The sequence below is a fragment of the Molossus molossus genome, unplaced genomic scaffold, assembly GCF_014108415.1.
Source record: "Molossus molossus isolate mMolMol1 unplaced genomic scaffold, mMolMol1.p scaffold_m16_p_12, whole genome shotgun sequence".
Classification (NCBI taxonomy): Eukaryota; Metazoa; Chordata; class Mammalia; order Chiroptera; family Molossidae; genus Molossus; species Molossus molossus.
This window is the reverse complement of record NW_023425347.1, coordinates 14,821,719-14,965,897: the sequence shown is the minus strand read 5'-3', so window position 1 is coordinate 14,965,897 and position 144,179 is coordinate 14,821,719.

Here is a 144,179-nt window from a genome sequence, read left to right as displayed (position 1 = left end):
TTTTCTTTTTATTTCTTTTTCTTTTTTTCTTTTTGGTATGTGCCCCTAGCGGGAACTGAACCTAGGACTCTCTGGTCCGCAGGCCGATGCTCCAACTGCTGAGCCAAACCGGCCAGGGCCGGTGGTCTACTTTTTCCATTAAATTTATTAGTGTCTTGATCATGGTTACTTCGAATTCTTGCCTGATAATTTCAGCATCTGTGTCATACTTGAGCGTAATTCTGATGATTGTTCTGTTTCCAGACTGTGTTTTCACTTGTTTTGTGTGCCTTGGACTGTTTTGTTGAAAGCCAGCTGTGTTCCATGAGCATAAATTCTGAGACTAGCAGGCCTTTATGTTAATCGAGCTGGGAGCTGGGTTGTGTTTATTGTTTTTATTGCTGGTAACTGAGGCTCCATTTTCTCTAGCAGACTTGTTTCTGTCTGACTTCCTAGCTTTGGGCTTTCTTGTTGCACGCTCCTCAGAAGGAGTCTAGGTCTTGCAGCTCACTCAGCTGCACATCACTTACTCTCTTGGTGTGGTGGCAGAGTATGAGAAGAGTTCCATAGTCTTCTGATGAAGTTCTAGTCTTTTAGTGGACCTGTGTCTCAGAGGTACGGTTTTCACAAGGGTTTGTGTCCCTCCGCCAGGGATCAAGTTTGTGGTGGTTTGCCCTTCCCTCTGCCCCTGCTCCCCTCCTTAACTGTAACAATCCCAGTCTATTTCCTTGAAGCCCAGTCCACTGTTAACTATGGTCTTTTTCCCCATTTAGGTGAGTCAGGAAAGCTGAAGTGGGTTAGAGTAGGGAGGAATTCTCTTCTCCCTGGTGGGATAGATTTCATTATTGTCCTCTGGTAACATCTTTTCCATGCTGAATAGGCTTTTATTATGAAGAAGGTTCTGGGAGGGTTCTCAATGCATAATTCTCACCTTTCCTTGTCAGGACCATGAGAAAGTCTTCCTCAGATCTCTACAGTGAATTGGCGCAATTCCTGAGGTGAAGCCCAAGAATATATGGAGACCCCATGTGACTGCCGCTCCAAGAGGGTCTCACCCTCATGTGAGTCCACACTCATCCTCTAACAATTTATCAGATTTACTTATTGTGATTGTCAGATGTGTCAAAGTGCCTAGATACCCAGTTTGGTCAAATACTAGTCTAAATGTTGCTGTGAACATATTCTTTAGATGCAATTAATATTTAAGTCAGTACACTTTGAGTAAAACAGGTCACCCTACACAATGTGGAAGAGCCTTATATAATTAGCTGAAGGCCTAAGAGAAAAGACAGTTCCCATGAAGAGGAATGGATTCTGCTATCAAATTGCCTTTGGACTTGAGAATGCAACATCTACTGCCAAAATTTCCAGCCTGGCAATTTGGAATTTGCCAGCTTCCACAATTACATGAGTTGATCCCTAACAAGCAATCTCTTTCTCTCTCTCCTCCCCTTTCTCTGTCTTCTCTCTCCCCCCTCTGTCTATCTCTCAGAGAACCTTTACTAATACAATGTTATTTACCTTTTCTGTAGGATGATTTAACATATTAATATAGTTATTTTAAATCCCTGTCTGATAGTTCCGACCTCTAAATCTGGTTTGGTTAATTATTTGCTCTTTTGTGAAAAGACCGTTCTCTTATTCTTACTTTCTTCAGTGCCTCATAATTTTTGATAAAATGCTAGACATCATGTTAGAAGAGCAGAACAAAGACTGTAGTAAAGAGTATTTATGCTAAAAAATAGGCATGAGTTCTCCATAAGACTGTTATTGAATAAGATCAAGTCACTATGTTCATCAGTTGGGCTGAGTTTGGTTTTTGCTGTTGTTCTTATTAACTTCAGTGCACCCCAGACTCAAATACCTTCTATGGAGCACTGCCACTTCTGTGTGCTCAGTGTGATGACTGGAGTGCCAAAGACTTTTCCCCAAATCCCCATTCCACAGTTAGCTTTCAGTTAGCTGACACATCTATGCCAGAGAAGGTTTCTCTTGTCCCTTTGCAAGTGAAAAATGGCTTTTATTGTTACTCAGTGGAAGCTTCATGGTGGGTCAGGGGTGAGTTGTGGTTTTTCTAATCTGGCCCCAATCATAAGTAGGCTTTTGTACCTGAGCCTCAAGAATAATGCTTTCTCACTACACTTCTTTGTATTATCATTACATTGGACCCTGGGAAAGAGCAGGTTTCCTGCCTCTTACCTAGGGGCTTATGGCTTTTGCCAAGTGGCGCTGTATGTGAGAATGAATGTCACATAAAGGTGTGGCTCACTCTCTTTCTACCAAGTCAGAACGAAACTGTCATAAGAAAACACAATACAAAAAACTGCCAACTTACTGCTAATTGTAGAATTCTGAAAATTTTTTATTTTAGAATAAAATGACATGATATATGAAAAAAAAATAGAAATGAACAATTCTCCTTAAAATAACCAGTCACTTAACTAAACTAATTAGTTTAAAATGTCAAATAACTCACTTGCATTGCATGATGTTCAGTCTGGACCTGTAAGACATCAAGATATGACTTCATTCTGGCCACTGAAAGTGTTTTTAGAATTATGTTTGTGACTTTGATCTAAGTTCCCTAATTCTTCAGTATACTGAGTTTCTTTAGGAATAATAAATACATATAGTGTCTTGATACAGCATATTTAATGATACAAAAACTTGGCACGATGCTAACCCAAAACAATGGTGTTTTATCAGGTGCAAGGTGCTGGATTCTCGTTTTTGACAGCTTGTTTATTTTATTTGTATTTCATCATTTTATAAATGCCATCTTGTCTACTAACCACTGATTATCCAAATCCCTTCTTTCTTCCACGTGCAGCTTTAGAATGGTACTGCAATGCTCTAAAATAAAATTACTGTGTTACTGAGAACTATTTCTTCAAGAGAGTGATGATTGTAGACATTTTTATGTTTTTCAGACCATTATTACTCAGATTTGGTTATTAATTCCATCTACAATGCAGAACATTTGCACTTGTGCTGTTGCTGCTTCTCCCTTTTGGACACTGAGTTATATTTGACTCTATCAGAATACTTTGAGAATAAGAAAAATAAGTAAATTTACATTGCTATTACTTTCCAATAGTTCTTAGTGATCTGTCCTGGGAAGACTTTTCAAATTAAAGTTCTATTATTTTGATAAAAAATATTGACATCACTGTCAAATATTAGTGTTTTTACATTTACCTGTGTGTTTCTTCAATGACTGTATCCTCATGTTTTCTTATTAAATTCAGTAACTGATAACTACTATTAAGAAACTTAGGTAACTAATAATAAATAATAACAACTGGTAACCTATAGTAGGCTTACAGTATAAGAAAAAAAAGCTTAATTTGTGATACTTGATAAGCAAGATTTTATCTTAATAGCTCTGCAGGATGATTTAATGAGAAGGACGTTGAACATGAAGCCAGGGCATCTTGGTTCTCTCCTAGCTCTGCCACTTTCTATATGCTAATTGGGAAATTCCTTTCCTCTCTGGTTCTCAGTTTCCTTACTTTTAAAATTCTATTAATACCCTGTGTACATTTCAGGATGCCTGAGAACAAATGGATTAATATGTTTATACTTAATGTTATTAAAATTAATGTCATTATTATGGTTAGCACACACTAACATTACACATATGAAGACACTGAAATGCAAGAATTTAAAAGATGTAAAGAAGAGCCTATTATAGATTCAATACTACTTCATAGCAGAATTCAGAAACTCGGAATTCCATTCAGTCTCATTTTAGGGATTGGTCCTTTCTCAATTCCAGCACATATTTTCTCTATTTAAAAGTTTATTTTCACTATTTCAATATATTAAACAATATCAATTGTTGTTGTTTTTTTATTTGTAATGGGAAAAAGGAGTGTATTGTTATTTTGATTGTGCCATCTAGGCAATAAATATCTTCATTCTGCTTGGGGATTTGAAAATAAAGGGTATTTTCTAAGAAACCGGGACATAAATTTTGAATTGACAGTCTTCTGGCTTTTAAAAATTTTTATCCAGAAAATAATTTCCATGTGAATATAGACTCTTCCAATTATAATGTTGTCCTCTAAAAGCTTTTTATGTATCAACACATTCCTCTAATGGACCACACAAAAACTCCATTCTTTAAAAGATCTGCAGAGAGAGCTATATCATTAGTAGGAGTAGAAAAACTAATTTTGTAAGAATAAAATTTTCCCACAAAAGTCTGCTCATAAATCAAAGTAACTTGGAAGACATTGGATAATTTTTCCCCAAATGCTTGTACTCTTTTTGAACAAGAACACAGTGGTAATTATAAATATAAACCAAGTCAGAAATTTAATGGTCTGTTAAAATATTCTTCCCAACATTTGATGGGAAATATTTCTTTGGTATTTTGGTGGACATACTTGGCATTAGTATTTCTCCCTCGTTGGAAGTTATTTGCTTTGAAAATTTTCTGATATTCTTAATAAATACATATTCAGTGACTGTTATCTTCAATTCCCTTTCCTCATCTGGTTGGTCATTTAAAATCTGATAGATCCAAAAGTTTTTTCTAGAAGGAATAGTCTGGCATGAATAAACCAAATAGTAACATGATTAAAAGAGTTGTTTTTTTTTTTGGCTAGATCAATCCTGACATTCTCTGTAGACATGATATATATGGTTTTAGATATAATATAAAGTCTAGTGTGAAACTCTATCATTATAGCCTGCAAATTCATTCACTGTGGGAAACCATCCCAAGGCTCCATCATAAGATTAGGACTTTCCAACTGGGCATGTCTACTTGAGAATTGCTCCTAAACAAAAAAAAATTCTGTTTAAGAAGTTTGTTTAAAGGGTAAATGGTAGTTTAAGAGTCAGAAAGAAATGGGTTATGAATTATGTCTCAACATTACCATCTCATTAAGGAGAATGACCAATTCCTCCTGCTCTGCTCTTGTCTGTTTATTTGGCTATAACATACCTTGTCAGTCTCTATTATGTTTCCTGTTACATAGACATTAGAAAATGTTCTACTTAAAATATGTATTTTCAGCCTTATCTAAATAATTTATTTACTGTGCTGCCCAGAAGCTACCCAACTTACCTTTAAGCTCTTAGATTTTTTGAAACAGAATAAAAAGCAAACTCAGAACCACTTTGGATTTTTTCTACCTAGCCTTAATGGTTATCATTAAGGGTTTAGAGTGCCTGTTTCAACCATATGCTTCTGAGATACATGATTTCATATGTTTGTAACAGATAAAATTATAAAATTGGCCAATCCTTTTATAAGTTAAGTGTTGTAAAGTTTCTGAACAATAACATTGCTCATGATAATGTAAATGCAGCTCCAATCTTCCCCTGTCTCCAAAACATGAAGTTTGTTTTCTGTTAGTGCATATTTTTATATGAATATTTATTTGTCAAGTAAATTGTTTATGATCAACTACCACTTAGTGTAGCATAGCTATTAAAAACATAGTTTTGGAATTTTACCTAAGTTCAAAATCCAACATTTGCCAAGTAGTTACTTAGCTATTGTGAACAACAATTTTTCTCATATGTTGTGCAATGAATAAAGGGTATAATTTATAGACAGTACTTTATAAGATATCTAGCTTGTGTAATTTCTTGATCAATGTACATGTTTGTGTATATATATATATATATATATATATACACAGACATATATATAGCTAAACACACATGATGCACACATGCACACACTTAAACATGTATGTAACCTAACAATGGTGTTGGTCTGTGATTAAGGCTGTAGAAGTAAGTGCTGCTTTTATGCACTGTTAAGAATTAGCATTTGAGTAGTGGTAAAGACACTCAATAGTTTATGGAGAAAGGAAGGAAACAATTTTATTGCATCTTCATTTATTTATTTATTTTTATTCTCACCCGAGGACATTTTTCCATTTTTTGTACAGATAGAGCGGGAGGGAGAGAGAGGAAGAGACAGAGAGAGAGAAACATCGATGTGAAAGGGACACATCGAGTGGCTGCCACCGCAGGACCAACCAGGGCCGGGGACAAACTGCAACCGAGGTACGTGCCCTTAGCGGGAACCAAACCCGGGTCTCTCTGGACCGCAGGCCGACGCTCCAACCGCTGAGCCAAACCGGCCAGGGCAATTTTATTGCATCTTTAAATATCATTTCCACTTTCTATTATTTGAAGATCTTCATTATATAACTACAGTGATACCTCGGTTCTCGAACATAATTCGTTCCAGGAGGACGGTCGAGAACCAAATTGTTCAAGAACCGAAGCAATGAAACCCAATAGGAAAGCGGACTCCACAAAGCGTGACTCTCTCTCTGCACTCACACTGATGATGCAAGCAAGGCGCGCTGGGCTGAATGAACGCCATTCGGCTCAACTCGGCTCATCTCGGAAGTTCGAGTTCTAAATATTTGTTCGGATTCCGAGACAAAAGTTTCTCGAATCTCCTGGTCGAATACCGATTTGGTCGAAAACCAAGGCGTTCGAGAACCGAGGTATCACTGTATTATTCTTTATATTTTGTTTGTCTATTATGAATATATATGTTTGAATATCTCTTCATGATAAATTCAATAAATACATAAATGTTTGTGCTGGAAACACAGCACAAACTGTTTCATTTGAATTATGTCAGCTAAATATTTTTAAAAGAGAGCTGTTGTAGAAAATATAATGGAGAGAAATGAACTGCACATAAATGTGTTCATTTGTTTATGTAGAGAAGAAAAATTAAACAGCATTTGCAAATGAAATTGTCATTTTTTTCTTTAAGAAACTGTCACTTACTCTCTTTTAGGATATAAAATAAAACAGGATTATTTTCTAAACAGACTTCACTTTCTTTTTTTAAAGTTCAGTATCATGGGCATAAGGATTTGGTTGAAAATATAACAACTAAATTTTTTGAGGTGATAGATGTGATAAATATATTAAATTTTGTGGTTAAGTATTAGGTAGTCAAGATATTACTGCTTTTTGGCTTAGTAATTAAAGATTCATTTTGAAAGGACATATAAATGACTATTGTTACAGAACTTTTAAGGAACAGGACACACGAAAAACTCCCTGGAGCTAACCCACCTGTATTCATTCATTAATTTGTCCTCTCAACAAACACTAGGGAACACCTATTTTATACAAAGCAGGTGGCAAGTTCTGAGTAGAGAAACATGACTACAAAAATCAATCAAGAAAGGTATCACCAAAGCATTATTTAGAATATGGTTTAACTGGGAATTATAAATTCTGTCTGAATAGCAACCGTCATGTCAAGATGTAAGTCACTGCCCCATTATTAATTTGATACACAGTAATAGAAGTGATGATCACTTAAAAAACTGGCAAGTCTTTTGGCCCATTTCTTCTTCTCTCCCTCCTTGAAAGCAGCCTTGTTAGTCCAGAGCATTATTTTGGCCTGATCATTTACATACAGATGAATGTCCACCACTCAGATAAAGTTTCTGTGTCAAATCTAAAATGTTCTTTATTTGCACTGAATTAAATTTAAAAGCACTGTCAGAACTGATAGCATCTAACAGGTCATAATTGCTTTAGAGCTATGTTGACTCTTTCCTGACTTGTAATCTCTCCAATAATCTAGAGCCAAAGACTATATCTGCTGCAAGGCCCAAATCATTAGTAATGAATCTCATTTTCCCAGACGGAACATTTTCTAGTCATCACATGTGGAGTTGGCCATCTTCCCTTGAAACAAGCCAGAATGAACATGGAAAGAGCTATTTCCATCGAGACTCTTGCCGAACACTTCCTCTAGCTCTTTGTTTTCAACCCACAGTTTCTCCACTGGAGTGCAAGAACAATGGACACAGATGCTGAGATATGGACCCATTCAGCCTTCTGGCTGCCTGTGTGGGACTTTTCTAGCCATGAGAAGCCACTTCCATTGAGGCTAGTCATCTAAAAACATATTAAAGAAGCTAAGAAGTTCCTTAACCAGAAGAACAGTCTTTTCCATAATGATTCCCTTTCTTCTGAATCCCTCCTTTGTAGATGCTTTCATTTTTCCATAACTGACCTACTTACTGTATGCTTACTAAAATTGCCACTCATTTATGGTCCTGTCATCTGAGCCATAATGCCACCCTTTCCCATTGCTGCCATCTAGAGTAATCACTAGACACTGGCTCCCTGGCCTCATCTCTGCCTAAATTCTAGCTATCTACCTGCATCAATTCTATCCAACAGTCTAATTCCATCATTCCTAATGATCTCATCATGGTCAGTGAACTTCAGCTGCCTCCACCTTGGCCAGACACAGCCATGCTCACCTCGTACTGTGGTTAACCACAGTGGTCCCACCGCAAAAATCACGGCTTTGGACATTCCCCCTTCCGGCTGCACCCACCTATACTTCAAGCTCTTAATTTCATACGTTTTATTCTTTACTTGATCTAATCTCTTAATTTCTGCCCTAGTAAGAACTCTTTTGGTCTCTCTAGCTTAGAACTCATGATTCATTATTTTTACAACTTGCTTGACAGTGTCCTTGCTTCATCATCTTATGAACTATCAGATCTGGCTTGACTTCACCATCTGTTGTCTTTCCACACACACCTGGCTGCTAAGAGATGATGAGGAACAATTCACACTGAAAAACAAGTTAAAAAATATTTGAGATACAGGGTTAATCAGAACCCCCCATCTATTTACATTCATGTAAAAAAATAGAGTCCCTTGTCTTCTGACAGAGATGGTACCCCTCTTCCTTTCTAAGAGGAGATTTGGTAAAGCCAATGGTGGAGACTGTGGTCTATCGTTTCCACTGGGGAGGATCTGCTTCTGAGTTCATGCACATGGAGTGGGAAGTCCTCAGTTCTTCACAGGCTGTTGGACAGAGGCCTCAGTCCCCTGCCCTGTGGGCCTTGCCACAAGCTGACTGAACTTTTTCACACCTAGCAGCCAGCTTTCCCCAGGGAGAGTGCAAGAAAAAATAGGCTATGCTATTCTAAAGTTTAATCCCATAAGTGCTATAACATCACTTTTATTACATTCTATTTGTACATAGACAACACTAGTAAAATGGAGAAAACTACATAAAGGTGAGAATAGTAGGAGATAGAGATCATTGGAGGCCATCTTAGAGACTGACTACTAAATTTGAGGTATCTAAATTCTTGATTTTTCCTCCTCTCCCTTATATTGTTAATATAGGATTATTATTACAATGTGCTTAGGTTCTCCTCTATTGACTTTTAATTTTTAAACACGTTCAATTTTTCTCATTGGAGAAAACACACACACATCTTTCAATTGCAACCTTTTTGTTCATGCTGCTCTGCTGAGATTGTGATTGCCAAGGTCAATGCTATTGGATCTTGTGGACAATGTGGAGTCTTTAGGGTTTTTATTTTTTATTTTATTTTTTTAATCCTCACCTGAGGATATTTTTCCATTAATATTCAAATTGAGAGGAAGGGAAAGAGAGAGAAAAACATTGATGTGAGAGAGACACATCGATTGGTTGCCTCCCACATGACCCCAACCAGGGACCAAATCTCAACCAAAGTACATACCCTTGATCAGAATCAATTCCACGACTCTGTGGTCTGCAGGCCAATGCTCTAACCAGGGCAGGAATCTTTAGATCTTATTTGAGGACTGAGAAGTATTTCATATTGAGAACCACTTTCTCTTTTTTGGACTTTGTTGTTTAGATCATGGTTAAATTCACAACAATATGAAGCAGAAGGTACAGAGATTTTCCATATACTCTCTATCCCCCTACCCCCAATTTCCCACACACAGCCTCGCACACTATCAATGTCTCACAACAGAGTGATACATTTGTTATAATTGGTGAATCTGCAATGGCACATCATTATCACCCAAAGTCCATAGTTTACATTAAGGTTCACTCTTGGGGTTGTACTACAGGTTTTGACAAATGTATAATGACATTTATCCACCATTTTATTATTATACAGAGTATTTTCACTGCCCTAAAAATCCTCTGTGTCTACCTCCTTATCCCTCCTTCCTCTCTAACCCCTGGCAACTACTGGTCTTTTCACTGTCCCCATTGTTTTGATTTTTTTCAGAATGTCATGTAGTTGGAATCTTAAAATATTTACCCTGTAATATCCTGTATATTACGTATATACATATAAATTTCTTCCATGTCTTTTCATGACTAACAGTTCATTTTATTATCTGCATGTTCCATAGTCTTTAAAAAATACCTTTTTACCTACTGAAAGACTTATTTGCTTCTATGTTTTGGCAATTATCCATAAATACCAGCATATTGAACCAAAGGACCTGATTAGACTCAGTCATGGTGTCAAAATTTTTATTCTTAAAATTGGGTAAATGCTGATTAAACTAATAGTCTAACAGAAGCTCAATCGGCATCTTCCTCTATCACTTCATTAGAATCTGATTAGTTAATCAAAAAAGTCACTTAAGATACAAAACTATGGAAAATGAAATTATACATCTTTTACCTTCAAAGTTAAACCTAAAGCATATATATATGCACATTTTGTTTTTGCTAATTTTGGAGTAAGACATTTCTCCAAAAATCAGTTGCTTAATTGAAGTTTATTTTATTTCCTTGAGGCCTGTCAACAAAATACACACACACACATCTTGCATCATCCTGTAAAATTCCAAATTTCTCTTTTATTTGAAACAATGAAGATCATGAAGTGCAAAATGCATCTTGGATTTTATTATGCTTCTCCTAAATTTTTAACATTGCATTCCCCAAATATATTAGGACGTATTTTTAGCACCTTTCAAACATTGCATTTTAAAAAAACATCTGACTTAGTTTTTATAAAACTAAACTAAAACTTTTTTGGCACTCATATTTTATTATTTTATGTAGTATGTAACTAAATAACATAATTACAGAACCAAGTGTATCTGACAACAGGCTTAGCAGGAAATATAACCGACATGTAATAAGTGAGTGACCACACCTGCAGGAGCCGAAGAGTATCACTGCACTAGATACTGGTTCCACTAAAAATGTGCACCAATGTCAATTTCAGAAGGTGTGGACAGCTTTGATGAATCAGCCAGTGGAAGCTTGTTAAGAACTTTATAGATTTTATGTAATGTTTGGAATCAAGATTTTGAGTGCTAATTTCACTGAGTCTCACCGCTCAGATAAATTATTAAATTCCCATCACTAGGAAATAAATGAAGAAATACTTTGATTTTGATCTGTCACAGCTTGTCTTATGCCTGTGCTCTTCATTGTCACAGATGGTTGTCATACCTCCAAACATTGTATCTTTATTCCACGTTGGAAGAAAAAGCACCTGACAAAGACAAAAGGAAAGTTTTTGGAGAAATCACTATCAGTGTTTGGATTACTTCTCGTGAACAAGAAATGTGCTTCATATGAGCTCCTCATCATGAGAAAGACTGGAAGTTAATTATTCAGCTGAGTACACTGATGGCCAGAAAAAGAAAGAACAATACATCAGGATTCTGTGAATAATAAAGAAGGAGAGTTTATCTGTGGTAGACGAGACTAGCCATGTCTTCCTGCTTCTTTCAGATGTCAGCTCAAAGAACTCAGAGCCCACTCCTTCATGGAAACTACAAACTTCCCATCCAGGTTCGTCCTTGCAAGTATAACCCCAGATGTGTTTTCTTCAAATAATCCTGCTTTGATGTTTGTGTTAGCTTGACTGCTACGTTCTCTTCTATGTAAGAATGACAGTAGAGCCCAGCCTGCGTGGCTCAGTGGATTGAGTGTGGTTTCATAAACTGAGAGGTCCCAGTTTGATTCCCAGTCAGGCACCTGCCTGGGTTGCAGGCCTGATCCCCAGTTGAGGGCATGCAGGAGGCAGCCAATCAATCTCCTCTCTCATTGATGTTTCTCTCTCTCTCTAAAAAACAAATAGAAACATATTTTAAAAAATAAAAAAGAATGATACTAGAAATAAGTTCTTGTTTTTGTTCACTCATTTATACCTAGCATGTGACATATTGTCTAGTACATAGTAAGTACATGCTATGTTTAATAAAAGAACAAATTAATAAGTGATTATGTTACTTTTAATGGTATCCAAGGAAGAAAGTCATTTGGTGTTGCTTTGCAGTCTGTTTCAAAGTTTAAAAACCTTCAAGATTAGATCTATCTTCTTTTCCTCCAAATGATTCTTTTTCAAATTGAAACCTCTTTTTATCCTTCATTTTTATGAAATGAGAGACTAATAGGTCAATGTCTTTATCATAGCAATTATATTTCTTTTCTTTACAATGAGTTCTTGAGTAAGGAGTTTATATATCTTCCAGGAAAAATATCCATATTTTCTTTCTTCAGAAATTCTATTTTCCCTGTTACTGCTTTGTTCAGTAATAGCTATGAAGCATTAATATGAGAAGGGACCCCATTTCCTTTTATCTAGTTCAATCTCCTCACTTTGGAGGTAGAGAGACTGAGACCCAGGGAGGATAAGTGAATCTCCAAATGACACATCACAAGTGACTGGCAAGGCTGCTACAGCCCTGGTATTCCAATTAATTTCCTGTGTTGTGCTCTATTCTTTTATACTACCTGGTTTTATAGACCTAAACTAGAGAATAATAAAAAAGATCTAATAACCATGTATACAAAATAATTATTTACTGCGCTTTGTTGTTCTTTTTATATTGAAATTGGCAAAAGCTGAACTGGTTTTATGATTATAAGTGGGAAAATATGTAAGATATTAATTAATATATGTATGATGTATATAAGATATAGATTGGTTAAATGAAAATTAGATTTGTATATTTAAAAGCCTTAAAAATTATCTTTCTGCTTCATTTATTGTCTCTAAGTTATCTTGCCAATTTATCAGTAAGAGTTTATATTTTTAAATTTCATAAATATGGGTATAAAATAGTATACTAGTTTGCAAAGCCTACCTTTACAAAGTACCGCAGATTGGGCAGCTTAAACCACAGGAACATATTTTCTCAAGTCCGAGATCAAGGTGTTGGCATGATTGGTTTCTTCCCAGGCCTTCCTCGTGTCTGGCAGATGGCCATCTTTCACTGTGTCCTTCCTCCGTCTTTCCTTTGCGTGTTTGTGTCCCAGTCTTCTTTTCTAAAAAGTACACAAGTCTTACTGGATTTGGGTCTAGCCTAAGGCCCCTATTTTAAAACTCTTATCTTCAATACAGTCATCCTGATGTGCTGGGAGTTAAGACTTCAGTGTAAGAACTCTTAGCTCACAGCTCTGGCCAGTGTGGCTTTGTGGGTAGTGTTCACCCTTGCACTGAAGGGTCACATGTTCAATTCCCAAGCAAGGGCATGTACCTGGATTGCAGGTTTGGTTCTTAGACCTGTTTAGGGCATATGTGGGAGGCAACCAATTGATGTGTCTCTCTCACATCAGTGTTTCTCTCTCTTTCCTCCCTTCCACAGTCTCTGAAAACGAATGAAAACAATATCCTCAGGCTCTGCCAATGTGGCTCAGTGACTGAGCATCAACCCATGAACCAAGAGGTCACTGGTTTGATTCCCTGTCAGGGCACATGCCCAGGTTGTGGGCCAAATCCCCAATAGGGGCATGCAGGAGGTGGTCAATCGATGTTCTCTCTTATCAATGTTTCTATCTCTCTCGCCCTCTCCCTTCCTCTCTCTCTAAAATCAATAAAAAAATAATTAAAAAAAATATCCTCAGGTGAGAATTAACAATAACAAAAAAGAATTAAAGTGTTATTATGAATTTACTTAATCAACATGCTTTAATAGTAGTACTTTATAACTTCAGTATAAGGCTAATATTATTAATGAAAAACTGAAAAAAAATTCATTGTAGAATGAGATCTAACTATTTGATTCACTATGACTTTCTATAGTTGTGTTTTTTTTTTATCCTCACCCGAGGGCATTTTTCCATTATTTTTGTTCACATAGAGTGGGTGGGAGAGAGAGGAAGAGAGGAAGAGAGAGAGAGAGAGCAAGAAACATTGATGTGAAAGGGACACATCGAGTGGCTGCCACCCACATGACCAACCAGGGTCGGGGACAAACTGCAACCAAGTTATGCGCCCTTAGCGGGAACCCAACCCCGATCTCTCTGGACTGCAGACTAACGCTGTAACCACTGAGCAAAACTGGCCAGGGCAACTTTCTATTGTTTAAACATAAATGTTATTCTATTGACATGTAATTTAGCTATCCATAAGAAGCGAAACTGTATATTGAGACATACCTAGAGCCAAATATCACCTCTTCTAGCTTTGGGACCTTAGGGAGCTTTCCTAATTTCTCTAAGCTTCTTCATCTATGAACTGGAGAGAGCGCTTACCTCATGAATTGCTAAGTGACTTAAATTATACTAAGGCACACAGAGACACTGTGCTCACCTTCTCTCATGACCATACCAAAATTACATCTAAATTACAGAACAACCGCCACTGAGAATCGCCTGAAGACTGGCTGAACAGAAGTCCTGTGCCTGAAGATATACAGGAGAAGCCACACAGAGACTAATAGGAAGGGCAGAGATGCAGAACATGCAGACCCCACACCTCGACTGTGGTAGTCAAGAACTGGTAGGGCTATCTTGTCTGTGGAGGTCACCACCTGAACAGCAAAGGTCCCAACCCCATACCAGGCCCCCAAAACCAGGGTTCCAGTGCCAGGAAGGTAAGTCTTTATAACGTCTATCTGTGAAAAACAGTGGGAATTGTGGCTGAGTGAGATGGAGGGCTCCTGGAGTCCCAAGCATTCCTCTTAAAGGGTCTATGTGTGGACTTGCTCTCTGATAAACTCACTTGCTCTGAGTTCTAGTGCTGTGGAAGAATACCAGGGCACAATAGAAGAAACTTAATTGTCTGGCTTCATGGTGAGCGTAGAAGCATCTTTTTCTTAGAGAGAAGTTCTTGCACAGGTCATGGTTCCTTTGTTGAGCTCTCCGCACCACCACCCTGCAGGCCTAGTGGGTGCCAAGACTGAGTCTCCATCAAAATGGCTAAAACCTCTTGCCCAGCCCTGGCAATTCTCTGAAACCCTACCCCATCCAATTTTTAGGCCTGCCCAAGCCACTTTGAGTAACTTTTCAATACAAATGTTCATACCAGAAGGCTCCAGGCTGGAAATAAGCAGCAACTGACTTTGGCCTGCATCAGAGTCTTTTTAGGAGTCCCCAGTACCAAAACACATGGTGGCCAACTTCAGACCACACCAAACCACCTAATCACCTCCACAAATGACACATTTATAGGGTGGACTACGTAGGCACCCAAAAGCCCCACTAAAGCAAATCCTGCTCCATGGTTCAACTCCTGAACAACAGCTCCTCCGCTGTAGTCAGAACCATCCCTCCTACCCCATAAGCCAGAGGCTCAGTCCCTCCCACTGACATACCAACAGCAATCAAGGCTCAACTACAACAGGAAGGCACAAACAACCTACACAAGGGACACACCTGGAAAATCTGGCTCAGGTGACTAGGAAGACTGCACCACAGGGCCCCACAGAACACCTACTTTATAAGGCAATTCTACCAAGACTGGTAGACATAACATGTCTATCTAATACACAGAAGCAAACACATGGAGGCAGTCAAAATGAGGAGTCAAAGAAACATGTCCCAAATAAAACAAAACAGAACAAAACTCCAAGAAAAAATAAATAAACTAAACAAAATGGAGACAAGAATATACCAGATATAGAATTCAAGACACTGGTTATAACGATGCTCAACGAATGTAAAGGGAGAATGCATAAACTCAGTGAGAACTTTAGCAAAAAGATAGGAAATATAATAACTGAGATAGAAACATAAAAAATAACCAGTCAGAAATGAGAAATATAATATCTGAAATGAAGAATACATTAGACAAAATCAACAGTAGATTAGATAAAACAGAGGATTGAATATGTGGTTTGGTAGACAATGTAGCAGAAAACACCCAATCAGAATAGCAAAAAGAAAATAGAACTCCCACCCTGCAAAAAATGACAATAGTTTAAGGAGTCTCTGGGACATCAAATGTACCAACATTCACATCATAGGGGTACCAGAAGCAGAAGAGAAAAAACAAGGAATTAAAAACATATCCATAATTTGGTGAGTGAAATAGATATATAAGTCCCAAAAGCGCAGAGTCACAAACAAAGATAACCCAAAGAGGCCCACACCAACACACTTTAATAAAATGCCAAAGGTTAAAGACAGGGAGAATCTTAAAATCAGCAAGACAAAGACAGTTACTTATGAGAAAGCTCCCATAAGACTGTCAGCTGATTTCTCAATAGAAACATTTCAGGCAAGAGGAATTGGCACAAAATATTCAAAAGAATGAAAAGCAAGACCTACAACCAACACTACTCTACCCAGCGAGGTTATAATTCAGAATCAAAGGAAAGATAAAGAGCTCCCAGACAAAGCTAAAGCAGTTCACCAAACCAGTATTACAAGGAATGTTAAAAGATAGACAAATTGATAAAGATGTATATATACAATGTAATATTACTAAGCCATAAAAAAGAATAAAATCTTGTCATTTGCAGCCACATGGATGGACAGAGAGGGTATTATGCTAAAGGAAATAAGTCAGACAAATGAAATATGAATTCATTTATATGTGGAATCTAAAAAACAAAATAAATAGACAAAACAGAAACAAACTCATAGATACAGAGAATATTTTGATGGTTGCCAGATGGGGGGATGGGTAAAAAGAGGAGGAGGATTAATATGTGCAAACTGCCAGTTGTAAAAAATAGCCATAGGAAATGTTAAGTACAGCACAAGGAATGTATTCAATGATGTTATAATAAATATGTTTGATGTCAGAACGGTATTAGACTTATTAGGGTGATATTTCACAAGTTCCATAAATGTCCAATCACTCTGTTACATAACTGAAACTAATATATTATTGAATATCAAATGTAATTGGAAAATTAAAAAAAATTAATTAAGGCACACAATATGTAGGTACTACCATTTTTTTTAAATATCACTTTTCACATTGAATTTTGTCAGTGTGTTAGTGCATTATGTTTTATTAACAAATTCCATGTCCCAGGACATTTTGAAATTTGAATATTTAATTTTGGAAAACAATATTCCATAAGGTAACCAGCCCCATCAGATGCAATAGATATATTTTATACTCAGCTAAAAGAAGAAATTTAAAATTTAATTGTTTCATATGAGACAGGACAGTGGAGTAGAAGTTCTGTATTCCTGATCCCATCTATAAGGTTTGTCTGTTGAGCATGGCATTATCCCAGCTCCCTTGGAAATGGCTAAGGGACTGAAAAATTGTCAATGTGTTGCTTAATTACCTGCACCTGTCTATATAAGAACATCTAATGCAGTAATTATGGATCTAGTGCAAACCACCATGCATGGGGCTTTATTATGCTTCAATTTCCCTTCATATTTCAATCCAGTCCCAGGGCTACCTTTTGGCTTATGAGCACCCCCATTCAACACAAAATAAATTGATTCCACTCAAGAAGATTAGAAATGGTGGGAAATATAATTCCTCCTTATTCTTGGCAATAGTGTGTGTGTTATTCTGAACCAGCAGAATACACACAAGAGAAGGAAGAAAATTGATTTTTCCTTCAACAAAGTTGAAGCTCCATCAGCCAACTGGTCTAACACTGGCTTCAAAAACCACTCTGACACTTCTCTCTGATTCAGATCTTCTGGGGCATGAGAGGCAAGGCAGAAGGTGGCATCTAGGGGAAGGCTTGAGGTCCTCTCTTGGCAGTAACTCTATGCCTTTAATTGCAGAAAAGAACAAGCAAGCTCAAAATCTCATGGGCTGTGTGAAAAAGGAGGGAAGAAGATGATTCCAAGTGGAGTTGAAGTTCCTGCTTCCCATCTTCCTCACGTCGCTCCATCTGCCTCTTCTGAGAGCTCCCATATCCCACTGTGTGCAGCTGAGTTTCAAGCACTCCTGGTGGCATAATGATTGAGACAAAGATATTTCCTCCAGTTGTCAATGGCACTTCTATCTTGAAACTGTCCCAGGAACCACATCCAAGTCTCCCTCCTCCCAAACCTTGGTCTTTGTGAAAAAGAGGGAGACATCATCACGTTTTTCTTTGATCATCTTAGTTTCAAGTCGGTGAGTGTTTAAATAAGAAATAATATTTTTATTTGAGAATGTAAGGTCTTTGGAAGATCTTTCTGTTGAAGCATGTGACTATTGTTGTAGCCAGAAGAGAAGATCACTACCCAGAGGAAGAGCCAGACTGCTGTGTCTGAATACTTAAAAAGACATTTGGAGGGGGAGAGCATCTGCAAATGTTGATGAAAATGGGTTTGGAACTTCTCCTTTGATCAGGAAATAGGTGGACCATAAAGTGTCTGATGCATGATGCTGCCTGCAGCAAACCCGCATTCTGAAACCCAGTCATCTTACTACTCTAAAAAGCACCAATGGAAAAAGAAAGAAGGCTTAAAAGACCCAACACTTTCCAATTGCAATTGATGTATTATTTTGAATTAATCAAAAGTTGTCATATTTTTGCTTCTGCAAAGTGATTGGTCATTTATATTTTACATCTTGATCCCGAAACCTTTTTTGACCAGTGTTATAAAACACTGTTATTAAGAGATATAAGCTTGCTTTTGACCTATTTTGTTTTCTATAATTGTTTGTGAGTCTTCAAAGGGCAGGGACCATGCATTTTACTTCTTTGCAGGTCAGATATTTTCTTGCTTATAAGAGACATCCAATATGTTTCTTATTAAATGATAAAGGTGATGTGAACACATCAATAACAGAGGCTTAGAACTGAAAGGAATATTTTAAAATATACTTTTTTTGTTTTGTTTTATTTCCTCATTTTCTATTTTAAGACCCATATGTTACAAATGAGAATACTTAAAAGTGGTTGGTTTCAAGATCTGAGATGTGAATTAGGTCTCCTGATTCTTCCACTGAAATATAATGAGGATTACAGTAAAAACAACAGAAACCAAACTTTATAATAAAGCCGTATAACTCAACGGAGCAAGCTTCTAATTGAAGAGTCGCAGTGTCGGTTTGTGGACAGGCACTGACTTGAAGTCAAGACGTCAAGGCTGTTTTCTCATCTCAGCCATGTGTAGACCTCAGTCAAAAGGGGTTCTACCAGGAGTGAGCCAGCCCGTGGATAGTAACCACACACCACAAATTGACTGAGTCTCAGTAGTTTTCGCTGAAATTGAGAATAAGAACAGAGTTATTTTCCTGAGGAGTTTGATTCCTGGTCAGAGCTCAGGCCCGGGTTTCAGACTTAATCTCCAGTAGGGGTCGTGCAAGAGGCAGCTGATCAATGTTTCTCTCTCTCTTCCTTCCTCTCTCTCTAAAAACTCAATAAAAACATATTTAAAACAAACAAACAAACAAACCTTAGATGATTAAAGTGTGCTTTTCTTCCTTTTGTATTTACAAATAAGCAAGCAAAAATTAGCTTCCATTCTAATATAACTATGGAATATTGTCTTGATGACATATGACACTATAGTCACAAAAGAGGTGGGATAATTTATAGACATATTTAAGAACTATCTGGGACCTTTTTCTAAAAGAAATTGTAGTGCACAATTCAGAAATGTTATTTATTAAATATAGAGCTATATGACTACACACAAAACATTGTCACTCGGTGGTCTATATCCTAGTTCCCTCATTTGTTAGCACAGTTTGTTCTAGAAACTTTTGACTAGATTCAGCAACATCTAATCTCAAGTATTTTCTTGAAGGAATTGGGATTTTTACAATAGAAAAAGCTAATTTACTAAAGGAGTTCAACAGTACTACATGATGACAGCCTTGCTATTATCCTGGATGAGTTGGGAGCTGGAAAAACAGAAAGCAATTTTTGGCTTTTCAATAAACCTTAATTCTGTAGTTGACATTCATGTGAGCAGGGCTAGAATGGATATCATAAATGACAAGATGGAATACTTCCTATATTCCTTGCAAGACAAATACAAGTATTCCTTCATTTTTTTTTTAACCACATATAAAAATTAGGTAAAAAAGATAAATAGTACAAATCAATATCTACATGCAATTACTTAATAGAACTTATCAAAAATAAAATAAGGACATTTATTTAAATCTAATTGAGTAAAATTATATAATTGAAAAAGAAAATAATATAAATCACATGAAAATAATTCAAAAGTCCATTTAGTACTTACTATAAGATGTTGATGAAAAAAATTAAAGAAGATACCAATAAGTGAGAATATATCCTGTGTTAATGGGTTGCAATAAGAAATATTGTTAAGTGTTTTCCATAAAATATATTACCCAAAGCAATTTACAGATTCAATACAACCCTCATAAAAATTCCAATGTCATTTTTCACAGAAATAGAAAAACACGATACTAAAATTAGTATGGAACAGAAAAAGACCCTAATAGCCAAAGCAATCTTGAGAAAACAAAACAAAACTGGAAACATTACATTTCCTAATTTCAAGCTACATCACAAAACTATAGTAAACAAAACAGTATGGTATTGACATGAAAATAGACATATGGACCAAAGGAACAGAATAGAGTACCCAGAAAGAATTCCACACATAGGGTTGACAGTCTTTGATAACAGTACCAAGAATAAACAATGGGACAGGACAGTCTCTTCAATAAATGGATGTTGAGAAAACTAGCTATTCATGTGCAAAATAATAAAATTGGACACTTACTTTACATCATACACAAGCATTAACTTGAAAGGGATTAAAGGCTTATATACCTATAAGCATAAAACTACTAGAAGAAAACATAGGAAAAATATTTTTTGACATTGCTCTTGAAAATGATTTGGATATAATACTGAAAGCAAAGGCAACAGAATAAAAACAAAAAAGTGGAACTACAACAAACTAAAAAGCTCTGTATAGCAAAATAAACCATCAACAAGATGAAAAGGTGACTTATGGAATGGAATAAAATATTTGCAAATCATATAAATTGGTACAGCCACTATGGAAACCAGTATGGAGTTTCCTCAAAAAATTAAAAATGGAGTTACCATGTGATCCAGCCATCTCACTTCTAGATATATATTCAAAATAAATTAAAGCAGTATCTGAAAGAGATATCTACAACCCCATGTTGCATGTCGTAGTATTATTTGCAACAGCCAAGTTATGAAAAGAACCTAAGTGTCCATTTAGGGATGAATAGATAACGAAAAACTATATACATATTTCCGTTTTCATTATTTCCTGACTATAAGGGAAATCTTGCCATTTGCAACAACATGGATAAAACTGGATGGCATTATGCTAAATGGAAAAAACCAGACACCGAGCAAATGCTGAATGATCTCAGTTATAGATACATAAAAGCTAATAAAGTTGAATTCACAGAAGCAGGGATAGTAAATGTTTGTTTCCAGGAGCTGGTGGGTGCAGGAAATGGGGTAAGTTTGGTCCAATGGTACAAACTTTCAGTTATAAGAAGTTCTGGGGATGCAATGTACAGCATGTTTACAATATTTAATAATATTATGCTGCATACTCTAAGGTTGCTAAAAACGTAGATCTGAAATGTCACCACCTTCCCTCCACAAAAAATGGTAATTATGTGAGATGGCAAATATGTTCATTAACTTGATTGTGGTAAGCACATCATGATCTACACTTATATTAAATCATCACACTATATATCTTAAAAATCAACAACCAAAAAACAACAACAATAAAAAGGCCTTCCAATAAGGATGAGTTCAAACCACAAACAGGTGCCCTGTCTTCATAGAGCTAAGGATCAGTTCACAAAATGCCTCAGTGGTAAGAGGCGTGTTCCCTATTGGGAAGCCCAGTGAGTCCTGCCATACAACCATCCATACCCTTAAGAGGGCAAAGTCTAGATGGATAAAGTCCAACTGAACCCTCTTTAGCTCTGTTTTCCACTCTATCTTTCAGCAGCCAGGTACACCACTTTTTGTACAGGAACTCTATTTTTCAAGGTACCTAGATATATATTACCGTCCAAACACCTTGACTCTATATTCTTACATGTACATTTAGAACACTTACACTTAATGCTTCTGGTGTCTTATTCATAAGTGAATCATAATACTACAAAGTAAAAATGGCAGAAATAGAAGTAGTAGACTGTAAGTTCCTACTGCTATATTCAGAGTAGGAATGCACAGCATTATCTCACTTTATGTGAATTATAACTTCCTTTTTGTTCTTGTTTTGTAAGAAAGTGTTCAATGTTTATAATTGGTGCCCATCTGATGTTTTTCAAATGTTCATCTTTATTTAACTTCTATCACTTTCAAAAGTATAATCCAGAAGCTACTTTGTTACATGCCATAGTCTTTTAAAGAGGTAGAGGAAATCCATGCAATACTAAGCTTAGAAATCTGAGCAGAGACTCACACAACATTTCATTATCTTTTAAAAATAGAGCCACACATCACCGCATAGTGAAACAGATAAGTTTGACTGTTTAAAAGGATAATTCTGAAGAAATGTTACATTACAAATGCAAACAGATTGAGAAAGCTGAGGTTGCTCACTATGTATTGATACTATTAGATTATATCTCTGCATTCGGAGTAATAAGATTCAAGTTTCTAGGAAGGGAATGAAAATTTATATACCATTTTATTTGTTTATTATTCAAACAAGTTGGTGATTTATGTCACTTTCAGGGAAGTAGGAGTAAGAAAAAAAACTTTCTAAGACTAGGAAACATAGGATATAGGACTCTAAAAAAGAAAAAAGTGAGAAAATCACATATCTCATATGTGAACAGATTGCTTTTAATGGTTAAGTGAGCCTGAGACTATCTGCCAAGTTTTGTCCTCAGTTCATTCAGTGATTCTTTATTTTGAGGGTCTCAAATTCCACCAGAGGGTTAATATGTGATAAATCTAAGGAATTGTTGACTATATAAAATAATATCCATGAGTAAGATTGGCTTATGATCATATATTTTTATAATATTTTTATCAGTACTAAGGTCACATAATGTCACACTAACTATTCAAAAATGCACATAATGTAGAGCTTGAATTGAAGTAATGCATTTAAAAGAATTCAACCTTCTCACAAAAAGTATATACTCAAAAAAAGTGATGGTGTAGGGGAAAATGTTTAAAGCTCTTTGGATTTGAACGTTAGCTGTAAAATGTACTATCTGTATAACTACAGAACAGTTGCTATATCTCTTCGAGTCTCACTTTCCATATGTATAAAATGCAGATACATATAGCATCCTCATTAAAATTTACATTGAAGGGTAAATGTTCAAATTAAATATTTTTTTAAGTGATTAGCTCAATGATTGGCATAGATTTAGTGATCAACAAATATGAAGCATTTTTTCCCATTTATCTTTATTTCTTTGTTCTCTCTTTTTCTCTCTGTATTTCTTCAGGCTGGGTTTTCTGGATACAGATGCTGTGTTGGAATTTGGCACGCAGTGTCTGCGTTAGAGATCATCACTCATAGAAGAAAGTGGGCATGGGAAGCAGGGCTGAGCAAAAGGAAAAGTTGAATTGAGATGCAGTTCCACAAACTTTTCAACCAACCCCCTGAATATTTCTGGAATTATATATATATCTCAAATTTGACCCACATTGTCACGAAGGAACCCAACCCAGCCTTTGTACCTCTGCGTGGATCAGTGTTTCATGAGCTGTGTAAGGAAGCTTGGACCTTGGACAAGAATGTACTTTGTGATGGAGGCAACTCCTCCCCCAGAAAACTGGGCAACAAGTCTCACTTGAAGGCATTCAGATAGGACACCTACCTCCACGTCCACCACACTATCATTTTCTTATTCCTTCTCCTGCCACCCTCTTTTCCATCTCCCCTCTTTGTCTTCTCCTTAGCAGACCAGAGAAAGCCATCAATTGAATATTCTGCTTATTATCCAGTGTGAGGGCTGTGTGGCAGGATGTTATCATAGTGAACACTTACATGTAAACTGTAGTTACACTTTGCTCATTATAAACATATATAGAGAAAAACAGGATTATTCATTCCAAATAGTAAAATACCTGGATCTTAAAATCCTAGGATTTATAGCTATAATCTTTAGCATTAGTTGTTGATTTTAAAAATAGGATTCAAAATAAATGTACTTTTTATCTTAATTTCATAACGTTAATATTGATATTACTATCAATGCATTAAATTGAGCATAAAATTAGTACTAGGTTTGAGTTTTCAGCATTTATTTAATCTTTATAACAGCAATTAGAAGACATTTGCATTATTTAAAATACAGTGATACCTCGGTTCTCGAACATAATTCGTTCCAGGAGGACGGTCGAGAACCGAATTGGTCGAGAACCGAAGCAATGAAACCAATAGGAAAGCGTGACTCCACAAAGCGTGACTCTCTCTCTGCACTCACACTGATGACGCAAGCAAGGCGCGCTGGGCCGAATGAACGCCATTCGGCTCAACTCAGCTCATCTCGGAAGTTCGAGTTCCAAATATTTGTTCGGATTCCGAGACAAAAGTTTCTCGAATCTCCTGGTCGAATACCGATTTGGTCGAAAACTGAGGCGTTCGAGAACCGAGGTATCACTGTATGTATAGCTATATTGTTCTTTTTTGTATAACTCAACTAAAATTTGAAAAATTGTTTACTGTTACAATGCTTTGAAAATATTTAAGTATAGTGTTAGGAATTTAGAAAATTGAGACTTAGTAGTCCTTTGAAATCTTTTGGACTACAATTATTCTAATGAATCATACTTTTTATAGAGAAAATTGTGTGTATCTAGATTTTTTTCCTAATGGATAATTTTTAAAATTCACTTTCTCATTGGTGAAGGGCACAGTCCTTTTCTTATCCCTTTTTATATGGTTCAGCTGTGACATGAATTTCTCAAAAACTGATGCTTCATGAGAGTAGAAAGAAAAGAGGACAGCAGAGAGAAAACTAAGCATAAAGAGGAAAATAATGGTGCAAAGAAAGCAGTACATTTTACATCTGCTCCAGACAGGGCCTCTGAATTCATCCTGCACACAAATGAATAAGAATTAACTTCCCTTGCATTTTCTCTACCTCCAAACACTAAGCCCTCATTCGTCTCTAAGTTAAATCTTAGGGAAAGCAGTTGGGTGGATTCCGAATTGTTTAGGTTACTTGGTAAAATTGTACCTATGTCATAGATATAAGCACCCAATTAGTAGATTAGATTTTTGTACCCTAAAATCACATGCATCCCGACAGACAAGCTTGTGCGGGAAGAGAGATGTTTGCACTCGCCCGTCTCTTGGCTGCTTGTCATGCTTCTCATTTGAGAGCTGAGACTAAGCATGTGTACATCCTTGTATATAATGACATCATATATACCTAGGCCACAATGTCAACCTGAGACATTTACCGTAAAAAATAAATAGAAAATTACTGTTCATGTTTATTTCTGCTACTTATTGAGAATTATGTAATATTTTAATGCTTTGATAGGACCTTATAAGGAAAATTTTAGATTCATCATCTTTGAGAAAAAGAACATTCATTAAGCAATATTTGGATGGTATGTGACCAAAAATATTTAAAAAAGTATTGTGCCTTCTAATTTATTAGAAGTCAGACCATAAATGCAGACACTTTATAGAACATATATAATTCAGTGAAATTATGAAACCTGGTTTACTTGTGTACTTCACAATGTAAGATTCTCTGACTGTGAAATCGCAAGAACTTCATACTGGATGCCTAAATTAGTCATGGAATTAGCAAAACAAAATTAAAATATAAACAATATACTTTTCATTGCCGTATTTATTTGTCATTATAAAAGAGGAAAGACAACTTTTTATTATTCAGGGACAGCTGCACACATTGTTTTACTTTGTCTTCAAAAAATAGAATAAGAAAATCATCAACTGTTAAAAAAAGTTTTATTTATTTAACAGATACTTATTGAAAGTTATTGTGATCCTGAGCCTATTCTCAGGACTGGCGATATACTGGTGAACAGACGGATAAAGCACCTGTACTCATGGAGTTTACACTCCAGTAGGAGGCAAATAAATACAGAAGCAAGCAAAAATAATCAAATAAACACAGTGTAATGTATAATTTAGGTAATGATAAATGCTATATCACATTGATTTTAGTTAAAGGTCCAAAAGACCATCATCTAAGACAAAAACTTAGTGAGTGTGTATTTCAAGAATTTAACTAGTATATTGCAGTATAATGCATTCAACATGAAAGAATTTGGATGATGTAAAAAATTCTGGTCCTAGCTGGTAGCTCAGTTGGTTAGAACAAGGTCCTGATACAATAAGGTTGTAGGTTTGACCCCTAGTCAGGGCACATACAGGAAGCAACCAATGAATGCATAAATAAGTAGAACAACAAAATTGATGTTTCCCTCTCTGAATGAAGTAAAAATATTTTGTTGAATCTTAATATAGCTGGTTTCTTTGGCTAGTGTTTGTGTAGTGCATATATGTTTTCCTATACTTGCATCTTAAACCAATCTGTGTGTTTTTACATCTAAAGGATGTTGCTTTTTGTTAAGTAGCTTTCTGAGAGCAGAGATTATGTGTTTTTTATTTAATTATTATTTTTTAATCCTCACCCTAGGACATTTTTCCATTATTTTGTTCAAATAGAGTGGGGGAGAGGGGGAGAGAGAGAGAGAGAGAGAGAGAGAGAGAGAGAGAGAGAGAAACATCCATGTGAAAGGGACACATCGAGTGGTTGCCACCCACACGACCCAACCAGGGCTGGGGAAAAACTGCAACCAATGTACCTGCCCTTAGCAGGAACCAAACCCCGGTGTCTCGGGACCACAGGCTGATGCTCTAACCGCTGAGCCTAACCTGCCAGGGCAGGTTATGTGTTTTTGTTCATTCTGTGTGTTTTTGTTCATTCTGACAGTCTTTGTCTTTTAAAAGTGCTGTGTAGGCCATTTATATTTAATTCAATAATGAATATAATTGGGTTTAAATCTAGTATTTGCTATTTTTGTTTGTTCTATCTGTTCTTTGCTCCTTGCTTTATTTTTTACTGCTTTATTTTCAAATTATTGCTTTATTTTATCTCTATTGTTGAATAAATACCAATATCTCTTCATGTCTGTATGTTTGCTGTAGGATTTCAACACATGTCTTTAATTTATACAATATTAAGTAATATTGTAGCACTTCACACATAGCACACAAACATACAGCAGTATGTTTCCTCTCTTGTTTGTGTTACTATTTTCACGTGTTTTAAATCTATATATTCTATAGTCATTAATATAATAATTGTTTTAAGTACTCAAAAATTATCTTTAAAAGTAATGGACATTGAGAAATATATATATATATAATATTTATTTCAATATTTACCATTTTCTGCATTCTTCATTCCTTATTTTTTAATCCAATCTCCCTCTGAATCACTTTTCTCTTGGAAGAATTTTCTTTAACATTTATTGTAGTGTAGGTTTGCTACTGATTAATTTTCTTAACACCATGTGTGTCAGTAATTTATTGTTTCACCTTCATTTTTGAAGGTTATTTCAACCCACTATCAGTACTATAATGTGTCACTCCACTGTTTTATCTTTGCATAGTATTTGATGAGAAGTCTGATGTCATTCTATTATTTGTTCTATATAATAGGTTTTGTTTCTTTTTATCATTGATTTTCAGAATTTAATTATAATGTCTCTTTATGTGGTTTCCTTATGTTCTTTGGAGCTCCTTCAGCTTTAACATATAGCTTGATCATTTTCATAAAACTTGAAAATTTTTATTGTTTCAGTATTTTTGTCCCCTCTTTCCCCTATTCATTCCTAATGAGAATTCAATGACATGATGTTAGAACATTGTCCCATAAGTCACTGACCTTATGCTTATTTTATAAGACCTTTTTCTGTGTTCTTCATTTTTTATAGTTTTTATTGCTGTATCTTCGAGTTTGTTTATTCTTTCTCCTGCAATATATAATCTGTTGTTTTTTGTTTGTTTCATCTAGCATACTTTTATTTCAGATACAGTATTTTTCAACCTCTAAAAGTTACATGTAGGCTTTTAAAAATATCTTTTATTTATCTCTGCATATAATTATGTCTTTCTATACCTTCTTTGATTCGTGGACCACACTTATAATTTTTGAATTATTGTCTTTGTCTTCTCATCCCCACATCTCTAATTTCTATGTCAGTTTCTATTAATTGATTTCCCCACTTGCTGTAGAATTATACCTTCCTGCTTCTTTGAATGCTGGTTAGCTTTTTATTGGATGTCAAACATTATTAATTTTACATGGTTTTATGCTTGATTTTGTTAAGTTTTTTTAGTGTTAAAGTGTGTTCTTACATATAGTTAAATTATTTTTAATCGATTAGATTTTTCCAAGATTTTTTCTGTTTAGATTTTTTAGTGTGGTCCAGAGCAACCATTAGTCTAAATATGATTAGGTGAAAATATATGGAGAACACTACCTGATCCCCTTCTATTTAATTCAGTCTCTGTTCTGGCTGGTGGAATCACCAAATATGCCTATTCTATGAGTTCTGGAAAAATTTTGGCCTAGTGATTCCTGGTAGTTTTATTCTCTATCCTTGGGTGGTTTGTTCTCATGCATGTTCTGTTTACTGTATCAGTCAAAGACTTAAGGTAATCCCAATAAGAGGAATCTTCAGAGCTCTCATTGTGTAGCATCTTCCTTCTCAATGTGTTGTCATACAAACTTGAGCTACCTTGGCCTTCCCAAACTCTGATTTCTATTCTCAACTCAGCGAGGTTGGTGGCATCTGTTCCAGTCTCCTTTTCTTATATTGCTACATAAAACTACCACCAAGGAAGAAAATTCGGGAAATCTTTGTGTTCATCATTTTTATTTGTTTGTTTTTAATCTCAGGGATGACCATTCTACACTACCTGCTGTCCAATATTTAAAAACAATTATTTTATGTATTTCTTTATTATCAATTTATTAAAGGAAGAGTGATAAGAAATGTTTATTTATCATGGTTGGAAAGTCTTAAAATTATTTCCTCATTGTTCTCAGTGAGAAATTATCAACAATAAACTGTGTTATTTTTTTAAATTAATGAATTAATTTATTTTTGTTACAGATGTTTCTCCTTTTTCCCCCACTGACACCCTCCTCTCTCTCCCTCCCCACCCTGTCCCCAACTTTGTTGTCCATGTCCATTGGTTATGCATACATGCATATAAGATCTGTGGTCTCTTACCAACCCCCCCAGCTCTACTGGAATTGTCAGTTTGTACCCTACTTTCACATCTCTGTGACTACCCTGTTCTTCAGACAGGGTATATATTCATTATATTCCACAAATAAGTGAGATCATATGACACTTGTCTTTCTCTGGCTTGTTTTGCTTAGGATAATACTTTTAGGTCCCTCCATGTTGCCTCAAAGGATAGAGATCTTTCTTTCTTACAGCTGCATAGTACTTCATCGTGTATTTGTACCACAGCATTTTTATCCATTCCTCTACTGATAGACATTTGGACTGTTTCCAGATCTTAGCTATTGTAAATAGTGCTGCTATGAAAATGGGGGTACATATATGCTTTCTGATTGATGTTTCAGGCTTCTTAGGGTATATTCCCAGAAGTGGGATCACTGGGTCAAATGTCAATTCAATTTTAATTTTTTGAGGAAACACCATAGTGTTTTCCATAGTGGCTGCACAAGTCTGCATTCCCACCAGCAGTGTACTAGAGTATCCTTTTCTCCACACCCTCACCAACACTTGTTGTTTGATGATTTGTTGATGGCGGCCATTCTGACATGTGTGAAATGATACCTCATTGTTGTTTTAATTTGCATCTCTCTAATGATTAGTGATGTTGAACATTTCTTCATATGACTCTTAGCCATTTGTATGCACTATTTAAAGAGGTGTCTATTTAGTTCATCTGCCCATTTTTTTAAGTGAGTTTTTTGCCTTCATTTTGTTGAGTTGCATGAGCACTCTATATTTGGAAATTAACCCCTTATCTGATGTATCATTGACAGTTATGCTCTATCATACAGTGGGTTGCCTTTCCATTTTGATGATTGTATCTTTTGCTGTGCATAAGCTTTTTAGTTTGATGTAGTCCAATGTGTTCATTTTTTTCTTTGTTTCTGTTGCCTTAGGTGATGTATCAGGAAAATTTCTGCTGCATATGATGTCTAAATTTTGTTGCCTACATTTTCTTCTGGGATTTTATGGATTCAAGAGTCACATTTAAGTCTTTTATCCATTTTGAGTTTATTCTTGTGTATAGTGTAAGTTGATGGTCTAGTTTCATTTATTTGCATGTAGCTGTCTAATTTTCCCAACATCATTTATTAAAGAGGCTGTCTTTATTCCTTTGTAAGCTCTTGCCAACTTTGTTGAATATTAATTGAGCATAATGTTTTGGGTCAACTTCTGGGTTCTCTGTTCTATTTCATTGATCTGTATGCCTGTTCTTGTGCCACCAGTCTGTTTTGATTACAGAAGCTTTGTAGTATAACTTGATATCTGGTATTGTGATCCCGCCTACTTTGTCCTTTTTCAATATTGCTGTGGCTATTCGAGGTCTTTTTTTGGTTCTATATGAACTTTTGAAGTATTTGTTCTAGTTCTGTAAAATATGTCGTTGGTATTTTGATGGGGATTGCATTGAATCTATAGATTGCTTTGTGTAGTATGGACATTTTAATGATGTTAATTCTTCCAATCCATGAGCAAGGATTCCACTTTTTTATATCTTCCTCTATTTCTTTTTTCATTTGTCAATTTGTTTTCTGCAAATAGGTCCTTTTCTTCTTTTGTTAAGTTTATCTAGGTATCTTAATTTTTTTTTGCTGCAATGGTAAATGGGATTGTTTTTTAGTTTCTCTTTCTGTGAGTTCATCATTCGTGTATAAGAATGCTTTCAATTTCTTAACATTAATTTTGTATCTTGCTGCTTTGCCAAGTTTATTTATTAAGTCTAGTAAATTTTTGATGGAGTTTTTAAGGTTTTCTATGTATAATATTATGTGATCTGCAAATAATGACTGTTTTACTTTCTCCTTTCCAATTTGGATCCCTTTTATTATTTCTTCGTGTCCGATTGCTGTGGCTAAGACTTCCAGTACTATGTGAAATAAGAGTGGGGATAGTGGTCATCCTTGTCTTATTCCTGTTCTTAAAGAAAATGCTTTTATTTTTTGTCCATTGAGTATGATGTTGACTATATGTCTCTCATATATGGCCTTTATTATGTTGAGACATGATTCCTCTATTTCCAAATTGCTGTATTTTTATCAGAAATGGGTGCTGGATTTTGTCGAATGCTTTTTCAGCATCTATTGATATGATCATGTAGTTTTTTATTTTTCATTTTGTTTATGTGGTGTATTACATTTATTGATTTGTGAATATTGTACCAGCCTTTATTCCTGGGATGAATCCCACTTGGTCATGGTGAATAATTTTTTTGATGTATTGCTGGATCCAATTTGCTAGTATTATTGTTCAGGATTTTGGCATCTATGTTTATCAGAGATATTGACCTGTAGTTTTCTTTCTTTGTAGTGTCTTTTTCTGGTTTTGTAATTAGAATTTTGCTGGCCTCATAAAACGACTTTGGAAGTCTTCCTTCTTCTTGAATTTTTTGGAATCCTTTGAGGAGAATGTGTATTAGTTCTTCTTTTAATGATCGGTAAAACTCCCCTATGAAGCCGTATGGACCCAGGCTTTTGTTTGCTGAAAGAATCTTGATTATCTCTTCAATTTTATTTGTTGTTATTGGTCTATTCAAGTTTTCTATCTCTTCCTGGTGCAGTTTTGGAAGACTGTGTTTCTAGAAATTTGTCCATTTTGCTTAGATTGTCCAATTTGTTGCCGTATAATTATTCATAGTATTTGTTAACAATTCTTTGTATTTCTGTGGTGTCAGTTATTACGTCTCCTCTTTTATTTCTGATTTTGTGTATTTGGGCTCTCTCTCTTTGTTTCTTGGTAAGTCTAGCTAAGGGTCCATTAATCTTATTTATCTTTCTGAAAAAACAGCTCTTCATTTCATTGATCCTTTGAATTGTTTTTTTGGGCTCCATGTCATTTATTTCTGCTCTGATCTTACTGTTTTCTTCCTTTTACTTGCTCTGGGGTTTTCTTTTAGTTTGCTTTCTAGTTCTTTAAGTTGTGAGGTTAGGTAGTCAATTGGAAATTTTTATTGTTTCTTGAGGTGGGACTGTATTTATATGAACTTCCCTCTCAGAACTGCTTTCGCAGCATCCCATAGATTTTGTGTTGTTGTATGTTCATTTTTATTAGTTTCCAGAAAGTTTTTAATTACTTTCTTGATCTCCATGGTAACTAATTCATTGTTCAATAACATGCTATTTAGCCTCCATGCGTTCAAATGTCTTTGCATGTTCTTGTTGCAATTTTTCTAGTTTTATGCCATTGTAATCTGAGAAGGTGCTTGATATGATTTCAATCTTCTTAAATAGTAGAGAGTTAAATTGTGCCTTAACATGTGTTCTATCTTTGAGAATGTCCCATGTGCACATGAGAAGAATGTGAATTTTGCAGTTTTGCGATCGAATTCTCTGTAGATATCTATTAAATCCATTTGATCTAGCGCTTCATTTAGAGTCTATGTTTCCTTGTTAATTTTTTGTCTAGAAGACCTATCCAGTGATGTCAACAGAGTGTTGAAGTCCCCTGCTATTATTGTATTGCTGTCGATTTCTCCTTTGAAGTCCTCCAGAAGATTTTTAATATAGTTTGGTGCTCCTATATTGAGTGCATATATGTTTAGCAAGTTTATATCTTCCTGTTGGATAGATCCTTTCAATATTATGTAGTTGCCTTCTTTGCCTCCAGTTGTAGCCTTTATCTTGAAATCTAATTTATGAGATATGAGTATTGCTAGCACAGCTTTATTTATTTATTTATTTTTTCCTTTCTGTTTGCTTGGAGGATTGATTTTTTTTTTTTTTTTATCCTCACCCGAGGATATTTTTCTATTTTTTGTACAGATAGAATGAGAGGGAGAGAGAGGAAGGGAGAAAGAGAGAGAAACATCGACATGAAGAGACACATCGAGTGGCTGCCACCCGCACGACCAACCAGGGCCGGGGACAAACTGCAACCGAAGTACGTGCCCTTAGCGGGAACCGAACCCAGGTCTCCAGACCGCAGGCCAACGCTCTAACCGCTGAGCAAACTGGACAGGGCGGAGGATTTGTTTTTTATCCCTTCACTTTCAACCTATGTGAGTCTTTTGTTGTGAGGTGGGTCTCTTCTAAACAAAATACCATATATATATGAGTCATGCTTTGTTATCCAATCAGCTACTCTGTGTCTTTTTATCAGAGCATTCAATCCATTTACATTTCAGGTGATTATTGGTATGTACTTATTTATTGCTATTTTGGTTTAGTGTGATTATATTTTTCTTCTTATTTCTTCTACTAATTACAGCAGTCCTTTTAGCATATTTTGTAGTGCTGGTTTGGTGTCAATATATTCCCTTAGCCTTTTTTTTTTTTTGGTCTGGAAAGCTCTTTATTTGACATTCTATTTTGAATGATAGCCTTTCTGGATACAGTAGTCTTGGATTCAGATCCTTGTTTTTTATGACCTTGATTACTTCATCCCTTTCTCTTCTGACTTGTAGTGTTTTGTTGAGAAGTTAAATGATAGCCTTATGGGGTTTCCTTTGTAGGTAACCTGTTGTTTACCTCTTGCTGCCTTTAGAATTCTCTCTTTGTCTTTAATTTTGGGAATTGCAATTACTGTGTGTCTTGGGGCTTCTTCTTACTTGGGGCTCTCTATGCTTCTTGAACTTGAATATTTTCTTCCTTCACCAAGTCAGGGAAGTTTTCTGTCACTATTTCTTCAAATGTATTCTCTAACCCTTGCTCATTTTCTTCTTCTTTCGGGACTCCTATGATGCAAATGTTGTTATGTTTCCAGTGGTCCCACAGTTCTCTTAAGCTGTCTCTGTGTTTTTTATGTTTTTTTTCCTTTTGGTTTTCTGATTGGTTGATTTTTTTTCTACCCTGTCATTTAATTCACTCATCTGTTCCTCAGTCTCCTCTAGTCTGCTGGTTAGTCCTTCCAATGTGTTTTTTGTTTGTTTGTTTGTTTGTTTTTTGACAATTTAATGTTCTGATTTTTTACTTAAAATCAAGTTTAGAACCAAGCATATTGCTTTTTTAAAAAAAATAATAGGTTGGTTTTTTTTATATAATATATTATTTTATTTTATTTTTTTATTAATTAACTTTTGTTACAGATGTTTCTCCTTTTTCCCCCACTGATTCCCCCTCTCCCTCCCTCCCTGCCCTTTCCCCAGTTTGTTGTCCATGTCTGCTGTTCATGCATACATGCATATAAGTTCTGTGGTTTATCTCTCCCCTACCACCCCCTCTTCTGGGGATTGTCAGTCTGTACCCCACTCCCACGTCTCTGGGACTACCCCATTCCTCAGATGGTTATGTTCATTATATTCCACAAATAAGTGAGATCATATGAAACTTGTCTTTCTCTGTAGTCTCAAAGGATAAGAGTTCTTTCTTTATTAAAGCTGCGTAGTACTCCATTGTGTATATGTACCACAGCTTTTTTATCCATTTGTCTACTGATGGACACTTGGGCTGTTTCCAGATCTTAGCTATTGTAAATAGTGCTGCTATAAACATGGGGGTACATATATTCTTTCTAACTGGTGTTTTAGGCTTCTTAGGGTATATTCCTAGAAGTGGAATCACTGGGTCAAATGGAAGTTCAATTTTTAATTTTTTGAGGTAACATCATATTGTTTTCCATAGTGGCTGCACCAGTCTGCATTCCCACCAGCAGTGCACTAGAGTCCCCTTTTCTCCATACCCTTGCCAACATTTGTTGTTTGATTATTTGTTGATGGCGGCCATTCTGACAGGTATGAGGTGATACCTCATTGTTGTTTTAATTTGCATCTTTCTGATGATTAGTGATGATGAGCATTTCTTCATATGTTTCTTAGCCATTTGTATGTCCTGTTTGGAGAGGTGTCTATTTAGTTCCTCTGGCCATTTTTTAATTGGGTTCTTTGTCTTCCTTTTGTGGATTTGTATGAGCCCTCTATATGTATTGGAAATTAACCCCTTATCTGATATATCATTGGCAATTATGCTCTCCCATACAGTGTGTAGCCTTTCCATTTTGATGATTATATCTTTCACTGTGCAGAAGCTTTTGAGTGTGATGTAGTCCCATGTGTTTCTATTGCCTTAGGTGATGTGTCAGTGAAGATTCTGCTGCATATAATGTCTGAAATTGTGTTGCCTACAGTTTCTTCTAGGATTTTTATGGATTCATGAGTCATATTTAAGTCTTTTATCTATTTTGAGTTTATTCTTGTGTAGGGTGTAAGTTGATGGTCTAGTTTCATTTTTCTGCAAGTAGCTATCCAGTTTTCCCAGCACCATTTATTAAAGAGGCTGTCCTTCCAATGTGTTCTTTATTTTTGTTATGTCATTCTTCATTTCCACTTGGTTAGTTTTCAATGTTTCTCTATCTTTACTCATGATATTTATGTCCTTACTCATGCTGTTGAGCTTCCTCAAGATCATGGCTCTGAACTCTACCTCTGTTAGCTTGCTTAACTGAATTTTATTGATCTCATCTTTGATAGGGTTCTCTTGTTCTTTCATTTGGGATTTGTTGCTTTGTTTCACCATTTTGGCTATCTCAGTGTGTTTTGGAGCCTGCCATATTTTCCCTCTTGGTATTGGTTTCTGCTGTTTGTGGCTCCCTCTCCTGGGTTTGGATGAGCATGGGAGGACCCATGTTAAACACCACTGTCAAGTGTTACTTTACTGCGTAGATTTGCAAGCCCAGGAAAGGTTCAGTTATCCTCTTTTTGCCTGGAGGCTAGTTTTCTCAGTTACTCAGGGGATTGGAATGTAGCCCTGGTGTTCTGCATAAGAGGATTTCTAGAGGGTGGGATAGATGTTGATTGTTAATAAGCCTCAATTTGCATTTTTTTTTTTTTTTTTATCCTTACCCGAGGACATTTTTCTATTTTTTGTTCAGGTAGAGTGGGAGGGAGAGAGAGGAACAGAGAGAGTGAGAGAAACATCGATGTAAAAGGAACACATTGAGTGGCTGCCACCTGCACAACCGACCAGGGCCGGGGACAAACTGCAACCGAGGTACGCGCCAGGGCTCAATATGCATTTCTTTACCTCGCTGGGAAGGGGCTGAATATCCGAGGGAGGGGCTGCTGCTTTTTCCCAGAGCTTTGGGAAAGAGCAAGCTGGCCACTATCCTTTGAGGCTATAACTCTGCAAAAACCCTGAGCGCCCTCCAAATTCAGGGTGTCCCCACAGAGTTCCAGTCCAGTCTTCCCTTCTTCTGCCAGTGCCCCTGGTGAGTGGCTGAGGTTCATTTAATTCTCTGTCTTGGCCCTCTAGGCTGTGGAGCAGGGTTGCGATTTTATCCTCAACGGTGCTGCGTCAGCTAGGACTGCTGCTGTCTCTGGGCTCCCAGCTCGCCACCCTCTCACGCCTCTGCAGATCTTACCAGTGTCCCTGGTTATATGGTCCTGTCCCTCTGCTTTTCTGTTGTTGTTTTGTTTGTTTTTTTTCTGATGATTTGTCTTTATTTTAGTTGTAATTACCGTTTGGTCCTGGGAGATCGTCTGTGTAGTGTCCATTCACTCCACTACCATTTTTTCCATTCAATCAATGTTATTTTTATACTTACCAGTGTTCCATAAGGAATTTTATTTAAATGTCTGAAGGAATGGAAAAAGAATACATGCCATTTTTAATTTTTTTTTATTTTTTTCCTCACCCGAGGACATTTTTCCATTTTTTGTTCAGGTAGAGTGGGAGGGAGAGAGAGAGAGAGAAACATCGATGTGAAAGGAACACATCGAGTGGCTGCCACCCACACAACCGACCAGGGCCGGGGACAAACTGCAACCGAGGTACGCGCCCTTAGCGGGAACCGAACCCGGATCTCTCAGGACCGCAGGCCGATGCTCTAACCGCTGAGCCAAACCGGCCAGGGCGACATGCCATTTTTAATAAATACCTTTTGTATTATTAATTACGTTTGGTTTTTGGTATTTCTAAGTGTCACACAAAATAATTGAAAACATTGACCTTTTTAAAAAATTAGTGCAGACCATGTTAAAGTCCTTGCTAAGCTCCTCTCCTTCCCCAGATGTAGCTATTGCAAACAATTTATTGGGAATCATAAGTGTTGCAATGTATTTCCATGTGTATATCAATATAAATTTACTGTTACTATTTTACATATGTAAGTTCTATATATGCTGATTGTATGTTTTTTTAATTTATTTTTTTATTTTATAGTTCATTGTATTACAGATGTCCCCAATATCCCCCAATTTACCCTCCTCTACCCATCTCCCAGGCATTCAACAGTCTATTGTTTGTGTGCATGGGCCATGCTTATATGCATATAATCTTTGAGTAATCTCTTCCCTCTGAGGTCTGCCAGCCTGTTCCATGCTTTCATGTCTGTGGATCTCTTTTATTCTTCAGTTTATTTCTTTCCTTAGATTCCACATATTAAGTCAGCTCATGTGATATTTGTCTTTTTCTGACAGGATCATTTCACTTAGCATAATAATTTCTAAGTCCATCTATGCTCTCTCAAAGGGCAAGAGATCCTTCTTTTTTATAGCTGCATAGTATTCCACTGTAAATGTACAACAGCTTTACTTATCCATTCATCTAGTGATGGGCACTTGGGCTGTTTCCAGATCTTAATTGTTGTAAATAATGCTGCTATGAACATATGGGTGCATATATTCTTTCTGACTGGTGTTTCAAGATTCTTAGATTATATTCCTAGAAGTGGGATTACTGGGTCAAATGGCAGTTCTATGTTTAATTTTTTGAGGCAATCCCATACTGTTTTCTGTAGTGGCCACTCCAGTCTGCATTCCCACCAGTAGTGCCCTAGGGTTCCCTTTTCTCCACATCCCCTCCAGCACTTGTCATTTGTTGATGATAGCCATTCTGACAGGTGTGAGGTTTTTAAAATTTTCATCAAATTTTGTAGAGATATTTTGTAATTCAAACACATAGTTTGAAGTTATTTTCAGTTTTATATAATATGGCCTACTACAAATATATCATGGTTTATTTAAACCCACATATTAGTGTTTAGGTAGCTTCTGATTTTTATTATCACAAACATTGCACAATAAACATATTCACAAATTTTTTTGCAAAATGCTAATATTCCTATAAGACAAATGAAAAAAAATGATAGTACTTCATGTAAGAGTAAACACATATTTTATTTTTGTAAGTATTGCAAAATTGCTCTCCAACATGTTACACTGCCACAAAAAGTTATATATATGCTTATTTTTTTCGCAATCTGCTGAACACTAAACACTATCAATCTTTAAAATGTTTTCAAAACAGTAAAAATAAAATAGTTAAACACTAATGCATGAGTGTTATAAAGTTAAAGTAAACTCATGTTTAAATATCTAGTTCACAGTATAATCAATTGTCCTTTTTCTTTGAAACTGTGGCTCTTTGTTAACTAATTCTACTAATATTTAATAATTCTTAATTAACTATTGAATTCTTTGAAACTTCTTTAATTCAGAGAAACAAGAACATAACAAACACTTACCATACATGTATATTTGCAATGATGTAAACTGTGACTAGTCACATATTCTAATCTATGTGTTGTGATCAGATGTATTACTTAAATTTCTCTCAAGTTTGGCCTCCCCTATCACATAAGGGATAACCCAAAATGGAGCCAAAAAAATAAGTTTCACAATAAAATATTTCTACAGAGAATACATAGGGACAACTTGGTTGCATTTAGTCAAGAAAGCTAGACACACCTTAGGGAAAGGGTGCTTTTTGTGATAGAATTTAGAGAGAGAAGGGATACATTTTCAACAAAGGGCATGGACAATGAGAGAATGAGAGTCGACAGAAGTGAAGCTAATTTAAAATGGAGCAATTGCAGCCATTCCAGAGAAACTGTCTCGGATGTCTTGCTCCTTGAACCCTTGGAATGTTGGCACTGGGAAAAGAACCTATGGGCTAGGTCAGAACCACATTATCATACAAACAACTTTACAAAACTAACAGGCAAGCAGGCACCCTGACCACCAGACTGATGCTTATGGCATAGCTTTCTGAAGACAGAATCAGTAGCCAGCCATGCATAGCTAACAAGTAACCCGGCTTGTTAGCACCAATGAAAATGTCTTTCTTTTTTTTATGGAATTATTCCCTTCCTTTTTTCATAAAAACTCCTTGCCCTCACCCTGTAATCAGGACAGTATTTAGGTATCTGCATGAATCTGTGCTTCCCAAATTGCAATTCTTTTTTATCCCAAATAAGCACTTGACATCTCTCATTTTGGCTTTTTATTTTTAGGATAACAGAATACATATTTCAAGTTTCAAATATGTAAAAATATGAGAGAAGAAAATATATTTGGAAAATGAGGAGAAATGTGTATTTTAAAAGACCATTTCAATCTGTAAGAGAAAAGTAGCAGCAATCTCTTAATTTTTTTTTAATTGATTAATTTTTGTTACAGATGATTCTCCTTTTTCCCCCCACTGATTCCCCCCTCCCCCTCCCTCCCTGCCCCTTCCCCAGATTGTTGTTCATGTCCACTGTTCATGCATACATGCGTATAAATTCTGTGGTTCATCCCTCCCCCACCTCCCCACCCCTTAGGGGATTGTCAGTCTGCACCCCGCTTCCGCGTCTCTGGGACTACCCCATTCCTCAAACTGAATCCCTCTTTAGAAATACCCAATCCAGCGATACTTATGTATATTAAACTTAATTATTTCCCAGTTGTTTCATGAGTGAAAGTAAATCTTATATTTCCAACCAAGTTTGAATTTCTTAATGGCTGGATCTGGATAAAAACTGAAAAGAGTCCTTTTGATTCAATATTGTATTGAACAGATTGACAAATTAATCACAAAATAACAGATTGTTAAACATAAACCTACTTTGCAATATTATATTAATTATATTTTTATTGTTTGTCTCCTGATATCACTGGGTTAAAACATGATTAAACTTTGAAGACGACATTTTTCTGGCAGTTTCAGAATTTAGACAAGGAAAAAAATATTGCATTGTGGCTTTTTCCAACAAAACTTTTAGGGAATGATTTCCTTAAGGCAACTAACATGCTTCTTAAATACAGAGGAAATCCTGGTGAGCTTTTACGGCATCTTTGTCTTCGATAACCTTCTTTCTGCTCCAAATGAACTAAATAAAGATAAAAATTTCCACAAGTAGCTGCTAGAACCCAAGAAATAAAGCTTGCAAGCCTTGTGAATAACCCTACACTATATTCTTTCATCTTTCCCCCAGATTCTTCTTTTTCTTTCATATACTCCCCAGATCTTATTAGATCTAATTCTAGCATTTATAACATTCCATAAACTGATTATATCACTAAAATCAAGGAATGATTCCTTTATCTGAAATATTTAGGGAGTCCCTGTGGTTTATTTGGATGTTTTCTTTGCTTTGTTGTTGTTGTTGTTGTTTGGTTTTATAGCCCCAGAGCTTAAGCCTCAGGGCTTTCGTTAGGTTAAATGTCTTCCTTTATACTCTACTGTGCAATTGCTTAGGACGCAAATTGAAATTCTTGGATGAGGATTAGCAAAGGTTTTTATCCATGCAAGGAAACTCTGTGGAGAACTCAAGCAGACCAATATTTCTGAACCATCCCTGTGGACTCCTGGCAGTGATTAATTTCACTAGCCAAGTAGCAGTTTAATTGCATTTTTTTTCTCTAGTCTGTGTAGACTCCCAGCCACGGCATGTCATCTGTTTTGTGCTTCTAGTTCTATGTATTTTTAAGGAAATCATGAAAAACTTCCCACTCTCTTCTTGGCAAAGAGCTCTGAGCTGCTCAGAACAAAGAGCAAAGAAACTATACTTGCTGAATTTATTGACATGCACACACATGCTAAACCTTGACTTACAATGTGTTTATACTCACTTGTGAAAAAGGTGTGTCACCTGTGTCTGTAATTGTCACATGTAAGTTATTTATTTCTCCAGCCTTGTTTGCCCATCTGGCTTATTCTGTAATGGAAAAACATGTTTTAAATGGCTTAGCTAGAAGTTTTATCTATTTTAAAGTGTTTATCCTTTTCTTGGGTGCAGCATCTGCTATTGTTTTGTTAATGTCTATGCTGCCTGGGATTTTATCAGGAGGGTGTAAGAGAAACTCCTGTGAGACAGGATGAATTTAAGTTTTGGATATTAGATTGCTGTGCACCTCATTATATAAATCAGACACTAGCTATTGGTAAAGGCCAGATATGAGAAAGGTAATATTTTATTATAGAATTTTAAATTTACAATAAAAGATAGCTTGATAAAAATATTTAGGAAACAGTAATGGCACAATGTCAGACTTCTTAGGACTAGTATCAAAAAACTTAAAATATTCTCAAAGAAGAAAGCTAACCCTGATCACCCTCCATGCAGAACAGCTCTGAGTGTGAGCTTTTACTCTGCTTTGGCTCTTTAGTTCCCAGCCCACACGTAATGCCTTTCAATGAAAATAATGCAATGTAACATTGTTTAATTTTTATGTCACTAAATATTGTGACCGTGTTGATAATGTGACAGACTTGAATAGAGTGAGGAGGAAATTATTTATGACTTAAGAAAAACTGTACTGTGCAAATTAATCAGTAGCTAGGGCAGGTAAATAAAATGATAAGTAAGCACATAGAAATAAACATAAAAAGTAAAAAAGAAATAAGTATTACTAAATAGATTTATGTATTCATTCATTTAATACCTACTATGTTCCAGACATTCTTATAGGCTCTGAGGATATAGAGATGAACAGAAGACACATTTCTCGCCGTCAAGAAGTTAATGTCCTAGTTAAAGAAGTGAAACACTACAAACAAAAACCTTTATATACGTACTTACACGATGGCAGATCGTGACAAACGACAAAGAGAAAGAAAGCAGGATAGAGGGGAAGGAAGCTCCGTGGGAGGTAGACAGGGCTCCTTCGGGTGGATTAGAGAACGCTCTCTAAGGAGACAAAGCTGCAGTGGTGATTTAATGACGGGAATGAGAAAGCCATCTTAATGTCTAGAGGAAGAACTTCTCAAGCAGAGACATCAGGAATGTGGATGCCCTGGGAGGAAAATGTGTCTGTGATGGTGTGAGAACAGCAAGGGGCCAGTGTGGCCAGGGCACCGGGAGCCATGGAGCTGCAGACAGGGGAGAGCGTTGAGGAAACCCAAGCAGCTTGAAGGGCCCGAGTCCACAGACAGTAACTGAACAGTGAGGAGACTTGCTTGGTGTAAAACAATTAATACAACAGTTAGGAAATGGACTTGTGCATGGGAGACAAGAGTAGAAGCAGAAAGACTTACTAGGAAAGTAGCACTTTTATAGCCCAGGTGTGGACGGCCCTGAAAACATTTAGCAGGATGACCCTGGATTACTATAGTACACGTTTTACTAAGACCAAGTGTCTTGGGTCATAATCTACAATAAAATGTTAATTTGGGGTAACAGAAAAGATTACCTCTTTGTTAATACATGTGACTCCTTAATACATGTGGACATTTATACAGAAATAACTCATGTCTTAGCTAAACTGAGAGGCAATATAAATGCCTTTTAAAACACACATACACAACACATTAATATTTCTTCAGAAAAATGTTTGACTGTTCTTATTCAGTGAGATGAGAAAAGAAACATAGATGGACTTGTCAGTTAAGGTTAAGTTTTCCCACGAAATGAGCAGTGAGAGTACTTTAGATTTCCAGAAAGTTTGGACTTTAAGATTTCAGATGTGTCACTCTGTGCCTGTTTAATGACGGTTACACTTATTTATATAGAGTCACTGTAAATATTGTTCATAACATTACACAAATATAAGGTAGAGTTTCATCAGAAAGGGTTATCTTAATACATAGTCCAACTGACCACAACATGAATCAAGCAAATAAACCAGTGAATCTATCTATCAAAGGAACCTGCAGCTCTTCCCTTAGACACATGGACCCTGAAGGGCAGCAGGACATGCCACACCCACATATGCCTCTTTGGTAGAGGCCCTTCAAAAAAGTCAATGCATCCGAATCCCTCTTGTTTGCCTAAAGTTATCCTCAGATAACTAATTGTCATAGCTCCTCTCCCTGGGAGTTTCCTCAACCAGGGAAAGTGAAATCCTGTCACCAGGAGAGGAACCAGAAGTCCACATCACACTTAGACAAACTGCAATGTGCAATCTAACTTATACTAGTCTGAGTAGCCATAGAAGATAACTAAAATGAGAAGGTACTAACAAAGTAAGTGTATAAAATAATGTATGTAAAGCTACCCACTTAATCTTAGTAAATGTGAAGCCCAGTTTGTTCCTCTAACCTGATTTTTCTCACAAAGCTAGGTCTTCCAGGGTAAAGGTTGTTGTTTTGTTTTGTTGTATAACTTCAGGAGTTTCTGTTTCTATGTGAACCTGGAAAGCTAACCACTCATTCAACAGAAATTCAGCTATCAAACAGCCCAGATGGTCAATTCAGGGATGGTGACCATAAAGATCTGTATTGAGACCAGCCTTTCCTGTACATTCTCAGCCCGCTCCCCTGATTTCTTTGAACTGCTTTGCCTCTCCCTCCTGATAAAAACCCCTGCCCGCACTGAAATGTGAAGGTGGGTTTGGGATGAGAGTCCCCCATTACCATAGGTGGCTGGCACTTAAAAAAAGTTCCTTCCTTCTCACCAGTACCTATCTCATGCATTGTGGCAGGCAGCCAAATCTGGAAATCTGGGTTGGGTTATAATACTTTGTCACAAACTAGCATACCTCCCATTTATTGTTCTATGTGTCCATTCATCCTTCCTAAAAGTCATTCACTCTCTTCTTAGAGGCCAATATCTTCCCTCCCCTTTCCCTATTTTATTTTATTTTATTTTATTTTTTCTTTACTGATTTGAGAGAGAGAGAAAAGGAGAGGAAGAGAGAGATAGAAACATTGATGAGAGAACATCTATTGGCCCCCTCCTTCATGTTCCCCACTGGAGATTTGGCCCACAACCCAAGCATGTGCCCTGATTAGGAATTGAACCAGTGGCCTCTTGGTGCATGGGTCAATGCTCAACCACTAAATCACACTGGCTGGGCCCCTTTCCCTATTAAGATGGTATTTAATTCTGAATTCTGATGCTATATCTGAGTTATTCATTTTTCCCTGGATAAGTACACATATATACAGGGGGTAAACAAGAATATAAATGTGTGTGTGTGTGTGTGTGTGTGTGTGTGTACATAAATGCCATGTTAGTTTGTCTTTTATTACAGGAATCTCAGTGAACTCAGAAAGGTAGAGGGAAAATTATTTTTCCTCTCCTACAATGCCAAACTTGTTATCTCATGTGTTATCAGCGTGTCTGAAACCTAGACATGAAACTTATTAGACTTTTTTTTTCTTTCTTAGTATCAGAAATTGGGATTATTAGGCCATATCCTCCTTTCTACCATTTAAACTAAATCATTTACATATTTCGCAACCAATCCATGAAGGATTTTAAAAAGTAGATGAAGACATGGGTTTCAGCCAGTGTGGAAGAGATATTTTGGGGTTAAAAGCTTTATGGAAATCCCCTACATGGTACATTTGGTAGGTCCTTATTATGTGCAGAACAGAACAGGAGACAATCTGGTCTTATTTCTGAAAGACATGTCCAGCACAGAGCTCCTCTGGAGAGCCTCGTTGTCTGATGGCTCCCTCTTTCCACTTTTACAGTCACAGTTGCCTTGGTTGCCTAAGGATCTACAGAATCCCATTGGGCAAGAAGGTGCCGCTCTTCCTCAAAGACAAGGGCATCTGATTCTCGGCTTCTGCTGACAGAGGTCTCAGAGTTAGGAGGTAGGGGTGAGCAGCCTGTTTATATGAAACTATGCCTACTCACCAGTCAGTTTTGTTAACAAAATTCAACAAACCAAACTAAACCAAATGAAAGCTCTGCTTTGAACACATAAAATGTAAATACAGCTTTGGTTGGAATTTTAAACTGTCATTTTGTCATGTAGGTATCCTATAGTCAGCAGCAGCTTAAAATCCCATTTTTCATCAGCTCTGGGATTCCATTCATTGTCTTCTCAGACCAAAATCAATAGTCTAAAAGATTAATGCTCCTTTCTAGCAACTCTCAACATTGTATATCTTATTTTACATATGATTCAAACCTTCCTGATGAAAATACATTTACATAAACACAATTGTACAATTATTATAAAATAGCATCTTCAAAGGCAACCTTTCAAAATAATTCCATAAGCACTTTTTTTTTTTTTTTTTTTTGGTCCAGAATACAACATACCTAATATTTACCAAACTGTTTCTATGTCTATATGCGATTACGTGTGGTTAGCACAGCTAATCTATTTCACAATTTTTTTCTGACTTGTTAGAACTTGGAACTTCTCCAAACATCATTGTTTGTTTTTTTTATAATGCTTTTAATTACAAGAACTATAATAAGGCATCTAAAGTCTTTCAAGTTGGTTTCCCCACCTATATAAAAAATGACATGGGTGTGGAAAATAATGTATTGCCAACACAGTCATCGTCTAGGAGGGAAACATTTATAATTTGATTCCATATTGCAGTGCTTTCTCTCTGTTGTATATAGACAAAACTGGAGTAGTGCTCTGTTAATTTTCCAGAATCGCCACGGTGAATTAATGCTAGTGGCACAATTCTCTAAGATTACAGAGTAGGAAGATTAAATTCTCTTAAGAAGGAAGTAGGGAATATTAAAATATATGCATTGTTGCCCAGCCAGTATGGCTCAGTGGTTGACCATCGACCCATGCAACAGAGGTTGCTGGTTGGATTCCTGGTCAGGGCATATGCCCAGGTTGTGGGCCCGATCTCCAGTGGGGGGCATGAAGGAGGCGGCCAGTTGATGTTCTCTCTCATTGATGTTTCTATCCCTCTATCCCTCTCCCTTCCTCTCTCTAAAATCAATAAAGAAAAATATTTTTAAAAATATATCTGTTGTTTACCAATCTGTAAAAAGGGAAACTTTGGATGCTATTGTGAAATTATCTGACATATTACATGTAAAAAGAGCAAAGGCCTACAGACAGGGAAAAGAAAAGGGATTAGAAAAGGAAAACTATTACTCAGTTTAAATATTGTTTTTACTTTTATTTTCTAGACTATTGTAAGGAAAGGTTTTAAGATTATGGACTTGTCTGTTTTGCAACACTTACTTGAATAATTATTTTCTTTATTGATTTTAGAAAGGAAGGGAGAGGGAGAGAGATAGAAACATCGATGAGCGAGAACTTCGATTGGCCGCCTCTTTTATGCCCCACACTGGGGATTGGGCCCACAACCTGGGCATGTGCCCTGACCTAGAATTGAACCAGCAACCTGCATGGATCAATTTTCAACCCCTGAGCCACATGGGCCGGGCTGCAACACTTACTTTAGATTCATCCAAAGAATTTTTGCAGCCCAACATCTTCTTTGGATGAATTATACCAGTTATTGTAAAGGGAATTTTATTAGTTAGGTGCTAAAACTCACAATGCATCATTAATAAAAAAGTAGTTTTCTGTAGACAATAGTGGCTTTATAAGTTTACTCCATGTTGCTTGAGACATGATACTTTGTGGTGATCATTTCATGCATATACTAACCTTACATGACTCAACACACTTTCTATTTTGTAATAGAATTACTATTTCCAAACTTTACAAAATAAAAATAAGACCTGCGGCATGCATTACAAGCAACTTTTTTCCTAAGTGCGAAAATAATTTCTCATTGCTATAGTTAATACCTGCATTGGTTTCCAGAACTGCTATAAAAATGACCACAGACGGTACAGCTTTAAAAACAGAAATTTATTTTCTGACAGTTCTGGAGGCTGGAAGTTCAAAATCAAAGTATCAGCAGGGTTAACCAATCTTTTGAGGTATCCTTCCTTGGCTTGCAGATGGTCACCTTCTCTCTGTGTCTTCATATGGTTCTCCCTCCTTTTGTGCCTGTGTCCTAATCTCCTCTTGGAAGGACACCAGTTGTTTTGCCTTAAAGTCCTCCCAAAATGATCTCATTTAACTTTACCTCTTTTTTTAAAAAAAATTTTTTTTTAAATTGATTTTAGAGAGAGAAGGGAGAGGGAGAGAGCGATAGAAACATCAATGAGAGAGCACGTTGATTGGCTGCCTCCTGCATGCCCTCCACTGGGATCGGGCCCACAACCTGAGCATGTGCCCTGACAGGGAATTGAACCGGCAACCTCTTGGTGCATGAGTCAACACTCAACCCAGTGAGCCACACCATCCAGGCAACCTTAATTACCTCTTTAAATACCTTATCTTCAAATACAGTCACATTCTGGGGCACTGGGGGTTAGGACTTCAACATATAAATTCTTGAGGAACACAATTCAGCCCATGGCACTGTCTAAAAAAAAATGTGCTTGAAAATCAAATAATCAATTAATCTTTGTTAATGTTGCCACCTACATTTTCTAAACACCGTACTATGAGTTTCTGTGAGAATGAAGTCCTCATGTGTGACTGTCCATGTGTGTGTCTCTGTGTCTATCTGCTTTATCAGTCTAAGGCAGAGTGTTTTAGTAAAAAAAGTGAGAACAACAGTAGTTATATGTGGCTCCTAGATAATAACAGTAGTTAAATGACTCCTAGTGAAAGTTGAAGAGTTTAGCTTTAAATACATCTTAACATTTTTAGTGCTGGGCCTTCACTGCAATTAAAATAATGTAAGAAACACTAGAGTGTGAACAGAGTATGAACAGGAAATATAAACAGAGCAGCAGGTAGGAGCTCACCCTACATTTTTGTCTGCATGTTAGACATATTACCATAAAGCGAGAATCAATATCACAGAAGTTACCATTTACAACTTAAGGAAACAAAGACCCAAAGAAGACAAAACTCTGTTATTATAATTAACAGCAGTATTAAAACCAGAATCTAAGTCCCAGGACAACTATTTATCTTTGTCTTATCTTATGTTCTCATTATTTAGTTAACACTAAATTCTTTATTCTTCATTTCTTTAATGATTTGATTCCTTGCTTATCAAAATCCTCGTGCAATGAACATTGTTTTGTTCTTCATCTAGTATCAGATCTACCTTTGGCTTGAGATATTTCCTCTCCCTATCTGGCAGGGGGTAATGGGTATTCTATCGATCCAGAGCCCCCCTCATTATTCATAGAGAGATTGGCACATTCCCCAGGATTTTCTTTAATCAAAAGGCTCTTGAAAGAATTGACTTTGGTGCTAGGAGATAAAAGTGTCCTTTTTCAGAGATCATGGCTCTTAAGGGGCTTGTGGGCCTTGGAACTTTAGGGAAAAATTCTGATTCAAAATGAGAAAAGGAGAGCTAAAAGAATTGGAGAGAAATAGCTAAGGAGGGAGAGAGATAGATGGTAGAGATTAGAGATAGAGAGAGAAAGAGATAGAGATTGATGTAGGGGTAGGGGTAGAGATAGAGCTAGAGATAGAATGAGAGAGAGAGAGAGAGAGAGAGAGAGAGGAAGGAGGAGGAGGAAGAGGAGGAAGAGGAGGAAGAGGAGGAGGAGGAGGAGGAGGAGGAGGAGGAGGAGGAGGAGGAGGAGACAGGAAAGAAATAGCTGCTTTGCTATTTGAGCCTGTTTCCAGCAAGACCTAAATGGTATGCTGCTTCTTTCATATATAGTTAGTAATCTGATGGATTTATTTTTATTTATCTTAAGTTAGACTTTGAGTTTGATTATTTCCCACTTGCAAAAGAAAAAAAAAAATGTCTGTCCAGCTGATGTAGCTCAGTGGTTGAGCAGTGACCCATGCACCAAGCGGTCACCGATTCGATTACTGGTCAGGACAGATGCCCAGGTTGTGGGTCAGATCCCCTTTGGGGAGCACTCAGGAGGTGGCCAGTCGATGTTCTCTTACCGATGTTTCTATCTCTCTCTCCCTGTCACTTCCTCTCTCTCTAAAAAATCAATAAAGGGAAAAACATTCAAAAAAAAGAAAAAGAATTATCACACTATTAAGAAAAATTCTGCTCTGGATAAAGAAAAGGAAGTGGCCAACTTTTGAACAGAAGTCTATGATTAGATCAAAGACTGTCTGGAATTGGAAGACTGAGAAGAAAAGTCTGAGTTCTTTCTTTAGGTGAGATAAACAATTTCAGTCACATTCTGTAAAGTCAGGCCGCTTTGCCTCATGGAAGTACTCAGCATCTCCCACCTCTGAGTCCTGTTCCTTGTGGGAGTACTCAGCTTCTCCCACCTTTGAGTCCTGTTCCTCGTGGAAGTACTCAGCTTCTCCCACCTCCGAGTTCTGGTCCTCGTGGAAGTACTCAGCTTCTCCCACCTCTGGATCCTGGTCCTTGAGTGGATAAATAGCTCTACAGGGCGAGGGAGGATGATAACTTCCCGAGAATATTTAGGATCAAACCACTGGAATGATTGCCTACACAGACCCAGTAGAGTGCTTCTTTAAATATGTAATTAGAGAACTTCTAATTTATCAGGTAGCTAATTTCTTTGAGGATTATTTGTTTAGGTCTGTTTTCATTAGAGTTATTGTGGAAATCAACTTCAAGCAACACAATTCTTTTTTAGGGTAGAAAAAGGAAGAGGCTTACTTCTCCAATATATGTTGCAGTTTTAAAGCATAGTAAACAATATCACAGCTTTTTGGTCCTTGTTTCTTTCCTCAGTGATGCAAGATATAAACATAGAGGATCAAATAGATGCATGTCTGGAGACCTCAGTTTCAAATCTGACATATTGAGCCCACCTTCTCTATATTCCACTCCAAACACAATTTCAGAATTATTAGGTACTGTATATATGGTATAAAAGTTGCTATAGGTTCCTGTAAATCCACATTTGTGGGATTATTCTCACGGTATAAATCAAGTACAGCAGAAGATGAGGGATGAACTTCAGGGCCATACTTGAAAGGCTCAGCATCCATCTCATGGTCAGGAGGAAATCACATTTAGAGGGCAAGACCCATGGCCAATGTTTTCCATAGTGAGAAAATCTGCCAATGGTTAAGTTGTGACTTATCAAAGAGTATTTTCTTCTTGGGCTAAGGGAAACCACATACCAGGTTTTATTTCCACAAAATCTATTGGTTCTTGATAAAGTTATTTTAGTTATAGATTCAAAATTCCTTCTTTCCACACTTATTATGTTGATCCCAGCAAGTCTGGTTTGTTTTCATGGTTCCCCTATGATCTTCCTATTATAACTACAGTTTTATAAAAATATACTTAGAAGCTTTTCTGACTTATCCAAAAGACTCTATCAGAAGTGTACAAAACATAAACTATTGAACCTAAATCAAGATTAACTTATCTTAAAAAGGTTATTTTATTTTAGTTAGGTAAATCCTATTCAGCATTATTTTAAACAATATTCAGAAAATACTTTTGATCTTATAAAATATGTTAGCAATGGTACTCAAAACAGAATATTAAAAGTGTGTGTATGTGTGTGTATGGGCGTGTGTATTCTATTTTTAGAGAATGTAGAGTAACATAACATATGTCAGCAATTTAGTTAGTGTATGATTATCTCAGTTTGGAGCACAAATGGTGCCCACATCAGTAGAGAGCTTCACAAACCATGGAAGTATAATTATCCTCAGTATGTGAGGTGACAAAAGGTGACAGTATTTGACATGCAAGGAATGTCTGTAGATACAATCACCAGCATTCATAGGGAAAGCATATATATATAACTGAAATTTCTTCCTCTTTGTATTGTTGAGCAGTAAGGGCAAAGTGTTTATTTTCTCCTTGATTGATATCCCATATTCTTTGCAGAAAGCTACTCAAAGAAAAAAATAATCCAAGGTCAGATGAAAAAAAAAGGTGCTAAAAAAAAAAAAAAAATAGCCATAGTGCCAGAATTATGTATTGACAAAAGAAGTGGCCACCTTTTAAACAGAAGACCATTATTAGATAAAAGATTATCTGGGATTGATTAATGAGGAATAAAATGCTGGTTGACTTCTTTTTTTTTAGGTGAGATAAGCTATATTTCTATGTCATGTGGCCTAAAATTTTGCCTTCATAAAATATGATAAATTTTATTGTACTAATACTGTACTAATTACAGAAATTTGCTTAGTGATTATTGAACAACTATGAACCTAGATTTTCCATTTAAAAGGTAAACTGAATTCTAACACATTTGCTTAATAAAAGATCATACAATCAACAAAATTATTTTTATTCCTTCAGATTGCTCCCTACGAAAGCACTTACCCTAAGAACTATTTTGCCTGATGACAAGTAGCAGATGCACTTACTTTGATAGTGTCCAATACATTGCTTTGCCTAATTTGCATCTATACTAAATGGTTTAATTAACTTTGCATCGTGCTTACTGACTAGTTTTAATTAGCGGTTAAATCAGTTCAGTTAATGAAAAATGTAGGTGTTTACATGAATGCAAATCACAATGAGTTCTCAGGGCTCAATTCAAAACCTGGTTCCATGCCATTTATGTTGGATTTCTTTCAGGCTTTGCTTAAAATGCATTCTATAGGTAAAGCTTCTTCCTCAATAAATTATGAACATTTATGATTCACTATGTGTTCTGAGTTCTGTAATGAGGAAGGATGGACAACCAGGCCAAAGGGGAAGTCAGCCTGGGGAGGTATCCTCTGTACTTCAATGAAGGCACTTCTTACATGTGAGTTTCAGAAATGGCTTTTGCAGTTCTGGCTGCCATTGTGTTTTCATTGGTAAATTGTCCTGGGACAACCACAAGAAACACGTGCCATTAATTTCTCCAGGGATGCTTGGGTGGTTAGATGGTGACTCAACAGAGAACATAACCCTGATGTGGTTCCTTCGTGAGTTAATGTTCAAGGAGGAAAAAATTAGGTGATTCAAATTTTAAATCTCTATTTAACTTCTAAAATCAGTAAATTCTTCATCCACTGATTTGTCTGATATATAAAAATATTAGTCAACCATAATAATAGTGCTTTAAAAAATCTTATCAAGCAACTATTTTCAGTTTATAAAAAAAGTACTTTTTATAAGTCTTAGATCTTCTGATTCATTTAGAATTGCTCTGCTTTTTAAAAAAGTTTCTGGAGAAGGAAAACATTTAGGAAGAAAAGCCTTTATTTATTTGACTTGAAATGAAGGTATCTCTAAAATTGTTCAGGAAAACCAGAACAGCAGGTTCTTCTAGCCATACAGTGTAGTCAAGGGAAATGAAAAGCAGATACAGTATGTTGACAACTTAAAGACTGTTTACTAAAAATGTGAATAGTATATTCTAAAAGATATCTTTTCCTCAAAGGTAAACCTTAGAGCTTTCATTGTTTGAATGATGACTTTAGTTTTTCAACCACTTTATGTGTTGACAAATCACTTGTAACACCGTTTAAGAGATATTTTAGTAGCAACGTCTTTCTCAGTAATCTCCACCTTCAAGCTTCTTCCAGTCTTCTCACTGTCAGTAGGAACACAAAGAGGGGTGGGCTTTCTGCCAGGCTTTCCAAATTCCATATAAGGAGAAGGCAGCCCCCCAAAATGTCATTTATTTATGCAAACAAATCCTTTTTCTGTGCTATATGTGTTAACATATTTTGCAATGTAAGTTGAGAAATGTAGCATTACATAGTACAATTGGGTTATTTGCTTCGTACTAAAGAACAATTTCACAATGCTTATGTCATCTCAGGTACATGGTCAAGGTTGGTTTAATTGTGGTATGGAGCAAGTGGGACCAGGAAACTAGGGCAGGAACAAATTTCACTAATGATCCATATAATGGTTACTTATAGATCTGCTTCCAAACCCAAGACACCTTGAAAACCAGTTTCTTATACATAGCAACCAGAGATAAAGTGAAATATGCTTGCCAGAGAGAAAGTGGCACATCAATACATGATGTAATGTATGGAGAATTTTGTTCGAAATGGATTATGATACAAATTAGAGCAAGAGTGTCTACTATTATCATGCCTCTCTTCATAGCCAGTTTAGTCTTCAAACATAAAATTATGATGTGATTTTTATGCATATATATGCACAAATGCATATGCTTTTCCAATTAAATTTTGATTTAAACTTTCATTAGTGTACATAGAGAAAACATATACTAAAATAATACTAAGTCATTATTATTATTATTTTTATGCTCACCCAAGGATATGTTTTTATTGATTTTGAGAGAGACGGGAAAGAAGAGAGAGAGAGAGAGAGAAAGAGAAAGAGAGAGAGACAGCAATTCAGCAATTGGTTACCTCCAGTACATGCCCCGACAGGGGATCAAACCCGTAACCTAGGTTTGTGCTCCAACTGGGAATTGAACCTGCAAACTTCTGGTGTATTGGACAATGCTCCAACCAACTGAGCCACCTAGTCAGGGTTAAATTGTTCATTTGAGAACATTCTCTGTAAGTTTTCAGTATTTTAAAATTTATTGAGACATAATTTATAGGCCAGTATGTGGTCTGCCTTAGTGAATGTTCTACATACAATTATGCATTTTACGGTTGCTAGGTGTGGCATTGTGGAGATGTCAATCAAATCAGGGTGGTTCAAATTTTTGTTCAAATCTATTTTATTGGTTTTCATTTTATTTCTAATTGTCCATTAATTACTGAGATGTGATGTTACAAGCATTAACTATGATGGTAGACTTGCCCAATTATATCTGCAGATTTATCAATTTTTACTTCATTTGTGCTTTTTAGAATTTTTTATTCTGAAATAAAGTAGATTCACAAGAGAATACTGAAATAGTACCCAGGGGTCTATATACCCTTAACTCAGTTTTTCCCAATAGTTATATCATTTTGTATCTGAAAATTATCATTCAACATAAATTTATTACATGACTGCTGAGCTAGACATAATATTTATTATGTAAATGTTTAGTTATAAACATATTCTAGAAATATTTTATTCCAATATAAGTATCAAAAAACATGCATTCCAATCTAAACGTTTTCAAATACACAAGTAATTCTAAGTAGTATTTTATGTTCTATGCATAAGAATACTTTTTTCACAGCTTTATTAAGACACAATTCTTATAATGTAAGATTTACCTATTTCATTTATATTGTCCACTGACCTTATACTATACTCAGAGAGTTGTGAAACAATCAATGCAACTAGTTTTTGAACATTTTTATCATCATCAACAGAAGCTCTGTATTTACTAATAGTCATTCCCTGTACCCACCCATCCCTACTCCCAGCCTCAGAGACCATCAACCTGATTTCTGTGACTATTGATTTGCTTGCTCTGAACATTTTATGTACATGCAAAAATACAACTTAGCAGTTTTTGTTCACTTAGCATAATGTTTTCAAGATTCAATCAATTTGTAGCATGTATCATCTAAATGTTGATAAACTCTAATTTATCAGTTGTATACATTATATCAGACTTTTGGTATAAGGTTTAATAACTCTAACAAAAGTCTAGGCCCTAATGACTTTGTATGTTGTCTTCTTAAGTTTTATGATTTTATACTTTACATTTAAATCTATTATCTATTTTGTACAACATAAAATATGTAAATTATAACATCGATAAACTAAAATGAGAAAGGGAAGAAGTAAAAGTGTAAAATTTATGTATGTTGTCCTGGCCAGTTTGGCCCACGGATCAGAGAGTCCTGGGTTTGGTTCCCGCTAAGGGCATGTACCTCAGTTGCATTTTGTCCTCAGCCACGGTTGGGGTTGTGGGGGTGGCGACCACTCAATGTGTCTCTCTCACATTGATGTTTCTCTCTCTCTTCCTCCCTCTTTCCCTCCCACTCTCTCTGAAGATAAATGCAAAATGTTCTCTGGTGAAGATTAAAAAAATAGAAAATTAAAAATTAAAAAAAATATGTATGCTTATCAAAGTTAAGTTGTTACCAGCTTAAAATAGGATGTCATAAATAAAAGATTATGTAAGCCTCATGATAACCACCAAAAAAAAAAAAAATTGTTGTAGTTACACAAAAGATTATGATAAAGGAATAAAGCATATCACCACAAGTCAACAAATCACAAAGAAGACAGTAAAGTAAGGAGAAAAGAACAAAAAAACAATAAGACACTCAGAAAACAATAAACAAAATGGCAATAGGAAATCCTTAACTATCAATAATTACTTTAAACTACAGTGAATTAAATTATCCAATCAAATGATGCAGAATGTCTGAATGAATTAAAAAATAAGATCCAATGATATGCTGCTTACAATAGACTCATTTTACCTTTAAAGACACACATAGACTGAGACTGAAGGGATAGAAAAGGATATTTATTTTTATTTTTTTTATCCTCACCCGAGGACATTTTTCCATTTTTTGTTCAGGTAGAGTGGGAGGGAGAAAGAGGAACAGAGAGAGAGAGAGAAACATTGATGTGAAAGGAACACATCGAGTGGCTGCCACCCGCACGACCGACCAGGGCCGGGGACAAATTGCAACCAAGGTACGCGCCCTTAGTGGGAACCGAACCCGGGTCTCTCAGGACCGCAGGCCGACGCTCTAACCGCTGAGCCAAACCGGCCAGGGCGAAAAGGATATTTTAAGTAAATAGTAACCAAAAGAAAGTAGGAGCAGCTATAATGCTTAGACAAAACAGACTTTAGGCTAAAAATGATAAAAGAGAAAAAGAAGGTCATTGTATAATGATAAAAGGGTTGATCCATAAAGAAGATACATCAATGTAGAAGAGAGTACAGGGGATCAAATATGTGGTGGCAGAAGGAGACTTGACTTTGGGTGGTGAACTCACCCTGCAATATATACAAGATGTATTATGGAATTGTATTCTTGAAACATATAATCTTATTAGCCAATCTTACTCCAACAAATTTAATAAAATTTTAAAAACAGATAAAATAAATGTAAACACTTATAAACCCAATATAAGGGCACTAAAAATATAGAGAAAATACTAACAGAACTAAAAGAAAAAATAAACAGCAATACAATAATAGTTGGGTACTTCAATACTTCATTATGAACAATGGATATACCATCAGACAGAGAATCAATATAGAAACAAGGATTTGAACAACATGCTAGATCAAATAGACTAGCCCACAATTAATATCATACTTCATAGTGAGAAGCTGAAAGTGTTTTCTTTTACATCAGGAACAAGACAAAAATACCCACTCTTGCCACTCCAATTCATCATAATACTGGAAGTCATAGCTAGAATAATCCGGTGAGGAATAGAAATAAAAGGTATCCGATCAGAAGGAAAGGTATAAAATTGTATCAAATGACAGATGTTATGATTTTACACACAGTCAGACTTCAAAGATATTGCAGGTTCCATACCAGACGACTAAAATAAAGTGGACATCACAATAAAGTGAGTCACCCAAATCCTCTGGTTTCCCAGTGCATATAAAAGTTATGTTTACACTATACTACAGTCTATTAATTGTGCAATGGCTTTATGTCTAAAAGATGCAAATACTTTAATTAAAAATACTTTATTACTAAAAAACGCTAACCATCATCTGAGCCTTCAGCAGGTCATAACATTTTTGCTGGTGGAGGGTCTTGCCTTGATCTTGATGAAAATGCAATAGCTGCAAAGTGCAATGAAATGAAGCCATCTGTAATACTGTCCACAATAAAACATTAATGTAAAAAAGTGAAGACAATAAAAGAAGGAATGCTTGTATAGAAAACACTAAAAACTCCACACACACACACACAAAAAAACCTATTAGAACTAATAAATGAATTCAGTAAGGTTGTAAGATACAAACTTTACATACAAAAGTCAGTAACATGTCTATACACTAAAAGCAAATTATTTGAAAAATAATAAATAAATTTATTTATAATAGCATCAAAAAGAATAAAATATATAGGAATAAATATAATCAAGAAGGTGAAATATCTCTACAATAAAATCTATAAAATATTGATTAAATAAATTAAAGAAGACACAAATAAATGGAAACATATTCCATATTTATGAATTGAAATTTAATATTGTTAAAATTTCTCTACTATCCAAAGCATTCTATAGGCTTAATGCAATCCCTATCAAAACTGAAATGTCATTTTTCAGAGAAATTTTTTTAAAATCCTAAAATTTATATGGAATCACAAAAGACCCTGAAAGCCAAAACAATCTTGAGAAAGAATAGCAAAGCTGGAGGCAGAACACTTCCTGATATAAAACTCTATTTTAAAACTATGGTTATCAAAACAATATGATTTTTTTTTCATTAATCTTTAGATAGAGTGGGAGGGAGAGAGGGAAGAAGAGAGAGAGAGAAACATCACCGTGAGAGAGACACATCGAGTGGTTGCCACCCACATGACCCCGACCAGGGCCAGGGACAAACTGCAACCAAGGTACATGCGTTTAGTGGGAACCGAACCCAGGAATCTCCGGTCCGCAGTCTGATGCTCCAACCGCTGAGCCAAACCGGCCAGGGCCAATATGATTTTATCATAAAAATAAACACATAGATTAATGGATCAGAATTGAGTCCTAGAAATAAACATATGCATATATGTTCAATTAATTTATGACAGAGGAGCAAAGAGTATACATTGGGGAAAGGATACATGTATTCAGTTTAATACAGCACATTGGGAAAACTGGACAGCCACAAAAGAATGAAATTAGACCCTCTTCTTACACACAATACACAAAAATTAACTCAAAATGACTTAAAGACAAATTTAAGACCTGAAACCATAAAAACCCTAGAAGAAAATGTTGGGGGGAAAATGTGTCCTTGACATTGATCTTGGCAATGATTTTATGGATAGACACTCAAAGTACAAACAATAAAAGCAAAAATAAACAAGTTCAAGCACATCAAACTAAAAAAAAACCTCTGCATAGCAAAAGAAATGATTAACTAAATGAAAAGACACCCTCCAGAATAGGAGAAAATATTTGCAACCACATATCCGCTAAGGGATTAATATATAATCCAAAATATATAAGGAATTTATATAATACAAATTAAACACACACACACACACACACACACACACACACACACATAATCCAATTGAAAATGGACAAAGAACCTAGATAGGTATTTTTCCAAAGAAGTTTTCAAATGGTTAAAAGGAACAGGAAAAGGCACAAAACATCAGTAATCACCGGGGAAATGCAAATCAAGCACCTGTTAGAATGGCTATCATCAAAAAGGCAAGGGATGCATGTAGGCATAACCCATGGACACAGACAATAGTGTGCTGAAGGCCTGAGGGGGCAGGAGCAGGGTGGAGGGAGTCAATGGGGGGAAAAGAGGGAACATCTATAATACTTTCAACAATAAAGATACATTTAAAAAAGACAAGCGATAATAAGTATGTATTGGTGAGTATGCTGAAAAGGGGAACCCTTCTACACCTTTGGTGGAATATAAATTCATGCTGCCACTATAGAAAACAGTATGAAAATTTATCAAAAAAATTACCATATGATCTAGCATTTCTGCTCCTGGGTGTATATCTAATGGAAGAGAAATCACTATTTCAAACATACCTGTACTCCCCATGTTCACTGCAGCATAGTTTACAATAGCCAGGCTTGAAAACATCCCAAGTGTCTATCAACAAATAAATGGGTAAAGAAAATATGGTATGTATATGTGTGTGTGTGTATACATATGTTTATATATATATACACACACACACATATATATATATATATATATATAAACACACACACACACACACACACACACACACACACACACATAATCCAATTGAAAATGGACAAAGAACCTAGATAGGTATTTTTCCAAAGAAGTTTTCAAATGGTTAAAAGGAACAGGAAAAGGCACAAAACATCAGTAATCACCGGGGAAATGCAAATCAAGCACCTGTTAGAATGGCTATCATCAAAAATTATATATATATATAATTTAACCACACAAAGGATAAAATTCTGTGACAACACAAATGAACCTTGATAGCATTATATTAAGTGAAAGAATAGACCAAGAAAGACTGTATGATCTCACTTATACGTAGAATCTAAAAACACACAACTCACAGAAACAGAGAACAGATCCATGGTTGCCACAGAAGTAGAGGATTAGGGGTTGGGGGAAAGGAGTGAATGCAGTTAAAAGATATATACTTTCAGTTATTTAAATAGGTTCTGGAGATGGATGTACAGCACGCTAACTATAGTTAATAATACTCTGTTATATGTTTGAAAGTTGCTAAGAGAGTAAATCTTAATAATTCTCATCACAAGAAAAAAAAATTTGATGGAATATGTAATCAATAAATATTTTGGTCCATTTACTTTTTAAATAATTATTAATAGATAGGGATTACCATTGGCATTTTTTAAGTGTTTTGTAACTTTCTTCCTTTATTTTTCTCTTGCACTTTGTAATTTGATTGTGGTAGGCTTACTTTCACTTATTTACTTTTTGAGTATCTATTATAGGTTTCTTTGTTTTGTAGTTACCATGAGTCTACTTAAATCATCTTAGAGATACAACAATGTATTTTAAGCTGATAATAACCTACATTTAAACACATATTAAAACTATACATTTTACCCCATTTTATGTTTTAAAACACATTTACATTCTTTTACCTTGTATATCCATTAACAAATTGTTTTAGTTATAGTTCTTTTTAATACTTTGCCTTTTAACCTTTATACTAGAGTTGCAAGTTATTGACTCCCCATCATTACAACATTAGAATAATCTGAAGTTAAGTATACATTTACCTTTATCATTGAGTTTTATACTTTTATATGTTTTCTTACTACTAAACAGTCACCCTTTATTTCAGCTTAAAGAAGTTAAAATAGGCCTCTTTCAGGGAAGTACTGAAAGATGGGCATTTTTGTTTGGCTCTGCTGTGCTGAGCCCTGGGGGTAGCCATCGCCAGTCCGCATGAGCCCGTTAGGAACTTGTTCTTTGCTAGTTTTGTGGGTCTCATGGACACAAGCTTTGCTGAGAGTGGGGTTTATGGTGAGAGTGTGTCTCAACCTTTTCTACCCATTTCGATGTGGGTATTTTCATCCAATGTATAGGAGCTGCTTAGCTAGTTTCTGGATTTCTTTCAGAGGGAAATATTCCACGTGCAGTTGTCGATTTGGTCTATGGAAGAAGTGAATTCAGGAGGCTCCTATGTCCCCATCTTGGACTTGATTGGAGTTTCTTATTGGTATGATAGGCGGGGCTGTCTACTGGAGGGGCAGATGTATTGAATGTCCATCAGAATTCTCTAGAAGTTTATCTTCTCTTTGCTTTTCTGTTTCCTCCTCAGATGTGGCATTAGCTAACTGAGCCATGGCATGTGCACTACGGCTTGCTTTTATGAGATAAATGGTCTGAGAAACAGCACACATGCTCTCATAATGATCATGTATTCATGATTATATTTGCTAATATTCTGTAAAAGATTTCTGTCTATATTTATGAGAGGTATTTGTATAGGGGTGTGTGTGTGTGTGTGCTATCTGTGTCTGGTTTTGATATAAAGGTACTGACTTGAAGGAGTATGTTATAAATGATCTGATCCTAGAGGTTAACTGGCTTGTGTTCTATATCACTGCTGATTTTCTGTCTAGTTGTTCTATATACTGTTGAAAGAGAAATATGGAAACCTCCAAATGTGATTGTGACTTTATTTTTATTTGAACTTCTGTTTTTATTTACATAGATTGTTACTCTGTTGTTTGTTCCATATGTATTGAAGGATGCCATGTCTTCTTGATGGATAATCTTTTATCATTATGCAACGTCTTTCTTTGACTCTAATAATTTTCTTTGCTCTGGAGTCTATCTGATATTAATGCAATCATTCCTTTGTTATTTTGAATAATTTTTGTGTGGTATATTTTTTATTCTCTTACTTTTAATCTATGTATAACTTTATATTTGAAGTCAGTTTCATGGAGACAACATATTTTACAGTCATGTATATTATCCACTCTGCTAATCTTTGTATTTAATTGGCGGATTTCAATCAATTGCATTTAAAACTGTTATTGATATATTATGGCTTAAGTCTAGTATTATTTTTGTTTTCTTTTCTGTTTGTTGTTTCTGTTTTTCTATTTGTTTCATGCCAATTGTGAGATATTGATATTTTTTTTAGAATTCCATTTTGATTTATTTATGGTGCTTTTAGTGTATCTCTTCATATAGTTTTAGTTAGTGGTTTCTCTAGATATTATATTATATATACACAGTTTACCAGTTAATAAGTTGATATTTTCAAATTTGAGTGGTCTAGAAAACTTAACTTTCTTTAGGTATTTTCTCCTGTCTCTGTTTATAATATAACTAGCTTTAATATTTCCTCTCTATATATTGAGAAGCATATAAATTATCTTATAATTTTTGCTTCAAACATAAAACTTAATTTTAAAAATTTTAAATGAAATAAATATGTATTTACCTATATTTTTGCTCTAGCTGCATTCTTCCTTACTAATATGCAACATTTCTACCTTTATCATTTTTTTTCTGATCAGAAAACTTCCTTTAAGTCATTCTTTTAGGTAGATATGCTGGGAAAAATTTTTGTTTTAGTTTTACTTCTTCTCAGAATGTATTTGTTTCTCCTCCATTATTGAAGGATATTTTCAAAGGCTATACAATTCTGAATTGGCAATTATTTTTTTTTAGGCAGTCACAAAATGTGTCACTCCTTTCTGGCTTCCATGGTTTCTGATGATGCCTGCTACCTGTGTGTTATATATATATATATATATATATATATTTCTTCTTCACCCCCCAACCTTTTTCTTTTAGGAAGTGTACTATAGCGTATCATTTCTCTTTCACTGCCCTCGAGATTTTTTCTTTCTCTTTTGTTTTCAAAAGTTTGACTGTGATAAATCTGGGTGTGGATTTCTTTGGTTTTATTTTGTTTGAGATTTTTTTTCAGCTTCTTTAATCTGTAACTTTATTTATTTAGTTAGCCAATTTTGGGGAAATTTCAACCATTATTTACTTAAATATGTTTTCAGGTCCACTCATTCTTCTCTTGTTCTGGGAGACCAATGACACAATTGTTAAGTCTTTTGTTATAGTAGCATATGTTTCTCATATTCTTTTTATTTATTTGTATTAGTCTGCTTCCTCTCTGTTGTCTGGATTAATTTTTATTGTTCTGTCTTCAAACTCCCTTATTCTTTCCTCTGTCTTCTGAATTCTGTTGTTGAGTCAATGTGTTTTCATTTCAGTTATATTTGTTTCAATTCTAAAACTTCCATTTAGTTCTTTTTATATTTTCCATGTATTTGCTGAGACTTTCTATTTCTTTGCTGAGTATTTTTTAACTTGTTTAAGTGTGCTCATAATTACTCACTGGAGCAATTTTATGATTACTTCCTTAAAATCCTTGCCAGATAATTCCAACATCTGTATTCTCTTGCTGCTGGCATCTATTAATTGTTTTTATTTTTCATTCATTTTGAGATAATTCTGTTTCTAGGTATAACACGTGATTTCTTTTTAAACCACTGTGTTTTTTTTTTCCTAAATCCCAAAGTCCCTGGCTGTTCTCCACTCTTTTCTCCAGCTTGCCATGTCTTGCTATGTTTGTTTTATATGCAATAACCAGGGATTTTTAGTTGTACTTAGCAGGATGAATATGGAAAACTACATCTACTTTGTCTTCCTCATGTATTTTGAAGTTCATCCTCAGTGAGCATTGTTATGTCTTTTTGGCATGCATACATATAACATATACATTATCATAACAGAATAAAGTCAATAAGATGGTTATTGTAAACATATAGAATAGATAGGCATATGGTTTATAACCAAAAAGGATGGTTCAAAACTTAAATGTTTTCAGAGTACCAGAATAGGTCTAACTGGAACTATGCCACACCTCTCCCGGAACTAGCAAATTCAGGGCTCAGAATTACATACCTGAACAGCTTTCTGATTCTAAGTGAATTCATCAGATTGCAAAATTTGGACACGTGGCTGTGCACTAGACCTTACCTATGCACTTAAACACACATCTGTATGCACATTGTCAACCCTTTAGGGTCATATTGTAAATTACTGGGTTTAATTTTATTCATTTTGTCATTCAAACACTTTTGGCCATTGGCCTTGAGAAACAAGCTAAGTCTACTAAAACTTATAAAGAATGGTTAGAATTTTCTTCTCTGCTAGCTCTACAGTTCCTAGCTCAGACATTTTTGTTGTTGTTGTTGTTAATTCACTTGTTTAATCTAATATCTAATAAAGGTCTTTTTTTTCCCCCAGCAATTATGTTAAGCCCCATGATACTACAATGAACTTGAAAATATAATCTCTGGTCTTCTTAAAACTTAGAGTCTACTCTAACAAAATCTTCTCTAATTCCTGTTTCTTAAAGTGCTATCCCTGTTCCCAACCCCAGAGTCTGATGTTAAGTTTAAAGTTGAGCCTGGGAATCCATATAGTTTTAATAAGTATCCTCATCTGTTTCTGCTACACATGGTCCAGGGTATAGACTTTAAAAAACTCTGCCTTAGTCCTGGTCAATGTGGCTCAGTTGGTTGGAGTGTGGTCCCATACACCAAAATGTGGTTGGTCTGATTCCCAGTCAGGGCACATACACAGGCTGTGGGTTCAATCCCTGGTCAGGGTACATGCTGGAGGCAATCAATCATTGTCTCTTTCTCACATCAGTGTTTCTCTCTCTCTCTCCCTCCCTCCCTCTCCTTTCCTTCCTCTCTCTAAGATTAATAAAATAAAATAAATTTACAAAAAAAAAAACACACCCAGAAACTCTGCTCTTAGACAGCAACTTTGAAGGGAAAAAGTTCACTGTAAATGTAAGGAAATACAATAAAAGCCATAATAGAGATAGTATGTTTTGGAGCCTCATTTCTTTCGAGTTCTCCCTATCTAACCCAATGACATTCTTAAAGAAAAACCAGGGAAGGACTGAGTGGAACTGCTGTGCACTGATTACTCTGCAGTCCAAAGAAAGGTGGCCATGTTGCAGAAGGAAAGCATACACTCTATGGTCCTAAATCTATAACAAATCTTTGGCCTCAAATAAATCCCTTAGAAATATTAGTTCACATTTTACAACCACAGTTCCTAAATTTAAATGTTACAACAGTCCCAGGTAGTCAGTATTTTTACTATATTTGTACGATGTATGAGAAAATTGCAGCTCAGAATTAAGCCATCTATTTAAATTGCACAGCTAGTATGTGGAGGAGATGACTTTGAATATATTTATATTTATTTATTTAAATGTTTTATTTTAAACACACAGTGTGGTGACATGACTCATAAATCCCTCTTTTCCTTCATAGTGATTATACATTTTACTATCCATTTCACTCCCCCACTAACAATGTAGGGTAGCACCTGTATTTCCACAATCCTACAAAAAATAGTGTAACACTTTTTTTTGGAATTTTATTAATCTGTTGGGTGAGAAAAGATTATTTTAGCAATATTTTATTTGCATTTTTCATTATGAGTAAATATGGTCATCTTTCCATATGTTTAAAAGCCATTTAATATTTGATATTACTTTTGTGAATTCTCTCTTCAGCTTCATTCCTACTTTGTTGGCTTTCCCCCCCTATATTTTCAGGAATTATCTTTATTTACTAGAAGGACTAGTCCTCTATTAATTTTTGCTAATATTTTTTTCATTTTATATTTAATTTTGAAATGATTTATGGTTTCTATTTCTTCCTTCATTTATCATTGTGACCCTTTCAAAATGTAGTTGGATATTTCTTACATTCAGGTAATAAAAGCCTTCACCTATATCTTCTAAAACCTATATGGTCTCATTTTTTTATATTTTAACTTTTCATTTATTTGGAGTTTATCCTCTTCACAGAGTAAGATATGATTGCAATTTTATCTTGCTTTCCCAAAGTGATTATCTGCTTTTTCCTATACCAATTACTTAAATTATTCATCTGTGCTTTATTAATCTGAAACCTCTACTTTTGAATGTTGGATTGCCTTCTGCATGGGGGTCTACTCCTGGGTTTTTCATTCACTTTCTCAAGGTCTCTCTGCCCACTCTTGTATCACTATCCCCCTGGTAGAGTGGTTGAGAATTCTTAGAGTGTGAGCCCCTGGTAAGGTTGCTCCATCCTCAAAGCACTTCATTTTCAGGATTTTTTCTGTTAGTCATGCCTATTTATTTTCCACTTGGTTTTCTATTGGTATATTTATTGAAGATACATCACATGTCTATGCTGGCCTAAAGAAAATTAACACTTTTATAATATGGAGTCTTTCTATTCAAGGACATTGTATCTGTACACTCTTTATGAGTTGGTATAGTTTGATTTTTTAAATTTTTTACAGAGCTGTTATATATTTATGATAAAGTTCATTTCAAAATATTTAATCTCTTTCATTGCTCCCCTCCCCAGATATGTATGTGTGTATACACACATACATATATATAATTTTTCTAACTAGTTTTTTGCATAATAAAATACTGCTGGTTTCTATATAGTATTTTAAAATCTTATTAATTCTTCTGCTGCTTGCAGTAGGTTTTCAGGTGATCTGTTAGGTTTTTCAGATCAATGAACTCATGTGTGCGCAGTAGATACTTTATCATCTCCTCTCAATCTGTATGTCACTAATTTCGTTCTCTTGTATAATGCTGTTGGCTAATACTTGCAGACACTATTAAATTATATCAGCGTGATGAATTTCATTGTCTAAATCCTGCCTTTAGCAGAAATGCCTTTTCTATTTCCTGTTAAGTATGATGCTGGCTTTTGACTATGATCGTTATATTTTATAATGATAAGAGACTTCCCTCTTGTTTCTATTTCACTGACTTTTTTTAAAGATCAAACAAGGAATTTTGAATGGGCTTTCAGCATCTGCTGTGATTGAATTCTCCAAAGTTGACCTTAAGGATAGTACTGCTATGTAAGTCATTTGTTAAGAAAATGCTCCACGAACAGACTAAGGAAGTGAGGGAAGCAGAGCAGAGCATGGGAGACGAGCCAGAGTGTAATTGCAGGCACTCGTCCTGTAGAGGGTAGGCTTCAGCTGTTTCTTGCAGGGAAACTCTGGAATATAAATGATGCCTCAGAGTTGTCCCAATCTGTATCGTTTGAGATTTCATGTTCTCAGATGTCACCATCAATGGTTAATGACCACAAGGATCGAGTTGGGAGAGGGGAATATAAACTCATGGGCACTTTCAATTGTCTGTTCAAAGTGAGTGGAGTGGTCAAGGATAGTCCTCTGAACATCAACAGCATTTCCTGGCTGTTGAAAGCCCACAAGCAGGTGGGGCCTTGGAAATGGTAAAAAGATATTTGAGCCTTGGTCAGTTTGGCTCAGTGGTTGGAGTGTAGGCTCTGCAAATGGAAGGGTCACGGGTTCGATTCCAGTCAAGTGCACGTTACCTGAGTTGCAAGTTCGATCTGGGCCCCAGTCTGGATCATGAAGAAGGCAACCAATAGATCTCTCTCTCTCTCTCTCTCTCTCTCTCTCTCTCCCCCCCTCCCTCTCTCTCTAAAAAAAAAAAAAATCAATAGAAAAATATCCTCAGGTGAGGATTAATAAGAACAAAAAAGGATTTAATAAATTTTTTTTTTCTTTATTGATTTTAAAAAGAGGAAGGGAGAGGGAGAGCGAGATAGAAACATCGATGAAAGAGAACATCGATTGGCCGCCTCCTGCATGCCCCCCTACTGGGGATTTGGCCCACAACCTGGGCATGTGCCCTGACTGGGAATTGAACCGGTGACCTCTTGGCGAATGGGTCAATGCTCAACCACTGAGCCACACCGGCCAGGCCAAAAGAAAAAGATACTTGAGGAATATGAAGAGAGCACAGACATTGTACCCCATTGTGTCTGTAGAGTTTATTGTAATTGTCCTTTTTTACCTTTTGATATGATAAATTATATTAATAAATTTCTTAAAAATTAAATGAGTACCCTTCATTACTAGATTAAATCCATTGTAGGGTGGTAAAAGCTTGTCTTAGTGACTTTTGTTGATGGCAGAAGTAGGTTTTTTAACCTTTCTCTATTTCTTCTAGAGAAATTGATCTGTTTAAACTTTCTGTGTCTTCTGAGGTCAGCTTGATGTATTGCCTTGTTCTAAAAAAAACAGCCTTTTTATCCATAGCTTAAATGTAATTTGCATTATGTTATGTAAAACAGATTCTCTTGAAACAAATGCTAAAGTTATTTAACCTTTGTTATTTCTTATTTTATATATTTGTGCTTTCTTCCTTGTATGCTTGATTCATTTATCTTAGGAAGTATCTATGTTATTGATTTTTTGGGGGAAAGCCAGATATTTTTTTTTAACTTAGAAAATCTATTTTTGGGAGTTTGTTGTTTGCTTTCTATCACACGAATTACTTCCTTCTTCTATCTTCAGTTATGTTTGCTTTTGCTTTTCATTCCCTCTCCTTCACAACTCAATATGTCAGTTGCAATGTAATCCTATATATTTCTAGACTTTCCCCTGGTTGTTAGCCCTTAAGCGTTAGTCAGTCATCAAGGTTATTCTATTTTCTTCCTTCTCTCACCTTTCTTGTGGGTAGTTCTTAGCATATATATATATATATATATATATATATATATATAAGTTTTCTCTGTACATTTTGATTCAGTCTTTTCTGGACAGCTACTTTGGAGGAATCTGATGCCATTTCTTTTCTTTACAAGGTATGCATTTTTTTTTCTTTGTTAACCTGAAGTATTATTTCATTTTCTTTTTTTTTAAATCTTCACCCAAGGATATTTTCCACTAATTTTCAGATAGAGTGGGCGGGAGAGGGAGAGAGAGGGAGAGAGAGCGAGATCAACATGAGCGAGACACATTGACTGGTTGCCTCCCACATGCCCCAACCAGGGATGGGGATGAACCGTAACCAAGGCACGTGCCCTTGACCAGAGTTGAACCTGAGACACTTCCGTCTGCTGGCCAACACACCAACTGCTGAGCCACACTGACCAGGGCTTGTTTTATTTTTTATTAAAGATAATAAGTTGCCTGGTGGGTGTGGCTCAGTGGTTGAACATTAATCTGTGCAACACGAGGTCATTGGTTTGATTTCAGGTCAGGGCACATGCCCCAGTTGTGGGCCTGACCCCCAGTGGGGGGCCTGCAGGAGGCAGCCAATCAATGTTCTCTCTCATCGATGTTTCTTTCTCTCTCCCTCTCCTTTCCTCTCTCTCTAAAATTAAAAAAGAGAGAAAAAAAAAAAAAAAGATAATAAGCTTACTGGGATAGTTCCTAAGTTTGAGATTTCTGGGTCAATTTTTACTGGGATACCGATACCCTCTTTTTATGTGAGTTCAAGTATTCTTTTTAACAATATATTTTCTCTTTTATTTAAAAAGATTTTAAATTATTTTAGTGGTTTCTTCAGTTAGATCTCTTTTTGCTTTTCTCTATACCTATCATTTTCTCTCGAAGTCTTTCTGATTTTTCTTATTTTTATTCTTTCTATCTCTTGATGCATTTTCTGTAATGTCTTTTCATCTTTGTGTACCTTATAGTTTATTTTTTTGAAAACATTTTGGGTTTTTTTTAGTTTTCTTTTCCAAGTTTTCCAGCATCCATTTTACTTCTCACTGTTTGATCCCATGCTCTATTGTTTTGCCACTGACATCCCTAAATATTGCATTTTACATAGCCATTTTTTCAACATTTTAAAACAACTCATATTAAGGTACTGAGCTACAATATTCATATATCTTGTGGCAACATGTTTCTCTGCTCTACTTTATTAGTAAAAGTTTTTTTTCCCCTTTTTTAGCTTTTTTCTTATAGTATTTTGTTTACTTTTGGGGTTGACTTATTTGGGGTTATTGCTATAAACTAAATGTTGCTGCACTCTACCCACCCCCAAGTCATATTTAACCAACCCCTCAATGTGGTATTTGGAGGTGAGCCTTTAGGAGGTGACTAGGACATGAGGGTGAAGCCCTTTTGCATGAGATTAGTGCCCTTATAAAGAGACCCAGAGAACTCCTTTGCCTAGTCTATCATGTGAAGACACAATGAGAACACAGCTGTCTACGACCAGGAAACGGTTTCTCACCAGACACCCAATCTGCTGGAGGACTGCCCAGCCTCCAGGACTGTGAGAAGTAAACGTTTGTTGTTTAGGCCACCAATCTTAAACTTTCTGCTATAGCAGCCCAAATGGAGTATAAGGATTACTTAGATTTGAATCAGTTGAATTTTTATGGACCAACAGACGTTTAATGTGTAAGGTAGAAAGAGATAATGGTACCTTTCCAGGTTTTTCTTTTCATGAACTGTTCTATTGCTAGAGTGATGGAGTATTTCAACTGCTTATCATTAATGTGTTTTTAGGCCACCAATGCTTTTCAGAATATAATTCATTTTCAGAAGACTTCTATCCAGGGTCCTGAGTTTCTTAGGCTGCTTCATAGTCTATTGCTAAAGGGCAATACAGCCTGTGTTCCAAGGTTATGTCACCCTTGGTCAACTCTGTCCTTCCACCCATCCCCATAAATTTAAGTTTTACAGCACTGTCTTCTCCTCCTCCCCAGTTACTGCTCCATATTGCATTCCCATCTAGTTGATGGCAATCTTGGTCACAGTGGAGCCCTGCTCTGTAGGTGTGAATATTCACATTGATATATGGAATCTGCTCCCACTGGTCCCTCTACACTGGTCCTCTTCTCCTCTGTACCAACCCCTTGCCCTGGTGTGTGTGTGTGTGTGTGTGTGTGTGTGTGTGTGTGCGCGCACGCACGCAAGTTTTTCTGATTTTAGAAACTTCAAGCCACATTTGCCCACAATGTAGAATTTTCAGTTTTTTGTCTCCTATTTCTCTGTAGATTTATTTCAAGGTGGCTGATTTGTTTTTATTCTCTATTTTGCTTTGTATGGTTTCTAGAAAAAAAATAGGGAGAGATCTAGACTCAAGGTGCCATTATGTTTTGACCTAATCCTTGGATTTCTTGCAGTATTTTTCTTTTAACTTCAATATATCATTGTCTTCTTTCTCAAATCTGATTATTTTCAAGATAATCCCATCATCAACTTTTTGCCTGCCTAAGCTATAGAAATCTGATCCATTCTTAGTATATCAAAATAAAGGACTCATTTTGTCTATTTTCTAAATAAGATAAAATAAATATTCAATTACCTTTCTGCCCTCTAGCTCAATATAACCCTTCCTTGCACCTGTTCTGAAAGCTTTTCCAAGCTCCCTTTGTACATGTTTTTCTCTCTCTCCCATTCTCTGCTGGTAAACACATATTCATAGTAAAATGTCTCCTTTGGAAATCTGTTGATCCACCACCAACACCAACAAAACCAACTCTTTCTTTATTAGTCATTCTTTTATCAGAGTGAATAGCTGCTCTAAAATTTTAGTCCTTAATACATCCGCATGTAATCATTTTCCTAACTCTTTGTCACTGGATTATTATAAACTCTTTCATAGTAGAGTATGGGTCTTCAGTGTAACCAGCGTAAAATGTAATTAACTTAACTTCTACCTTTGAGTAAGATTATTTCTCTGTCTAATTCTCCATCCATAATATTACATTGAGTAAAAAATTTTTTTTGTTTAGATTCTCATCCAGATTATAGGCTCTCTGAAAACAGGGAGTCAAATATTTTTATTATCTTATCCAGAGAGACTTGCATATCTCCAGTGGCACAGTATGCCCTGCATATATGCCTGCCCAGAGTTCTGCTGTTTCACTGAAAGATGGAGGAACAGTATCACTGAGGGTGAATGACAGACAATAAGCCCATGTCACTTAGAATGGTAATTCATGTCTCTTAAATTCCAGAAAGCACACAAACCTGCCCCCTGCGTTCTTCTCTCTTTTTGGAGTCAAGACAAAGGCTACAATAAATGTAGTGAATGTTTGAAGACAAAAGAGAAGAGACACGGGGAAGGAGAGCTTTGGAAATGAATTCCTCAGAAACCTTCTGGGTATCAATAGGGAGCAGAGCTTCTATGTAATTCTCTTATTTTTCGTAGGGCTTCTACCTTATGCATATTTTTAGTAGAAAGGTGTTTGCAATTGTTGACATTTTGCAGACATGCCAAAAAGATTAATTACAATAATTTCTTTTTCAGCTGGGATTATTGGTATATAAAATGTTTCTAGATTATCATACTCATTCCAACTAATGTCACTTGGACTGGTGTATGAAAAGCCAATTTATTAGATGACCACATATAATGAAGGTCATATAGAGAAGTATGAATTTGCATCTGTAACAGAGATTCTGGATGGGAATTCTATCTTTAGTAGCTAAGAAGATGAATGAGTAAAAGTATGATAGATACAAATAGCAGGGTTCATTACACAATAAGAGGATTTTATCAGACATGTGATGAAGATAAATTCTACTGCATGTCAGAAATATCATGTTATTGCCTCTAATATATCATCTCATTAATGTTATTTCTATGGAAGCATTAAAAGAAATTAAACTACTAAAACCTGAAAACAGATTTGACAGCTACATGTGACAAAAAAATCAAGATTTTGCTGAAATATGTGCTGTACTTTAGCAAGTCATGTTAATTACTGGGAGTTGGTGTTTAGGTAATGTATACAATGTAGATAGAGAAACAAACCCCTATCAATAAAGATGCTATCATTCTTTTTGTTACAAATAATAAAAGTTATGTGTTTATATTGATATATTATTATAAAAAAATTTAATTTAGATTTTTTGTTGTTCTAGAAGGAGCATCTCAATTCAGCATAAAGGGAGCCTCTGTAATTTTAGAAATTTGTGTAAAAGCATTAGCATTGATAGCTTATGTTTATACAGGCACTATTCATCTGAATGGCCTCCATTAACTGAGGCAGATAGGTAGGGTATTGTTTATACCTACTTACATATCTTGGTTGTGGAATAATTTTATATAATTATGTAAAACCTGAGTCTTCAATTTTTCACTCTCCTCTCACAATTTCCAGCGAGGATAAGATGAGGCTACCCACACCTCTTTATGGGCAAGTATGTGGGTGTCTGCGTGCACATGTGTGGGAGGAAATACTGATGGCCCTCAGATGCTTCCTATTTTAACTAACAAAGACAATTGCTGTCCCAAGGAGATCCAATCCTTTGTTTCTCTACTCGCCCTTATTTGCTATGAATATTAACTGAACAGAGAGAAAAGTTTTTCTTCCCACTTTTATTTTCCTGAAATTATGTAGAAAATAAAGCTAATTATCTAGGTAGCTGTAATTAAGAGTAAATGGAAATGAGAATCAAATTTAACTGTTTTTAAAATAGGTTTTTAATTATTTTGAGAGAGAGAGAGAAACATCAATAAGAGAGAGAAAAACATCGATCAGCTGCTTCCTGCACACCCCTACTGGGGATCAAGCCTGAAACCTGGGCATGTGCTTTGACTGGAAATTGAACAGGCAACCTCTGGGTGCATGGGTCAATGCTCAACCAACTAAGCCATACTGGCCAGGGCTCAGCTTTAACTTTTTTATTTTATTTTGCAATGAGTTGAAGAGAAATCATTAATAAATCACAGTATTCTATTATGAAATAAATGGAGTTCAACTTCTCTTTGACATAGGACTGTAATAAGTTCTGTTCTTTGATATCTTTCATAAACTTCATGAAGCTAAAATGAATGATGGGGATAAATATGTGACAAAAACTACTACTATTTTTTTTACCCTCAGACATAAAGTTTTTGAGTTTTCTAATATAAAGAAAAAATTATGCCCTGGCCGGTTTGGCTCAGCAGTTAGAGCATCGGCCTGCGGTCCAGAGAGACCCGGGTTCGGTTCCCGCTAAGGACACGTACCTCGGTTGCAGTTTGTCCCCGGCCCTGGTTGGTCGTGCGGGTGGCAGCCACTCGATGTGTCCCTTTCACGTCGATGTTTCTCTCTCTCTCTCTTCCTCTCTCTCCCTCCCACTCTATCTGAACAAAAAATGGAAAAAAATGTCCTCGGGTGAGGATAAAAAAAAAAAAGAAAAAAAAAAAAATCATGACAAGGTCTTGACAAAATGGCTAGATTTTTTGTTAATCCTCACCTGAGACTATTTTTTCCATTTTTTTTTTTTTTTAATAGAGAGTTGAAGAGAGGGAGGGAGGGGAAAGAGAGAGAAACATTGATGTGAGAGAGACACATCAACTGGTGGCCTCCTGGGAGTGAACCGCAACCCTGGTACATGCCTTTGACTGGGAATCAAACCCACAAACTTTCCACCGGCCAATGCTCTAACCACCACGCCAAACCTGCCGGGGCATGGCTAGGTTGTTTTAACACAAATTCAACTCAGTAGCAACAGGTTAAATTCAATCAAGTTAATTATTACACCATTTTTCTTAACTGCAAATTGAGATAATAATAGCATTTATTTTATTGGCTTGTTGAAAATATTAAATAAAATTATATGTCTAAAATTTTTAGAATACTAGTTATAAGTACCAAATTATAAATAGCACACATTAACGTTTGTTGCAATTATTTTAGCTAGTAGATTCATTAATAAGAATATTATTCTAGCTCAACTTCACTTTCTGTAATAACTCAGATGATTTAAATATAACAAAAGGACTTACTAATACAATTAAGGAATACAAGTAAAAATGCGACATCTGGAAACCCCTCATGCGACACTCAATATGATGAACCACCATTTCATATAAGTTTATGTAGCATCTTTAGTCCAAGGGCTTCTTTTATGTTGGATTCATCTTTCTATTTAACCAAACCTCAAAAGTAAGTTTTGGGGAAAGAGCCATTTAGCACTAGCCTGCAGGAGGTAGTCTTTCACAAAGATTCTCGATACTTTGCCTCTGATGATAATTTTCATCACTGACCTGGATGCTTTGCTGTATCATAGCCACACTTATTTCACCACCTGAGACCACTATCCAGAAGCAAGTTCATACTGTGATGAACTAAAATGTGCAATCTGATACCATACAATGCAAAATAAATGGCGTCTTGGAAATCAAGTCCAGGATCCTCAGCGAAGGTGCAGGCCTAGAGCCACAATGCTGGCTTGTTGTTCAGGGCCTGGGCTGCATCACATGAAGGAACTGCCGAGCATCATTTGTAGTGATTCAGGAAGCTGGAAAGACACAGTCTGCTCCTCTGGCCAACAGCGCGTTAATAAGCTAGCCTTTCATTAAGTGAATTCCTAAATGTTGACCAAATTCTTTTAGACAGAAGCAGTTAATGGCTTAGGGTGCATGTGATGCACTTGCTATTACATAGACACTGACTTTCAAAAAATAGAGAGAAAAAGAAAACCCTTCAGGCTGCTTTCCCAGAGTGCTCACATGCTAGGGGTGGGGGCTGGGCAGAAGCATTTCTTCAGTGGTTTCTTTCATGTCCCAAGAAGGATGGTCATGTGTTTTAGTTTAGTTGATACATTCCAATAAAATGATTTTCAAAGAAACAGGACAAATAATAGGCGTTTTACATATGGTGGCTGTGGATGTCACATGGAGCTAATTTTCTCATACACAATATATTTGTTATTCCACAAGCTGGGTATAATTCATTTAAGGCCCCTTTTTATTTAATTTTACCTAATAAACTAATGAAATGGCCCAATGAAGTCTTTATGGTCAATATAATTTGGGTGAATAACTTCGTCTACATTTCCTTTAGGATATTAAAGATGTATCATTACTCTCCTAGCTTTTTTCCTCTCACAAATCTCAAGGAAAAGAAAGCATCTCAAGTCTGGATTGCATTATTATATTTTTAAAAAATCATTCTTGATGTCAAGATTTTAATAGAAAAAAAAATCAGCTGTAATTTATTTTTCTTGTGTACAAATATAATTATCAGCAAGTGATTTTCTTTATTTCTCATCGTAACACTTATCAGCCTGCATTTGTCTATTTGGAAGTACTTAAAGAACATCCATTAGAATGCAGAAGTCACTACCGAGAAAAAAATCACTGGGAGCTTAAAGACCATGTACCCTGCAAGAGGAAAAGATAAAGAGACTGTCTGTTATGCAGAACTTATCTTTATGCAAAAAAACATAATAATGTGTCTTTTTTTTTCATTGCTAATCACACATAATCTCAAGGTGGCTCTTTTTTTCTTGCTTATTTTTTACTGTACATTATTTATTTTGTTGACACTATTAAGATGTCCCCATTTGACCCTTCTTTGCCCCCTTCCATACAGACCTCACCCACCCCCTTTCCTCTAACCATCACCACACTGTTGTCTATGAGTTATGGATATATGTTTTTTGTTAATATCTTCTTCCTTTATCCAGTCACCCCCTTCCACCTCCCCTCTGACAGCTGTCAGCCTGTTCTTGTATCCATGCCTCTGTTTTTATTTTGTTCATCAGTTTATTTTGTTCATTATAGTCTACAAATAAGTGAGATTATGTGATATTTATCTTTCTCTGATTGGCTTATTTTGCATAACATAATACTCTCCACTTCCTCCATATCATCTCAAAGGATAAGAAATCTTTCTTCCTTAAAGCTGCATTGTATTCCACTGTATAAATGTACCACAGCTTTTTTATCCACTCATCTACTGATGGCACTTGAGTTGTTTCCAGATGTTGGCCATTGTATATAATGCTGCTATGAACATAGGGGTACATGTTGTCTTTGAATTGGTGTTTTGGGATTCTTAGGATATATTCCCAGAAGGGGATCACTGGGTCAAAGGCAGTTCCATTTTAAATTGTTTGAGGAAACTCCATACTATTTTCCACAGTGGCTGCATCAGTCTGCATTTCTACCAGCAGTGTACTAGGGGTCCCTTTTCTCCACATCCTCACCAGCACTTGTGGTTTGTTCATTTATTGATGGCAGCCATTCTGGCAGGTGTGAGGTGCTATCTCATTGTGATTTTAATTTGCATCTTTCTGATAATTAGTGATGTTGGTCACAAGAATAAACTCAAAATGAATAAAAGACTTAAAGGTAAGTCATGAAACCATAAAAATCCTAGAAGAAAACATAGGCAGTAAAATCTCAGACATCTCTTGCAACAATATTTTTGCTGACATGTCGCCTAGACCAAAGGAAACAAAGAAAAAAATAAACAAATGGGACTACATGAAACTGAAAGGCTTCTGCACAGCAAAATAAACCATCAACAAAATGAAAAGGGAACCCACTCTATGGGAGAACATATTCACCAATGATACATCTGATAAGGGGTTAAATTCTAAAATATATAAATAACTTAATACAACTTAACACCAGGAAGATAAACGATCCAATAAAAAAAGGAGCTGAATAGACACTTCTGCAAAGAGGACATGCAGGTGGCCAATATACATATGAAAAGTTGCTCAAGGTAGCTTTTTCTGGACCATTTTCGTCAGCTCCATGGCTCTAGCTCACAGTGCAGTGTGGTTTTCACTGCACTGTACTCCTAAGAGCAGACTCAGCAGAATTCCATGCCCATGATGTGTCCAAATGCCAAATGAAGAAACTAGGCATTTTTTTCTGTCACAGGCAAATGCTTTTGAGAAACAATGTAATGAAATTATGAACCAGAGCTAGTATAATGCAAAGATGTACTAATGGGCAAAGCAGTCTCCTCAGCATTGCAGGGAATCAGCCCAATTAACCAGGGTCAAAACGCAGGGCGTCAGCACTCTGAAGGCTTCAGAGAGATCCAGAGCAATGAGAGCATCACAGCCTGAAGTCCTGTTGTGTCTCTGGAAGGTTTACATTTACATTCTTCGTTAAGCAAACAAGCAACCAGGCCTGTTCCAACCCTGGCCCATCCATGACATACTATGATTTCTAATGGGGTAGAGCATTTCCTAAGGGAGGCATTCAGTGATGACCTATTCAGTGTCATGTCATAAACAGGTGAATATAGACACTAACAAATGTGTTGTCCACTTGAAATAATTTTCCCAGTTATTTATTTTTTCTTTTTCTTTTCAAGACTCATTGAAACGAATGTTCATTAGGTTGGCCAAAGGGGTCATGTGGGAAGAGTAAATGTTTGCATTTCTGATTTAATGTAGTGTTGGTCTAGTTTTGATGACTTCTGTTCATATAGAAATAAACTTAACCTACAGAAGTTACCTATATTATATGATTTGCTGAGTATTAGTATAATGTATTTTATTATTCAGTTTTGAGAGAAATGTTTACATAGTGAGCTCAGTAACCATACAAAGCCTACTAACTTAGAGAGAGCTCAGAAGAAAACAAAAGTGAATAATGACTGATTTCCTTCATCCCTGCCCAGCACGCTGCAGACTGCCCTCTTCCCCACATCTCCTCCAGTCTGTAAGAACAACAGGACTCCTTAGATAAGCACAATGGAATTTTAATAGCCTAGTACTTTATTCATAAGACAGCTTCAGGAGTGACTGCTGCCTTCTAGCTCTGTGACTTCGGACAAGTTCTACTGAAGGTCATTTCTTTACCTACAAGACAGAGTTTGGGCTAGAGAGTGTCTAATGTCCCTTTCTGCTCTGAATTTCTACAATTTTATTATGTTACCATAAGCTTGGGGATCATAGCAAGTTATAGTTTCTTTTAACCACACACATTTTGCAGAGGTCAATGGAGATAAGTGAAACAGGTTGTCATCTAGAAGGAGGTTGGATATGCTGGCAGGCAAAGGGGAATTCACTTCCGCCACCAAAGAACAGGGTCATTGTTAAGTCAGCAAGCACACCGTTAACACAGGCTGGTGGGCTTACAATGCCAAAAATTCTATTAAATGACACAGTTACTTTTATGGATATTATTTATTGAAATAACTGCTTTTTACCTTGGTTTATAAACAAAGATTAGTATGAGGTGTTATTAGTTGAATTAATTTTTTTTCAGAAGCTTTGAAATTTTGTCTAATGTATTTCCCAACTGTCATTATTCAGCAAACTAGGAGAGCTATTTAACTCATGCATTCACTGCTAGTGAAGACTAAAGCTATCTTTTAAAATTTCTTTTCAGTTACAGTTGCCATGCAATATTATATTATTTTCAAGTGTATGAAATATAGTTATTAGACATTTATATACCCTACAAAGTGATCACTTGGTAAGTCTAGTAACTCTCTGTCACCATACACAGTTATTACAGTAAGGACTAAAGCTGTCTTAATAATAACTTTAAAACATCAGTCCTGTTCATCGTGACCCCACATTATAGTAAACCCAGAACATTCAAATTTGTTTTTACAGCTCATTTTTGGGGAGATTTTATTCATTGTAATTCCAGTAACACAAGCAAGAAAATACTCCCCCTTTTAAGAAATTATCTTTATTGTAATGGAGGCATCATCACGCATATTGAAGCACCAAGATCTAGCACTGAAATATCTTGAAAATACCCTCCTACCACAATATAATAAGATGATACCTTTAGAGGAATAAAAATACCAAAACTCTAATAATAGATCTCCTATTTACTGCCACATAATATGGAATAAATTAGATAAAATATTATATTGATTAGCAGAGTGAATGTCAAATTGGGAAATATACATGACAGTACTTTGAAAATTATAACCTGCTGTACAAATGAAAGGCATTGTATTGTGATACAAATGAATATTCATAATGAAAAAATTATGCTGAGACAAGTACTTATTAATTAGAAAAAAAACACTTCATTTTAAGAGTATTATACTCATCCCAACTCTATCCATTTGAATCACACTACAGAGAGCAACATAGCAGTTTTTACACTGTTTTACCTGTGCAAGATTGTACTTATAATATCTTTTTTGAACCATTAGAATCACAGGGGGACCCAGAAACACCCTATTTAAATATGGCTAAACCTACCGTCAGTGAAGGGGAAGTAAGTCATTCAGTGAGAATGGCTTCCTTAGCGTGAACCCGCAGCAAAGCCCTCCAGCAAAGGAGGATCAGTGTATTTGCTCTGGTCCAAGTGGAATCAATTTGATAGCAGTGTCTTTGTTTATTTTGATATTACAATCTACCTGTGATGGCATCGGGCATGATCAATTTTTCACAACAACTGACATATGTTGTCTGTGAACACGTCAATTGTGTTATGCTGACCTGTATACAACACTGCAATTGGTTAGTATTTTGGAAAAATGTATTCCCAAATCTCTGGGAAGATTTCTGTCTTAGAGAAAACAATTCTGGTACGAAACAAATTTTATTTTCTGGCAAAACTGGTGTTGGGTGGGGGATCTGAGTTGGGTAGCATTGCAAAATTGTGAAAGATTTTGTGGTTATACTTTGAAGTTTAATGTAAGACTTTATAAATAAATTAAACAGTTTTCATGACTAAAAAATATTATTTCTAGCATGAGTAAAATTGATATTCTATTGTGAACACTTATTTTTTTGGGGAATAATGAAACATTTTTTTTCAAGTTTATGAAAAAAATATATTCACTGGTGGAGATTCAAAAATAAATATGTTACAGCTGTGAAGAGATATATGGTAATGGTGTTTCATGATGATGAGAAGTGAGACAGAATTATACATTGTTAAAATGTCCCTCTATTATGTGAAGAATGTCTGAGAAACTCTACTTTGTTCTATCACTAATAATGAACCACATTTTTCAATGTGCCAAAGTAGAACAAATTATTCATGTCTTGGATGCTCTATGAATTCTTTCAGGCCAAATAAGGTATGGAGTTGTTATACGTTTCTTAAGAATTATCTTAGCAGCACTATATACCCAATCAATAGTTAAGAAATGTATTATTAAACTAATGAAAATGCATTAAGCAATCTTTCATTAGCTTTATCAAAGTCAAAATTGGCTTGGGCACCTATTTACTTACAAGGAAGGGCTAAGTACTGAGTTGAAGAACATGGATAGTCTCTCTTCCCTTGCCTTCTCTATGTTGCCTTCATTGAGAATATGCAAACAAGAGCCCAGGGGTGGACCTGTTGTCCTTCATTCTCACCTTAGAAACCACAGGGTGGCTAATGTCTACATAACAGGCTATTACAGGCAACTCTGAGGTTCTACAATCCCTTTAATTTAGAAGTCAACTTAAAAATGACTGTGTCTAGTTCTTCTGTTCAAGGATATGTGGCCAGTTATTATCTAACAGTATTAAGTTTATTTTCCCTTTAACATCTGCATTTCTTTGGGAAATTGCTTAACTTTTCTTATCCTGATTGTTATCTATAACATTCAATCAGGCTTAAATAAAAGTATGTATAAAATAGTATTGAAAATTATAACATGGCTATTATGATTATAAAAATTCTCTGACACTCGTATTAACAATCATGTTATAACCAGCCCCTAAATTTATAAGGGTCAACTAAAGTTGAGGAAACTAATCAATTTAGGGAGATATTTAATTTTAAATATTAAATTTAATATTAATTTAATATTAAATTTATTTAATGGCTGGAAAGTTCCTAAAATACTTTGAATAGGAGAGGCAATCTATTTTGTTCTTAATGATCTCACTAATTTGTGGAATATAATTAACTAAACAAACTGCTGAACAAAGTTAACCCAGAGACATAGAGGTGGGGTACAGACTGACAAGGCTCAGAGGAAGGGGAGTTTGTGGGGCAAGAGAGAAACCACAGAACTTACATGCATGTATACATGACCAATGAACATAAACAACAAAGCTGGGGATGGAGTGGGGGGGAGAGGGGAGGAAGGTGTCAATGGGGGAAAAATGAAAAACATCTGTAACAAAAACAAATTAATAAATAAAAAATTAAAAATATATATATACCAAAAACAAATACTACAGTATGAAAATAATTTGTTATTTATTTTCATTTAATTAAGATTAATAACTTTAAGTATACAAGGGTTGATCACTTTTTTCTATTTTCTAAAAATTATTTTATGCATTCTAAATAGTATTTTAGGCAATAATTGGTCATTCAGATATAAGAACAAAATCAATTAGGCTCCAAATTCTCTTTATAGGCTGTAATGAGCCATATTTTGTAGAATACATTATAAAATTATAACTTTTTTTCTATTTTGTCAAAAGTAATCACAGCCTCCAAAGTTTTCGTGTTTGTTTTTTAACAGAATATGTATATACATAGATGCATTTTTGCCTTATCAAAATAATTATTCTTTCTGCCAAAGCAGTATCAAAACCTTACCTTAACTGAGTGGAACAGACTCTATATAAATCTGCCTTTAAGAATTTAGCCACAACCCTCTCATAGCTCACATATAGACTCTTTCTAGAAAATCATGTACAAGGCTTAATTTTTCTCTTTCAATAAGCAGGTCTATAGTGTACTTATGAATACAACTATTTTTTATTCAATAGGTATCTTTTACAGGGAAAAGCAAAGTAAATGTCCAAATTGGTAATTTTATCTACATTTTCATTATGTTTGTTTTTATGCTGCTTCTATATGGTGGGATCCTAGGTTGACTAGATGGTCAAGATGTTCAATTCCAGTTCACTCTGAATGTCATTTTTTTTTTTTAAGAAAAGTTTAATTTTATAAGAAAAGGAGAGAAATGCAGAGATTTTCCATATATCTCTTCCCCTATACAGGCACAACTTCCCCACTATCGATATCGCCTACCAGAGTGATATATTTGTTATAACTGATGAGGCTACAATGACACATCATCACTCAGAGTCCATAGTTTACCTGAGGGTTCACTTTTGATGCTGTATATTCTATGAGATTGGACACATGTCTAATGGCATGTATCCATCATTATAGTATCATACAGAGTGCATAAGAGTTTTTTTTTTTTAATCCTCACCAAGAATATATTTTTCACTGATTTTTCAAGAGAGAGAAAGGGAGAGGGAGAGAGAAAGAAACATCCATGTGAGAAAAAAACATAGATTGGCCTTCCCCTGCCCCCACCCTCCTAAAACTCCCATCCCTGCACTTGCTGAGACGGGGGATGGAACCCACAACCCTTCAGTGCATGGGACAACACTCCAACAAACTGAGTCACGCTGGCCAGGGTCAAGAGTATTTTCACTCCCTGGCCGGTTTTGCTCAGCGGTTAGAGAGTCAGCTCTCAGACCAGTGAGTCACGGGTTTGATTCTGGTCAAGGGCACATACTTCAGTTGTGGTTCATCGCTGGGCTTGATTGGAGTCATGCAGGAGGCAACCAGTCAATGTGTCCCTCTCATGTTGATGTTTCTCTTTCTCTCCCCCTTTTTCTCTCTCTCTCTCCCTCCCCCTCACTCTTTCTGGGAAAAAAAAAAAAGAGTGTTTTCACTACCCTAAAAATCCGCTGTGCTCTGCCTATTCATCCTTCCTTCCACCCCCTAACCCCTGGACACTACTGATTCTTTACTGTGTCCACAGTTTTGCCATTCCATATTTCTTATAGTTGGAATCATATAGTATGTAGGATTTTCAGATTGATTTTTTTCACTTAGTAAAATGCATTTAAGTTTCCTCTATGTCTTTTCATGGCTTAATAGTTCATTTCTTTTTAGAGCTGAATAATATTCCATTTTCTGGATGTAATACAATTTATCTCTTCACCTATTGGAGAATATACTGGTTGCTTCTAAGTTTTGGCAATTATGAATTAAGCTGCTATAAACATCTGTGTGCAGATTTTTGTGTGGACATAAGTTTTCATCTCCTTTGGGTATATACCAAGGAGCACAATTGGTTGGTTGTGTATAAGAGTATGCTCTGTTTTGTCAGAAGCCACCAAACTGTCTTCCAAAGTGGCCACACCATTTGGCCTTCCCTCCGGCCATGAATGGGAACCCCTGTGTCTGCACCTCTTCCGCAGCACTTGAAGCTTCAGTGTTCTGGGTTCTGGCCATTCTAAAAAATGTTCTTTCTTTAACAATTTGAGAGAGAGAGGAAGGGAGAAGGAGACAGGGATAAAAACATTGATCAGAAGGAACATCGACTGGCCACCTCCTGCATGCTCCCCACTGGGGATAGGGCCCACAACCTGGGCATGTGCCCTGACCGGGAATCGAACAGGCGACCTCAGTGCGTGGGTCGGTGCTCAACCACTGAGCCACAGCAGCCGGGCTGGCCATTCTAATAGTTGTACAGTGGAATCTGATTATTGCTTTCATTTGTATTTTGCTAGGACATGTGGTGTGGAGTCTCTTCTCATGTGCTTGTTTATCTTCTGTATCTCTTCTTTGGTGAGATGTCTGCTCAAGATTTTGACCCATTTTTCAATCAGTTGTTTGTTTTTCCATTGTTGAGTTTTAAATGACTGCTTTTCAAAATCATTACTTGCCATCTTTGCATTGAACCTGATGGATTTTTAAAAAAGACTTTTTACCAGTATTCATTGTCTGACACGTATGAGGAACTTACAGAGTGTTTGCACGTCTGTTGAGAACTGAGGTTGTTTATTACTTTAGTTCTTGGCCTGAAGATGCACAACAACAAAAGGGCATCACTGGCAAATGGGGATTGGGGAAAAACTCATGTACTCATGTCTGAATTTAGCCTTTCACAGAAAGGCTCATAACTTCTGGATGTACTACAGAAGCTCACAGCGTATAAAAGGCCCCCTATAGCAAGAAGGTTACCTTGCCAAGCTGATACAAGGCTATAAAGAACTGTGCCAGTCTTTTTCTGCCAAGATACCTGAAGTGCACTTACCTCCTACTGAACACAGTGGAGAACCCTGACAGGCTTCAGAGGCACCGGCACTGGGTCAGCCGTGCACTCAGGTACTGTTTCAGAGTCCAGTGAAAAGCAAAACCAGGTACTTGTGTATTATGATCACAGTGAACTTGCTTGACAGTTGTGTGTTGTCAAGCAGAATTTTGCCTTTGAAGGGCTATCATGCATTTTATGTGTTCCTGGTTTGCAGACAAATGAAACAGTGGATCAGCTTACTTTTGTGAACTTAACCATCTTTCCTGGCCCTTTATTTCCTCCAAAACTTTCTCCCCTTAGATACTTAATAAAATCAGTGCACCTAGAAAACTCCAACTGCCTGGACATTCTGGAAAAAAAAAAATGCCATGTTCAGTCAGGATCTATCATGTCCAACTGTCAATAAATTCGGGCCCCAGAGCCAGGACTGCAGGCAAGGATTTGGAACACCTGTGAAGTCAGCCCAGTCTTTATCTAGATGAAAAGTTATAGCAAGTTAATTAGTATATTGGCCATCAAACACTGTCTTACAATTTCTTCGTGACCCAGAAGCTCAGCTCCATCACTGGCTTCAGTCAGCTTCCTTATTAGACAGGAAGGTCTCAAAACATCAATTATGAACTGTCATTTCTGGAGTATAAGGAAATATCAGCAATGCATGGCACCATTTCAATCTTCATTGAAGAATCCTTTGTGTTCCAATATGTGCATGGATACAGCATATTTAGGGGAGAAAAGATAACATAGACTTATCCACTAGTAGTTTGAAAATAAAATTTGAGTAAACTATACAATGAACATAAACTTAAGAATTTTATTTCATTGTAAATGTTCATTTTTTACAGATATTTTTGGAAAGTCATTTTCAGGGACAAGGGCTTATTTTTTATTTTATCTTTAATTAGTTGTCAATTTATTCAAGAAATAGATACACATTTTTATTTTTTTAAAAGTCCTGCTAACAGCTTCTATTTCCATGTCCCTCCCCTAGAGATAACTACTGATTTGGCAAATATGCTGTGAGTTTTTTAGCATACATAAGATCAAATAATTTTTATTTTGTTTTATTCCCTTCTAATCTAAGATCTGTACAGTACATTCAACATAAAACCTTACCTCTGCTAAGAGTATTTTTAGACATTAAACCAGTACTCTCGAAGTAAAGTGATCATATTTGGTTGTTTCAAATCTCATACCCAAAGAAAGTAGAAAATCAAGAAAAGGAGAGTCAAGGCCAGTTATGATGCAAATTACATTTTTAGTAACTTTGAAAGGTAAAGCAGTGTCATATTTTAACTGAGTATCTAGCAACTCCTCCATGTGTGTTTCTGTCTCTATTTGAATAAGCAATTGACAGATCATTAAGAAATAGTGAAGACCCTGTGATCCAGAGAAACAAAGAGCAATGCTGAGAAAAAGTCTTCATTTACAAATGTCCTCAATATTTCACAAGAACAGGAAACATTTCTATGCTATCTGATGGTGAAGGCAAATAAGGTATACACACACACACACATATATATGTATATATATATTTATAAAACACAACAGGATGATAACATTACATTATATCTTAGCCTATTTACCTTAATAAGATGATCTAGGTGATCAAATTTGTAACTATAATTTTATTATGAAAGAGAAAGCTCAAAAATTCAACATTCACAAACTGTTTTCCTTTCCTTCCCCCCCCCAAATTTTATCCATCTATATCATCTCTCTCTCTCTCTCTCTCCCTCTCTCTCTATCATCTATCTATCAATTATTTCTCTCTCTATCTATCATCTATCAATTATCTATCTATCTATCATCTATCTATCAATTATCTATATCTATATCTATCTATCTATCTATCTATCTATCTATCTATCTATCTATCTATCATCTATCTCTCTATCTATTATCTATCCATTTACCTATCTATCATTAAATTTTAGAAGACTATATCTTGGAGAAAGCAAATAATCATGTTGTTTAAGAATAGTCTATTGCCCAGCCAGTGTGACCCAGTGGTTGAGTGCTGACCCAAGAAGTTGCCGGTTTGATTCCAGGTCAGGTCTCATGCTAGGGTTGCGGGATCGGTCCCAGTGGGGGGCATGCAGAAGGGGGCCAATCGATGTTCTCTCTCATTAATGTTTCTATCTCTTTTTCTCTCTCTCCCTTCCTATCTCTCTAAAAATCAATAAAAATATATATTATAAAAAAGAGTAGTCTATATGCAAAAAAATTGACTATGCTTCTTCTAGGTAAAATATGTTCAGATATAAATTTATAAATTAATTCTTTTTCTTGCTAATACTCTCTAAACCCAAACAAAGTAGGCAAACATCAGATCTCCTCCAATGTTTGCCTGCTTAGTTTTAATTCTCTGGATACCAAAAACCTATTATAAAATGAAACACAAACACACGCTGGTATTCTGGCTATTCTTTGCCTTTTGTAGTGCACTTTGTAAAATACATGAATGCAAAGCACTTTTAAACACTCAGGAATCAATACAAAGGAAGCGGTGGGGACACATTTATTCCTGTTTTATTTCATTTCAGGGCTGCCGACTTTTGCTTGACCAGATGTTGCAGAGTTTCAGAGTCTAATCTGTTCATGCCAGGCTGTCAGACAGAGGGTGATTGCTTTACCTGAAAGCATTAACACCTTCAATCTCCTGTTATGTGTTTTTGCATATTCATATTTTATGCAATAGTTCCATTTGAGACAGAGGTGGAGGGGGGAGAGGAAGCGAGAACTACTCATTCTTCTGTGGTCCATCCTCTTTCCTGTCTATGTGACTTTATTGCCTTTAGGAAGAAAAAGAAATCGAGAGCTTCAGTCTGTATTTAGGCCCTTCGTATGTTCTTTATTGAGGTATGTTTGAATGCCCAATTTGCTCTCAATGGCCCGTCCTTTGTAACATAGAATAAAACATGGTGCTCAGGAAAAGTAGCGACTGACATGCAGGCCCTTTCATGGCAGTTGGCAGAGCCTGAGCCTTGCCTCTGTGTGGCGGTTTCCCTTCTCTCTCTTCCCTTTCACTCGGACAAGAAGCCATTGTCCCCTCAGTGAGATCTGCAATATTACTTTGACCCCAGCTCATCAATCTGCCTCAATTGGATAATGATCTGTAATCACTTTCTTTCAGGGGAGTCTATAAATTTGCCAAGGCCCCATTCTTTTCTGAAGGACTCCTTATGTTCATTCCCATTTGTGCAAATGCGCCCTCTTTTACCGGCTAAATAGCCATGCACATGGTCCATTCTGTGAAGAGGCACCGGGCGGGTCTCTGTTGATTTTCCATGCTCTGGTCTCTTAAAGGAGACTAAGTCTGACATGCCGGATCCAGTGGGGGGTGGTCAACCAGGCTACATCACAGGCAGCCGCTTTCTTCATTACGACTGACCCATCTCTAGGTCACTCTGTGCCATCCTTGTAATCAATGAGCTTAATGTTCAGTACAAAAAAAAAAAAAAAGGTGATAAAGAAAGGAACTTTGAGGTGCTAGAGGAAAGGAAAATGGTAGAAAGAATAAAGAAAGACTTGTAAGTCTTAGGGATACACTTTGCTAGCAAAGGATAAAAACAACTCAAATGTTATTAATTGATATCTAAAATGACCCCTTGCAGTCCTGTCTTCCAAAAAACATAAAAATGCGCAGACCCTACCTTTCCCCAGACCCTCTCCACCCTTCTCATTACGTAGCATGAAAGGGTCTGTGACCGAGACTTAACCTACCTTGGCCCGGGAACCACTTGGTGAAAACAAAGGCAGTTAAAGTTCATGAGCGTTTGGGTGACTTTGCAGTGTTTGGAGGATTTGCTTTAATATTATGTGGATCCAGATAGATTCATGACCGCAGCCAAATGGAACAAACGAACAACAAAGGAAGAAGACACTTAGAACACAACCCAAGTTGCTCCTGTGTTAAGGGAGGTAACAAAAGTCTCTCCTGTCATGTTTCCAACACAAAGAGAAAGAGGATGTCTATGCCCTGTGAGAGGTGTAAATATAAACACATTTTCATCAAAACAAGCATGAATATGAGCAAATGAGCCAGATAACTATAGGATTCTGTTCTTTAGACAACATACATTGGTAGTGACAATGATTTTCAAGAAGACAGACTTCTTTCCCAGTCTCTGTGCCAAATTAGTTTATAGTAAACAAATGATACATTTGTTACTAGGTTTAGGGAGGGTACTTTAGGAAAACAATCAGAGCTATCACAGGACTGGCCAGGGGTGGCAGAAAGAAAAAGAAAACCTTTTCCAAAAATTTGTGCTTTGCACCATCCTGTAGGAAAAAAAAATAAAAATGTGTAATTTACTTTTCATATTGCTGTGCTTATTTCGCCTTTTAAAACTTTTAAAAATAAACAAACACTCATGTAACTACACTGTTAATGAAATTGACACTTGTGATTGAAATACTTGAGTGCCAGGTTTAAAAGAAAAATGAACTCCTTCAGACAAGTGGAGTCCTATCGGGACAGTCACACACGCAACACGGTTCTATCCTGAAAGAAATGATTAAGTGATGCATGAGGGTGTCACAGCTCTCCTAGGGGCTGGATCAAGACTGCATCCCAGGCTGCTGAGCGACTTTTCTATTGTTATTGCTTCTCATCAAGGTCCTCTGGTGGGGACATCCGTAAACTGTTTCTGCAGCACAAAAACCTTGTTTCTTTACTTACACATAACTCCCTGTACCTACGTTTTGCCCTGGTGTGGTGAAGGAAAACGAACTCAGTCTTATAATTGAACTCTTTTTACCAGTGGGATCTCACACACAGGAAAAATAATTACTTTAAATATGAAGAAAAAGTATTTGTTTTACTTGTAAGATGAACATGCATAAAACAGTCTGACAATTTCAAGGACAGAACCCAGAAACATACTTAAGCTCTTTTTGCTCTTACTAATAGCCAATGAATAGTGTTGTCTTGCACCAGTTACAGGCCATTATCATTAAATTATAAAATGTGTCATGAACATCTAATTTTAATTCAGCATTTTTCCACAGAGATTCTCTCACTAAAAAGTCATTAGGGAGTTATGAGAACTATTAAAAACACCACATACAACAGTATACACATTTTGTAAAACTTTTTTGAAAAAAGTAAACTGTTTCTTAAGGCTTGTTGTGCATTGTGGGGGAAAGTACACCCACACAGAGTTAGTGTAAGTTAAATAATGTCTCCAAAATATTATTGACTAAAGAACGATTGACTCAGAAAATGAGCAGAAAATTTGTAATCTTCCTGGTACAAGATTCTAAGATTTTCCTTCTTATTTTGTGGTAAAGATTATCATAATTTTTATTAAAGCTTCTTTAGGTGCAAATAATAATCACAAAATAATCATTTTATAAAGAAAGAAACTGAGGTCTGTGGAGGTTGTTGCTTGCCTAAGGTCACATAGCTGCTAAATAACTGGGTTAGAATTTGAACCGTGGTCAATCCGGCTCAGAGGCATATCTATTTTCTATTGTCTACGGTACCTTCCCTTATTGGATTTATTCAATATTAATCTGTTTCAAATATACAAAGTAAGTATGTATAAAAAATTAAAAATTATGTTTGCTTTCTTCATTCACAGTTATAGACACTATGGAAACAGAAATAATACAATGGAGACTTTGTCTAAAAAATAACTCGGAGACTGTTCTCTGTTTCACTTAATAGAATTTCATCAGAGCCTCCCCAATATTTTATGCATTTTTATTATTCTAAATAGTTGTTAACCTATATCGTTTTAAAGGTATAGTTAGTAAACAGGAAAGTATATGATTAGAGGCCATGCTTCCTATTTCTTTATAATCCCTCTGAAAGGTATATTTTAACCCCAGTCATCTTTCAGTATGCATTTATTCTATGTTGTTGTTGTTGTTTTTCAACCCCAAACAATGAACATAGGTTTTCAGTAAAGTTTGCTTACTATCTACATGCCCTGGGTGCCAGGCTGCTATAAATGTTTGCATTTCATCTGGGAACTCTTGAATCATAGCTCTGTCTGTTCCAGTAGCTCCTCCAGGCTTTTTGTTGCTCTCCCGGCCTACTCTAGACTCTTGCTGGGTCTCTCTTTTCATCTACTTTCAAACAGTTTCCTTGCAAAAAGCAACGTTGTTCTCCCCTCTCCCCATTTAAGCAGACACATGGGAATTTAAAATATGTCTTGCTTTATATATTATTATCTTAGAATTTCTGAAAACGTTTTTGCACAACTATGTCATTTGCTCTCACCTCCCTATTTTGGCTACTTGTATATTCTTTTGTTTGTTTGTGTCCAGTATGGTTTCAAAGGAGCGTCCCACGACACACAGCTTTCAGTAGCCACTGCAGGGTTGGTTTTGCTTCACATCCCTCTTTAGAGTCTTTCCATCCTGACACATTCAGAGAGGAAATTGGCACTCAGCGACTGTAGAAATTACCTAGACCCCCACGCCACCCTTTTTTGTTCTCATAAAGAGTGTGAAGCCAGAGGAGGCTGAGTGATGTGTTTGTTATATTACATTCCAGCAGTTCTCAACCTGCGGGTCGCGACCCTTTTGGGGGTCGAACAACCCTTTCACAGGGATCGCCTAAGACATAACAGTAGCAAAATTACAGTTATGAAGTAGCAACAAACATAATTTTATAATTTTATGGTTGGGGGTCACCACAACATGAGGAACTGTATTAAAGGGTTGCGGCACTAGGAAGGCTGAGAACCACTGCATTCGACCCTGGCCCGGGCACCTTTCGATGTTATATTGACAGAGAGCTTGAAGGAGAGCTCTTCTTTAACCACTATTATTGTTTACTGTTAACTAAATCCCTTGGCTACTTTTTTACTGTTATTTGTACCTCTTTAAATTTTCTAAGTAATACATGTTTTATTTTCCTCCTTGTGAATGTTTAACATGGTCATCTCCAGTGTCACTTTCTTCAAGGTGTTCAGGAGTATTTTTAGGTTCCCAAGTGCCTCTTCTGTCCAGGAAACTCCCTGTTCATTAATGCTGGCTCCCAAATAGTGGATATAAAGTCACACAAATGAAGACCACAGCTTCCATCAACAGCGGAGTAGAGAATTAATTTTCACTTTGGGCAAATGAGTAAACTGGGTCAAAGGGAAGCTTGTGCATCACCCCGCAATGAGTTGTAAGCAACAGTAAAATAATATTGATAGCTGAGGGAAAACCAAAGGTTTACCTACCCATGGGCACTGGTTAGCCCGTCTTAATTATGCCTTAGATGTCTGTTTGGTGGTTCATTTGTTGTTGTCGTTTTATTTACCTGGGATTGGTCTGAATAATAGGCCTACAAAATAAATGACCCTTAGCTGTTGTGGTGACAAAAGGGCAGAATTCTGTAAGTGCAGTGGTTTGGCCTCGAGCCACCTGGGCCAGGTTTGAATATTAGTTTTATCTCTTATAACCTATGTGAATATCAGCAAACTAATGTCACTTTCTGAATTTTCTTCACACTGGTCCCTATCAGGGATAATGCTATCAACCTCACTGGCTGAAGTATAGATGAATGAAATGCTGTATCTGGTACAGCATTTCCATGTGACAGATATCTACTGTGGTGAGTATTATGACACTCCTCTGAAGTAGCTGCAAAGAGTACCATGTGGACAGGTTGCTAATTGTACATCTATATGAACATGATGTGGTTGTTCCCATATCCTTGGCATTACCCTGAGCCACTGCACCCACATTTTTGCTGTAAATGTTTGGAAATTCTGTAATGGAATATGCTCTGCCAGACATGATGCCCATTAAGAGTATGGGGCCATATAGCATCTGGCATTCAATAAAGACAACATCCCTGGCGAGTGGCTCAGTTTGTTGGAGCATCAGGCCTTACACCAAAGGGTTGCTAGTTTGATTCCTGGTCAGGGCACATACCTAGGTTGTGGGTTTGGGGAGCACACAGGAAGTGACCGATTGATGTTTCTCTCACACTGAGCTCTCTTTCTCTTTCTCTCTCTCTCTCCCCCTCCCTCTCTCTCTCAAAACAATAAACATATCCTTGGATGAAGATTAAAAAAAAAACAACTAAAAACTAATTAAACAAAGACAACAAATTCTTGTTGAGTGACTAAATCCATACAACTTTATTCTCTTCATACCTAGGTGTATAAGAGCTTTCTTCACCCTGTTATAAAAATTCTACCTGTTCAAAGGGGCCTATTCTTAAACCATAATTTAGAAGTATTTCTCATTATCTTAAATAATCTTGGAAAATTCTTTTTCACAATTATTTATAAAACGTTGATAAATCGTGACAGATGAGCATTGCAGTGGTGTGGAGTGGGGAAAGAAGGGCTAGAGAGAGAGAGAGAACAGATCCCACGTGATGCTGCAGTTTCCTTACGTTAAAAAATAACAGATAGCACTTTCCAAGTTCAGAATGGCAAGGACTTTGGAGGCTGTCATTTGGACACTTTCCTTTAACAAGATACATTGTGAATGAACTAGTTTGATGCACATTTCAAGCGCAGATGCTCTCTATTTTTATCTCTTAAGAATTGTTGTTAAGATATTGAGGACTATCGAGTGGCTTGTAGGGGAAGAAGTGGGTAGATAAGAAAATGTTCAGTCTGCTGCAAGATTTCACCGGCAGCTACTGCTGTAGCTATAAACTCTTTATGAGAATTCTGTTGGGGTTGTATCAGCATAATGCATTTCCAAAGAGGTCTCTGTCCCTGTTTCTTTCTCAGTTCCCTCACTTTGCTCTTAAAGAAGATCTGCTCAGATTCACTTGATTCAAAACAGAGCTCTTGGACAATCCATTTCTAGCTAGTGTCAACGTTCCTAGAGAAATATGCATTTTCTCTGTGTGTCTCATACTTCTTCTAAGTAATACCTCAAAACTTGTTTGTTTCACTTTATAGAAATATCACTATTTAAATTTTTATTGAACGTTAGTTTCAACTTGGTATTTGTTAACTACTTAATGGCACCGGGGAAAGGTTGTGGGACAGTGAGTGGGAGAAGTCAGTTTCCAATGGAGCCTGCACAGGGGTAGTTTCTAAACTTTTTACTCCTTGTCCATAGGGATCTAGCAGTTCCTCAGTGCCACAGGCGTATGGGAGGAACCTCTATATTATTTATTTTTTTTATCTTCACCCGAGGACATTTTTCTGCACTTATCTTCAGATAGAGTGGGATGGAGAGAGGGGAGAAGAGAGAGAGAGAAACATTGATGTGAGAGAAAAACCTCAACTGGTTGCCACCCACACGACCCAACCAGGGCCGGGGACAAACTGCAACCGAGGTACGTGCCCTTAGCGGGAACCGAACCCGGGTCTCTCCGGACCGCAGGCCGACACCCTAACCACTGAGCAACTACCTAAGAATGAAAAATGAAGACTTGTATCTGAGAAAAAGGATACAGACGCACATAGAGTTTTATATGAAGTAAGACTCAGGAGAAAGTTAATACTCTTCCCTTTTTAAAGACTACTTAAAACCAGACAGAAATGTATCCTTCTATGGTGGTATTGTAACAAATAAGTTGATAGATCACACAGAATAATGTATCATCTGACCATTTAAAAAGCCAGCCAAGAACTCAGGATGCTTATGAAAACTGGTGCTTTTCTTGGGAAAGCAAAGATAGAGGCTGTTTTGAATTCTGCAATAGAATCATCACAGTTAAAGGTTCCTCACAAATAATCTAGACATTATTTGTCAGGAAACAGCAAGTCTGAAACCAATGGAGCTAAGTTTTCAGTGAAGAAGCTAGAAGAAGATCAAAGGAGCAAAACCCTAAAACATGAGAAATGGTAATAATACAAATATGATAAAGGTTATTTTAATAATTAATAATATTAAATATCAATGTATTAACATGCTATATTAATACATACTATACTATACTATACTACACTGATAAGTAATAAACCTGGGGAAAAGTAATACTAAAGAATAAAATAGGTGGCCACAACTCAGCAAAAGCTCTGAGCGCCCTACAAATCCTGAGTGTCTTCATACAGTTCCAGTCCAGTCCACCCTCCCTCTGCTGGAGCCCAAGAACATCACTCTATCTTCAACACTAAAATACGTTCTTTTTGGGAAGAGAAAAATGGCGGCGAAGTGAATGGAGGGATTCAGACCGTCTCCCAAGACCAAACTGGATTTACAACGAAAACAAAGGCAAACCGTCAGGAAAGGGTAGCTGAAGGACACCTTGGAGGACCACTTAACCAGAAACACCCACTCAGTCCTGGTAGGCTTGCGAGGACGGGAGAGGGGACCAAGAGCCCAGGGTCCGCAGCGGCCTGGGCAGGGGCCAGGGAACTAGAGGGGAAGTTAACTCTACCGTCTTTCTTCCCACCGTGCCCGGCCTGGAAACCCTGCAGCCGGCTAGGCTAGGCTCTCCGCTGGAGCCGCACAGACTCCTGGCCCCCAAGGAACTGGGCGGGACCAGGGAACTCGGAGGGACCGGGGAACTAGGCGGAAAATTAATTCTGCTGCCTCCCCTCCTGCCGTGCAAGGCCCTGTAGCCGCTGAAGCCGCACAGACTCCTGGCCCCCAGGCAACTCGGTGGGACCGGGGAACGCGGCGGAAATTAAGTCTACCGCCTCACTCCCTGCCGTGCACGGCCTTAGAAACTCTGCAGCCGGCTAGGCTAGGCTCTCCGCTGGAGCCGCACAGACTCGCAGCCGGCTAGGCTAGGCTCTCTGCTGAAGCCGCACAGACTCGCAGACCCCAGGCAAATCGGTGGGACCGGGGAACGCGGTGGAGATTTAACGCTACCGCCTCCCTCCCTGCCGTGCACGGCCTTGGAAACTCTGCAGCCGGCTAGGCTAGGCTCTCCGCTGGAGCCGCACAGACTCGCAGCCGGCTAGGCTAGGCTCTCTGCTGAAGCCGCACAGACTCGCAGACCCCAGGCAAATCGGTGGGACCGGGGAACGCGGTGGAGATTTAACGCTACCGCCTCCCTCCCTGCCGTGCACGGCCCTGGAAACTCTGCAGCCGCTGAAGCCCCACGGACTCACGGCCCCCAGGGAACTGGGCGGGACCAGGGAACTTGGCTGGAAATTATTCCCACCACCTCCCTTGCCACCCTGCATGGGCCCTCCTAACGCTATAGCCTGCTAAACTCTCCGCTGGAGCCACACAGACTCCCGGAGAACAGGGGACTTGGCGGGATTAAAGTGGGTCCTCCCTGGTGCATCCAAACCCAGGAGAGGGAGCCACAAACAGCAAAACACGAACACCCACTGGGAAAACTTGGCAGACTCCAAAGCCCACTGTGATAACCAAAATGGTGAGAAACAGAAACAAAAGCCAAATGAAAGATCAAGAGACCTCTACAGAAGATGAAATAAATGAGGTGCAGTTAAGCAAGTTAACAGAACTAGAATTTAGAGCCATGATGTTGCGGAAGCTCAACAGCATGTGTAAGGACATGAGCAACATGAGTAAAGACATAGAAATGTTGAAAATAAACCATCTGGAAATGAAAAACCAACAGGAAGAAATGAAGAATGACATATCAGAAATGAAAAACACACTGGAAGGTCTAAAAAGCAGAGTAGGGGAAGCTGAGGACCGGATCAGTGAATTAGAGGACAGGCTAGAAGAAATCAACCAATCAGAAAACCAAAAGGAAAAAAAGATTAAGAAACAAGAAGAGAGCTTAAGAGAATTGTGGGACAACTGGAAACGTAATAATATTCGTATCATAGGAGTCCCTGAAGAAGAAGAAAGTAAGCGAGGGCTAGAGAATATATTCAAAGAAATAGTGACAGAAAACTTCCCTAATTCGGTGAAGGAAGAAGGCATTCAAGTTCAAGAAGCTCAGAGAGCCCCAAGTAAGAAGAACCCAAACAGGCCCACACCAAGACACATAGTAATCAAACTGCCAAAAATTCAAGACAAAGAGAGAATCCTAAAAGCAGCAAGAGATAAGCAACAGGTTACCTACAAAGGAACCCCCATAAGGCTCTCAGCTGACTTCTCACAAGAAACATTACAGGCTCGAAGGGAATGGCATGAAGTAATCAAGGTCATGAAAAACAAGGATCTGAATCCAAGACTACTCTACCCAGCAAGGCTATCGTTCAAAATAGAAGGTCAAATAAAGAGCTTCCCAGACAAAATAAGGCTAAGGGAGTACATTAGCACCAAACCAGCACTGCAAGAAATGTTAAAAGGACTGCTGTAATTACCAGGAGAAATGGGGAGAAAAATAGAACCACACTAAACAAAAATGGCAATAAATAAGTACATATCAATAACCACCTTAAATGTAAATGGACTGAATGCTCCCATAAAAAGACACAGAGTAGCTGATTGGATAAGAAAGCAAGACTCATCTATATGCTGTTTACAAGAAACCCACCTCACAACAAAAGACTCACACAGATTGAAAGTGAAGGGATGGAAAAAAATCTTTCAAGCAAATGGAAAAGAAAAAAAAGCTGGGGTAGCAATACTGATATCTGATAAAATAGACTTCAGATTGAAGGCCATAACTAGAGACAAAGAAGCCCACTACATAATATTGAAAGGATCTATCCAACAGGAAGATATAACATTGATAAACATATATGCACCCAATATAGGAGCACCAAAATATATTAAAAATCTTCTGGAGGACTTCAAAGGAGAAATCGATAGCAATACAATCATAACAGGGGACTTCAACACCCCGCTCACATCACTGGATAGATCCTCTAGACAAAAAATTAGCAAGGAAACAGAGACTCTAAATGAAGCACTAGACCAAATGGATTTAATAGATATCTACAGAGAACTACACCCCAAAACTACAGAATTCACATTCTTCTCAAGTGCACATGGAACATTCTCAAAGATAGACCACATGTTAGGGCACAAACTAAGTCTCTACAAGTTCAAGAAGATTGAAATTATAACAAGCATCTTCTCAGACCACAATGGTATGAAACTAGAAATCAATTGCAAGAAGAACATACAAAGACATTTTAACACATGGAAGCTAAATAGAATGTTATTAAACAATGAATGGGTCACCGAGGAAATCAAGGAAGAAATCAAAAACTTCCTGGAAACCAATGAAAATGAGGACACAACAATACAAAATCTATGGGATGCAGCAAAAGCAGTTCTGAGAGGGAAGTTTATAGCACTACAGGCCTACCTCAAAAAAGAAGAAAAATCTCTAATAGACTACCTAACCTCACAACTTAAAGAACTAGAGAGTAAACAAAAAGAAAACCCCAGAGCAAGCAGAAGAAAAGAAATAGTAAGGATCAGAGCAGAAATAAACGACATAGAGACCAAAAAAACAATCCAGAGGATCAATAAAACAAAGAGCTGGTTTTTTGAAAAGATAAACAAGATTGATGGACCCTTAGCTAGACTCACCAAGAAACAAAGAGAGAGAACCCAAATACATAAAATCAGAAATGAAACAGGAGAGATAACAACTGACCCTACAGAAATACAAAAGATCGTTAACAACTACTATGAAAAATTATACGGCAACAAATTCGAAAATCTAAGCGAAATGGACAAATTTTTAGAAACACATAGCCTCCCAAAATTGGATCAGATAGAGATTGAAAACTTGAACAGACCAATAACAACAGAGGAAATTGAAGATGTAATCAAGACTCTTCCAGCAAACAAAAGCCCAGGCCCAGATGGCTTCACAGGGGAGTTTTACCGAACATTCAAAGAAGAACTAATACCCATTCTCCTCAAACTATTTCAAAAAATTCAAGAAGAAGGAAGACTGCCAAACTCGTTTTATGAAGCCAGCATAACTTTAATTCCAAAACCAGAAAAAGACACAACAAAGAAAGAAAACTACAGGCCAATATCCCTGATGAACATAGATGCCAAAATCCTGAACAAAATACTAGCAAATCGAATCCAGCAATACACCAGAAAAATTATCCACCATGACCAGGTGGGATTCATCCCAGGGATGCAAGGCTGGTACAATATTCGCAAATCCATAAATGTGATACACCACATAAATAAATTGAAGAATAAAAACCACATGATCATATCAATAGATGCTGAAAAAGCCTTTGACAAAATCCAGCATCCATTTCTGATAAAAACGCTCACCAGTGTGGGAATTGAGGGATCATACCTAGACATAATAAAGGCCATATATGAAAGACCTACAGCCAACATCATACTCAATGGGCAAAAACTAAAAGCATTTCCCTTAAGAACAGGAACAAGGCAAGGATGCCCACTTTCGCCACTCCTATTTAACATAGTACTGGAAGTCTTAGCCACAGCAATCAGACAGGAAGAAAAAATAAAAGGGATCCAAATTGGAAAGGAGGAAGTGAAAGTGTCATTATTTGCAGATGACATGATACTGTACATAGAAAATCCCAAAGACTCCACCAAAAGCTTACTAGACTTAATAAATGAATTTGGCAAAGTAGCAGGATACAAAATTAACGTCAAGAAATCGATGGCATTCTTATACACCAATGATGAACTCACAGAAAGAGAAACTAGGCAAACAATCCCATTTACCATTGCGGCAAAAAATTAAGATACCTAGGAATAAACTTAACCAAAGAGATAAAGGACCTATTCGCAGAAAACTACAGATCTTTGAAAAATGAAATAGAGCAAGATGTAAAAAAGTGGAAGAACATACCCTGTTCATGGATTGGGAGAATTAACATCATTAAAATGTCCATATTACCCAAAGCAATCTATAGATTCAACGCAATCCCCATCAAAATACCAACGGCATACTTCAAAGAATTAGAACAATTACTTCAAAAGTTCATATGGAACCAAAAAAGGCCTCGAATAGCCACAGCAATCTTGAAAAGGAAGAACAAAGTTGGAGGGATCACAATACCAGATTTCAGGTTATACTACAAAGCCACCATAATCAAAACAGCCTGGTACTGGCACAAGAACAGGTATATAGACCAGTGGAACAGAATAGAGAACCCAGAAATGGACCCTAGGCAATATGCTCAATTAATATTTGACAAAGGTGGCAAGAGCATACAGTGGAGTAAGGACAGCCTCTTTAATAAATGGTGCTGGGAAAATTGGACAGCTACTTGCCGAAAAATGAAACTAGACCATCAACTTACACCCTACACCAAAATAAACTCAAAATGGATAAAAGACTTAAATGTAACCCATGAATCCATAAAAATCCTAGAGGAGACTGTGGGCAACAAAATCTCAGACATCATACGCAGCAGAATTTTTACTGACACATCACCTAAGGCAATAGAAACAAAGGAGAAAATGAACACATGGGACTACATCAAACTCAAAAGCTTCTGCACAGCGAAAGATACAATCATCAAAACGGAAAGGCTACCCACTGTATGGGAGAGCATAATTGCCAATGATATATCAGATAAGGGGTTAATTTCCAATACATATAGAGTGCTCACACAACTCCACAAAAGGAAGACAAAGAATCCAATTAAAAAATGGGCAGAGGAACTAAATAGACACCTCTCCAAACAGGACATACAAATGGCTAAGAGGCATATGAAGAAATGTTCATCATCACTAATCATCAGAGAGATGCAAATCAAAACAACAATGAGGTATCACCTCACACCGGTCAGAATGGCCGCCATCAACAAATCATCAAACAACAAGTGTTGGCGAGGGTGTGGAGAAAAGGGGACTCTAGTACACTGTTGGTGGGAATGCAGACTGGTGCAGCCACTATGGAAAACAATATGGTGTCACCTCAAAAAATTAAAAATTGAACTCCCATTTGACCCAGTGATCCCACTTCTAGGAATATACCCTAAGAAGCCTGAAACACCAATCAGAAAGAATATATGTACCCCCATCTTTGTAGCAGCACTATTTACAATCGCTAAGATCTGGAAACAGCCCAAGTGCCCATCAGTAGACGAATGGATTAAAAAGCTGTGGTACATATACACAATGGAGTACTACGCAGCGGTAAGAAAGAAAGATCTCTTGTCCTTTGAGACTACATGGAGGGACCTGGAAAGTATCATCCTGAGTGAAACAAGCCAAGCAGAGAAAGACAAATTTCATATGATCTCACTGATTTCTGGAATATAATGAACATAACAGTTTGAGGACAATCCCCTAAGGAGTGGGGAGCTGAGAGAGGGATGAACAACAGAATTTATATGCATATAGGCATGAACAGTGGACATGGACAACAATCGGGGGAAGGGGCGGGGAGGGAAGGGGGAGGGGGGAACCACTGGGGGAAAAAAGGAGAATCATTTGTAACAAAAATTATTCAATAAAAAAAAAAAAAAAAAAAAGAATAAAATAAACCAGTGAAATAAAAGATTAACAATAATAATAAAGCAGGTATTAATCAAATAAATAGTTATTTGAAAGGTCAGTAAGAGAAGTGAAGATCTTACATGATGAAAAATAGAAATAGAATATGCAAATAAACAAAGAATGACAAGGGTAATAATTATAGAAATAATAGAAATTTAACATAAAAGTGTTATAAAAATTTTAAATATAATGTCATAAATTTGGAAAAAGGAAACTTCTATAAGCTAATAAGCATGAAATAACTGAAACCTCATTCTTCTTGAAAAGCTACTTGATTTACTCATATTTTATAGTAATATTTTCTCCAATTTTTAAGAAAACTTTTATTTTGAAATAATTTTAGATTTTCAGAAGAGCTACAAAAATAGTAGAGTTCTATATGTCCTTCACCAGCTCTCCCTAATGTTAACACTTGCTATAACCAAGTCCAGTGATCAAGTCTGAGAAGGTAACATTCGGTATCCCAGGAGTTCACCCGTTTTCTTTCTCTGTTCCAGAATCCAATACCGGGTACCATGCTCCATTCAGTTATTTAGTTATGTCTTCATCTCCTCCGGACTGTAACTGTTTCTAATCTTTCCTTGTTTCTCATAACCTTGACACTTTTGAAGAAGACTGGTCAAACATTGTAAAATGTTCTTCATTTGGGGCTTGTCTGATGGCTGTTCCCTATGATGTGTGTATTTGGGGGAAGAATCCCACACAGTGATGACATGTCCATCTCACAGACATTAGGTGTGTTATATTCCATCATGATGCATTATTACTGGGACTGTGAACCGTGGTCACTTGATTAAGCTTTCATTTGCAAATGTCTTCAAGAACAAGTTACTACCTTTCTCTTTCTATATTTAGTTTATTATAATTGAGGCACTAAATCCAATCTGAACTCAATGGAAGGGAGAATTACAATCCATCTCCCAAAGAAAGGAGTATCAAAGAATTTGTGGACATAAATTAAAAACACTACATAATTAATAAATATTTTCTTGGAGATACTTTGATGCTATGCAAGTAGCTTATTGGTGTTAAAGTTTTGCTTATGAATTTTATTTGTATTCGTTTGTGTGTGTGTGTTTTTTTTTTTATAATGTCAGAGTAAAAGGAAAATTCAAGTTTTTTTGTTTATTGATTTTAGAGACAGAGGAAGAAAGAGATAGAAGATAGAAATATCGATGAGTGAGAACATCAACGGACCGCCTCCTGCATACCTCGCACTGAGAATTGGGCCCACAACCTGGGCATGTGCCCTGATCAGGAATCGAACCAGCAACCTCTTGGTGCATGGGTCGACACTCAATCACTGAGCCACACCAGCCAGGCTTGCCGACGAGTAGATTTCCTGCAGCGATTACTACTGTGGTGTCCTCATAGTCACTCATCCCTTCTGCATGTTGAGTTTCCCCTTTCCACTCGTTTGTTTCTTCATTTACTACAGCAATGTTTACTCGAGCACATGTAATCCAGGCCAGTTCTCTCCCACAAGTTGGATTTCTCTAACTGATTCTTCATCATTAAATTCAAGTTATTTTTTTTAAGGTGCATTCTGAGGCACACAATGTAATCTTGTCACATTCTTTACAACATTAAATTTGATTACATGATCAAGGTCACATCATAGGCTCCCTGGAATTAAAGCCTAAACAGAGACTAGGATAGATGGGATTAACTAAGAAGTGCTGTGAAGGAACAACTCGCCCTAGTGAAGTAGGAGTGGGAAAGGGAAAGAGGCAAAGATGTGCTCTCCAGTCATGGTTAGTCTTGGCCTGACCCACGGTGGGTGGGCAAAGGCTGGGGGCCCGGGCGGGGCACGAAGAAGGTCCTAGAGTGTAAATAGCATCACAAAATGCCCCCCATTTCCCAAGTGCGGCTGGCCTCCTGTGATCCCAAGGTAATCAGTCTGACACTGGGTGTGCCCTGGCATCAGAGGGTCTAGCCTAAGAGCAAGGTGGCTCCCTGCAGTACAGGGCACTTACCTGAAGAAATGGTCAGCTGGGCACTGACAGCCATCAACACAGAATCTGGGAGATAAATGAGCATCACAGCATCTACTACATGTGATGACAAACACATCTCTCCATTGGAAAGATGCCTTTCCCACTTGAAAAGCAAAATGTCTGCGTTACGTTTCAAGACTGTGTGAATATCCTATTCTCACACATCTTTTATTTAATGTGTTATAATCTATGTTATTATTTATGCTCAAAATACCACAAATTTGGCCAGTAAAAATCACGTCAAGCTAGCCCTGGCACCATTTTTGCCATGCCCTCAATAATCTTTTGCTTTCTGGCAATAAAATTCTAGATTCACCTAGTACTTTTTCTCGAATCAGCCACATCACAACAACACAATGGGCCCTCATTCTTTAAGCATTGAATGGTATTTGAAAGCAAAAATTTAGGGCTCGGTGTGCTCATTGGTATTGGAATGTCATTGGTTCCCTTTTACTTTTTTAATTTCAAATTCATACTGACAATCTAGTTCTAATCCAGTGTCGCTGGGTTTTCCTCACCTTCCTCATTTCACATTTTTAGTATTTTAATCTCCACTTTTACCATAATAATACTGACTCTCAAACTACATAAACATATTTTTAATTTAGATCTATCAGAACATAGTTTTAAATTTATTACACCAATATCACTATCAACAACACAGTTCTAATTGTCTTTGCAGTTCCTTTTGTCTTCAAAGTGTATCCTATTAGCTGAGTACAGAGTAATAGGTTCAAACTAAACTTAATTATTTTTCTTTATATTTGTTTTATTAATTTTATAGATTAATTTCTTTTTCTATTTTAATCAGCTTTAAGATTTGTATTTTTAGATCCTTTTGAATTTTATTTTCGACATGAAGAAAACGTTTATGATTCAAAAGTTAAAACTATAGCCCTGGCCGGTTTGGCTCAGCGGTTAGAGCGTCCGCCTGCGGTCCGGAGAGGCCCAGGTTCGGTTCCCGCTAAGGGCATGTACCTCGGTTGCAGTTTGTCCCCGGCCCTGGTTGGTCATGCGGGTGGCAGCCACTCTATGTGTCCCTTTCACATCGATGTTTCCCTCTCTCTCTCTTCCTCTCTCTCCCTCCCACTCTGTCTGTACAAAAAATGGAAAAATGTCCTCGGATGAGGATTAAAAAAAAAAAAAAAAAAAAGTTAAAACTATATAAGCATTGTGTCAGAAAAGCTTATTTTCTTCTTCTACTCTTCTTCCCTATCTCAATGCTAGAAACAATCAATTTATTAAATTATGGTCTATAATTTGGGATTTCTTTTTTTTAAATTCTTATTTTATGTTGCCCAGCAGTGTAGCTTTTGATATATGCAATTTTGATTGTAAAATGTATTACAAGGATCAGTCCATTTAAATTCATATTTGTCCTCTCCCTTTGTTTCATGTCTCCATAGTACCCCATTGGCTTATTCCAACAGTTAACTGTTGGGGGCAGTTAGGTTGTTTCTGATATTTTGCTATTATCACAATGAAGAATCCTTGTGCATGTTGTTTCATAATTTAGAAGTTTACTTTGTTAGATATTTTAAATGGGATTTCTGAATTAAGAGGTAAATGAATACTAGTTTTGCCAAATTTCCTTTTAATGTGGATTGTGTTTTTTAGGGTTCCAATCACTAATAAGTGAAAATGTCTATTTTTTTTTTATATCCTCACCACAGAATGAGCGTCAAGTCTTGAATTATCTTGTGAGAAGTAATAGTTTTAGTTTTTATTTCACTTATTATCAATGTATGCATATTTTCTATAGACTATATCCATAAATTTTGTCCATTTTTGCTTAGCTTTCAGGTCTTATTTTTACCACAATATTATAAAACACTTTATATGTTAGATACGTTAGTCTTTTATCAATGGCAAATGTTGTTCCTTCAGGTAATCATTTGTCTTTACATATAAAATTTTAAAATTTGTTGTCATACAAATACATTTTATGTAGTTAAATTTAAATTTTTATTTTATTGAATCTTGATCATAATTCATGGTAATGCTGTGGAGATGCTCAGTCTGATCTCCCTTAAAAGGAAGAGCTGTTTGAACAGCCTCTAGTTGTTAGGTGTGCTCACTGGTATTGGCATTGATTCCACAATGACATTCATTCTGGGGCTACTACTCTCCAGACTGCTCACAGCCAAAGACTGAACAACTGGGCCATTCCAGCCTGATGTGAACTTTCACCTACAGATAGCTTTTGCTTTGAGATTCTCCATTAGCCTTGGAAAAACTTGAGCAGAACTCTGCATTCTGAGATTTCCTGCCCATATTATCTTTATTATCTCTCTTCTTTCCCCATTATCATAAGTGCATCATGTTCTGAATGTCCTTCATGTCCACTCTTCTTCCCCCCCACTTCATCCTTTGAGATATTTTTCCCAATAAAATCTTTTACACATGTTATCATATCTTGATATCTGATGTTTTTAAGATTTTTCAAGTACAATATTTTATAATTTGTGAAAAGAGATGCTTCCACTATATTTTCTCCCAATTCTTATATTGCCTGTTTTCCTTTCTCTCATTGCACTGAAATACACCAAAATAGTGGTAAGTAGTGTTAGATATATTGGGTATTTTTCTGTTAGATATATTTTAAAAGATGTCTTTAATTTTTTCCATTATGTAAGATGTTCACTTTAGAACTGTTTTCCATAATTTTTATGAAGTTTCTACCAATTCCTACTTTATTGAAAGCTTAATCTAGAATTGGTACTAAATTTTATTAGTGACTGAAGAAAATTATGATTTTTTCCTGTAAGTCAATTAAAACTGAATTATACTAACATTGAATCATCTTTGCATTCCTGAAATTTATTCTACTCACTTATGTCATGTTATTTAATGTATTGTTAAAATATTTTGCTATTAGAATATTTGTATTGATATAAGTAAGATTGATTTGTACTTTTCTTTTTTGTGTGATATCTTTGTCAGGTTTAAGTAGCAATTTTATGCTAATTTATTTTGAAAGTAATTTTTTTTTTCTTTTTATATGCACTGGAGAAGCATTAGGACTATTTGGCCTTTGAGTATTTAATTAAGGCCAGGTGTTTGTTGTGGGGTAGTTTTTTGATAAACTTTTGTTTTTTCTCTACAGAAATGGACATATTTATGTATTCTACTTCTATTCCAGCCAACTTTTTAAAAAATATGTTTTCATTGATTTTTAGAGAAAGAGGAAGGGAGAGGGAGAGTGAAACAGAAACATCAATGAGAAAGAAATATCAATCCACTGTGTTCTGCATACCCTTCACTGGGGATCAAACCTTAAACCCTGGTGTGTGCCCTGACCTGGAACCTAGCCAGTGACCTCTTGGTCCATGGGACGATGCTCAATCCACTGAGCCATACCAGCCAGGCATATGTATCTAGAAATGTATCTAGAAAAATACATTTTTCTAGAAAATTACTAACTTTATATAGTTTTTCAAAGTCATTTACATAGTTATAACTTTCTTCAAAAGAATTTTTAAATAGCATTTTCACTTGATTATTTCTTCTTTTTGTTTATTTGTGCTACTTATTTTAGTTTTTAATTACTTTGGCTACTAATTTGTTTTTTGTTTTTTTAATCTATAAGTGATAATTTTGAATTATTTATTTCTACATTATTGTATTTTATATTTAATTAAATGTGCCTATATCTATGTTAATTCCCTCCTGTTTTGTTTTGATTTGTAATTATTTCTGTGAAGTTTTTTTTAGTAGAAAATCTAAATTACTTATTTTTATTTTGTAATTTTTAGTCATGTAAGTTTTTGAAGCTTTTGATTTTTCTCTGATCACTATTTAATTATTTCCCATAGTTTCTGATATGCAGTTTTTATTGTAGTATCATGAATTCTGCAATATCAGTTTGATAAACCCCTTGTTCGCACAATTTACTATTCAAGATTTGCATTTTTTTAACAAAAAACAAGAAATTCTCAGTTAGACTTTTTATTTTCTAGTTTTATTATACATTTTTTAAATGTTATTTACTTCAAACAGATATTTTGTTTAAATTATTCCTACTTTATCAAATTTATTGAGATTTTTCTATTTGACACAATTTATAGTCCATTGTAAATGTCCTATGTGTATCTGAAAAGAAGTTATATCATATTTTATTGGGATATAAAATTTGGTATATTCATAAGATATACCTTATTAATAAGGCTATCAAAGTTGTTTATATGCTTACTTATTTGTTTCCATCAGATTAATTAAAACCATAAAGCAGTGTGTTAAACATGCTATTATAACTGCATTTGTCTCTGATCATCCTTAATTTCTGCTTTAGGAGTATGTTATTTGCATAGATTTCATAAGTTTTACATCTTCATTATAAGTTAATGAATTTGATTATATTAATGTAAGGATGTCAGGTCAACAAAACACATCATTATAAAATGGCAACAGAAATATGACAGTTTAGGGAAAGGTATTACAATACTTAACAAAAACAGCATAAAGTTATTTAGATTACAGAATATTCTTGTAAACCAGCAACAAAAAGAAAGAGAAGCTTAATGGGAAAAATGGCAAAACAGAGGGAAAAGAAGAAACACAAAAAGCTAATAAGCATATGAAGATATAAACACATGTATTTGCCATAGACACATGCATATTAAAACAGTGAGATCTCTTTATACCTATTAGAATGAGAGCAGTTGGAAAGCAGGGTAATGTCAAGTGTTAGGAAGGAAGTAATGTAATGTAGCCTTCACCCCCTCATGCACTAATAGCATCAGGGTGGACTGATCATCATTTTGCATAGCACTGAGTAGTACATAGTCTTAACTTATATTTAAGTATAGTGTACTGAGTGTATATGGCATTGAGAGTCTCAAATAGGTTCATAAAGGGACTAAATGTGCAAGCTCATGACAGAGCTGTTTGTGGTTTTATTTAGTGAAAAAGGAAAGAAACATACTGAGTTGGTGTTTACACATTAGAATGAACACGTGTGGGAAGGAAAGGAGAATAGAAGAGGAGAATGGAGATGAGAGCTAGAAATGATTTAAACAAGAGAGGAGCTTTGCATGCTCAAGTGATGATGGGTTGCTATGAAAAGATGGGTGTAATTAAACAAACGGCGCACCTAAAGGCATATATACATCAGCCAGTAGAAAGGATCATAGAAAAGTCTGGAATGAGTCTGTAGGTCTCTCCAGAACTCTACTTAATGCCCCGAGGGCTTACATTCAATACAGGTAGATATGGTTAAAGAGGTGAATAATTCCATTCTCCAGAACTGCAGTTTAGAAGCTGTGGTTCATCTAAGGACAGACCTGAAATAGTCTAAACAGACTAAGTTTAGGTCTCCATGACCTAAAGGAACACCACTTTAATTTTTGGTTGATATCTAAGGTAAATATATATTATTTTTATTTACAAAAGTAAAGTATTTTTAGTAGCGATTAAAGCAAAATTTAAAAAATGACTCACTAATGAGTTAATTTTCTTTCCTTACACAGAGCATTAATTATGACATTTCATATTTATTCAGATGTAGCCATTTAAATATGTTAAAACCAGGATATAGAGTGTTGCTGAAACACAGACATGGAAATGAAAAGTGAAAAACGTCTTACAACCAAGGATATAAAGGATTTTTGTCATATCACCAAGGGTTTGTATACCAGGTTTCAGATTTTTAACTGGTTTCTATGTTCATAGTAAATATATATTATTTAACTCATAAGTAGTTATTTTAGTGCATCAGCAGTAACTATTTTTTGTCATTATTATGAATTTTTGGTGAAATAAGAGTTGAAGTATAAAAGAGAAAAATTGTGTATATCATTTTCCTTAACACTGAGAAAATAGGACAAAATGCTGAAGTTCTCAAAACTAATAATTAATAAATACAAACTTGAAGTTGGGCCTTACAATAGTCATATATTGCTCTATAACAAATTATCACAAAGTTAGCAACTTAGAACAAAACACATTTACTATCTCATATTTTTTGTAGGTGACAAGTCTGGGCACAGCTTAACTGAGTCCTCTGAAGGTTCAATGAACATGTTGGCTAGGACTGTGTCTTACCTACAGGCTCAACTAAAGTGGGGGAAGGGTTCACTTACTTTCTTAGTCTAGCTGTTGACAGAATTAATTTCCTTGCAACTTCAAGAATGAACTTGCAGTTTCTTACTGGCTTTTGGCTGGAGGCCACTCTGAGGATCTCAAGGTGACCTTCTTTAGCTTCCTAACACATGGGCCTCCCAACATGGGCACTTACTTTTTCAAAGCCAGAAATGAAGAAAATCTCAGAGCATGTCTGCTAGCAAGATGAAATCTGATGAACTGTAACATAATCACAAAAGTGACATCCCACTACCTTTGCCATATTCTCTGGGTAGAAGCAACTCACAAGTCATGCCCTCACTCAAAGGGAGGAAATTCTTTTTTAAAAAGTTACCAGGCTATGAGGGTTAGAAGAAGGTAACTTTAGAGTGTACTTGCCACAGTTTTAAGTTGTGCAATTAGGATAAACATAAAATACACAGCCCATAACTCTACTAAATTAATTTTCATCAAGAGGTAATAGATGAAGCTTCACGTTTCATTGAAATATTCTTTATGTTTTTGATATTTTTAAAAAAATGAACTAGGTGATATGAATTTAGATAATTCTGTAAATTTTAGAAAGTACTAATACATTTTTAAAGAAAATGTTTGCATTTAAGTATAACATACAAAAACAGTGCATTTAATGCAATCATTTTATCATTACCCTGATCAAGTCTTCTGCTCATATTTCTATTAGTGTGTCTCTTTCTTATTGATTTACAAAGTTGTGTGTGTGTGTGTGTTTCAACTTTATTTTAGATATAAATTTCTCACAACGCACAGGTGAAAAATGACAAATGCCTGAAAAAGCAGGGTTGTAGCCAAGAAGATTATACCATCCAGATACTAATAAAACAAAGTCTTGTAACTTATTTAATGAAAATCCAATCAGACATCCAGAAGTGTAAGAATGAGAACAAACCTGGGTAGCAAAAGTTTATTGACCTTTATAATATCATTCTACTCTTCATTTGACATAGTTTTCAACTGCTAGTCTTATATTAAATAAAATAAAATTTTAAAAATGTCATTCATGATGACATAAAAGTCATTAAATATTTAAGCCACAATAATAAATAAAAAAAACCAGGACCTTTCCACAAACCACTTCAAACTTTATTGAGAAGATTAAAGAAGACAAACATAAATGGAGGAATACAAATTTGCAAGGTTTCAGGTGTTTATTTATTGTGGGTATAATTTAAAATTCTCACTCTAAAATTTATGAAGAAATAAAAAGGACCAAGAATAACTAACACAATCTTGAATAAGGAGAATAAAACCAGAGGATCCACACATACTCAGTCATGTGATTATGACAAAGAGGAAACCAGTGTGGTGGGAAACTCTAGTCTTTTTAATTAATAATGCTGATTCTCATTGGAGATCACATAGAAAAATGATGAATCTTCATCCTCATCTCACACCAAACACAAATACAATTTTCAAGTGGATTCTAGATCTAAAGGTGATAAGTAAAATAATAAAGCTTTTGTTATTGTCATAATTAGCTAGTTACTAACATTAATAATAGGAAGAATGCAAAGGGGAAGCCAGACATTATAAGCCTGGCCATCTGGGCAGCTTCACCAGCAAGCTGCAACTTTACACTTTCCAGGGAACCACCAGTCCATTCCCTGCAGATCACTGGGGGAAGGGATCAAACAAAGGGGGAGACAGGCACATGTGCAGGTAAGTTGGGGTGATGTAAGGAAGGTGCTTACCTGTCAATCTATCTTGGGAAAAGATAATTGGCTAGAGGGTGAAGCCACTGAAAGCATAGGAAACTTTGAAGGGTTAATTGGCTAAGCTCCTGGTTAAAGTCCTCAGGCAATGAGTTCTCTCCCTCTTGCTTAGCTCTTGCCTACTTGCTCCTCTCTTGCTTCGTGGCCCAGTCTCACCCATTTTCTCATCATAACCATGTGGCCTTAAGCAGCCTCATGGCCCAGGGCCACGCAGACTCCACACACCAGATGTGGGAGTAGATTGTGCTTTAATATGGAGCAGAAACTCTGGGCAGTGGCCTTCATTCTTGCCCTGCTGAAGACAAGAGTGGACTTTTTCCATGGCGGGAGGGAGGAAAATGTGACATTGAAAACCCAGGGGTTTGATTCTATGGAAATAAAGGTCACTCCTCCTCCCGTGTGAGTCTCAGGAAACTCCTTTCCTTGAGACATCATGAGAACTCCACTTCCACCAGTGAGAGATGGGGACACAGAGGGCATTCCACCGAAAACACTTTTAGTAGAAAAAGTAAAAGAACAGTTTCATGACATTTAGTTTAGTGAATATTTCTCATATAAGACATGGAAACTTCTAATTCTGAAAAGAAAACATATGAAACATTGAACTACTTGAGAGTTAAGAATTAACTTTTTTATAAGGTACTATTAAGAGAGTGAAAATACAAGCTATATAAAAGAAACATATATTTGAAATGCTTGTACTCAATAAAGAACTCATGCTCTGACTCTATAACAAACTCCTACATGTCAATAGGAAAGATACCCCCCAAACTAAAAGAAAGATGATAAAATACTTAAAGGGGCACTTTAAAATAAAAATAATTTTAACCTCCAACAAATATATTTCTAAGCACCAATTTATTAGCTTTGAAATTTATTTATTTATTTTTATTTATTGTTTTTATCCTCACCCGGGGACATTTTCCCATCTTTTGTTCAGATAGAGTGGGAGGAAGAGAGAGAGAGAGAAACAGCGACGTGAAAGGGACACATCGAGTGGCTGCCACCCACACGACCCAACCAGGGCCAGGGGAGAAACCGCAACCGAAGTGCATGCCCCTCGCGGGAAAAGAACGAGGTCTCTCTGGACTGCAGGCCAGCGCTCCAATCATTAAGCCAAACAGGCCAGGGCTTAGCTTTGAAATTTAAAATGCAATGTAAATCTACTGCACATACATCAAAATGATTAACATGAGGAAACAAATTGCATAATTCTTGGGAGAATATGCAGCAACTGTCATTCTAAGGAACTGAAGAGAGAAGTATAAATTGGGACAATCATTTTAGAAAATAATTGGCAGGATCTAAAAGTTACTATAAATTCTGTGTAATTTAGCAATTCCACTTCCAGATATTCCTACTGATGTCTGTACCAAGGGACATTTGCATAAAATCTCATGGCAGTATTATTTTGATTAGCTCAAAATGAAAACCACCCCAAACTAGAACAGATAAATTGTTTTATGATCATGCAATGGAATATTGTGTGAGCATTGAAAAATAATTAGTTATTGTTATATGCAACAACATGGCTTGATTCCAAAGACATATTATTAATCAAAAAATTACAGATAAAAAGGGCACATTATTAATTATTCCATTACAAGTTCAAAAAACAGGCAAAATTAATTTACGGTGCTAGAACTCAGGATAATGGTTACTTCCGTGGAAAACATTGACCTTAAGGAGAACTTTGGGTTTGTTCTATTTCTTCATCTGTGTGCTGGCTTCTAAGTGTGTTCACTTTGTGATAGTTCATCCATCTATACAGTATGAATTGTCTACATTTCTGTTTGTTTGTTGCACTTCAGTTTTACATAAGGAATGGGTAGTTTCTGCTAAAGGTTCCCTCAGTAGTGATAAAAGCCGGAATCCACAGTGAAACTGGATGTGTGTATATATGTGTCAGGCATACTATTGTGACATCCAGTCCTTTGCAAACTACTAAACACCCACTTTTTTACTGTCCCATAATAAGTGGCTCTAAACAGTATAACATTAATATGAAATATAATCCTGGTCTTAGAGTGTGTGTGTGTGTGTGTGTGTGTGTGTGTGTGTGTGAGGTTCAAGGGGTTGTTAGCAATGGGTAAGGTTATAGAAGCAAGGAAATTGGCAGAATGTTATTAAAGTATCAATTTACCTCTATTACACATAACATCAACACCCAATTCTAATGTATAAGTAAATTAAAAAGCATGAATTTAATAATCTGATATTTTCCATCCTAATTGTAGGTATATGATTCAAAATTATCCAATTATTAAGTGATAAAATTGGCCTTGGAATAATAATAAAAAGCAGGAATGACTGAAGTTAGCTAACACATTTTATGTTTAACGATGGTCCTTTGCTGCTCATTTCTTTTTTTTTTTAATCCTCACCCGAGGATATTTTTCCATTTTTTGTACAGATAGAGTGGGAGGGAGAGAGAGGAAGAGAGAGAGAGAGAAACATCGATGTGAAGGGACACATCGAGTGGCTGCCACCCGCACGACCAACCAGGGCCGGGGGACAAACTGCAACCCAAGTACGTGCCCTTAGCAGGAACCGAACCCGGGTCTCTCCAGACCGCAGGCCGACGCTCTAACCGCTGAGCCAAACTGGCCAGGGCTGCTGCTCATTTCTTAAGAAGCTATTAATATTTTTGTTATATCCTAAAGAATATATGTATAAAAACGATAAATATTTTTTATTGATTGATTTTTTTTTTAAAGAGATGGAGAGAGAGAAACATCGATTTGTTGTTCCACTAATTTATGCATTCATTGGTTGATCCTTGTATATGGAACCTGCAACCTTGGCTTATGGGGACAATGTTCTAATCACTTGAGCTACTTGGCCAAGGTGAGAGCCAAAATATTTTTAATACATAAATCACAAATTATTTTTGCATTCTGTGTTGAGATATAAACCTAGAGTTATGTATATTTTTCTTTGATGAAAAAATGTGAGTCGTAGAACAATTTAGTCTTAGTTTAGTGAAGACAAGTAATGAATTGAGAATAGCTTTGATTTTTAAAATTTTTATTCTGCTATTTTTAAATTCATTAAATGTTAGGCTATTTATTTTTTTAATTAGAGTTATAAATTTATGGTAAATGGTGACTACAGAAACAATAGGGATATGATTTCAACATAGTTTTGCATGCCAGTTAAAATAGCATTTGATTATTGAAACTTAAATAACTATTTTTATTTATGCAAAAAAACTACCAAGTAGAAATTAGAATACAAGGCAGGACATCACTCCGGAAATCATACTCATGTAAACCAGAGTTCTTGGGAAAAGAATTTAAAGCAAAGAAATAGACCTACATCGTTTACCCAACACAATGTGTGAATTTTCAATCCACATATATATTGTATGAAGCCTCATAGTACTTTCAAATGCTGTATCACCAGCAAGACATTTTACTAACCAAATTACGTGTTTCAGAAGATTACAAAAGAAGTACAACATTTAAGGTGCTGCCTGTGAATACTCAGAGATTCAGGAGACTGGAACTCCTTGGCCCCCTTGCACGTAGATGCTTCTTTTCAAGGGCAAGTTGCTCGCCCCATTACAATTTCAGGTCCTGTCAAAGCCCCGTATTTGTCTGGAAGCTGTCAGCTTCCTATCCGAAAGAACATTATGATGTTTTCTTTTTACCACCTAATTATTATTATGTTAGACAATGTATTTATTCCTAAGTGGTTTGGGGTAATTGATTAGGTTGTTCCATGTCAGGCAAAGCACAGATGTGGGGCCAGTGGAGACTGGGGCTGAGACAAAGGCCTCCCTCCAGTCTCCAGGAGGCAAGAGGCTGGCAGGGCGGCTGTGCTGGCAAGACAAAACCTTCTTGTGGTGGGTGGTCCATTGGGAGGTAATTGGAGATCTGCAATACGTCCACTACAATCAACAAAAGGGTACAATAGCTTCTCTGTAGGGAATTGGGGGAGAAGAATTTGTTTAAATAAAACTGCAAGGTTGTCAGAATGTGAAAGCCATTCTCAAATGTTCTGTGCATTGTCCAAGGGAATGCAGAATGGGAATCATTTACTCTCAGGCCACAGCACTGATACAAAGAAAAGTTCCACTTAAACAGTATAATATAAAATAAAAGCATATATATTATTACCGTCAACGTTTTAGTGGCATGTAACCAGTTCTTCTATGAGATACTTCAAAGTAGTTTACAACTGTGAAGGTCTGTTCTTACGCTATTCCCCAACACAAAAATTAGATGGTAAAACTGTTATTAGCCTTTTGTTTATTTCATATTTCAATGTCAGATCTGACTATTAAGATCTGACTGTTAAGTGTAACAATACCCTCTGGAAGGAACAGTTATGGACTAAAATTTTTAGTGGTATTTAGTCTAAAGTTTTATTAATAAAGTATAGCATGTCAGTTGGTTATCCCTGCATGTTTTTTTGTTTGTTTGTTTTATCAATAACATGGTGCTGTGGACATGGATATTATTGGAGGCCCCTAGGCATAAGCCTCAAAAAAAATTAAGTCATGGCTTAAGCCAAATTCTGTCCTGAGAAAGTAAGAATGGAAATCATGGCCCTGGGCAAAGCACTCCAAGTCATTAGGTTAATGGTGTTCAAGGGCCACTGACAGCATTATGGACAAAAACAGAAGTTTTAAGAACAAAACACTTTTTTCTACCACAGCCAAATCAATCCCTTAACATAAACCCCTTTCCTTTGATATTCTTTTCTTTCCTTTTTGTTCTAGGGTTTGCAAAGTGAGAACAGGAATATTTCCTGTTGTGTTATTTAAGTCCACAATGAAAAAAAAAAACAAAAACAAAAACTAAAAGAACAAATTGAAACAGGCAAAGGAAACGTTTTAATATTCCCTCTCTATCTCTAATTTCTGTTGATATACCAAGTCTTGTTTTGAAAAATATATCTAAAGAAAAACGTTCTCTATTTTGCTTTGAAGTAAGGTGGTCTGACGTTAGGTAGTGTAAATAGGATGCTGTAAACTCATGCCAGCCTATAGGGTCACAGGAGTATTTGTTCTGGATGCAATTACGTGATCAGGTTGCTCTCCTCGAGTCAACATGTTGATACATACAAGAAACAATAAAACCAGAAAAAAAGAATGGTTTTGCAAACATCTATATGTAAAAGAGCTTATGAAAAGTTCATAGAGTAGAAGGGTTGCCATCTTTCATATGTTGAGTAGACAGACACCAGTTCAGAATAACTTTCTCCATCCAGAGATCTCTTTTGCTGTAAAAGAAGAAGCAATGCATGAAGGTCTATAATGCCCCTTCCTTATAACTGTTCATGGCATTCTTCTTCCAGTACTGAACATCCCCTGAGCAGAACAGAACAGCTGCCTAAAGTTGTGAACAAAATCTGCCCACTGAGCTGGGGTTTTCTGGGTGACTTGTTAGTGGTCATTTTAAGGGCAAATTCTCACATTTTATTGTGATAAAGAATTGACTTTCAGCCCTGGCTGGTTTGGCTCAGTGGTTGGAGCGTCAGCCTGTGGTACAGAGAGACCCGGGTTCGGTTCCCGCTAAGGGCACGTACCTCGGTTGCAGTTTGTCCCCGGCCCTGGTTGGTCGTGCGGGTGGCAGCCACTCGATGTGTCCCTTCACATCGATGTTTCTCTCTCTCTCTCTTCCTCTCTCTCCCTCCCACTCTACCTGAACAAAAAATGGAAAAATGTCCTCGGGTTAGGATAGGAAAAAAAAAAAAAAAGAATTGACTTTCAGATTTGTGAGTGAACTTTTCTATTGAAGATAAGGAGTTGCACTGATAGAGAAGAGAAAAGCCTCCCTTGGCTTATGCCATCTTATCTGGAATATAGAATTATAGGTTATTTAGCCTGAACATTAAATAAATGTTATGTATTAACTATTATAATTAGGAAATACTAAATTACCAATTGAAGCCAGCAATGATTCGTTTACTGATTGTAGGAAAACATTGATATAGTTCATGCCTACGAAAAACAAAAAATACCGTAAGAATATATTTACATTTAAAATATATTTTGAAGCACTAGTAATTAAAATGTCAAATTCCAAATTAATGCAAGAATTGAAAATTTATGGCTACAAAACTCCATTTTTGAGTAAGGCTATGCCAATAGGCTGTTTGAAAAATAATGTCATTCCAAATCCCCAAACTATTGATGTTAATTACAGATTTAGTTCATGGAATAAACAAAATAGTCTAAAAATTAATATGATTTTTGTACTTTATATTCCACTTATGTCCTTTCAGGAAAGTAACTCTAGATACAGCCCTCTGCTTATAGTTTTGAATGGTAGCTTTAACTTTCATTCTGTAACTCCGTGTACAGTGATTTCCCTGAGATACACGTCGTAGTTTGTGTTTTACGCAGCATTTTTTGATGAATAAGAACGATTTGCCTTCCTTAGAAGAACACTTCGTGCAGTGGCCCATGTGCATAGGAAGATAATGTGTTCCAGGGGCACACTTTCAAAATGCAAAGCCTTAGGCAACGTTGCCTTGGAGCCCCCTTGAGATCTTGGGGAGAGAGATAACTCACGTGAGGGAGGGATGCCCCTCAGTAGGCAAGACGCCAACGTGGCGAGGAGGAAAACACAGCATCGCCATGAGTCTAATCACAGAGCTGCCGGGGCAGGAGGCCCGACAACATCGATGTCCAAATGCAGCAAGGTCACTCGCTGCTCCTCTGGTAAATCCTGTCGCGCTGTGTGTGGCTCGGAGGCACGCTTTTCTGTGAAAGCCGTGGAGCTGGAAAACAAGGACTTAAAAGCATCCCCCGTCTCTGTGGCATCTTCCACTCTGTCTACGAATGTCTGTGGGACAATGGGGAGCAGGGAGGTCAGCACGGAAGCTGCATTTTGATGTGGGCTTCTGCTGCTGATTACTGACATGGGAGCCTTGTTCTCCTGGACGTGACTCACCAGCGCCCTTTGATTAAACACAGACGTGGATTCAGTTACCGCAACATGCACTGGGCTTTGTGCTGCTTCCTCCTGGTCCCACTTCCTGATTCGGAAATGAATCCCCACCGTCCGTAGTCATTCTGTCTGGCCCGTCGTAAATGCCAAACTGAAGAGAGCGAGCAGCGGCTGTGCCTTCTGATGAGTTGGGCCGCTTGGCAACGGAACTCGGGGCTCTTGATCCTGAGACTGTGGTCTGGGCAGCACGCAGCCTCGACGAGCGCAACGCACCCCGACGATAAAGACGGGCAGAGCTGACGAAGGGGTCTCAGACATGTCAAAGCCTTGATGAAAATTTCGCCTCCCGCTCGCAGTCCTGAAATGGCTTAACTTTCAAGTTTTTCAGACATTTATTGGTACATGCGGGCGGGGTCCGCCAGATTCATCGTCTGCGACTAGACCCCGCTGTGCTATGTGGTGCACAGGGTCGGAACACCGAGTCCACGTTACGTGCTGCAGAAATTTACCCGCGTCCAGGCCTCTCCACTTTACTTTAAAAGTCTTTCTTGAAAAAGACTTTATTTTCTTTTTTAAAAATGTGATTATGAATTATCAATTAAATGACCTCTGCTTTAGGGATGCCTTCTTCCAGAAACATCATAGAAACTTTCTGTCAAAAAGCAATCTAGTTGTCATCTGTTGAATGTCCTGTCCGTTGCTAAAATCTCTTTTCAGAGTAGGCAAAACTCAACAACTTCTATAATGGTTGGACAGTTTAAAAAAATTGTATGGAACGTAAATCTACTTCTTTATCATTTCTATCCATTGGTCCTAATTCTGGTGAAACAACCCCAGCAAGACAAGTAAGTCTTGCATAGCGTCCCTTTCTCTTTCTCAGGTTGCACAAGGCACCGGTGGAGGGTTCCTGAAAGTTTCCTTGGTCCATTTGTGTGGGGGCAGCTGCGAGTTCTTTCCTTAGAACTCCCGGGACATCACAGCGACATCGCAACCAGAGGTCCCGTCCCCACCAGGACTTGGTGTGGAGAGGAAGAGCATAAACTATGCAGAACAAACTAGCCACTCATCTCTAATTATAGAACTTGTTTGTTTAAAACTCAAGAATTTTTTATACTTATCACACATCATAACACTTTAAGAGTTTAGAAATCTTTACAGAAAATATTAAGATGTCTATCATTTAATTAGTCAGAAATATATATATATATATATATATATATATATATATATATATATATTTACTGTGACAGATGGAATGCTGACTTGGGAACTTTCAGGTTTCTTCAGTCTACTGTTGTCTTTCCCCTTTGGCTTGGAATCAGGGAACCTGAGTTCAAGTCCTGATCTTGCCATTCAGTTATGCAACCACAATTAAGTTAATTTCCTGCTCTGAAATTTAATGTCCTTATCAGTAAAATGGAAAAATACCTAACATATAGCATTAATATGAGAATTTTATAAGGCAAGTACCAGACAGTGCTTAGCACCACATCTGGCATTATTAAACATTCATTCAGTTCATTCCTACTTCAGTATAGCTGAAATGTCCCCATCCAGGACTATTTTTAATGAGTAGAAGGATATCCCCATATAATACTCTAAGACATTTTTGTTCAACTTAATGCAATTCAACCAAAGTCTATTGAGCACCTATTATCACATTGACATAGTGATTATAACAAGAGCTACATTATTGTAGTACGTACTCAGCTTAGGGCACTGTGCTGAATTTCATTGCCGTACATGTTTCTCACAGTACCTATGGATGGGCAGGGATGTTATTCAATATAGTTAATAAGTATCATGGTCCTGCCAGAAGACTGTACTGGGAGCTCAGGGGAGCCCATTTTACAGAAGAGGAACTTAAAAATGTGAGATATTGAATTAACTTAGCTAGCAAGTGGCAAACCTTTCAGGGCTGTTTCGCATGAGTCTAATGAATCTGTTACTTTTGTTAATCATGATAAATTCTTCCCATCACTGATTTTCAGCCCTTCTCCTTCTCCTTCAGTGGTTCTGTTTTACAAGCACATTCACAGATCAGGGCATTCAGAATGCTTTGGCTCAAGTGTTCAAAACAAGAAGTTTTTTTTGTTTTGTTTTTTGTTTTTTTTTTAAATCAGAAATCTTCATTGCCACTAAATGTTCGGGCACATGGCACTTTCTAGCACCTACTATTATTGAGAGGAGCCCAGCAGTACCAGAAAGAAGCTCTAGCACCGGACAGTAGACATCTCAGGCTCACACCGCAAGATGCTCGTCCTCCTGCAGAGATTCTGCCGCTACCTTAGGAGGAGTGCTCCCGGGGTTCGGCCCTTGTCCCTTCACTCACATTGTGTGTGTCTGAATGTTTTTCCAGGTCAGAGCTGGGCTGATAGAGCATAGAAGAAAAATCCAGTATCTGACTTTATTGCCACCACTTACATGTGAGAACACAGGCACAGAGAGCAGTCTGCCATGAATCTTGATGTGCCCAAACTATATTCATAGACCGTTAATTGGATTCACATTGTCTCAAGTTTACATTTCCATCCCAAGTATCAGCCTGACCTCGGTCACTGCAAATTAAAATGGCTTATTTATAGAAAAGAAAACTAGAGTGGAAGGACCAATTTTAGGGGGTTGGAAATCACATTAAAAAATAACCTGAGAGCCTGGCCAGTGTGGCTCAGTGGTTGAGCACTGACACATGCACCAAGAGGTCACTGGTTGGATTCCCAGTCAGAGCACCTACCCAGATTGTGGGTCAAACTCCCAGTGCGGGGCATGCAGGAAGCAGCCAATAGATGTTCTCTCTCATTAATGTTTCTGTCGCTCTCTCCCTTCCTCTCTCTCTCACAATAAATAAAAAAAAAAAATTTAATAATAAAACAAGATTAAAAAATAAATAAGCTGAGGAATATTTGACTTGTATGATAAATGTTCAGACAGAATTTGGACATTGAGAATCATGTCTTTATTTGTATACAAGAAACTAATATCAAAGGACAGTATTATTGCCTAATTCTTCCCAAAGATGATCCATATAGTATCATATGTATCTCAGAATACAATGAGATCTCTCAGGTTTTTACAATTTCATGCAAACTCTCAGATCAATTACCTTGTTAACTTTAGTATGTCTATTAATCCATAGTCTAGTCATAAAGAAACATTCTGTTGTCTGATCAAATGATGCCAATTTAGATTGTGCTCCGTGAAATGTGACATGGCCCTCATAGCAGTGACGTTTTAGGGGCCATCAGAAGAATCAACACATGTTTAAAAGTTAAAATATCACAAGAATCATAAAACATTTCTAAAAATCAGACAACAAGAGTATATGGAATGCAATGAAGCAATCCACAAGTCATTACTTTAATCTTACCATCAAGTCAGCTTCACTTATGTTTTTTTTTGTTTGTTTGTTTTTTATGTATAGTTTCCTAAGAGTAGCTGTCTCTTAAAAATCTGCTGACCATTCCTTAATTAAACCACTCTAATCGTGATGCTAAAGACTCTCAGTAGTGACAAAATGAGAATCATATCTCGAGCAATTAGACACTGGGTCAAGAACGAAAGCCTACTTATAACAGCAGCAGCAGCATCCAGTGTCTCTTGCTTACAGTATATTGTGACAAAGTGAAATCTATTTCAGCTGTTATATGGCAATGGCTGTAATTTATGAAACATAAAAAGATACTGAAATACAAAAGGGCTTGAAAAGACCAGGGTAAGATCAGATAAAAAAATGAGAAAGAAACAGGCATCCTGGGATGGTAACTACTCTGCCATGTACTGACAGGGAGGTTGTATATTTTTAGAATATAGTGAAAGGAATGGTGCTTTTACTTAGGTTTTTATGGTTTACCACGAGATGCAATTTTCTGGCCTTATATGCAGTTGTAACAAAAGTCAGAGACGTTTTATGATAGCTGCCACAGTTCATAAATGATGGGATACACTAAAATATTTATAGAACTGTAAAATCTTGATTTCTCTCTGGTTTAGCAGATGGGGCCCTTAAACCAGTTCCCAGACTGTCACATTTCTTCACCCTTGGATGACAAAGAAGCCTGTTATCAGTTTTCCTTTCTGGAGGACAAGTTCACTAGTGTGATAAGGTCATACTTTCAACCAATTATTTATATTTGAGTAATACCAATTAAGGAAGCTATGAACAGAAGCTATAATTAGGCCATACGTAGTTCTTGGTAGGAGGCACTAGGTAATATAAAGAATGTATCCTCTGAACTTCTTCTTAGCCATATTGTTGTCTTAATTCCTGGGAAAATTCGCTTCTCAAACTACATCACACACTGTGATAAGTACCATGTCAACATTAGGACTTGTCTGGTTTACTTATTGTAGTGATTACATCATGAGGTACATAAATGTCGAATCACTATGTTGTAACTTTGAAACTAATACAATATTGTATGTCAACTACACTTTAATGAAAATAAAAAAATACTACTCTGTTTAAGTGGCTAAGAGAAATTCTGCTATTACGTGAGTATGTGTGTATGTTTCTTTTTGAAATTGTATATTATAGGATAAAGTCTGTGTAAGGTTACCAAATTCAAGCACTTTTTACAGTGAAAAGAAATGCATGCAAATTGGACAGTGGAGATGATAAGAAATTCACATTGAAAAATTGCTGATACTATTTTTCTTATTTTAGAAGATCGGCCAATCAAAGAAGTAGAAATACTTATAAAAATGGGTTTACATGAAGTTATTTAAGAAGAATTATAGGAAAGCCAACCTAAATCCAACTTCAGGCAAATAGATAAGATAGACAAGTAGAAGGATAGATGGATAGATTAAAAATAATACTTGATAAGTGCAATTTATAGTCAGAATTTACAAATTTTTATTTCCTCTTAAGAAATGCTACTAAAATTAATTAAATAAAACCTCTAATTAGGATCTGTACACTGATGTGACCCTTTTATTTATAACAAATAATTATAAATCTCTCCTAATGCCTCCGTTTTTTCCATCAAATATGCTATATGCCTAAAGACTAAAAATGTTTGAAATAAAATGAAAATAGTGATAAAATTATTCTACATAGTGGTGCCCAGCATTAACAAAGAGCATGGACACTTTCAGACCTACTGAATCCAAATCCCAAGATGGCTGGAGACAGAGAAATGTGTAATGAAACACACTTCCAGGGTGACAGAAACAATTATGTTTGTGGACCAAAAACCTATCTCACTAATGTGGTGCTTGATGAGGCTGCAACTTGGCCACTAATTAAGCATAGATGAGCTGACTATTTTATTTTTAATCTATATTTTCAGAATCTTCTTTAATACAATATTACTTAATGACCTCAGTTGGTAGAACAATTTGATTTGATGCTATTACTGAAGCACAGAAAACCATGATATGCCAATATCTACCATCGCAGTCAAGATATTAGGCATTTCTTGAGAGTTTATTTGAAAGAATTTACTAGAAGGAATGAAAACAATGTGGGAAAATGTTCAGACATCTGCCATCTAAGATCAACAACATAGAGAGAATAATGGAATGCAAGGATGAGCACCAGTCATCCTGCTGAAGGAGAACATTTTGAGATGATACTGGTTAACTCCTGGAAGGAAATGTTTATGTCCCTCAATGCAATGGAAATCTTCTTTGAGTTCACTTAGGTAATCGAAATATCTGCCAAACAAGAAACATTTTGTGCACTGTAAGAAAAACAAATGAGTGAATGGTAACTTACAAGCATATTTATTTGGTGTTAGTCAGTCCCAAAAGGGGGTTAGGCTAAAAATTCCACTAGCAGAGAGATGAGCTGAAATGGTGTAAAGCCGTGTTGCAATGTGAAGGGTGCTTGTCAGAAACCCACAGAGAGTTGAGTAATTATCTTAAATGACGTTGCACTGCTCACAGGGTAGAACGTTTTGGCCTGCTGTCTTTGGAAGACATGAACTTGGAAAAACTGTTACGGGAATTTTGAAATGAGTTTGCAAAATCATGTTCCTAGTAGAGATGAACAGAGTGAACTTGACAGCTAGGAACAGTGAGCATCATTTATCTGTGTTTATGTCTAAAGACTCAGAGAATTCATTGAGGACAAGGGTCAATAACCTGACCTGGTTTGCCCACAGATATGCTATTAGGGAAATTCAGCGGGAAGTCCATGTTATTGCCTTCGTTTTCTTCAGTTTGCTATCACAACTCAAACTTATAGCATCGTGGAAAATCACCCTCACCTTTTCTTTTACGGTAGCTTTGGACACACAAGCAAAGGATTAGAGGCCGAATTGAAATCGCAGTCACATCACTGACTAGTCATGAAGCCTCAGAATAAGCAATTAACCTATCAGCTTTCCTGATTTCAGCTGCACAGCGAAAGCAAGTAGATAACTACTTTTTCATGAGTGTACCCATGGGGCTGACCAACTTGGCAGGCTTTAAACTAAGATGGGCTATCATATAAATATTAACACAATTATGTATAGAGTGGAGCTGAAGGGAAGCAGAATGCATTTTACTTTGGGTGTATCTTCCTTCATTACTGTAACATCTGCCATACTCTGCAAAGCTACCCTGAAGATATACCTGGAATAAAATACTCATCTATGAGGAAATGCAAGCTGATCACAGAGCATAATATTGAAGATAGGGAATAACAACTCATTTCTTAATAAGACACTGTTTTTTTGTTTTTGTTTTTTTTAGCAATTTAATGCTTTAAATTTTAAAAATCTCTGTAAAACTCAAAGATGCTGTTACTTAGTTTTTAGTGAGGAAATGCTGCTGCTCCTCCCACAAATCACAAGAAAAACTTGCACCTCTAGCATTAAAAATAGTTTACATTTCTGTTTCTCTGTGTTCCATAGAAACCAAAAGGCTATATTTAGTTTTATTTATCTAGTTTATATCTGATGCAATTATTCTTTCTCTTGGAAAGAAAATAGTTTTAAAAATTTTGTAGAGCCTAGTTAGGAGGACTGTGGTAAGCAGGACTCTGAGGTGGTCCCTGAGATTCCCACCTGCTGTAAGTGTCTTTGGAATCCTCTGCCCTTCTGCAAATGTGATTACTAGGTTACCTTATATGAGCCACTCCGATGACAACACTGTGTTATCTAAGTCTCCATCAGAGCGGATGAGGGGGCATTTTCCCTCTGGTCTTGAAGAAGCAAAGGGAGGTTATGGCGCTAGGAATGACTTGTAACTTCTAGGAGCTAAAAGAGGCCCTGTGCTGACAGCCGGCTGTCAGCTGACAAGAAAGTGGAGACTTGAGTCTTCTAGGCATCTGAGTGGGCCAGGAAGAGGGCTCTGAGCTCAAGGGAGATGCTTTGCTGAACACCCCAATTCCAGCCTGGAGACCCTGGATGGGGGCCGAGCTAACCCATACCGAACTCCCGACCTTGGAAAATCGTGACATGGTACATCTGTGTGTTTTAAGCTGCTAAGTGTGTGGTGATTTACTGTGCATGGTAGAATACAAACACTAATGGCTAAGCATTTGTTGAGGGAAGCTACTTTTTTCTTTCCTTTTTTTTTTAACCAGATCCCTGAAGATCACTATGGATGAGTATTGGCAGGGGGCCCTGGGGGAGCGATGTGTGGGACCCCCACGGCGGGAGAAGTCTGCTGGTAAGCATAAAAGAGCAAAAAAAGAAAAGAAAATACAACTTACATATTAAAATTACATTTGAAAAGAATGTATCCACTCAAGAAGATACTCAGTTTTAACTATGTTAAAGAAATGCCACAATAGTGCCATGCAAACTGCAATAGAGCCCACGGTTTTAGTTATAATTACATATATAATGGACCAAAAACTATCGAGATAAAAGCTATAAACATCACCAGATGTAAAGCAACTTCTACTTTTCCTGCCATTTGTGTGTTTTTCAACATAAGCATGCATAAGAAGCAATAATACACCTTTACTTAGTGCATTTTTTGCTCAATAGTTATATTGCCAGATTTCTTTTCCTGGTTGTTATTTAGTTTTCAAAGTTAGCAGTTTTACAGGAGTTTAGAGGTTGTATATGTATTCAATACGATAACCCATAATTATCCACCTGGGTATTTGAGCATTGAAACAGTTTCATCGTTTACACTCCTGAAAACAATACCACAGTCGATGTCCTTGTCTATGGACCATCTTAATGTTTTGGGGTTTTTCCCTCATGATAAATTGTCAAAAGGGAGGTCATATAAAATTTGCCTCATACCACAAAAATTATCTTATGATAACTATCTTAAAAAGCTGGTGACTTGCCTATAAAAACCACCTCAGCAGATATCTTTAGAGTCATGATCAGAAAATGGCAAATATCTTATTTTCCAAAAGTATAATTGTTCATTCAGGAAGCATGAAATTTCGTCTAATCACACATCAATAGACAGTGCTACAGTATTCTTGTATCTAAGTGTGGAAATAACAGAAATGTTAAGTTGTTAAGAATGCTAATTTAAAAATGTTTAATAGTGATGAAAGCAATAGAACCTTATTATATGTGATCATATGTACCTATGTACATTTATATGTGTGCACATTTATTTCTTTCATTGGTCTATAATAACGACATCTTTCCTTTTCAGGAAAGGGGCTCAATTATAACTTCCACTAGCTTCTAGGAAATTGTAGATAAACTTCATAAGTTTGCACCTACAATGCTGACGTTGCTTGTTAAATACAAAACCTAAACTGACATTTCAAGGACAAGCAGGATTCTGTAGTTCCCTTGTTACTGTGTTGATGGATTTAATGTTCAAGTTAGTGCTTTTTTGAATGACTGCAGCTGTCATTGTGTTATGCATAGAGCTTATCTAACACTAACGATAGGCCAGTGTTTCACATACGAGAATTACTTACCTGTTTATCATTAGGGCTGAATTGATCACAATGAACAGTCCTGGAGAAAAATGAAAAGAAAAAGAAGGGGAGGAGGAGGGAAAAGAGGAGTGGAAAGAAGAAGAGGCAGAGGAAGAAGGAGAGGGGATGGGAGGTGAAGAAGGGAGGAGAGCGAAACATTTAGATTTTCATAGGCATCAAAATTATGGGGAAGTTCAATTCTTTTCCTTGCTATTAGGGATACTTTTCTTTCCATCCAAGCCTGGCAACATCACTTCTCAAGAGTATGAATCCAAAGTCAGAGAGGTTTCCCCATTAGTTTCCTCTTGACCCCTGTGAAATGCTTAAACACATGATGATAACTGTAGAAATGAGCACACCACTGGTGTCTGTTCTCTGGTAGAGATCAAATACATTTATTTGGGGCACAATAGGACATGAGAGATCAGATGTTATACTCACATGAAGTGAGAAATTAATTCTTCACCTTCTCACTCCCATTTATTTCCAGGCTTTGGTGGTGATTTCTACCCAGAATGTAGTGATCAATCATACTGATTGCTTTAATTGTAATTATATGTGAACGGTACAGTAAAAGCCAACCCCTCCACCCCATTAAAACGACTTCTAACTCTCACACTTTCTCAGAAACTGTGCATAGCTGGTAAATCAACTTGATTATTATTCTATTCCAGAGCACATGCAATAATTTACATTTATATGCCAGCCATTTCTTTCTTGTTGCCCCAGCAAGAGCTAGGAAATGATTTATAAGGATGCAAAAGTTCTGGCACAGATGTTACCAGCTTCCGCGTGTTTGTGCTGCAGTATGAGGGACGCATCCCCAGATGGACTGGTGCCCCCACACAGGTAGCACATGATACAAGGCGAGTACAGGCAGATTCTGGGCTCTTTCAGTACAGGGTGAGCCCCAGCCCCTGTGATAATAAATGTGTTCGGTGTTTATCTTTTTTAGCAGGTCAATACTGAATGCCATCCTTAGGGGAGGGGAACTGTTTAGCTTCTTGTAATTAGATTACATGCCTCTGTTGAATCCCTAATGGACCCCTCCACCATAAAAACTTTCATTTCAGGAACAGTTGGCAATTTCATTGTGTTTCTGCCCTCTTTCCAAATATCCCCTCTCCATGCTATTCTCTCACTGAGAAAAAAAAAGCAAAAAAATACAAATCTGAAAGATTAAAGTGATATCAGAAGAGAAAAAGTGTATCTCACTTCATTCTGTTTACTTACATTTTTCATAATCAGAATCAAATGAAAGATAACTTTCCGGTGTTATACTTGCATTGTGTCTATGGTTATATTTTTTTAAACTTTGTATAATACTCAGCTTTGGGGATTTTGATTTTCTCAGAAAAAAAATCTCCGGAGATTCTACTATTCATCTGTCAAGGTGAAAATGGTCAGCACAATTTATGTCGCTTCCCAAGATGATATGATTGTTATTATTTCTTATTAACTTGAACAAGATGACAATCATAGATAGGCATAGTTTTATACTCCTCAGGGTTCCTGTACTTTTAACATCCTATGAACAATACAACCAAATCTATAAAAGTACCTATTCCTCCCTACAAATTGGACAATCCAGGTTGCAAATACATTTTGCTTGACAGTGAAAGTTCATATCATTACAGGATTGAAGCATTAGTGCTATATCAGAAAACTCTTAAGGAAGACCTTTCAAACTGTGAAAAGTGGTTCCCAAACTTTAGTCTGCCTGAGGGTCACCCAGGATACTTGTTTAAAACATCTCTTCATGGGCACCACCAGAAAGAATCTGATTCACTAGATATGACAAAAAGTCCATGAACTGGCACTTTGAAAGTGTCCTGGGTAAATCTGATGAGGTAGTTTATAGAATAATCTTCAAGAAAAACAGCTCTAATTCTTCTAAAACAGTGAAGAATATTTTATTCTTTAGGCTAATAAAATACATGCTGACCCTCACCTATAAATTATGGTCAATTTTTCTGAAGTCATTGGTCCAATTTACTTTTCAAAGTAAATCAGGCAAAAAAAAAAAAAATACACTGTCTTGGATGATTGCCATATCCCCATTAGGTCTTGGCAATTGCAATATTTCTCTTAGAATACTTTTGGAATGCTTTTGTCTGTCTTTATTTTTTGCTAAACGTTTGTATTTTCTATGGCTTTTAATATATGCATTAAATTTTAGTAGACAAATATTTTTAGAGTATGAGTGAACACTTTAAAAACTAGTAGTAATATATTTTTGTTTTTAGTTTTATATGACGATCCCTAAGTGGATATCAAGGGCAAAATGTGAGCATTACGATCTGTTGGATTTTTAATATATTCACCCATCCATCCGTCCATCCATCCATCCATCCATCCATCCATCCATCCATCCATTATTACTTTTATAATTCCCAAAGTGCTCTATGTCTCAAGACATATTAAAATTTAATATAAAATAAAAATCATAGAAATATAAAACCCCTTGTAAAAGAAATGCCTTGCCATCTCTTCATTGGTAATGTGTCCCTTTAAAAGGGATTAATAGGGTCTAAGAAGAGAGCATTATTTCTTTATTCTCTTCCCAGCCTGGTGAGATAGTGTGCTACAAAGTGGTTGCTTAGTAACTGGCACAGTATGACCACTTTCCCTCTCTCCATATGCAGACATAGTTAATTGCCAGATTTTGAATGATTACAGTATATTTCTATTTCAGTGACTTTATTGGTATAAAAACTACAGAATTTCTGAAGTCAAATTTTTTGGTCTAGTGCAATACATAGTAATAATACTGTATTCTGAATATATGTAAACTACTCATTAGAAATAAATAAAAAGCACTGACTTGGTAAAGGACATTCAGATAGAAAATAATTGAGCCCAGGAGATTTAAAAGCAGATCTACTTTTTACCTAAACCTATGGTATGTCTTTTCACCCCAAACCAATTATATCTGCATTTGTTTAACTATCTTCATTATTAATTTATTTCCTTGATAAGTAAAGGCTAAAATGATATGGACAGTCTCCCCTACTTTTCCTATTACTTCAATTTTTTAATGCTAAAAACTAAATTTGGAATAAGAGTTTCTTTTATTAACTGACTTAAGAAAATGTAGGCAAGATAATTATTTCTTTAATGTCCTGCCCTTGGAAGAACAAGAAGAGTCAACTACCCTGTGATTGAGTTCTCTTACTCTGATGAGATCTTGCATTTGTGTCAGGTTTTAATCTCTCTTTGGGGAACTTTATTCATAATTCCACCTGACAAGATAGTCTGAAGTCTACTTCCATAACAGAATCTTTTTTATTGTCTTTTGATCTTTGTTCATTGTTTTATTGTGTAGTATTTACTTTTATCTTTTTGTTGAAAGTATTACAGATGTCCCCCATTGTTTTTCTCCACTTGGTTCCTGCCCCACCCTAGCCTTTACCATTGCTTTCTAGTATGCTTTCTACATTAAATGATTTGCCATATATGCATATATTTTGATAAAAGAATTCTACTTTCAGTTTTCTTTATTCCATTTTTTTCCAAACAAGATATGTTTTCCCATTGTCTGCCATATTTTATCCTTAGTCTGATTCTATCTGTTGAGTTTAGAAGTCTTTAATTCTTTCCATTAAAGTCCTTTCTTGGGATATTTTAATCATGTCCAAGAGTTCTTTATTCTTTCTAACAATTTAAGATTTAAAGAGACTTGTATCTCAACTCCTTCCCCAAGAATAGGAATAGTCCCTTACTTTTATGCATATAACAGATCAAGAAGACAAAGAAAGTGCATTCCTTACTACAATAGTTTAACGATTAAAGGGACAGAGTTTTAGCATGTGTGCCTTCTAAATACAAAAAGACATTCTAATACTTTGTAATTCTGTCTGAAGATGTTTCTTCTATCAGTTCTCCAAAGAGGACTCTGAACCTCTCTGCCTTTATAATAGCGGGACTATTCCCTGATAGTCTTGGCTTCTGAACTGAAGTGCTAGACTTTAGAACTGATCAACAGTCCAATGTCCTTCTCTCAAGAGAACCATGGCAACCCTTGCCCTAAATACTTAGCACTACCTTTGGAAAAAGAATGAAATATTCTGTTTGTATTTGGGGGCTCTTGGCATTTCAACACAACAGGGAGTGTCTGTGGAAACCCTCCAGTGATATTATTCCTGTCACCATTTGCATACTTGCTCAATGCCAAGGTCCTACTTCTGAACCTTTTGGAGTCCAGTATTATAGAAAGAAAAGATTTCTGCAGCAGTCCAAGATATAGATGTGAAGTGATGATTTAGAGATTCTTTCAACTTTGTACTCTGTGGTATAGACATACAAACCTCGGAATATTTTTATTCTATTTCTTCCAAGACTTCTCGCCCAAGGAAGGCAGCCAGTGACAAGGGAGTCTGGGTGGTGACAGCCCACAGTTGTCATATCCACAGCACTTGACTTTACAATACAGTTTGAGTTCTGCTTTGTTTTTGCCAAAGGCTAAAAATCTCAGGGCAGTGTGTGTATGTGTGTGTGTGTGTGTGTGCGCGCATGCACACACACTCACATATGTGCATGTGTGTAAGAAAAGAATTGTTGAAATTGATGAGACTACCTCAGAGAAAACACTGCAGATGGTTTGCAAAGTCATTTGCCTTACAACAGTAACCATTTTAATAAACATGTTTTGTTCCAGTGTTCCCCTCAGATTCTGAAATTTTCAAACTACATCCTTCTGGAGTGGGGAGCAAAGGGATGAACCTATATCATGAATCTATGTCAAAAGCCAGTGATCCATATGTGAAGACACCGACTCTAGTGAAGGGGACCCACCTTTGCATAGTAGATGGAAGGAAAGACTCTGGTGGAAAAAGAACAAGGAGAGATTTCTTGCTCTTGTAGCGTAACCCCCAAACCAGAAGCTTATTCCTATAGAGTTTTCCAGTAGAGCAATGTTAGGAGTGAGCACTAGGGGAAAAGAGCTTGATGGATAGGTTAAATATTATCTTGCAGAAATAACTCTTTTTTACAACTTAAGGCCAAGGCTCAGATAACCACCATACTTGTCCTGACATCGACTCATATGCCCATCTCTTAACCTATCCCAGCTCTCCTTAGCTTCAAACCTCACAACACTTTATTCTCACCTGCAGACCTCACACCAGAGACAATGATTTTGTCTTTGACCTTATAATCCTTCCTTTCAAGCATGGTTCAAGTTCAACATCTATCATTCTGCTTTCGGGGTAAAGAGCTCACTGATTCTGACCCAAGTCTTGGTGACCATCAAAAATGCATTCTCACTTGGCTTGTTCTAGTTACCAGAGTATTATATAAACAAAAGTGTTAATACATAGCAAGAGAAAATTTACAACAAAGGCATTTAGGTTCTGCAACATTTTCTTATTACACATATTGTTCAGTTGTTACGATCAATTCATCAATACATTCTTTCTTGGTAAACTTTGGTCTTCAAATATTTCTATAGCCCATTTTACAGACAATGTTATACATAAAATTTGATGGAGTCTAACAATATTTAAAAAAAGATATTCTCTCCTTCATTAAAGTCTTTACCATGCTCTCAGTAAGGTCGGTCTTCTTGGGTGAGGTGCAATGAACCATGGGTCTTCTGAAAGTGTTTCTCAATAAAGCATCATTTCCTTTGCTGCTTTGGGCCAAGAACCCAGATTAGTTTCCTGAAGACCCTCTTCCTTTCTTCCACTTCTGCATCTCTGCTAAGGATGCCCTCCCCTTTCTCTCTATATTTGGCATGTCTGTTATTTACTCTTTGCCTATTCATAAGCTTTTCAACTTCAAACGTCAGGTAAGTCAGATCTTTCTTTTCTTCTTCCCTCGAGTGATTTGTCCTCTGAATTCCTATACTTTGCAAGCTGATCCACATCATCATATGTAACCCAGTACTGTGTTCTATTGTTTCAGTATATATCATATCTCCCCAACTAAATTTTAAGATCCCTGAAGGTAAAAATTGGGTCTTTTTAAAAAATATATTCTCTTCAGTAACTGATACAGTGTCATGCATATATTATTAAATAGCAAAATAGCATCAGTACAAAATCCTGGTTTTGGGGAGAGGTGTAAAGCCATCTTAAATGTAGTTTTAGGCAAAAATATATAATTGGTACATTCATGTATATATATATTTTTTTTATCCTTACCCGAAAATTTTTTTCATTTATCTTCAGATGGAGTGGGAGGGAGAGAGGGAGGAAGAGAGAGAAAGAAACATCGACATAAGAGAGACACACCGAGTGGCTGCCACCCACATGACCCCAGCCGGGGCCAGGGACAAACTGCAACCGAGGTACATGCCCTTAGTGGGAACTGAACCCGGGACTCCCCAGTCTGCAGATCAATGCTCTAACCGCTGAGCCAAACTGGCCAAGGCCATTCATGCATTTTGAATCCTATTAAAAATATAAATCCAGAAGGTAGTCAGTCAATTATAGTACTCTCTGTAAAACACACTTAGGAAAAAGAAAAATCCTAACAAGAATTGTGAAGAGTTTAGTAAACAGGCATTGGTGTATTGAATGCTGCCAACCCAATTTGTTGCTCAACAAAATGCCTATAAATAAGGCAGTACTGCGGAGGAGAGTTAGAGATAAAGTGGGCAATGAGGTGGAAGGAGTCACAGCTGTTTCTTTTCATTCATTCATTGAATTCTCTGTAAATATTGGTATGGCTTGCAAAGTGCTAAACAGAATTTCTGTAAATTAAAATGACTGCTCATGTCTTGGCAAGAAGGTCTGAGTGCTGGGCAAAGCAGACAATGACATCATGCACTAAGTGAGACTTCCTTTGGCTTCAAATACACCAAACTTATTTGTTCTGTAATATTCAAATATATATATATATATATTAAATGAGCCAACTCTTTTATCCAGAAGGTAGTCTATGATTGTTTTAGAACTATTTTTCTGAAACTTTTATTTTGCCACATGAATCTGGGATTGTTTAGTTTACACTTTTATTTTAAGGGTTTTTTTGTTTTGTTTTGTTTTTGCACTAAATTTCCAAATAAATGGATGTCTTCTTTAAAAAAAAAAAAATGAAAAGGGCACATCAGAGTTGTAATGCTGTCTTTCTTGGATTTGGATATTTAATTACTTACATCACATTTAAAAATATATTTTTTATTGATTTTTGGAGAGAGAGGAAGGGACAGGGAGAGAAACATCCATGTGAGAGAGAAACATCAACTGGCTGCCCCCCACATGCACCCTGACCAGGGATCAAACCTGCAGCCTGGGTATGTGCCTTGACCAGGAATCGAACCAGCGATGTTGCACTAGATGGTACTCCAACCAATTGAGCCACATGGGCCAGGGCACTTGCATCACATTATATCAGTACATTATCTGATGAGGAATTCTGACTAATTAATATCACCTGGAATTGTATGCTGGTGTATGAAAAATTACACTTGGCCGTTTGCAGAGACCAGCTGCATATTAGAAATATCTGCTCCCCATCTGCAGGATTAAAAAAAGAGAAAAAAACAGCTGATTGTAAAAACAGTCACTTTTCCTGGTGCCCTGAGGGTATTATTATTGGCAGATATCCGTTATTACTCAGCCTATATTCCGAACATTAACTCAGAAGTTTATTCTGAGCATCGTTCACAGGGACGACTTACCCTCGTTTTGGTTTTAATTTGTAGTAACGCTAATGTACTGGGTTCCACCCATATGCAGGCACTCACTGCCTTCAATTCCAGCCTGACTCACACACAGCCAACTTCATTTGGCCCACAAATTGTTTTGGCCTAGCCGGCAGTGGAAACCAATAAACAAAAATCTGGGAGAGTGGGGATATCTGTTCAAAGATAACCTCCAGGATCAAACATGGCCTCTTAGAAATGCACCCAAGTCCTGCAGCCGGGCTCCAACGCACACATGCACACGCTCACTTTCTCTGCCTCTCGGTGTCTTGCTCTGAATTTCTGCTTGGATTCTTTGTCTGCCCTGACAACAGATGGTGTTTTAATAAAGTCCAGTAGGAATATTACTGTGAGTAAACAATGCAGTGCATGCCAATTCCATAATTGCTGGGTACTGATTCAGCCTCTTACCTGCTCCATCCAAATTGGGAGAGGACCAACTGTGCTCGCACCTACCGCAGCAGCCTGCTCGCCCGCAGCTGCGGAGGGAGCTTCGGCAGCGCGCGCACCGCGGAAGTCAATTGCGGCTCCTGTCATGCTTCTTGGCACCGGGTCTAGACAACGGCTGCCATCTGGCTTGTCATCAAACATGATCATTGAATCTCTCAAAGATGAAATGGCTTAAAAAAAAATCTTACTATTGAAAAAAAAACTTGACACATATAAAACTTATTATCTTTCTCTTTACAGGCACAGTATATTCTAAAATCACAGTTTGAGCTTATGTGCACAATGGCTTGCAGTGTTGATTTTTCCTTACCGATTCCCACGCTCAAAGGGATTTATCCTCTAAACCTATTATATGCTAATGGAAAATTTAAATTCATTGGATTTGGCCAAGAAATGCATGCTCTCATTTGTTTCCCTCTTTGGGGAAGGGCAAAGAGTTAGGTTAACCGTTTGAACTATTTTAGTTTTCTTTCTTTAACTGACTACAGATATTTTCTTAACACTTTTATATATTTATTCAAAAAAGGGGACTGCCCTGGCCAGGTGGATCAGTTTGTTGGAGCATCATCCCAAACACCTAAAGGTTGCAGGTTTGATTCCTGGTCAGGTCACATTCCTAGGTTGCTGGTATCCCATCAGGGCTCATACAGGAAGCAACCAATCTCTCTCTCTCTCTCTCTCTCTCTCTCTCTCTCTCTCTCTCTTTCCTTTCTCTCCTGGAAAAAAATCAATAAACATGTCCTCGGGTGAGGATAGAAAAAGGGGGGGGGGGCAGACAGGTGAAGTTGATCATCCAAATGTATGCCAGCTGTCTCTTTCCTATTGTCCCCTGAACTACCTGCTAACCAGAATGCTCCAGGAAAAGAGAAGCAGCGTTAGCAGCCAGAAAGACACAAGCTCAGTGCTCACTCATTTTGTAAGAAGGCCAGCAGCATGTGGTGTTTATCCAAGGATCATATCTAAAGTGACATCCAGTTTCTTCAAATACTGCTATTTTCAGCGGAGTGCTCTAAACCCCTTTGGTAGCACCTACAATTATGACAAAGGTAAAACATCAGCAAAAACTGCAGAGTGGCATTGACCTTAGGGAAAGGTCATGTCCACTGGCTGACATACTCAGAGAAAAGCTTCTTATTTCCTGATTTCTCTGTTCCAGTAAATACAACATATTAAACTGTTCTGACACTAGACTATTAGAGCTTATGCCCATTAGTTTTTCAACTGAGGCTGCTAATTCCCCAATAGACTGTCACGTGAAAAGTTGGTATTGCATCATTTTCCCTTCCATAGATTTTTAGAGGAAATGATTATTTTTCTCTTCTAAGTTTTTAAGAATTCAAAACACATGTGAAAGCAGACAAAAGTATATTCGAACTCTTTTCCCTGTTGGTCATTTGTAAAAACCATCCACCCGTGATATGTCCTATTCATATCCCCTACTTCCCTCCTCCCTCTTTTATTTAAAACAAATTTTACACATTGTATCAATTTAATTATAAATATCTCTCTCTCTTTAAAAAATCGACAACCTTATTTTGGTCCCTTTTCATTTTAATATTACTTTAAGCTTAAAGAAAATTTGCAAAAGTAGTTCAAGGAACTCCTAGAGACTTAACCAATATTTGCTAATGTATTATGTTTGATTTTTGTATTTACATTACTTCTAGATGCGACTTCAAAAATGCATACTTTTCCTGAATCACTCAAGAATCAGTTTTCTATTGCTACTGTAACACATTACCATAAAGTTAGTGGTTTAAAACAACACAGATTTATTATTTTATAGTTCTAGAACTTATAAATCTAAAACGGGTCTTCTGGAGCTAAAAGTTGCATGTCACCTGGCTGGTGTGGCTCAGTGGTTGAGCGTGGACCCATGCACCCAGAGGTCACCAGTTCAATTCCCCATCAGGGCATATGCCCAGGTTGTGGGCCAATCTCCAGTGGGGGGCATGCAGGAGGTGGCCAATCAGTGTTCTCTCTCATCAATGTTTCTATCTCTCTCACCCTCCCTCTCCCTTCCTCTCTCTCTAAAATCAATCACATGTCAGCAGGACCCTATGGAGAGCACAGGGAGAACCTATTCCTTGCCTTTTGGTTTCTACAGGCTGCCACAATTCTTCCAGCTTCCAGAGGCTGCCAACATTCCTCAGTTTGTGACCCCTCCGACCTTTAAAGCTGGTAACTGCATCACTCCAAACTCTACTGACCTTACTTCTCTGATTCTGACTCTCCTGCTATTTCTTTCACTTAAAAGCTTGTGGGACCACTGGGGTGGTCCAGGACAATATCCTCATCTCAAGATCTATATCCAGTCATATCCTAAAGTTGATTTTATCATGTAGGGAACAATGTTCACAGGTGCTGGGATTTGGACATCGTTTGGGGGCCATTATTCTGCCTAGCGCACAGAATGAGGGGAAGGCAGTGCCACGCTGCCTCGAATGTTTCAATGTGAACGTCTAAGAATGTCAGCTTTCTCATAACTACAGAAAACATCAAGACTAGAGAATTGTCCAAACCACACATCATAGTCAAATTTCATAAATGGTCCCCGTAGTGTTCTTCATTCAATACTAGATGAAATCCAGGATCCTATCTTAAACACAATTGTTGTATGCCTTTACTCTGCTTTACTCTAGATCAGTTTCTTTTACTTTCTTCTGTTTTGTCCTTTACTTGGACATTTTTAAGGCTATAGGCCTGTTGTTTCATAATACACCCCTTTGTTTGTACTTCTATAATTTTTTTTTTCATTGTTGCATTCGGATTATAAATTTTGGCAGGCACGATGGTTAAATTTTATGTGTCCACTTGACTATGATCTGGTGTACAGTTATTGGATCAAACACCAGTCTACATGTGACAAAGTATTTGTAGATGCGATTGACATTTACAACCAGTTAGCTTTAGATAAAGGTTATTACCCATCATAATGAGGATGGGCCTCAACTAATCAGTTGAGGCCTTAAGGGTAAAACTGAAATTTCCTGGGGAGGAAGAAATTCTGTCATATAACTCTAATATAAAAATATTGCCCGAGTTTCCAGCCTGCCAGGCTGCCCTAAAGATTGTGGATCTCATAATTGTACGAACCAATTCCTTAAAATGCATCTCTTTATATAAATATATTCGATGAGTTCTGTTTCTCTGGAGAACCCAAACTGATACAGAGAGGATGGCAGAGAAGTGATGCTGGTTGTTCCAGTCGCAGCCTAACCAGATGCACAAGAGATTTGTTTGCATCAGCTGGAGATCTTCACATTGATTAGTACGTAAAAGGAGCTTCCATCAGATCTTTCCACTATGAAGTCACCGTTATTTTCTTTGTAATTAATAAGTGATTTGTAGAGTGATTCCTTGAGACTGTGTATAATCACAGTTTCTCATTAAACTTATTAGTTTGGGTATGCATTGATTGCTTTTTACTCCTTAATTTTTCTATAATTATTAGTTAAAATTTCACTATAATAGCTTTGTCTTCTATCTCATTAAGTGATTTAGTCATTTTGTTGATATCAGTGTAAATATATGTATCTTTATTTTATTGTATAATTATAATCAATGGTGTCCTGTGGCCAGCTCACACTTATGAAAAATAATCTCTTCCTAAATTTGTATTCAGTGGCATATGTTAGGAGCTTAAAATCACCCATAATGGGAATATATACACCGTAGAAATCATTAAGTATTGTTAATTATTGTTAATTAGGACTTTTCTTTCTTCTTCTTTTTTTTTGAGAGTTAGTTTACTAGCTACCATATGCTATAATCCACTACTATCATATTTATTTATTTGGTTAGTATAATAGAACTTTTTTTCTTTTATTTGGATTTCTTTGAGCATTATTATGCAAGTAAAAAGATCACCTTTCTGCCTAACAAATGAGCACTACAAGGGTCCCCTGTCCTAAGAATAAAATCTAAATCTAGGCTATCGTGTTTATTTTGGTGATTAAATTATCTGAGTTTTGACCTGTGGGAGCCTCTTCAAGATGTATCATGTCTTTCTGATGTATTTATTTCCATTAATCGTTGATTACCTCCTTGTTTTCTGGCTCAATACAATGTTCTAGAATCATCACCTTACACTTTCATTACTCTAGCCTATGCCATTGTTTATTCCCAGGATATCTATATTCTTTCAGTAGGGAATGCTGTTTAGAAACAATATGGGTCCTGGGTCATTGTCAAGGATATTGATAGGTCATTGCTCCTTCAGCAGAGAATATGTAGATATACCTGTATCTATTCATTTCTACATTTATGTTAAAAACAACGGATTTATTTTGATACCACCAATTACAATCCAAGATCTCAGAGTAGAGCTTAATCTTTCTCCTTTCCATATTTGCAACATTTTTCATCAACAGGGAGAAACCTAGCTCCTACTCTCCTCAGTTTATATAATAATTTCCCAAACCTAGTATATATAGAAATATACAAAAATTAGAGAAAGTAACTTCAGAATTGCTATCTCATCCCACTGTGCAAATCTATACTTACACTTAAATTTTACATCTGTTTATGGTTTTTTCTTAGGGGAAGTTTATGTCAACTAAAATACACACATTTTACATTAAAAATTTGATAAGCCTTTACAAAGTTACAAACTCATAACCGACACACACCTCTATAAAATAGGGGGTATGTGTATCTCACAAGAACACTTCTGTATTTTCCTTTTCAATAAATCTCCACTTTCAGAGGTACATAGTTTTTGTCATTTTCCCCCTGAATTAGTTTTACCTGCTCTTGGACTCCGTGTCATGTAACTGCATCACGGAGCAAGTAGTATCTTGTGTCCCAGTTTGCTCAGCACGGTATCTGTAAACCTTATCCACGGGGTTGTGTGTTTAAGTTATTTCTTGTAATTGTTGAGTAATATTTCTTATGTGAATATGCCACAATGTGTTTAGATATTTTTATGTTGGTTGGAATTTGAGTTGTTTCCAGTTTGGGGCTACTGTGAATGAAACCACCATGACATTCTCATACAAGTCTTTCTGTGAGCACATGCTTTCATTTATCTTGAGACAATACCTACAGTGGAATTCCTGGGTCATGGTATTTGAATAAATGTAGCTTCAGCTGAGAAAAGTCTTTCGAAAGTAGCCATTCTATACTTTTGCTTCTAACCAATATGAATTAATAGGGACCAACTTTACCATCTAACCATAAACAAGCTAACCTGGGAAGAAACAACGAAACATGGGATTTCAACTTTGGACAGCGGGCAGCACTGGGTGGAGATCCCCAAGAAAGAAAAAAAAAAAAAGATAAACTGTATAATTTCATCAGTTACTACTTAGGGAGAGATAAAAGACATCCGTAAGTACTGATGCAGTACGGAAATATAAGGTTACATCTGAGAGAATCTGGCACCAGCAGACTATGCTGACAGTATCTCTGAATTGAGAAGAAACTCAAGTGCAAGATGAAGTACCAAAAAGGAGGGAGCTGTACAGACAGAAAGCTGAAAAGATCTGCAGAGAGGTCCTGAGAGTCTTCTGTACTGACCAACGTACACGCTGGAGAAACTATCTGAGGCTCAGAAGACAACCACCCAAAGGGAGAAGGCTGAATAGCCGCTGGGTCTCACCCGGGGCTGCGAATGGTTTGTGTTCCTACCAGACATAGTGAGAGATTTCATGACACCTAGGGCATCAAGTAGAATTCTCACAAGAATACCAGTTTAATCTGGGTACAGACTGCTCTGAACATACTTTAATATTTTTAAAAGTAAGTTTTGAAATGACTCAATTGATTCAAAATAACATAAACACACACTGCAAAAATTCAGCATTTTTAAAGAAACATAATGAAATTCAGCATGAAAGATACATGCAATAGTATATTATTTCCTAGAGGTTAACTGTGATATGCTAAAGCTGTATCCTGTGAAATACTGTGCAAAGTTATAAGATTGAAATCATACAAAGTATGTTCTTTGGAAACCCTGGGATTAAACGGACTTAAACTTGAAATCAATAATTGTAACAAATCGAGAAACTTGCAAATATTTGAAAATAAGCATACTTGTCAATAATCCAAGAGTTAAGTAAGGAATCAAAAACCAGCATACAACAGCTTTTTTGAAATCTAACCACTTTATGGGATGCATTTAAAACACTGCATTATTTCATTCCATCATATTTATTTTTGAAAATCTAGTATTAGTTAATATACCCACAACACCTGTGTCCTTCTTTTGGAGGAGGATATTCAGAAACCAAGGTCTGGGTGCTAGGTATGTTCACTGATATTGCAATATCATTGTATCGAGGCCATCTCAGTGGACAGAGCTGCGTGACAGATGACATACCTACATACATACAACATGCATAGATGGGCACAAATATGTATATGTTCACATACATATGCACACATTTCCATATTGATATCTATCTTATCTATCATCTATGTGTCTATCATCTATCTATCTATCTATCTATCTATCTATCTATCTATCTATCTCTCTATATCTGCCTTTAATAAAACCTGTGTGTTTGCACTGATATATTAATTTTAGTAATATGCCATTAACAGTTGTTTCAATTTTGACAATCCGAAAACTGTCTCTCATTAGTCCCAATATATTCATTTGTTCAATCCTAAAATATGCAGGAAGTTTCCAAATTACTAATCTATATCTCTAGAAAAAATAAACTGGCTAATAAAAATTAATATTTAAAATTATTGTATTTTAAGCCTGAGGACATAGCCAAAATATTGTGTTGAAAAGTTACTTGGGTTAATACTTCCTCCTGTCCTTTAACTGTGGTAATGTTAACCATTTGAAATATGGTGAAGTAAACTTGTTTCTTTTTGTATATATACAAATTTGTTTTTTTCCCCCCACATCTTTGTGCCAGAACTATAACAGATATGCATGTGATTTTGCCCCACTTACAAGGGAAGATATTATCCTGCCATAGGTCCATGCTAACACAAGAATCTCATTTCATAAAGAAGGAATTCCTAGTCTCCACAGTCAGACAAGAGAAACAAATAAATTGCTTCCAGAATGGAAAAGAAGTCAAAGTGTCATTATATGTAGATGACATGATACTATACATAGAGAACCCTAAAGAATCCACCAAAAAACTATTAGAACTAATCAATGAATTCAGTAAATTATCAATATAGAAAATTAATATTCAGACATTGGTTTCATTTTTATACACTAATAGCAAACAACCAGAAAAAGAAATCAAAACGATTCTACTTACTATTGCAGCAATAATAATAATAAATTACATAGGAATAAAATTAACCAAGGAGGTAAAAGACCTGCACTCAGAAAACTATACGACATTTAAGAAAGAAATTGAATAAGATATAAATAAATGGAAAGATCTGCTGTGGTCATGGACAGGAATAATTAACATTGTTAAAATGTCCATACCACCCAAAGCAATCTACAGTTTCAATGTAATTCCTATCAAAATATCAATGGCATAGAACTAGAACATATACTCCTAAAATGTATATGGAACAACAAAATACTCCAAACAGTCAAGGCAAACTTGAGATAGAAGAACAAAATTGGAGGTATCACTCTACCTGAAATCAAACTATGCTGCAAGGCCATAGTAATCAAAACAGCACAGTACTTGCATAAAAACAGACACATAGATAGTAGGTCAGAATAGAGAGCCCAGGACTAAACCCATGCCTATATGATCAAATAATCTGTGACAAAGGAGGCATGAATATACAATGGGGTAAATAGTCCCTTTAATAAATTGTGTTGGTAAAACTGGACAGACACATGCAAAAGAATGAAACAGGATTACTTTCTTATACCATATACAAGAATAAACTCAAAATAGATTAAAGACTTAAATGTAAGAGCTGAAACCATAAAATTCCTAGAAGAAAACACAGGCAGTAGACCCTTTGACATCACTCTTGGTAATATTTGTAATATTTTTCTGGTTATTTCTCCTCAGTAAGGGAAATAAAAGAAAAAAATAAACAGATGGACTACAGCAAACTAAAAACTTTTGCACCACAAAGGGAATCATCAACAAAATGAAGTCACCCCACTAAATGGGAGAAGATACTCACCAATGATATACCTGATAAGGGTTTAATATCCAAAATATATAAGGAACTCATACAACTTAACACCAAAAATCAACTCAAAAAATGGATACCTGCATAGGCGTTCTCTTGAAAAGAATGTTCAGGTGGCCAACAGACAGGCAGCCATGCAGCTATGCGACTGAGGAACAGGAATTTAGAGGACAAGTTTTTTCTTTGTTTGTTTGTTTTTGAATAGTCTACAAGCAAACCTTGCTGCACTTTGCTTTATTTTTCTTTCTGGCAAATGTACACATGAGTATACCACTCCATCAGCCACTCTGCTTACTACGACCACCACAGGCACAACCAAATCCATCTAATTCATCTCATACTTGATATTGTCATACAGATCTAGTCATTGTTAATACTTTTGACTCTGTGGTTTCATATAGTATTACTTGATCCATACATCTTCATACTCACTGAGCATTTCTTTTGCTGCCTTTGATCTGTTGTCAACCCAACCCAATAAATTTCTTCCTCACAGCTATTGTAATTCCACTGTAATATTTTCATTTTAATTGTTTTTTGTTTTATTTTATTTTATTTTATTTTATTGTAGTTTCTTTGTCTCTGCTTACCCCACCATCTGATTATAAATTAAGAACATATTTTTGAGACCCTGAATATATTTAGAGTGTCTCCTCTAATACCCTTGTCTCCTATTTTAACATCTATGTTATCTTGGGGCCTTTTTTATTTATCTTCTTTTCTTCTGACTATGGATAACATTTTACATACCTTTATTCCTAGTAGTTTTTATTTTATACTAGAAATTAAAATAATGTTTAGCAAGAAGTTTGGATAATGGTATCTCCCTTTAAAGAGTGTTGAGTTTACTTTTGGTAGGCAATTAAATTATTGGACAATCATTTTGTTTTTTTAGAATGGGTTTATCTTAGCTTTTAACTTAATCCTATAGTATGCCCGTATGGCCTATGGCTTCTTAGGTGTGATTTACCTAAGTCTCCACTCATTACCCATATTTGCTGAGATCTCTGTTCATGCTGGGTTAAAAATTACCATTCTCCCAGCGCTGCAAAAACTCTTGCATCACACCAAGTCCTGTTCCATGTGATATCTGTGATATCTTCAGGGCCTTGCGGAAATTTTACTGTGTATATTTAGTCAGGCCTCCGCTATGTGAATCACCATGCCGATTTCTGGATGCTCCTCTCTCCATAGCTTCCTTTTCCGATGTCTTTATCCCCGAAGTTCCAGCTACTTCAGCAGCCATGACTTCCTATCTGTGTCCTCAGTGCGGCAAGGCTGCTGCTGTCAGGAGCTCCTCTTCTGTGCTCTGTGGCAGGATAATCATCCTAAACAAAAACCCAGGGTGAATGGGACTCTGTTATGGGCCACAGAACTTTTTTTATTTTTTTACCCTCTTCTCAATAAACACAGACCTGAGATGCTTCTTGTCCAATATATGAACAGACTCCTCTCTATGTTATCTCATTTGATTGGTTTCTTTGGTAGAAGGACAAACACCAGTTAGCCTGCCATGGCTCAAACTGGAATTCAGATGGTTCGCTTTCAGAATGGAGTGACATGTAACCGAATAATTAACTAATTTTGACTAATTGATGTGAGATCTCAGGCAAGTTTCTTATTCTTTGTCTCAATTTTACACTTCTAAAGAATTTGATTTAACAATAGCTGATGCCACCTTCTGACTTTAAGAATTAGTATTCAACAATATTTTTCAAGCATATATTTTAGTGTATGGAAAGAAAATGAATAAAATTAGTGTGCTGCGATATATTGAAAAGATTGCTTACTTGAGTTAAAAAAAAATGTGACTTGTTTTGAACAATTCTATTTTATAGTTTAAAACCACCAATTAAATGGAGGTAGGCTGGTGGGTATGTGTCCTTGAACTCAAAGACATATCAGAATACCTGGATGAACAGAAGTCACTGCTCCTGATACGACATCCATCAGCTATGTTAAGATAGAAAAAGAATTATAGATTTCTTAAAGTATAAATGGTCGGCCTGAAACATAAATATATGTATACTTTTAAGCGCAGATTCCAGGGCCTTGCTTTATAACTACAAAACAGCTTCCTTATTTGAGGTCAGAAACTGGAATTTTAAAGAATCATCTAGATGACCTTTGTGAAATATAAAATTTTTGAAATGTATTATCTATCAATTTTATTTATTCAACACTTATATAAGATTTTTCTCCAGCTCTTTCTTTGGTTGCATTCTTTAAAATTTTTATTTATTGATTTGAGAGAGAAGAGGAGAAACATGGAGTCGCTGTCCCACTTACTTATGCATTCATCGGCTGATTCTTATACGCACCCTGACCCGGGATTGAATTCGCAATCTTGGTGTGTGGAGATGATGCTCTAACCCACAGAGCTATCCAGCCAGACCCCCTTTGTTTACATTTTAATTTCTAAATATTGCCCAGGTAATAGTTTACTCTACTTCTGTGAAAATAAGAAAAATAGCCCATTTGATAAACTAATATGTAATAATATTAATAGGTTAGATAAGATAATGCTATTAAATATCTTTCCTAACACCTGAAACTAGATATTCTCAGTTACCCAGTATGATAAGTCTTAGAGAGAATGATTAAATGGCTTTTTATATAGTGATTTCACTTCGTGCTTCTCACCAATCACAAGTAGGAATTACAGGAAATCAATTGGTCCAACTTGTATATCGCTATTTTTTTCTAATAGCCTTTCTCAACCAGGGTTCCTCATATAAACCACATAACAGAAAATGATTTGAGTGACTATTTTCTTATTCATCTCCCAACAATAGTGTATAATTGAAACCACAACAGATGCAAA